The sequence below is a fragment of the Cucumis sativus genome, chromosome 1, assembly GCF_000004075.3.
Source record: "Cucumis sativus cultivar 9930 chromosome 1, Cucumber_9930_V3, whole genome shotgun sequence".
NCBI lineage: Eukaryota > Viridiplantae > Streptophyta > Magnoliopsida > Cucurbitales > Cucurbitaceae > Cucumis > Cucumis sativus.
This window is the reverse complement of record NC_026655.2, coordinates 11669004-11812331: the sequence shown is the minus strand read 5'-3', so window position 1 is coordinate 11812331 and position 143328 is coordinate 11669004. Positions and strand designations below refer to the sequence as shown.

General features: G+C 34.2%; 11 protein-coding genes, 1 long non-coding RNA gene and 1 pseudogene across 22 annotated transcripts in view; 10 read left to right on the top strand and 3 right to left on the bottom strand.

Moving 5' to 3' along the window:
• LOC116402781 overlaps positions 1-681 on the bottom strand; it is a 2071-nt gene extending 1390 nt beyond the window's left edge. For 2 of the 3 annotated variants that reach the window (XR_004215416.1, XR_004215418.1), the window contains exon 1: positions 1-101. This exon is cut by the window's left edge and continues 251 nt beyond it. This is a non-coding gene — a long non-coding RNA (uncharacterized LOC116402781). Of the gene's footprint in view, positions 102-200; positions 272-593 lie in introns of those variants that run through there. The other variant, XR_004215417.1, reaches the window with a different exon arrangement.
• A 3359-nt stretch (positions 682-4040) lies between these two features.
• Positions 4041-17416, top strand: LOC101220820 (ER membrane protein complex subunit 3). Its single transcript, XM_004139500.3, has 8 exons — positions 4041-4364; positions 4447-4540; positions 5319-5438; positions 5528-5576; positions 5952-6051; positions 6200-6261; positions 6396-6454; positions 17115-17416. The coding sequence occupies exons 1-8, from the start codon at positions 4213-4215 to the stop codon at positions 17217-17219; spliced, it is 741 nt and encodes a 246-aa protein (XP_004139548.1). The 5' UTR covers positions 4041-4212; the 3' UTR covers positions 17220-17416.
• Positions 17417-22998: 5582 nt separating this feature from the next.
• LOC101220582 (zinc metalloprotease ZmpB) lies at positions 22999-24757 on the top strand. The gene is made up of 3 exons (XM_004139499.3): positions 22999-23383; positions 23848-23997; positions 24160-24757. Exons 1-3 carry the CDS (start codon positions 23372-23374, stop codon positions 24409-24411), a joined length of 414 nt encoding a protein of 137 aa, XP_004139547.1. The 5' UTR covers positions 22999-23371; the 3' UTR covers positions 24412-24757.
• Positions 24758-33410: 8653 nt separating this feature from the next.
• Positions 33411-35598, top strand: LOC101219315 (F-box protein CPR1). Of its 3 annotated transcripts, none has more exons than XM_011656775.2 (3): positions 33411-34717; positions 34903-34989; positions 35079-35598. In XM_011656775.2, exons 1-2 carry the CDS (start codon positions 33591-33593, stop codon positions 34940-34942), a joined length of 1167 nt encoding a protein of 388 aa, XP_011655077.1. In that variant the 5' UTR covers positions 33411-33590; the 3' UTR covers positions 34943-34989; positions 35079-35598. The 3 variants fall into 3 exon arrangements, with proteins under 3 accessions (XP_011655077.1, XP_011655067.1, XP_011655060.1); XM_011656765.2 differs by having other exon boundaries at positions 35075-35598; XM_011656758.2 differs by having other exon boundaries at positions 34903-35598.
• A 5617-nt stretch (positions 35599-41215) lies between these two features.
• LOC101220114 (rho GDP-dissociation inhibitor 1) lies at positions 41216-43773 on the top strand. Of its 2 annotated transcripts, none has more exons than XR_004215872.1 (5): positions 41216-41847; positions 41937-42003; positions 42095-42313; positions 42467-42717; positions 43394-43773. XR_004215872.1 is itself a non-coding variant. In XM_004139497.3 (5 exons), exons 1-5 carry the CDS (start codon positions 41566-41568, stop codon positions 43478-43480), a joined length of 780 nt encoding a protein of 259 aa, XP_004139545.1. In that variant the 5' UTR covers positions 41223-41565; the 3' UTR covers positions 43481-43773. The 2 variants fall into 2 exon arrangements, 1 of the variants encoding a protein (XP_004139545.1); XM_004139497.3 differs by having other exon boundaries at positions 41223-41847; positions 42467-42591.
• A 5487-nt stretch (positions 43774-49260) lies between these two features.
• LOC101219878 (BAG family molecular chaperone regulator 5, mitochondrial) lies at positions 49261-51908 on the top strand. 2 transcript variants are annotated; one of them, XM_031888683.1, is made up of 2 exons: positions 49261-49650; positions 49955-51908. In XM_031888683.1, the coding sequence occupies exon 2, from the start codon at positions 50978-50980 to the stop codon at positions 51704-51706; it is 729 nt and encodes a 242-aa protein (XP_031744543.1). In that variant the 5' UTR covers positions 49261-49650; positions 49955-50977; the 3' UTR covers positions 51707-51908. The 2 variants fall into 2 exon arrangements, with proteins under 2 accessions (XP_031744543.1, XP_004139544.1); XM_004139496.3 differs by having other exon boundaries at positions 49955-50386.
• Positions 51909-59431: 7523 nt separating this feature from the next.
• Positions 59432-64002, top strand: LOC101219398 (tonoplast dicarboxylate transporter). 2 transcript variants are annotated; one of them, XM_011656735.2, is made up of 7 exons: positions 59432-59969; positions 60643-61120; positions 61209-61252; positions 61371-61466; positions 62126-62639; positions 63557-63609; positions 63754-64002. In XM_011656735.2, the coding sequence occupies exons 1-6, from the start codon at positions 59523-59525 to the stop codon at positions 63592-63594; spliced, it is 1617 nt and encodes a 538-aa protein (XP_011655037.1). In that variant the 5' UTR covers positions 59432-59522; the 3' UTR covers positions 63595-63609; positions 63754-64002. The 2 variants fall into 2 exon arrangements, with proteins under 2 accessions (XP_011655037.1, XP_004139542.1); XM_004139494.3 differs by having other exon boundaries at positions 59434-59969; positions 63557-64002.
• Positions 64003-75269: 11267 nt separating this feature from the next.
• Positions 75270-78269, bottom strand: LOC116402942 (annotated as a pseudogene).
• A 1996-nt stretch (positions 78270-80265) lies between these two features.
• On the top strand, positions 80266-86852 carry LOC101218920 (U4/U6.U5 tri-snRNP-associated protein 2). The gene is made up of 10 exons (XM_011656721.2): positions 80266-80452; positions 82384-83029; positions 83170-83414; positions 83677-83761; positions 84098-84283; positions 84369-84536; positions 84631-84828; positions 85799-85970; positions 86077-86248; positions 86335-86852. The coding sequence occupies exons 2-10, from the start codon at positions 82697-82699 to the stop codon at positions 86426-86428; spliced, it is 1653 nt and encodes a 550-aa protein (XP_011655023.1). The 5' UTR covers positions 80266-80452; positions 82384-82696; the 3' UTR covers positions 86429-86852.
• A 7152-nt stretch (positions 86853-94004) lies between these two features.
• Positions 94005-97149, top strand: LOC101219160 (mitochondrial import inner membrane translocase subunit PAM16 like 2). Of its 2 annotated transcripts, XM_011656711.2 has the most exons (6): positions 94005-94173; positions 94372-94448; positions 94585-94639; positions 95295-95382; positions 96567-96700; positions 96777-97149. In XM_011656711.2, exons 3-6 carry the CDS (start codon positions 94637-94639, stop codon positions 96900-96902), a joined length of 351 nt encoding a protein of 116 aa, XP_011655013.1. In that variant the 5' UTR covers positions 94005-94173; positions 94372-94448; positions 94585-94636; the 3' UTR covers positions 96903-97149. The 2 variants fall into 2 exon arrangements, with proteins under 2 accessions (XP_011655013.1, XP_004139541.1); XM_004139493.3 differs by lacking the exon at positions 94372-94448 and having other exon boundaries at positions 94006-94173.
• A 2469-nt stretch (positions 97150-99618) lies between these two features.
• LOC101218450 (phosphatase IMPL1, chloroplastic) lies at positions 99619-124995 on the bottom strand. 2 transcript variants are annotated; one of them, XM_011656706.2, is made up of 11 exons: positions 124502-124995; positions 123894-123961; positions 123074-123207; positions 120349-120437; positions 116171-116228; positions 109055-109107; positions 101798-101896; positions 101511-101624; positions 100749-100850; positions 99982-100124; positions 99619-99892 (listed from the first exon to the last, which is right to left on the bottom strand). In XM_011656706.2, the coding sequence occupies exons 1-10, from the start codon at positions 124793-124795 to the stop codon at positions 100026-100028; spliced, it is 1110 nt and encodes a 369-aa protein (XP_011655008.1). In that variant the 5' UTR covers positions 124796-124995; the 3' UTR covers positions 99619-99892; positions 99982-100025. The 2 variants fall into 2 exon arrangements, with proteins under 2 accessions (XP_011655008.1, XP_011655003.1); XM_011656701.2 differs by having other exon boundaries at positions 99619-100124.
• Positions 124996-131330: 6335 nt separating this feature from the next.
• LOC105435465 (cysteine proteinase inhibitor 5) lies at positions 131331-132213 on the top strand. The gene has a single exon (XM_011656697.2). The coding sequence runs from the start codon at positions 131528-131530 to the stop codon at positions 131882-131884; it is 357 nt and encodes a 118-aa protein (XP_011654999.2). The 5' UTR covers positions 131331-131527; the 3' UTR covers positions 131885-132213.
• Positions 132214-136656: 4443 nt separating this feature from the next.
• On the top strand, positions 136657-143285 carry LOC101218210 (putative MO25-like protein At5g47540). 2 transcript variants are annotated; one of them, XM_011656688.2, is made up of 11 exons: positions 136657-137215; positions 138549-138710; positions 138997-139115; positions 140196-140270; positions 140982-141075; positions 141433-141492; positions 141857-141925; positions 142426-142524; positions 142616-142660; positions 142763-142865; positions 142949-143285. In XM_011656688.2, exons 1-11 carry the CDS (start codon positions 137096-137098, stop codon positions 143020-143022), a joined length of 1020 nt encoding a protein of 339 aa, XP_011654990.1. In that variant the 5' UTR covers positions 136657-137095; the 3' UTR covers positions 143023-143285. The 2 variants fall into 2 exon arrangements, with proteins under 2 accessions (XP_011654990.1, XP_004139537.1); XM_004139489.3 differs by having other exon boundaries at positions 136658-137215; positions 138546-138710.
• Positions 143286-143328: the final 43 nt, after the last annotated feature.

The window sequence follows — 143328 nt, the reverse complement described above, 5'->3', positions numbered from 1 at the left end:
ATTTTATATACTTCACATCTGGAAGCTCGAACACAAAATTCAACATACTCACTAACAACACATCACAAACACACATAACCCTAGACAAATTACAGCAAACAAATCCCAACAACCTGGCACTTAAGGCAAATTGGTAGTTAAGTTACTTTATTGACTAGTTTGACACAACTTAAGGCAAAGTACAAAGTTTAAGATCTCACATTTCATTTTTCATTCTTTTTTTCTCAAAGCTTCAGCCCATAGCCATGACATCTCCTTTGGCCTTGATTTCCTAATTCGAACAAACAAAAATCAATCAAAAATCAACCAAATGCTTCATTGAGGCATTTCATCAAACACATTGTAAGCTACCAAAATGTTTCATCACCAACCTACACAAATTCTTGAAAACAAAGAAAATAATTTGAAAGATTGTAAAGAAATCGGCACTAGCCATGACATCTCTTTTGGAAATGAGAAATTGGGATAAGATCTTACCGGCGAAACAATCCAATGAAATTGGGATAAACTGAAATCAAGAAACAATCCAATGGAGACAACGAAGAACTTCATAGAGAGAGAGAGAGAGAAAGAGATAAGGAAGAGAAGCTTACCGGCGGAGGGGAGGGGTGACGACCGACGCCCACGATTTTGTTGCTTCGGGTTGATTGAAGAGGTTTGGAGAAGACGGAGGTGGTGGCGACGGGTTGGTGGTGGCGACGGGTTGGTGGAGAAGGTTTCGACGGACGGGCAGGAGGGGATTGGTGGTGGCGACGGGACTTCAGACGGTCAGAAATGGGAGAAAGCCGACGGGACTTCACGCGGAGGGGAGGAAGAAATTGGGGAAATTTGGGGGAAAGTTAGGGCACGCGGATGGGAGGAAGAATTTGGGGAATTTGGGTTTTTTTAAATATAAATATGTAATTTTAATTTTTTAAATATAAAATAATAAAATTTTTAACCCTAATATTCTATGACAGTTAATAACTGTCACGAAAAGTGTTTTCCGAAAATTTCCGTCTTTTCCCGCCAAAAACGCGAAATTTTATATTTCGTGACAGTTTTTTTTTCTTCCATTCATTTTTTGAGATATATAACTGTCATTGTAGGGGTGTTTTCTTCTAGTGTACCCAAAATAACCTCGTCACATCATTTTTGTGAAATTCCCACTTGCCCGTGCGAATATTCTTCTTCAACATCAAATCATATTGGGATAGATAGTAATAGTTGTTTATTTCTATCTATATAGGATATACACAGAGATAGACCAAAATTATCTCTGCCTTTTTGGGACAGATAGAAATAGAATACTATCTCTATCTATTAGATAGACAAAGTTAGAGTATAGTCTAATGTTGAAGACAATACTCTAACTTTGTCTATCTCTCACGTAATTTAATTAGATGATGTTGCTACAAGTAAGTGAAATGAGAATAGGATAAACAGAAATAGAATACTGTCTCTGTATATCAGAGATAGACAAAGATAATCCTCTAACTTTGTCTATATGAGACAAAAATTGAATATTATTTTTGTTTATTTGAGATAGATAAAGATAATTCTTTTACTTTGTATCATAAGATCGTTTAACTTCCTACATGACCGTTTAACAAAATACTCATAACTTTACTTTTATTAAATAAAATATTAATTCGGGTTGAATCGAATTTTTTGACCCCCAACCCAAAAAACTAAAATTTTTAATCTAACTCAACTCATATTTTAGACTAACCCAACCCAACCCATGGAATATGGATTGTGTAGTTCGAGCTATCGGGTTATTCAAGTTATTCTTACACCCCTAGGAGGTAATCAAATGACTATCTTATAAGACTAACTAAAATTGAAAAAAAAAAAAAGTAGAAAGCAATCAAATGAAATGATTATTTCATAAGGCTAGGTAAAGTTACAAATTTTAAAAAGTAGGATGTGTCAATCAAAATGTAATCAAATGACTATCTAAAAAATCTAACTAAAATTAAAAAAGAAAATAGAAGGTAATCAAATGATAAGTAGTAAGGTAATTAATTAAATGACTATCTTAGTATTTTCTTGTTGTAGCTAAGCTTTCTATGATCATTTTTTCATAGTGACAATGGGATGATCAACAATATTGTGTAGATTATATATATATAAAAAAAGATGATAATCAAAAACTACTTAGTAATTGACAAGTGTAGATTATATATATATAAAAAAAGATGATAATAAAAAACTACTTAGTAATTGACAAAAAAAAAAGTAAGATAATCTGATGCCAATCATAATGCAATTGCAAGAACCTTACCAATTGATAGAAAATGGAAGATAATTATATGACAATATGATGGTAATTAGAAACTACTTAATAATTGACAAAAGCTGAAAGTGTCATACCCCGACCTGTACACGTCCTTAACCTCGCAATGTGGCACGTGATGCGATCCGAACAACCTTAACATCTTAAGATGAAGTGCCAGAATGCTCAACTTAACTGAATTTAAGCTTAATCACTTGGTTCCAATTCAATTAACTCAATATGAACTTGATACTTCGTCAATAGGCGATTAGAAATATACCATGCAAGATTTTAGTAACAAAAACTTCTTTTATTCCTTAACGACATGCAATCCAAATACATTTTACATGCTTCCTTAAGTATATGAATTATAACATAAAGCTTTAAACGCCTTATACAGCTTCATCGCATGGCAACTTGCCTTTCTCATCTCCATGTGGCCTTAACGCCTTGTGATCTAGGGGAGGAAAAACTTAAAAACATAAATCAAAGCTTAGTGAATGATAGTTTTTTAAAACCTTTTTACGCATACAATATATGAAATATCATTTTCATAAACAAGGCTTTTATCGCCTCTTTTCATAAATTAGAAATCACTCATTAGTCTTTCATATTTCTTTCTTCCAAGAACGTGAACAACTTCCATGCATAGACTACTGTGATGTCCTTTTCATCACCAACATCCATTGGAGAATTTTCTGGTTTACTTCTCGTTGCTCAGGCCGCTAAACTCAATAAGCTCCTTTTATGCATTGGCCAGTTTCACTCTACCATGCAGTCATTATCTACATGGCTACATTTGCTCCTTATCTGCACATAATAGTTAACATTGATAGGAATAAGACTAATAGTTTACACACAAACATAACATACAAAGCAATCGCTAAACATAAGATAAGCTTTCTTTCAAAATCATTCTTTTATAACATTGATATATAAATATCATTATAAATCGATAAGGAATTTAAAAGAAAGATTTAAAGTTATTTAACACACTTTGGAAAATCACTCACATACTAAAACTCCCTTCTTCAAAACACCTAGCTTTAGATTCCTTCTTCTCGCTTAAGAATGACACTTCACTTAGTTAGCTCTTCTTAACAATTTTCAAGATAACACTCATTTTCCTTTGAACTCTTCTCCTATTTATACTAATCCTAAGTTAGATTAGTCATCGCTTACCAGCTCCGACTTAAAGTAATACACATGTAAACCTATTAACTTTTCAAACCATGCTTTAGCTTAAACTCTTACACGAGGCCCATTAAGAAAAGTTAGGAAATTTCCCAAAATTCTTCTAACTCTCAACGTCGAGTTTCAGCTCGTGTTGAACCCCAAACTCGTACTTAGTCTTTCTAGCAATTTCCTTCACCTTGTGTCGTCTTGTTTTAATGCCAACCATTAGAACGCCTAAATTCATAAAACACTTTCTTCCCAAAACTCGTTTCTTAAGTTTTTTTTATCCCCAATTGACCCTTCCATCTTCGTCACGGGTCTCACAGAAAGGTAATGAGATTATTATCATAAACTAATTAGTAATTATAAAAGATATCAAATAACAATTGGTATCATTTGAAATTAAAGAATAATCAACATTAAATTAAATAACAATCGGATGGTAAACCCATATCATTAACAATCCGAAAACATCAAATAACAATCATATAGTGATGAGAGAACAGTCAAATAACAATGGATATGATTGAAATTTAGACAAAAACAAAACGATAATAAATTATTAATCAAATAACAATCAATATGGATTATAATTAATCCATTTAGTAACTCCTTACATACTCAAACACCCCCTGGTAGAAAGTTAGAAACTATATTTAAGTCTCGGTATTTCCGTTCGTCGAGTTTCAACTCTCCTCTACCGCGACGGACTGATCACAAAACATTTAATCCAGGCCTCCGTAGTTCGACTTTGAGGAGTTCGCCTGTCAGATCCAGTCATGGCGGAGGATCTAGTGCTCGACACGGCCATCAGAGATTGGGTGCTGATTCCGCTCTCCGTTGTCATGGTCCTCATTGGAGTTCTCCGCTACTTTGTCTCCAAGCTCATGCGCTCCTCTCCAGTCCCCGATGCCAAAGTCGTACGAGAAGGGTAAATTTTGATTCCTAATCTTCATCATTCGTGACCTTTCATCTTGTTTGTTCCTCACCCAGTTTTTAATTCTGGGTTTCAGGCAAATTGTACTTAGGGCACGGAATTTACGTTCAGCTGCTAATTTTATTCCCCATAAGTCGTTTCGTTCCCGCAGAATTTATTACGGCAATGAGGTTCTTTCCACCCTCTTTTTTTCCCAATGTAGTATGCGATGTATTTTATATCAAAAGGAATGCGTTATGTGATGTGAGTCTGTTATGACATACCAAATTCGCTTCATTAAACATTTTTGGGGAGTAATCGTTTTAGAATATATGTCTATGGTACTTCTTTAATGGCATAAGGTGTAGAAGGTTTAGTTTCTCTCTCGGGATTCAGTTTTGGGTATCAAGTGCAGTCAGAACTCTTATGGGAGCTCTTTATTATTTCTGTTAGTTTTCTAAACTCAGTTTAGTCAAGTTGTTCATCTGTTAGTCATTTTTGTTTGTGATTGATTTATTGAAAATTTGTTACTGCTTCTCCTCTTCAAAGCTTGTAAGTTCTCTGTTGATATCTGAGACTTGATTCAATAATTCAATTTTCATTTCATGGTATCAGAGTAAGCTTTATACAGTTTATGAGATAGGAAACTTATTTACTCTACCATGGGAAAACAAGCACTAAGTTACTAAAGCAGCATTCAGGGTTCGTCATGTAGAGTATTTATGCACTTTCCATAAGGTTTTATAGGTTGTAACGTGTATGATTTATTTCATCCCTGACCATGGTGACATGTGGATGTCGTGTATTGTTTACCAATTTTGGGAATCCATGTCTGAGAATGGTTGCAATTAGATTGTATCTTTTATTTTAGAATGGTTTTGATGTAACTATGATGTTCTAAGTAGCACAGGAGGACAAAGAAACAATCTAATAACCTAGATATTCATATTCCACGTATGCAATTGGCAGGAAAATGGGCTGCTATATGTTCCCAAAGGCCAGGCCCAAAATGCACAAGCACAGATGTTTTCAGATCCAAATATGGCAATGGATATGATGAAGAAGAATCTCTCCATGATTATACCTCAGGTGACTATAGTTGCATGTTTGATGACTATTTTTCATTGATATCACCAGGAGTTCAATTATTTACATTTTTATTAATCCTTTTATGCTAGACTCTTACTTTTGCGTGGGTCAACTTTTTCTTCTCCGGATTTGTAGCAGGTGTGTTTTTCATACTACTGATGCTTTTAAATGCCTAAGGATGACCTTTCTGGTTGAGTGAATCTCCAAGTTATCTAGGTTTATAATTTCTATACTTTTTAGGCGTTAAATGGTATGACTATGTGCTGACACTCATTACGATTTTTAATACATGGGAAACTTTATAAAATTATTTACTATGTCTCTGCTGTTTCTCTCTCGGTCATTTTCTTTCATTTTTTGATAATCCTGTTGGGTATAACTGGTAGAAAAAGTTAACCTCAGGTATATTAACCTTGTGCATTTAAAGCTGTTTTTCTACCTGTTCAAGCATCTCCTTTTTTCTAAAACCCCCATTTTGTTTGCATCTAATGGTGTATTCTCTCCTTATCCTAGCAAAAATACCCTTTCCTCTGACTCAGAGGTTCCGGTCGATGTTACAGAATGGAATCGACTTGAGTACTGTGGATGTCAGCTATGTCAGTAGCCGTTCATGGTATTTTCCAAGATCAGTATTTAAAATTCTGGTGCATGAGTTAATGCCTTCTGAAGTTTTTTTCTGTGTGGTGGGGGGGGGGGGGGGTGGGGGGGGGGGAGTTTTGGTTGGATGATTATCGCTAATAGTTTTGGATTACATGTGCCAGGTACTTTCTAAATTTGTTTGGATTAAGAGGTTTATTCAGTCTCATTCTGGGCGAAGAAAATGGTTAGTCTTTCTGTACAACGATTGCATTTATTTTAACTGTTTAATGTATATATGGAATCTTTTTCACAATAAGCAGCATTTTGAAAGTTCCAGCTCTTATACTGTGAATTATGAGAAAGTAATTCTTGGTGCAGCAATGGATGATACACAGAGAATGATGCAAATGTCTGGTTTTGGCATGGACCCAACAAAGGTAAATATTGTTAGTCTTTACTGCATTGTATTTTGAACTTCTATCTTAATTTGCAGGTTGTCAAATAAGGCTGTTTAGAGTTTTATATTCATTATTTTTAACTCTCTCTCTCTCTATCTTCAAATGAAATTATGCCTAGATTAATACGTGGAAGTTTGTATTAGGAGTTCAAATCAATTTACATGGTTGAAAAGTTTTGATCTTATGCACATATATATACAGACATATATATGTATGTATGTATACATGGATTAGATTGGACACATCGTTTTTTGTTTAATATCTTCTAAGAAACATGGCTGGCTGGATTTCATTTTGTTTTTTATTCTTCTGCCTGAGAAATAAACTAAATTTGTGAAGGAAGTCACACATATTTTAGTGGTTAAGTTTCAAACTTTTGCTCTTAGTACCTATTGTAAAAGGATAGACTTTATTGAGTCTGTATGTTACTTATAAGTGTTGATGGATGTGTGTTGTATCATTCAAAATGAGTATTGACTGTTTGCTTACGCCTGATACCTAGCACTGGTTCTGGATTCTATGTTCTCGATTGTCTGCATTGATTTTTGATGATCTTCTTTTGGTCGAATTTGCAACTTCAGTAATAACTGATAACATAAATTGAATAGCATTTTTGAGTCTGCTCAATTTTGCACTAGCTCACTAGGAGTAGATTGTTGTCATAAATGAGGTTCAGGTTCTCTCTGACCTTGGGATGTGCGTTAGCTTCAGTTTGAAGATCAGAAATGGAGCTTTTAGTTTTTTCACTGATTGTAATTCTTTTGTACCTATGGTTGTGATTGTGAATTAAAACCGTAGAAGCTCTTTGTGAGAGTACTAAGGGGTATTTGTAAGACCCCTAGTTAGGGAATAGTACCTTTATTAGGAGAATAATTGTATGGTTTTGAGGGCCTATTAATAATTGGTTAGTAGGTTGGTTAGGTTAGTTTCCTATGAACAGTAGGAGAGGGTCTGGTGAAAGGTATGAAGAATTTTATCAAGGTTTTCCTAATTGGGGAATTTGGAAGAGGATTCCCAACCCTCTTGAATATGCTGAGGTATATTGTAATTTCTTCTTGTTGTAGCAATATATATCTATATTTTAGTGTTCTTTGTGTTCTTGAGTCTCTTGTTAGGTGGTATCCCAACGATTGGTATTAGAGTTGTTCTTTCCTGGGACTCTGGATTTAGATCAAATAGGTGTTGGGTAAAGAAGATGTTAGTATTTCTGGAATCAATGTAACAATCAATTAAGGATTATCGACAAGGATGTGTAGAAAGAGAGAGGGAAAGAGAAGTGAGGAGAGTAGAAAGAAAGAGGCGAGGAGGAATAAGAGAAAAGAAGAGGAATAAGAGAAACATGAATTGACTCCACAATTTTTGAAAAGCCACCATGAAAGAAGGCATGGTGTATGTTCTAGCAAGCTCTATTCAGAGAAAATCAACATTGAAGGAAGAAGAGAGAGAAGGCGAAGCTGAAAGAACTTCTGGGAATGGCAAAGAGGTACAACCAATGGAAATAAAAGGAGAAAAAGAGGCAAGGAGGGGTACCACGGCAGAGAGGAAAAAGAGAAGAACAATGGTGTGAAGATGGAGGAATCGAAGGAGAACGGTCATGAAGGAGATGGAATGTCAAAGAAAAGTAGGATTTGTTGGGTTTCTATTTAGTATTTTCCATTTTTGCATTTTTCCTTTATTAGTATTTTAGTCTCTATTTATTCACCAATGTAATAGCTTATTATGTACTTTTGATTTATTCAATACATTACATAAAATTATCATGGTATCAGAGCTCTGGGTTGTCTTCTTGAGCCCTAGCCTAGCCACCAAAGTTCCTTTCGTTCTCTGTCTCCGTCGATCAACATAGATGGAGGCAAATCCATCGCCGTTAGGATTTTCTTTTTTTAATTTAGTCATTCTCCCACTACAACACTTCCCTAATCAAACCCGCGCATCAAAGACTACTCGTCGATATCCCCTGTGGCCAATACATATAGATTCACGTTCACCGTCGCTCCTTGGCCTGTCAACCATTCTTCTGTCGTTTGTTTTCTCCTTGCCCAGATCTGGATTGTCCGTAGCTCGAGCCTCTGTAGGGTTTAGGGTTTAGGGTTTAGCCAGATCCTCTGTTGCCTCCCTTCATCATAATTCATAGCCTACGTTCGACCCAGATACGTCGCCATTCAAACTTTTCTTGTTTGCTTGTGACTCTTTGGTCGTGGGTCTCAGTTTTATTGTGATATAAGAAAGAGTTTTGACGTGAGATGAGGAATTCTACCATTTGGTTTAAACCAGTTCAATCGGAATGATTTAATTGGTCAAGTTTGGTTTAGCTGGTTTGGCCTGATTTTGTATTTTTTCAAATAAGTCATTCATGGGTTTGTTTTAGATCATGGGGATCTTTGTTTTCGGCCCAGAAGTTCTTGTTTTGTTCTTCATGGGTTTTACTATAGATCTCTATACAAGGATCTATGTTTCTATCCTAGAAGTTCTTGGTTACATTCTTTGTGGGTTTGTGTTTCTAGCCTAGAAGTTCTTGGTTACATTCTTTGTGGGTTTGTGTTTCTAGCCTAGAAGTTCTTGTTTTCATTCTTCGTGAGTATGTGGTTATATCCTAGATATGCTGATTTCATTCAGACTTTTTCTTCACAATCTTAAGTCGTTCGCCATTCTACCACCTCTAGTTTGAGGGAGGGTGTTATAGGAAATTAGATTTTATCGGGTTTTTTCCTATTTAATATTTTCCATATTTGTATTTTTCCTTTATTAGTATTTTGATCTCTATTTATTCACTAATGTTATAGGTTATTATGTCCTTTTGATTTATTTAATATATTATATAAAATTATTGAAGAGAAGAAGTGATTCTTAATTGTTCGGGTCCATCCTCAATGACCAAGAGAGAAATGGTCGGTGATGGGGACTTGGTGGTAGTGGAAAAGCCAATCAGTGAAGGTAGGAGCATCAAAGAGAAGGGGGCAAACTGATGGAACTCGTAGCAAACAAAACTCAGAATTCGATCTTGTTGATTGAAATAACAGAAAATTAACAATTCTCTGTTTCCCTCTCTTTCAAGGAATAACAGAAAGATTCAAATACTAGCAAAATAATCCATACCCCCTCCCGCCATTTAAATCCTCCTATCTTCAATAACTGCGTCAACGGAGCTGCAATTGTCCAATAATTCTGGACAAACCTGCGATAATACCCTGTCAGACCAAGGAACCCCCTTACTTCCCTTACGTTAACAGGAACGGGCCACTCCCTTATTGCTCTGATCTTTTCAGGATCCACCTCAACTCCATCCCCGAAATAATATGTCCTAAGTAGTCCACCCGAGACTGAGCAATGTTACATTTCTTCCTGTTTGCATAGAGTTCATTCCTCCTCAATACCTCTAATATTGCTCTCAAATGACTCAAATGATCTTTCAACCCCTTGCTGTAGATCAAAATATCATCAAAGAATACTAAGACGAACTTTCTTAGGTAGGGCTTGAATATAGTATTCATCAATGATTGAAAAGTGGATGGTGCATTAGTCAACCCGAACGGCATTACCAAAAACTCATAATGACCCTCATTAGTTCTGAATGCTGTCTTTTCAATGTCATCAGTACTCATCCTAATTTGATGATACCCTGATTTCAGATCAATCTTCGTAAAAACTGTGGCTCCATTCAACTCATCAAACAACTCCTCAATCATTGGGATTGGGAACTTGTCTGGTACGGTTACATTATTCAGGGCTCTGTAATCTACACAAAAACGCCAGCTTCCATCTTTCTTTCTTACCAACAATACTGGACTGGAATAAGGGCTTGTGCTCGACCGTATTACTCCCGATGCTAGCATTTCTTCCACCAGTCTCTCCATTTCTGTCTTCTGTTGATATGCATACCTATAGGGTCGTACATTCACTGGATCAGTTCCCTTCTTTAGATGAATCTGGTGTTCTATTACTCTTCGTGGTGGCAAAGTTTCGGGCTACTCAAAGACATCTGCGAAGCTTTTCAACACTACTGCTACTGACTCCTCTACAGTCAAGACTTCATCAAACAAATCATCCCCTTCTAAGGATTTCCTTCTTTCTAAAGCTCTGCATTCGACCAAAAACCCTTGATCCTTGTCTCCCCAAGATTTCATAAGGTTTTTAAGCTGACTCTTGCCTTTGTTAGACTGGGGTCTCCCCTTATAACAATCTTCTCTCCGTGGTGAGTAAAAGTCAGAATCAAGTTTTTCCAGTCTACTTCAGTTATACCAAGAGAGTATAACCATTGCATCCCCAAAATTGCATCCACGCTTCCTAGTTCCAGCGGCAAGAAATCATCAATAACTCTCCATTCTCCAATTATCATTTCAATGGCTTCACAAACTCCCTTCCCTTTTATAGCCGTTCCCAAGCCTAATATGACTCCATAATTTGTAGTACTTTTCGTGCTTATCTGCAGTTCCTCAACCAAGCTTCCAGAAATGAAGCTATGTGTAGCTCCGCAATCTACTAATACAATGATCTCCTTTCCTAGTAATTTTCCCTTCACCTTCATAGTTCCTGGATTAGATAATCCCACTACTGAGTTTATCGATAACTCCACCACAGTCTGCTCTTCTTGGATAACTTCAGCCACATTTAACTCTTTCTGTTCTGCCTTCTCTTCTTCAATGATTTCATATTCCTTATTATCCCCCATCACTACCAGCATACGTAACTCTCTCTGCTCCTTCATCTTACACTTGTGGTCATGAGAATATTTCTCATTGCAACGAAAACAGAGTCCCTTCTCTTTTCGTGATTGAAATTCGGCATCAGATAGTCTTTTCGTTGGGCCTGTTTTCCGTACCTCTTCGCCAGCCGTTCCTCTCAATGTGACGGTCCTCATCGGCCAGTTCCAATTTCCCTTACTTTCTTCAGAATTCCCAACTGTGCTGGTTTTGCTTCCGCTTCCAGAATTACTCAGTTTCGTCCCCGAATAACCAGAGAGGTTTGCTTCTCGTCTAATATCCTCTCTATTTTCTACTTTCTGCGCGATTCTCATCATTTGTGATAATCCTTGAGGCTCACAGAAATCCATCTCGGCCTGTATCCAAGGCTTCAATCCCGACATGAACGTCTCTTCCACCACTTTATCAGCCAGATCCGACAGAGGTGCTACTAATTTATCAAACAGATTTCGGTATTCTTCCACTGTAGTCGTCTGTTGAATGCGCAAGAATCGACCGTATAAAGATCCTTCCCTTGTTGATCGAAATCGGATCAGCACTCTTTCTTTTAAATTTGCCCAATCAGCGAATTAATCCCGCTCTTCTTGAGACCGATACCAGTTCAGCGCGGGTCCTTCGAAGCTAATTGTTGCCACGGTCATCTTTTCGAAATCAGTTAGCTTATGAATTTGAAAATACCTTTCGACGCGAAACAACCATGAATCTGGATTGTCTCCATTGAAGATCGGCATCTCCACCTTCTTGAATTTGTTGCGGTCGCCGTTAGCATCTTCACTCGTTTTTATTTCTTCCTTCTTCGGTTCGTTTTCGCGAATGGAAGTTCCTTCGCCGTCATCGTTGTTCTTCATCGGAGTACCCCGTATTGATAACTCGGTAATCCTTTCGTTCATCGTGGATCTCTCCTGGGCGGCCGACTCCATGAATCGTAACATCATTTGGTTATGTTTTTCCATGTTTTTCGATATTTCGGTCAACGTTTTTTCGATAATTGGTATTTTACTCATCTCCTTCTTGATGCTTTGAATTTCCTGGTCATACGACTCCATCTTCTCTTCCAACCGAGTTTGCACCATCTTCGGTTACTTCTTCCAAGATCACGCTCTGATACCAATTTGATGGAACTCGTAGCAAGCAAAACTCAGAATTCGATCTTGTTGATTGAAATAACAGAAAATTAACAATTCTCTGTTTCCCTCTCTTTCAAGGAATAACAGAAAGATTCAAATACTAGCAAAATAATCCATACCCCCTCCCGCCCTTAACAAACTTATTTATATGGCTAACCAACCTATCACTCACACGTGTCTCCCTCCTTAACAAACTTATTTATATGACTAACCAACCTATCACTAACCAACCTATCACTCACACGTGTCTCCCCCCTTAACAAACTTATTTCCTCTCCTCCTGTACTGATATAATATTGGAGGTCTAACACAAACATTATCTCAAGGAAGCGAGATGGCAGTCAGAAGAAGAAGAAACAGAAGAAGACGCACCTACCGCCAAGCACATGGTTAGAAAAGCAAATAAGAAAGTCGGAAGAAAAACATGTTGGCGATCAGCTGTGGGGGAACAAAGAAACTTTTGCTGCACAAGGATGCAAATAACGGTTGGTTTTGATGGAAAGAGAGAAATAGTTCATATTGGCGGATGGGAAGAGGAATGACGTAAAGAAGAGAGTACGCCAACAACCATGTGTTCGAAAAATTGAGGTAGAAGTCGAAAGAAGTCGTGGCGGAGAAATAAATAAGAGGTGTTCACTGGCGGCCAAAGAAAGAAGAAGATTGATATCTAGGGAGACCAATTGCGGAAAGAGGAAGTGGAGACATGTGATAGTGGTGGTTGACTTGAGATACGAACGGGAGTTGTCAGAATGTAGATGGCGACGAAGCCGCAAGTGAAGCCGAAATTCTTCACAAAGATGCGTTGAAATTTGAAGAGGTAGTCGATGTCAAGCAGCCAAGAACAAAGAAGAAAGCTTGGAAAGGAGGGGGGAATTTTCGTGAAGATGAAGGAAAAGGAATTTGCTACCAACATGAAGTGTTAAGAGGTGGGGTTAGGAATTACAAAATGTTAAACGGTAGAAAAGAGAAGACAAGGTTTACATGGAAAACCCTAGAATAGGGAGAAAAAACCACAATATGGAATCTCTTTTATTATTTTCACGCATAATGAAAGTTACAAAAGTGGATAACTTTATAGGCTTTAACAAGCCTTAATACAAATAAAGGAAATAAGCTCAGGGTAAAGTAAAATACTAAAATACTCTTAGGGCTATAAACTATCAACAAAGCCCTTTATATCCAACACTTCCTCTCAAGTGCCCCGTAGATATCTATCAAACCCAATTTGATAACAAATGAGTCAAAACTTGGCTTGAGTAACCCTTTGGTGAGAACATCAACAACTTGTTGATAAGATGGAATATATGGAATATAGATATTGTCATTGCTCAGTTCTCTTTTATAAAGTGTGTCAATTTCCACATGTTTTGTTCTATCATGTTGTACAAGATTATAGACTATGCTCATTGCCGCTTTATTATCACAATAGAGCTTCATAGGTAAAACATTGTCTTGGTGAAGATCAGACAACTTTCTTCAACCAAATGATTCTCAAACTCATAGCTGAGGTATTCAGCTTCAACAATGCTTCTAGCGATAACACTTTGCTTCTTGCTTCTCCAAGTAACTAGGTTACGTAGACTAAAGGTACAATATCCAAAGATAGATTTTCTATCAATAACTAATTCTGCTCGATCAGAGTCGGTATAAGTCTCAATGCATTTCCTGTCAGTTTTCCTAAACATTAGATCTTTACTTGGAGACCTTTTCAAATATCTCAAAATCCAATTCATAGCTTCCATATGTTCTTCGTAGGGTGTCTGCATAAACTAACTAGCGACAGACAACATAGGATATCTGGTTTAGTGTTAAATAAGTCAATAAGCTTTTATGTAAACTAAACTTAAACCCTACATCAAAATTAAAAATTGAAAGTTCGATTTTTTATTTTCTGAATTGGAGCGATGCTTAACCTCAGGTGGATCGTGGCAGCAAGACCACTCTTTGGCACTTACAATACCCGGTCGCCTATTTTAGTCGTATGTAAAGGATTCTACTCGTCACTTGGTGGAAATTGCGTTACAAGTCGTCTGAAAGTTTGAAGTCAATTACTTTAATATTAAAAAAGTAATAAAGAATAAAATTAGAATTTTTGCCTTGTTTTTAGCCCCAATATTGTCGGTTGATGGATCTTTTAAAGATACGCATATCTGAAGTTAAAAGAAAAAAGAAAAGCATATTGCTAAAACACATATCCAAGACGTATCTAGATGAATCTGTATCAAATGCATATTTGATACGGATTACATACCTTCCCTCATGTATTTGTGCTTCATAAATTGTGGGAGATACATAGCCCTCTCGAAAGGCTATTAATATTTTTGGTATTGCAATATCGGCATCTTTGGTGTATTCTCATGTGTTTTGGTATCCCAACACTTGTTGTCTTGGGATCATATTAGTCATGCGGCCTGTGGCATTGTTACTTTCAAATTGTTAATAAGGAAAATAAATCTTAGTTTTGTAGACAGCAGGACCCATGCCTTTAAAGTTTCATTATTAAACTCCTTGTGACATGAATATCATACGTGGCAAGAACTGATCCTATCGGCTTTTAAAAACATTTTCTGGTGCCCTCCTGTTGACCCTTTGGGCGCTTGGTTTTGTGGCAATCTTCAATCAATTGCTTTGTAGTTTGACATGGATTTGATATGTTTGGAACTTTAGAAAAGCAGTTTGTTCTGAAGAAGCCTGGTTTTCTTTAAATTAAGCGTTAGAATACTATAACACAATATACCGGAATATGAGATGACCAATTTCTATTTTGGTCAATTGTTTTCTAGTTTTAAGCGAACTAGTATGTTATGACAAAGCCTGGTTTTCTTCAAGTTAAAATTTTGAATATTTCCAAAATTCAGCAGTGTGGCCAATTCCTAGACTACAATTAGGATGCTAGAATGTGGGACCACCAATTGTATTTTCAGTTGTATACATACTAGCAATTTCAGGTTGGTAGAATATATCATCAAGGAGCCATCTGGCAAAAAGAGAATGGCAGGAGATGCCAAGGGGATGTTTGGCAACCAACATGTAATTGAGTTGGGTGGGTAAAAAATTCACTCACTGATTGGGTGCCCACCAACAAGTGAAGAGGTTTATTACTCTTGTTCGTGTTAATTCACATTTCGCACCTAGTTATTTGTGTGAACTTATATTTCTGACCTCGTTATTTGTGTCAACTCCCCTAATTACTCTCTCCTATAATTACCAACTCAACTCAACTCTCCAAAAATAACTCTTAACTAAACACCCCTTAAATGGAAGATCATGATAAGTTTTGGGGCAGGAGGGGAATCTAATTGAGCTTAAAATGGTATCTTTTTTTAGTACATTTAAAATGGCAAGTTGCTCCTCTGCAAATTGGGGTGAATAAACTTTATAGAGTTGAAGTCAAAACTGAAGATGTAGGCGGTCCTTGGCTTGCCGCGTATTGGATCCTTTGTTTGTGATTGACCCTACATTTGTCTGCTCTGGCTGTAGCCTGTAGGCAGGACAGGCTTTTAGTTATCCTGACTTGGTGCTTTCCCTATTGCTCATTGACCTGGAATTGATACTAGCGGAAAGCACTGGAGTTAAAAACTTGATCAAATGCTTTTCCCCCCTCTTCATACTGTTATTATTTGTTTGATTATTTATTTGCAAACTTGTTGGTACAGTGTTCTCAAAATGCATATTGTAGATTCCTTTTTTTCTCCTCTTACTTTACTTTATATTTAAGGCTAGTTTGTTGCTACATTACCTGCTGTGGGGGGTTAAGCACTTCGGTTTGAGTGCCAAAACAACCTTCAAACTACCAAAAATTAGATGAAATATTGAAAACTCAAGCCAAACATCCCAGGCTGAAGAAACGAACTGGTCAAACCAATTATCTGATTGTTTAATTGGCTTGGTCTTGGAGTTCATTGTTTTGTTGGGCTGGTGTGCTAAAACGACGAAATTTATTGGGTGGCCTTTGTTTCCAAAATAAACCTGGTAGTGCATTAAACAAGAGGAAATGCACGTAGCTTCTAGGCTCGAATCCAAGTCAGTTGATATACCAACTGAGAATAATCCCAGTAAACTGTACTGATTGATAATCATTCAAGTTTGTTTATACATATCATTGTTGGCCATCATTGTTCGTCTGTTTGGCCTATTACTGGCCGACCTTGTCAAACCTGAATGTGATTGAAAATGATATTGTATAGCCTGAAAACCATTATAGCAAACCAAACGGATCCAAACCCAAACCGATGGGAGTTTCAATCGGTTTTAGCAGGCTTTTTCGAGTGATTTGGTTTCTTGCACTCCTAGTTGCCTGTGCCCATCTGAGCTAAGTTTCATGTGAAACCTCATCATACAACTTACCATCCTTGGTAATAACGGAGCTCCATCTGAAACATCTAGATACATCAACTAAATATGATTTTCATTGGGATGTGTGAATTGTCAACAATGTTCTAATTGATTTTTAACTTTAATCAATTCACTTTTGAGGTTTTATATGGATCTGCTAATTCTCTGGGTTTTCAGGAAGCACTTTATTCCTTAAAATCCGAACCTCTTTAATTCCATATGCCAACCTCTTTAGTAGGTCAATCATTTGTACGGGCTAGTGGTCATTTAGACCGTTTTTCAAAGTAAACCTGGACACATCTCGATGATCTTTGTTGTCCTATCTATTACTAATCTCTTTGCAAAGAATTAATATAATTGATTAGTTGTTAAGAAACATAATTAATTGATATCACCTTTATGAACACTTGAATTGATCATAATTCAAAATCTTTATTCTGTACTGCTGATCTTGATGGTGTGCATTTTCCTTGGCAGGGTTTGAGTGCCGAGAAAGACAACTTGGACATAGTGCAACATGAATGGGTTTTGCCCAAGTTTGAGCATCGTGCTGAAGCTGTTTTGAGAAAGATTGTCAGCTGATTAGTTTCTGGTTCACATGTCCTCTACTAGTATATTTTCTATGATTATTACGATCTAGGTACTACTCTTTTTTGGGATTGTTGTGAAACATAGAAATCTGTTTTTATCGAACATGGATTTTGTAACATTAAATTATTTTTAGTCAATTAATAGCAATTTGGATCTTTCCAAGTCATGGACAATCAATTTTTATAAAACGATACCGTTAAAATTAGAACGCAATGATGATGTCGAACATCCCTTGGAAGGCATACAACTATACAAGTCTCTCTCTCTCACACACACACACCCTCTCTTAGACGTGAATCAAAATAGAGGTGATATACTGTGAAAGAAAACCAAGCCAGTATGATAACTTTTTCCCTTTTCTTATTATGGGGCATACAAAAGTACTGCAGGACTAAATATTTATGGTCTTATACGATTATCTTGATGTTTCTTGTAACCTACAAAATCATGTCACCGTAACTCCTTTCAAAATTTTGACAATATCCATAAAACGACATCCACAACACATTGTTGGGAGCTTTATTATTCATCGTAAGAGAAAGCGAAAAAGAAGATTTGTGCTGCGAAACTTCCCATAGCAGTGGCTAAAACCGTTTAGTTAATGCTGACTGATTGATCCTTGATTCAAGTATTCCCTCCATGACTCTCCCTGAGAAAAGCAGGCCTTTTCCAGTGGACCAACCTATGTCTCTTCATTTATTGCCTTTCATTTGTCGGAATTATGAAGAGGAAGAGAGGGGAGGGGTCATCATACAATGTTTTAGTGCCCCCCTTGAGATCATCAGCTTCCAGTTGCTTTTACTTTTCTTCTAAAGTTATTAAAGGCAACATAATTGATGATCCCAAAGTTTGATACTTCTAAAGAAGTCATTTCTTATTGGAAATTAAGCACAACTTGGACAACGAATCATGAAAGCAACTTCCTTCCATCTTGCTTGAGTTTTGATTTCATGTGGATGTAATATATATTATAGTTTATATAGGTACATGGTGTGGCCATCATTATACTTCACTTATTCTTGTGCTTTAAATTTCAGTTTTCTATTAGACCAAACATGTTTCGATCCCAATCTGCCAACGTATCCATTTCTATGTCACAATGATGCATTGATGTAATCATTGAAGTTTGAGATTGATTCAAAGAATATCGTTGACGAATTGTCCGATGATTCGTTCATGGTGTATTTGGATTACATTTTCAAATCAAAAGTGTTTAGAAGCCAAACTCAAAATAGATTTTTAAGTATATAATATAAATGAAATATTCTAATAGTAAAAATAATTGTTTGGTGTGGAATAAATTTGAATCGAGGAAGAAACTTGATTGAGTTGTTTGTGGAGGTTTGTTGGAAAGAATACATGACCTCAAACTCAAATGTTTTGATGTATTATTGAAGTCAATAATTTGATTATACGATTAAAATAATTGATCAATCAACAGGTTTGCAAATTATTTCAATAATTCAAGGGTAGTATATTTTCACCAGGTAGTACCAACGAGTTTATATTTTCTAGTGGTTGGATTGAAAATTTAAACCTTATCATTTAAGGTTTAAACTTTAAATTTGGTTTCTGCTCTTGTTTTAGTTTGATCTTTACAATTTGGTTCTTCATTCAAAAGAACATTGCTATATGGTAAAAGTGTTAATAAATATCTAAATTTTATTTTGCATGAATTAATAGGGACCAAAATTTACAATTTGATACAGTTTAAGATGTGCATTTGTTAAAATTAAAAAGGAAAACAGTTTATAAGAATAATTGTACAAATTATTTCTAAAACCCTACAAAATAGCTAACATTACTATTTTCTTAAACAAAGGCTCAACTAAAAAAGTGGCTTCAACACAGATTTGTTAAAATCACATCCTACAGTTTCCACATTTATGAAATTCACATTTATTAAAATATCATTTTTGGAATCGTTTCCATGGCTCAAACTTATTATTTCGTCTAACCATCAATTACTTTCCACCGTACAAATCTTAATCGTTCAAAATGTGAAAATATTTACACCGAATAAAACAACGTTTTTAAAAAAGTCTACAAACTCATAACGTGAAATAACAAAAATATACTCGGATTAATAAGCCACACACTCGAAAAAATGATCTTGTTACGAAGTCTAAACGATCTTGTATCCAATCTAAATAATCTTGGTACACGATATTTCCCTGTAGTCAGTCTAAACGATCTTATACTTATTTTAAACAATCTTGATACAGTATTGTTAATATTTTAAAAAAGAATTTTTTATCTATTAACATTTAACTTTTGTAAACACATGAACATATAATATTTTGTTGGATGAAAACGTTATTATTGTTGAATTAATTTCAGTAAAAAATTATTTTTGAAGACTAAGTTTAAAAGTATATGCACTACAATTGACTTATTAAAATTACAAGAATTAAAGTTAACAAAAATAAAACTGTAAAGAATAAAATAACATTTTAACATTTAAAAATCTTATAACTTTAGTATAAAATTGTGATTATGTGTTTGTGTGTGTTGCGTTGGACAATGTAACCTGGAAAAATTTGGTAGTATTGTGTCATACCCCTTTTGTTTACTCTATACAAATTTCCTCGAAAAAGATGAGTAAACCTCACATTAATATATCAATATGAGTCATAGTCTATTTCCAAAATCATGATATGACATACAATACATCCAGAGCTATATATATATATATATAAAAGAAGGCTACCTACGATAAGTTTGTGGTCGTCCACAAACTTTCTACTAATCAAATAATATTTATATTTACATTCACTGAACCACTACTTATACTAGTAGGTGGTATAATCCAAAGTATATCAATAATCCAAGGTATCTAATTAGCTAAAAGTAAAACCACTACTTAGACATCTCACCATTTTTACTCCTCCTAATTGCTTCAATATAATCCATAATAGCTTGTAAGAGTGAATTATAGTTGTTGGCAATGAAATTGGTGTAAAATAAACAAAGAAGCACATTAAACTAAAAACCAACCTTAATTAAGAGAAGGAAGATAGCACATTATTGATTGCTATCATGTATGTTAAAATTAAAACTATCAAATACTGATGGTATGTTAGTCTTATTTAAAAGTCACGTAAAAAAAGTATTATTTGTTGAAGTTTTGGTACTAAAAAATTTGGATTGCTTTGAAAAAAAATGAAAAGATATAGAAAGAAAATTTTGGTGTGAAGAATGAGGTGGCGTACGGGGATGGGGCCACGAGTAAATAATAATTTAGTTCAAAAAGTAAGAAACGTGGCACTGTGCTATTGGTAGAAGGAAGATTTGATTCGTGAGGGCCCCAGCGGTTCACCGTCCACTTTTGTGTTTGGATCGGTCCCTTTGGATCCCACAATCAATATTCTCATCTCTAAAACCTCTTCTTTTTTTTTTTCTTTTTTTTTTTATATTCAACACAGTCCCTTTTTTAAAATGATTTAGTATTTATTTTAAAATAATTGAAAATTCAGGCTGAGAAATTAAAATGAAATGAAAGCAAAAGTACGTGCGAAAAATTACACATAAAATCAGGACACTCAACTTACAGATTTATAAAGTAGAACATGAAATAGACAAAATTAAAAAGATGGAACAGAAGTGGAAGATTGAAACTGAAAAAAAAAATGAAATGTTTGTGTTTAATTATACAAAATTGGAAGCAAGAATTAATGAATCCATTCAATTTTTATTATCATTTTTGACTAAGCAAACCAAATTTTATTTAATTAATATCATTAAGTTGGTTTAATCCATTTTTAGCCAAATAAAAAAAAAAAAAGAAAGAAAGAAAGTAAAAAGTAAAAAGTCCTGGTCGATCTTTTTAAATTATTCCGTGATAATCTGTATATTTTAATTCCAAAATTAAAGTGGCAAATTAAAAGATGGCTTTTCTTTTCTTTTCTTTTTTTCTCAAGTTTATAAGGAAGGGATGATGGTGTGGTCACAAAGAAAAAAGAAAAACGATGACTGAGATCTGACGTGGCACAGTATAAGGGCGGCAGATTGGGTCCCATCTCCACGAGAATCCGATGTGGACAGTGGCCCCCTCTCCTTTTTCTTCCGCCTCTTTACTCCACAAAATATTTACCACTACCTTACTCATACAACTCCATAGTATATAGTACACACATTTCTTTATACTACCTTAGGCCTTAATTACTAAATTCCTAAATCATTTAACCAATTTTCCTAAGTCATAAATGAAACAAGTTGATACTCCACTCATATTCAATTTCTTTCCACAATTCTTTTCTAATCTAACTTCTTCTATCAATCTATTTTCTCTTTTATTGTTTTTGTTTCCTTTTATTAACTAGTTAATTATTCACGAGTGTATACATAACACATATGTTATCACATGTTTAAATAAAAATCAAACATATCCAATTATCTAAACGATTGAATCATTATTCACGTAATTGATATATACCAATTTATAGTCTCAACAAGTATACAACAATTAGTTTTAATAGAGAACCATAACCACCTTCAACTACTCCAACTTACTCCAACTCTTCAATACTTACTCTTAACTCAATTCAACTCCTAATTTATCCAAAATAAAATATAACTCATTTAAATTATAATGAAAATGTAAAAATTTGATGTATATTAAATTTGTACATTTATAAACATTATATCTAATAGGATGGTTTTGAATTAGAAAGATTTTGCTATTTTCTCTCTTGCAGTATAAATATCCAACCATCTACGATTTTGAAATTTATAATGATAACCTACAATTATTATTATTATAGAAAGAAAATGACAATGGGGTGTGGGAATTAGATTCCATTCATTTACAGAAAATTATTTTAAATACTAAATTTGTTACGTGTAACCAAATTTTAGAAGTTATTATTGTAAATTTAGACGAACATTATTTTTAAAAATGGTAAAATAAATTAAAATATTTATAAACTATAACAAAATTTTGGATTATATCACTGTAGTCTTCTATCACTATATTATATCAGACTTTCGACCACCGAAACTTATAAAATTTTATCTATGTTTATCGAAAGGAAAATTTTTAAAAATAGACATTGTTATGCTTCTATCAGATAGACAGTGATAGAAATCTATTAGTTTCTATCTATCATTGATAGAATCCAAAGTTTTAATATAGATCATAAATATTTTAATTTATTTTGCTATTTTTAAAATACCCTTAAATAGATTTTGATAAATTAAATTTAAGATTTATTGAAAATATAAGGATTATGCGACACACATTCCGGCCTAAAGTATGGTGTGTGGTAGTTGAAATTATACTAATACACTTACAAAATTAAATTAAACTCCAAATTTAGGGAAAATTTAAATTGAATCTTCAAATTTACGTAATTGTATAAATGGTATAGATTATACAAGTTTGAGCATTTAATTTGGATCATTTGTGGCTCGTTCAATTTTAACACTTACAGAAATTTAGGGATTTGATATTGTTATTGAAAGTTTAATTGCAACTAGTATGATAGGTACTAAAAGGGAACCGGATAAAAATGATTTATTTTTAAATATAGTAACGAGAATCAAAATAATTAAAAATACAGGGAAATGTTACTATTTATTCAAATTGATTTTTTAGAGAAAAAAATGGTATTTTAATTTTAAGCTAAAGAGGGAAAACAAGAGAGGGAAAATCCAAAAGGGTGTGGGTGGATAATGTATGGTATAAAAAGAGGAATTTAATTGTGAATCATGGAAGCCCCATCCTCATGTTATTGATCTGCCCAAACAAACAACTCAAAAGAAAAAAAGATATCATATACTCAATCTCCTTTCATTTTTATAAACTTTATAAACTTTATAATATATAGTTTTTTAACCCATTAATAATTGATAAAGGCAAAACATTTACAACTGGACAAAGACTGATGTCCTTGCACTTGTGGCACTCAATTGAGGTGTCCTATTTTGCATAAGATTCTCTTCTTCTTCTTCTTCTTCTTCTTCTTCTTCTTCTTTTTCTTCTTCTTCTTCTTCTTCTTCTTCTTTTAAATTATATTTTTCCATTCTTCACTCTCTCATATCTACTCTATATATACCCTTTCTCACATTCTTATTTTCTTCATCATCTCTATATCTCTTTAATTTCCTAATTCCTAATTTCTTCTGAATTCACATCCTCTCCAATGGCCACTGAGGTAACCCTTTTCTTTCTCTCTCTCTCTTCAAAAATCACTACATCAATTTTTGCTTTAAACAACTAAAACGTAATCAGATCGTCGATCGCAAGCTTAATTTCCACTACCACGGGGTCCTGTTATGTTAACACATCTAATTCATCTGAGGCTTCATGGAGTACTCACAATTTTTCATATCATAACCATAACCTTGACTTTAAGTTTTATGCTTTATTTTTTCCTAATATTGGAAATTATTTCTTTTAATGTTCTTCTTCTTCTTTATTATTATTATTATTTTGGGATAATTTGCCATCTTCTTTCTCTTCATGGCACATGCAAGTCAAGAATTCCAATTTTTTTTCCTTTAGAAAATGAGATGAGGTTCATTCACATATTTGACAATCATGATAAATATTGTCATTGTTATGTTAGTTGAGTTATGTTGATATTGATCATACACTGCAACGCATCTGATTTTGTAGGTTGAATCAGCTGCATCATTGCCAGAAACGGTGGAGGTGGTGAAGGTTGAGAAAAAATCCTCTGAAGAACAGCCGGTCATCGAGGCAGATCCAGAGGTTGAGCCAGCCAACTTAGAAGAACCCAAACCTGAAGCTCTAGAGCCAGATCAGGTAGAGTTAATAAGAAATGAAAAGGAATAAAGCCTAAAAGTTTCTTTGATAAAAGTTATAGGATTGAAAAAGAGATTATAGTGATATGAAAAGTGAGAGTAAGTAGAAAATAATTTGGTTCTTCTAAGTAAAATTATGTACGTAATGGTTTCATCCCTGCAGGTAGAGGAATCCACGGAGGCTCCTGTAGAGGAATCCAAAGTTGAAGAGGGTCAAGAAAAGAAGGAAGAAACAGTAGTGGCAACTGAATCAGAAGAAAAAGAAGAAGCGGTGCCCGAAGCCGAAGAAAGTGCAAAGGTTGAGGAGTCTCCAGCAGCCGAGGTCGAGGCGGAGGCCAAACCTCAGGTGGAAGAAGAGAAAGCAATTGAAGAAGAGAAACCGACTGAGGTAGCAGAAGAGAAGAGCCAAGAATAGAGATCACATGAAAAGAGTTACTATGGAAGAGTGGTGGGGTGCAATATTAATTTATGATCTCAGCTTTGTGGGACAACTAGTTTAATTTAATTATGTGCTGTTTTTTTCCTATTTCTAAAATAGAAACTTGATTTTCTATTGGTTTATTGAGTGAAAATATTTGAATTATATTATGAAAGTTAATGATGTATTATGGAGTATAGTTGAAGGATTTGAACTACTATATATATGGGAGGTGAAGAAGATGTTTGATCTCAACTTAGAATTTGATAAATATTGGTGTGTGAAGAGTGCTCTACCTCAAGTTTTTCTAGTGGAATTTATGCAGTTTATTATTTGTTTTCTATGTACTAATTATTAGGATTTCTAAAGTTAAAATATTGTAACATTGGAATGAGAGAAAATTTATTGGATATTGAAAAATGAATTGTTCTCAAGTATTGTGACAACAAAATAACATGTATGGGAAGATGACCTTGAGATGTGATCAAGTACACCGAGTGTGCTAAATGAATTATTTTATGGTTACTAAACTTCTATTCTTTAGGAAGGAAGAGGAAGACATATTATATGTAAGAGATCGGCACTCCTCTTTAGGGATTTAAGTGGGTGTGTTAGATAAGGACCACATTAACTCATCTCTTCTAAGCAAGAAATATGAGACCGATCATGTACTCCCTCAAGAGATGTTTAAGAAGAATAAAAAAGAAGGTAAATATGATTTACTTGTCTTAGAAACATGTTTAGTGAAAAATAACCAAAATGCTTGGATAATTGATTCAAGAGCCATTAACCATGTTTTCTCTTCTTTATAGGAAACTAGTTCCTTTAAGCGGCTCAAGGAGGATGAGATGACACTCAAGGTTGAAACGAAAGATGTCATTCCAGCTCGTGCAGTGAGAGATGCTAAGTTGTCTTTCAAAAATATATTCATGTTTTTAGAAAACTCGTATATAGTTCCTAAGATTAAAAGAAATCTTATATCTATTTCTTATCTTATTGAACAATCATATAATGTAACATTTTCTTTAAATGAAGCATTCAATTCTAAGAATGGTGTACATATTTGGTCAGCTAAACTTGAAGACAACTTGTATGTATTAAGATCTAACGAAGCGAAAGCAATTTTAAATCATGAGATGTTTAAAACTGCTAATACTCACATAAAAGACAAACAATTTCTCCTAATAACAATAATATCTTTGACATTTAAGACTAGGTCACATTCATCTCGATAGGATCGAGAGATTGGTAAAGAATGGAATTCTAAATGAGTTAGAAGATGATTAATTACCTCCAAGTGATTTTTTTCTTGAAGGAAAGATGACTAAAAGACCTTTTACTGAAAAAGGTTATAGAGCCAAAGAGTTCCTAGAACTTATACATTTAGACCTTCTGTGGTCCGATAAATGTAAAAGCTAGAGGAGGTTTTGAATACTTCATCTATTTTATAGATGATTATTCAAGGTATAGTTATTTATATTTAATGGGGGCATAAGTCTAAAACTCTTGAAAAGTTCAAGGAGTATAAGGTTGAAGTTGAAAATTTGTTAAGTAAAAAGATTTAAAATACTTCAATTTGATCGAGGTGGAGAGTACATGGATTTGAGATTCTAGGACTATATGATAGAACATGAAATCCAATCCTAACTCTCAGCACCTGTTACACCTCAACAAAATAGTGTATCAAAAAGGAGAAATAGAACATTGTTAGACATGGTTCGTTCAATGAGCTATGCTCAATTGCCTAGCTCGTTTTAGAGGCATGCAGTAGCGACTGCAATTGATATCTTGAACAATGTTCCCTTAAAGAGTGTTTCTAAAACACCTTTCTAGTTATGAAGAGAACGTAAACCTAGTTTAAGTTACTTCAGAATTTTTTGGGTTGTCCAACACACGTGTTAGTGACAAATCACAAAAAGTTGGAATCCTGTTCAAGGTTATGCAATAAAGAAATGAGAGGTGGTTTATTCTTCAATCCATAAGAAAACAGAGTATTTGTATCGATAAATGTTACTTTCTTGAAAAAAGACCACATGAGAGAGCATAAACCGCGAAGCAAATTAGTATTAAATGAAGCTACTGATGAATCAACAAGGGTTGTTGATGAAGTTGGTCCCTCATCAAGAGTTGATGAAACCAACACATAAGGTCAGTCTCATCCTTCTCAATCCTTGAGAATGCCTTGACGCAGTGGGAGGATTGTATCACAACCTAACCGTTGGGTTTAACTGAAACTCAAGTTGGCATACCAAATGATGGCGTTCACGATCTATTGTCCTATAAACAGACAATGAATAGTGTAGACAAGAACTAATGGGTCAAAGTCATGGGCCTTGAAATGAAGTCCATGTACTTCAATTCAGTGTGAGAGCTTGTAGATCTATCTGAAGGGGTGAAACCTATAGGGTGCAAATGGATTTATAAGAGAAAGAGAGATTCAGTTAGGAAGGTACAAACCTACAAAGCTAGACTTGTAGCAAAATGGTATATATAAAGGGAAGGGATTGGCTATGAGAAAACTTTTTCCCTTGTTTCTATGTGAAAGTCTAAGGATTTTTTTGTCCATAGCCACTTTTTATGAAAATGAATGTCAAGACTGCTTTTTCTGAATGACAATCTTGAAGAAAGTATCTTTACTTCTCAACCTGAGGGGTTCATAGCCCATGGTTAGGAGCAAAAAGTTTGCAAGTTGAAGCGATCCATTTATGGTTTGAAACAATCATCTAGATCTTGGAATATTAGATTTGATACTGCAATCAAATCTTATGGTTTTGACCAAAACGTTGACGAACCTTGTGTATACAAGAAAATCAACAAGGTAAAGTAGCTTTCTTAGTACTTTATGTGGACGATATCCTTATCATTGAAAATGATGTAGGATACCTAATTAACGTTAAAACTTGGCTAGCAACTTAGTCCCAAATAAAATATTTGGAAGAGGCATAATATGTTCTTGGGGTCCAAATCATAAGGGATCGTAAGTTGAATCCCAAGAACAAAACGCTAGCAATATCTTAAGTAATCTATATCGATAAAATGTTGGTTCGATATTCGATGTAGGACTCTAAGAAGGGTTTATTACATTTCAAGCACGGGGCTCATTTGTTTAAGAAACAATGTCCTAAGACAACTCAAGAAGTTAAGGATATGAGACATTCCTTATGCCTTAGCTATAGGGAGCTTAATGTGTGTTATGCTCTGCACTAGGCTAGACATTTATTTTGCACTGGAAGTCAGTAGATATCAGTCCAACCTAGGGTTAGACTACTGGACTACGGTTAATATTATTCTTAAGTATCTAAGGAGAACGGGAGATTACATGCTTGTGTATGGAGCTAAGGATTTTATCCTTATAGGATACACTGACTCTGATTTCTAAACCGATAAGGATTCTAGGAAATTCACGTCGGGATCAGTGTTCACTCTAATGAGGGAGTTGTGGTATGGTGTAACATCAAGCAAGAATGCATTACAAACTCTACTGTGGAGGCTGAGTACGTTGTTCCAAAAGTTGTTCCAAACTTGAACTCTACAAACTCTATAGCGAAGCAACAAAAGAAACAGATTAGCTCAGAAGTTGTTCCAAACATGAACATGCCCATCACTTTATATTGTGATAACAGTGGGGCATATTGCTGATCTATTTACAAAGACTCTCATGGCTAATGTGTTCAAGGGTCATCTAGAAAGTCTATGTCTGCGAGATATGTACATTAGGTAATCTAGGAAAAGTGGAAGATGTGTAATGCGTATGAGGATGCCTAGTTTATTATATTTGTATATGTGCGTTTTATGTAATATACTTGTACATTTTACCATTTCCAATGTTTGAGGATTACTTTATTATATACATCCCATAGAGACTAGAGTTTTAGTCAAAGTGAGAGTTTGTTGAGATTTATGTCCTAAAACTCGTAGATTAAATATAATCGATTGATCGTTATTAATAAAGTGTTATTATTATAATTTCAACAAATATTATTGATTATACTTTTAATTTTGTCTTAATAACCCAAATCCAATAACTAACATCTTAAGTTGTTTGATGAGAGTCTTGAACAGTATGTTGAGACATACAGGGATCTATGTTCAAGATTAGCTTAAAGGGTCTATAATATAAGGATAAGGCTCGGTACCTTATCCGGGTATCATTGTGGATACAACTTACTTTGTATTTGATACAATGATCCAACGTGTTCGTGTAGGTGAAATGCGAGTGAGAGTATCCTATGCAATGAGTTTGCATAAGATCAGACCACGAAATAGTAACCAATAAATATAACTCTGTTAACTAGTTAAGTTTCTATTTCTCTCTAGGATGATTTAGGTAACTTAGTCTTAATTCTGAGTGTGTTATGAACTCCTGTTTTCGAGAGATTGTCCTTTGATTTTTACGGGTGAGAGTAGCTAGATCGCCGACTCAATATGCTTATCATTTTGGAGATAAGATCGAGTAGAGAGTTCATAACATAATTGCACAAGATGAAATTCATTATTTTCCTACTTTAGAGTAAGTAGATGAGTGTTCTCTTAAATAATGTCTCTGGGACTTCAACAAAGGGTCTTGCCCTCTCTATGATGCGAAAGAGGTTTCTGTTTATTGGTTGGACCATAAACAAGTTGTTAATTAGAGGAGCAATATTATTTAAGGACTAAAGGTAACCAATGGTTAAAACGGTAAATTGACTCAGCTGGTGTTACAGACACTCGTGAAGGACTAACTTAGTGTTATTGATCTATATTCATGGACATATAAATATTTATATGTAAAATGAGAAAAGTTCAACTGTGAGTCTTTATGGAGTGTATAAACAGTTAATAGATATTGATTAATGTGGTTAATGAGTTTAGCCAATTAATCTCATATCATTGTAGCTTCTGATCTGTAGGTCCATTGGGTCTCCTTCCTAGCTTGTGAAGAGTAATTAGATTTATTTATATTGGTTCTAATTTGAAATGTTTAAATTTACTTTGTGAATTAGTATAATGTATGGTGATACATTATAATATAAAATTTATATGTTAATCAAATTTTATTGTATAAATTTAGTTTTGGATATGATTCAAAATTAATTTATAAGAGATAAAATATTTGAACGAGTTTAAATATTAATTTAACGTGAATTAGATTCATATTAAAATTATTGGTTGTGAGAGATTTATTTTTAAATATGATTCAAATTTAACTTAACTTAAATATAAAATATTTAATTTAGTTTAATTTGATTTTATTAAATTAATTTAAAACTATAAGATATTAAAAAGATATTCATTAAATGAGATTTAAATGAAATATTAATTAAATAAGATTTAGATTAAGAGAAATTTTTAATTATTGATTAATTGATTAATTGATTAATTAATTAGTTTATTTAAAGTTTTTATTAATTTAATATTTTTTAATTAATAAAAGGAAAATTGCATTAAATGACAAAAACATTTAGAAAAAAAGAGCTCATGACACGTAGTTTTTGCATATTGTAAATATGACAAAATTAGTGATATTAGACGGCTATCAGACGATAATCATATTGCTATTAGAAGGTTATTAGATGGTAATCATAGGACTATCGGCTTTTAAATTTGCTACTTTTACAATTTAGAAAATGTAGTGACATGAGCCCTATTATCATAATTATTTTGCTATTTTTTGCAAAAACCCTTAATAAAATCTCATGATTCTCTCCTATTCCATCAAGGAAAGAGTTATAAATATGTAGAAGAAAAACAATTTTTCTTAAATATAAATGGAACTAATGATTTTGCTTTTATGCAAAATAGTTTCTCTCTAAACGTTTTTCCATTCTAATTGGTTCCCACAAACACATCTCATCCTAAAGGATAGAAAGGATTCCTACCGGCAGTATCCCCAATTCGATGGATGGTAGATTTAGAGACGTCACCAAGAGTAAGTTCTCTGTATATTTTAATTTTAAAAACATGCTTAGTTTTTTATTTATTTATAATTTTGATTCTAAATATTGTTAATGTTCTGGTATTTTAGGATTCCTATATTAAATTGAAGAATGGTTCTGTAAAATCATCTGTTGTTATCCCTTCAGCAATGACCTTTCAGAAATTGCCCGTAAGTACAGCTAGGCCATTTTACGCTTGTAGTTACATCGAACTCCTCAAGTACCACTGATTTCTATAATGAACAATAAGTTATAGCCCCACTATAACTGAACTCCTCTTAGACCATGTAGGGTTATCACTTAAACATTATCTGCATGTATGTCTCCACACCTATTTAGGTTACATAAGAAATAACCTTGGATGTTAGTTTATTGGTTGTGTGGGTTAATGCAACTAAATGTCAAATAAAATAAAATACTTTTGTTTATTAGATAAATAAAATGCTTGTATAATACCATTACAAACTACAAGACCACAAGATTTAGGGCAATAACCCCAACACTTATATCTTCCAAAAAAATATTGATTAAAATTAAAAATATTTAAAAAAACGACGAAATATGTTTCCTTGTAAGGAGTCCCTGCCTTGTACCTTATGGGGAAATTAACGAAGATGGAAAATAATATAGGAGTGGGAACAAGAACATGCAGTGGCATCCTCGATCCAGCCTGTCCCATGGACATTATTTCTAATGATAGTTTGACCCAACTGTAATTATGAACGATTTATGAAGGGTTTGATTTACTGTTGATTGGTTATTGTATCCATAGACACAAAATATATCTATAGTGCTAATAGTGCAGTTGTCTTAGTGGAGTGGTTTGTAGTAAACGAACGTTGATTAATTTAATTAATTAATTTTGTATAATTAAAGTTTTGGTCAGTAGTTCATGAGAACCCATTTGCTAGCTCACTAAGGGTAAACATAAGAATCAATTAAATTTGAATTGTTTAAATTAAATAAGGAAATTACTTGTATAAGATGTAATTAATATAATATAATGGGTATATATGTATTATGCATAGTTAATTATAAATATGATTTATAATTAATATTATATATATGAAATAATATTTGAATACAATTCAAATTAAATAATATAAAGAAAATTGTCAAAAATATTACTTTTGACAAAATATTTACTCTTCGTAGAAAAATCAAGTGTAATAAATTTTATCTTTTATTGGTCTTATTATTTAGTCTATGATGTGTATAAATAGTTTGTCAATTTTTTTTTTTTAAAAAAAAAAAATTCTTATGGAGAACTTCAATTTATTTTAAATGACAAATCTTATGAAATACTTATAATTTATAGTAAAATATCACAATTTATTTGTGATAGACAACGATAAAATAGTATATGTGTATATCATGAAACAAATAAATACGAATAGCTCTTTGTCATAATCTATCGTAGTCCATCATAAATAGGCTGTGATAATTTGAAAATAGTTCTATATTATAATTCAAAGTTAATTTTGAATAAGATTCAAAATTATACACTATAATATGACGAAGATAAATATTTGAATAAGATTCATATTAAAACTATACATACGTGAAGATAAGAGGTGTTGGATTCAAATTCCCCCACCTTCCATTTGTATAAAAAAAATATTTGATATTTAATAATTAATTACTTAACTTTTGAAAAAAAAAAAACTACTTTGGTCCATGTCGTTGGACTTACGTTAACTCTTTAACGAAACAATGATGTCACTTCTATACTTTGATGGTTAGGCTTTAAATTATTCATCATATTAATTAAATTGATAATAACCAATAAATCTTGCTAATTTATTTTATAAATCTTTTATGCCAACCAAGAAACATAATCAATATATTTGAATCAAATAAATCCAATTAAAACAAATTTTGTTATTTTCTTCTCCAAAACTTAAATCTCTCTCATATTTTCCAACTCTTCACATACCTTTTACTTATTTATCTTTTTCATATTGAAATCTTGAAGTAAATCAGAAAGACAACATTGAGTAGAATAAAAATAAAACGTTACATATTGGTGTTAATATTCGTGATAAAGTACAATAAACTAGAAAAAATAAATAAGTACAACAAATGTATAACATTAACTCTACGAAATTGCAGATAAATATTTCCACAATAAATTGCAAAACATCACAAAAGAACGAAGAAAAGAAGTTGGGAAGAAGAGAAAAATACACTTGAGTGAATCATAAAAAAAGAAAAATTATATGTGGATGAATTGCGTATAGCATACGAGTTGAAAAATTGAAGTACAACGACAATGCACCAAAATGATGACAATCAAAATCTTGAAAACAATTACTTTTTTACTTCAAGAATCTTTCATGCTTCTTTTGCCAATGTATTTATAATTTAAACATGTTAATTTTGATCAACACCATTGAAAATAGCATTCAATGTACGAGAATTTTCGAGAGAAACTTGATCTTCAATACTTCTCCATTTTATTTCTGGTTGGAGAGTTGTTTTTTCATCGGTAGTTACACTGAAAGGTTCCCACCCAGTAACCACGACATTCCATGTTTTGCTATCAATGAATTTAAGAAATGCAGCCATACATGCCTCTTAATAAGCATAATTTGTGTCGTCTAAAACTGATGACCGGGTAGTAGATCCTCCTTCTTTAATAAGATCCATTTTGTGAAACCTTGTTATGATACCAATTGAAAGTGTAAAATAGATTATTTTACTTTTAAGTTGTTACTTTAGTTAAAAAGCTAGGTTGTTAACTAAGGGAACATGGAGAAAAATGAACACAATAACTTTGATAATCAAGTTCGGTGAATATCACCTAGTTCCTGAGAGCTTTAATGCTCAGATAAAGAAATTTATTAACCAAGATTCAAATGAGTACAATATCGAAGAATGACGCTCCCCGAGATTGGTACTCTTTAATAATTGTTGTTAGATAAGTGAGACATCAAATTATTAAATTCATTCATTTAATCTCTTGTCTTCATACTCGTGGGATCGAAATTACTTAAATATTTGTTTAGTACTTGAAGGTTGGGACTTACCTTCCAATCAAGATTCTTATTCAATTGAGGTTTGTTCTTCAATCAACTGGAAAGAGAGTTAAAAAAAATTGAAATGAATTGTATGGTTGAGTTTGGTAAATATTACAACTAAGAAGTGGAAGTAGAAAAAAGAAAGTGGTAAAAGGAATACCGAACCAACCAAATGAGCAATTAACGGTAGCGAGCTGGTTTTATAGAACCATTGAAGAACCCTAATCCATGGAGTAAAAAGATGCTCTCATATCCCATGGCAGACGTACCTCTCGACCTTATCGCCGATATCATCTGTCGATTACCGGCGAAAGCTATCTTGCGCTTCAGGAGAGTCTCAAAGATATGGAAGTACCTCATCGATTGCTCTAATTTCGTCAATCTTCATATGAAGAAATCAATCGAGTCTCAAACTCATTTCCATCTTATTATCCGTAAGAATTCTGATCTCTTCACCGTCAATCTCGATCTATTTGACCCTGCCGTCGAGCTTATTCACCCTCTGATGTGTTACGGCAGTCGAATTAATATTTGGGGCTCTTGTAATGGCATTTTGTGCATCTGTAATGTTGCTGAAGACATCGCCCTCTGGAATCCGTCCACGAGGAAGCACCGTATATTGCCATCTCTGCCTCCGGAGCGTCGCCGTGATGGTGTTCTTCGTATCTTCAATGAGTCTTACGGTTTCGGGTTTGATTCTGTCCACGATGACTTTAAACTCTTGAAAATTTCGCAATTTATAGGATTGGATGACCCTATGGATTTTGATTCGCATGTTAAGGTTTTTAGTTTGAGAAAATTTTGTTGGATGCCGATTGAAAGTACGAGTTACATTCTGCGGTATAGCTCGACAATGGGGGTTTTTGTCAATAATGCTTTACATTGGGTTGTGTCTGAGAATCTGGGCATGGGGTTAGCTGACTTAGTGGTGGCTTTTGATCTTGGAACCGGTAGATTCGAAGAGATTCCATTGCCAGAGCTTACTGATTTCAAATGTGAAATTCATGTGGATGTTTTAGGTGGGTGTCTCTGTTTGATTGCAAATTATGATCGAGTTCGCTTTGAGGTTTGGGTTATGAAGGAGTATGGAGTTCAGGAATCATGGATGAAATTACTGACTGTTTCTCAAGTTGATTTTGTTGGTTCCATTAAGTCTGTGAAACCTTTGACTTATTCCAAGACTGGCTGTAAAGTTCTTCTACTTCACAATCGTAGAAAGCTTATATGGTATGATCTTGATACTCAGACAGTTCATGATGCCGTGATTGATGGGCTGCCTCATAGCTTCGATGCTGAAACATTAGTGGAAAGCCTTATTTCAGTTGATGCTTACAGGGAAAATCCTATAAAGGTCCTCGAAGAGGAGAGGTTATTATCATATCCTTTGTTTGAAAGCATTTATGTTTTTACATTTTCAGATATGTACTTCAATTTGCCTCTTGATGTTCTTTATTGTTGTACAAATGTTTGTCTGTGCATGTTCAATTAGTTACTTGTGATAAATTTTATTGAAAGGTGATGTGAAGCATGAATTCGATTTTTTTTTTTTTTAGGGACGATTTCTTGTCAGAAGGGTTCAAACTGGTGTTATAGGCAAAAAAAAAAAAAAAAAAGATGAACAACTGCGGGAGTGGAAATCGGTACTTTTTTTCTTTTTTTCCCCTAAAAATTTTGAAACAGAGTTTGCAATTTACTTAGCCTCACAAAGTTTTACTTCTTGAAAAGGAAGAACGAAAAAGGAAATTCTTTTCTAACCACGGGGCCTTAATTTCTACCACAAAGTTCAATTTGTGAATTCCTTCATGGTTAGAACTGAGAGTTGATGATGGGGTGCTATATTGTACTACACATTCACCCATCATTTTGTGGTAGAAAAGGTATAAATATGGTGGATGGCTACATCTCGATGTACACTGACACGACAGTTGAAAGAGATTCTCGCAGCTCCTCTGAGTTTTTAGGTTGAATGAAACAACTTTACATAATTTCACATCTTGTACAGGTGGGGTACACACTGTATGAAGTAGGTAACATGTGTAGTTTGTGGAATTGATGGTTATTTTATGATATGGACTCTTGTGAGGCATATTGTTAATGGTTACTATTTCCGGTTTGTAAATAAAGAAAGAAGTGTATTTGGGACAAGATTTCCACACATTTTGTTCGATTGAATCCCCCACATAACCACTTGTTAACTCTCGGTCTTCCTTGTTTTTTCTCCTTATATGAAGGTAAGTCAAATCTATATACACTTTTGAGAAATAGTTAACTGTATTTCTTGGGGTGGATACTACATTTAAGGAGGCTGTATCTTAGCTTTTGTTGGGAAAATATTTAATTCTCATTTCTGACATTATAATGTCGAATTTATCATTTGCTTTTTTTTGTTTTCTTTTAAAGTAATATCTCATTATCTCTTGGTTTTTAAAATCGACTTTTACTGTTTAATTTTGTTATGCTCATGTCTGTAAGTGTTGATGTCAAATTTTTTACATAAAAGAAAAAATATCTGTATATTTGCGTTTGAAGTTTAAGACACTATCATATGAAGCCATAATTGTGGTAGTGCTGATCAACGCATTACTATAAATTAAATTTGGTTTTGAATGTCACTACCAATCAAAATAGACATTGTGTCCTTGAAAATAAAAAAAAAGATGGGATGAGGTAAATTGTGTCCAATTTAATTTGTTTTGACACCATTTTTGCATCATTAATTAACATAAATTTTGTGTCATTAAAAAAAATTAATGAAAAAACTCTAAATTTTAAAATATTTGAATTTCCCTCCTTTCACACCATTAAAACTAATTAAGAACCTCAAATTTTCTTTTAAATGCCATCATCCAATGAAGCCTTAACCTAATTTTTTTTCTTTACCAAAATTGCAGAAAAAAATTCGTCGAATAAAGTGGGATACTGCATTGTTGTGAAGAACCTTTGCCTTCCAATTTTCTACCACCACCTATTGCTGTCGATCTTACACTCTACCCACTATTGTCGTTGATGTCATATCAAGCCTTAACTTAGCGGTTAAACCCACCAATCTTGCCACGGTCATCCAATAAATTTATTTAAAAATATGAGTTTTAATGACTCTTGAAATCAAGAAAAATGAGTGGGACAGAATAAAATGTGTTTTTAAAAATAAAAGTGTGAAATTTTTCGTGACACGATTTTCTTGACACGAATTGAGTTTTATTAATAGAATTTTCTTGACACGAATTGAGTTTACACAATTTTCTCATCGTTAATTAACGACATAAATTATGTGTTATTAAAATTACTCTAATAAAAAATCAATGTTTTCCTTCATTCTTACGTTTTTTTTATTTTTAAAAAATAATTCGACCCTTTAATCCCTCTTGCAAACCATGACAGAAAAAAAAAAAAAAAAAAAAAAACTGTTACTTCATCCAACGTCACCGTTGTCTATTTCTCTCTCACAAACGCTCTCTAGCGACATTTCCCCTTCTCTTGCAAACACTTATTTGCCCTCTGTTTGAAGGAGCTCACTAAATTTGTAGGTAGTTGAAGAATTTGTGAACCACGAGATCGATCAAGTCCATTTATGAGTTAGGTTGATTAGATTAGGTCACACAGACATGTATACAATTAATTTATCTTTTGGGTTATTGTAAAATCTTTAGCAACAATGTAATTTACATTTTTTATTATCTAAATAAAAAAAATATTTCTAATAAACATATGTGGGTAAAGTTGAATCATGTGTTTAATTTATTTATATCAATCATTTATATGTCAAAAAATATGTCGGCGTCAAACAAGTCTTTATTAAGCCAGAACATTATTGTAACCATCATGTCGACATACAAGCCTTTATTAAGCCATAACATTATTGTAACCATCGTGGGTTGACTTAGTAGTAAAAAGTTAAAAAATTAATAAAAGGACATAAGTTTGATGTATAGTGACTACGGTCACAATAGATTTTTTTGGGTACGTAATCACCTTGAATTGAGTTGCATTAGTTAACTGAAACACCAAAGCATCCCCATCTACTAAGCAATAAAAGCTGAAAAACTTTCACACTAAAATGAAATCAATTCATAAACTTAGCAGCCATAATCCCCCTGTAACATGTGATTGAAGGTCTAGTGCTTTACTAATAGCATATTGCCTTTCTTCATATGAACCAAAAATCCTATTCAACAAATCTCTCCTTTTCATAAGTCATAAGTCCTGTTAATCCAATCATCATGAGAAGTGGATTGGGGCTGAACGTGGGCTTAATGGGCTTTACACATGGGTATCGGAAGCCCATTTTCCCCCCTCACAATCCCAGTTCGATATAGCAACAATCTCTTCAACAACTCCATAACTGTGAGGGCTCAACACAAACAACAATCATACTCAACACCACCATTGCAATTGCAAACATAATCCATCTTCCTCTTATTCTTGTAATTTAGAGATTTTGATTTGGCCTAGCTTTTAGTAGATTTTATTTGTTTAGTATGCGGCAAGTTTGAATTTTAGATTCATGTAATGTGTATTTTTGTGTTTGTATCTTTAAATAATTGTTGCATAATTTCAATGAAATATTTTATTGTACGACAAATTTTAAGGTTTAAATTTTTCTCTCGGTTCAGGAGTATTCTCTCTTCTATGGGAGTTAGGTTTTGAAGATTAAATTTGTGGACATGGTGATATTTCCAAGGTGGAGTCGGGAGGAGCAATGGAGAACGTCATGTCTTTATGTGTCGATCTGCAATATAATTAACAGGAAAAGAAAGACAGTTAATGGGCCATGAGTGCAGTACTAATATCCATATGGAGGGTCTACGTGCAAATAAACTAAGCATGCCATTGCCTTGATTCTATTACTTTTAATCCTATACACTTGTCCATTCAAATCCATGATTTGCTCTTCAATTGTATGACTCCAAAGATGGCAATGTTAATTGGTACCTCCATTGGTAAGGTGTTAGAGATCCATGGGGACAAACATAGAATGAATGAACATTCAGTGCTGCCACGAGGCATAATGATCAAGGTAAATGACTGAAGTGAGAAAGGGTGTACGATTAGATATGAGACATTGTCGATTTTTTTTTTTGTTATAATTGTGGAATCATTGGGTGTTCTTTGAGGGAAGGTGAAAAAGATCCAACTCATAATTCAAAGGAAAGGAAGTACTTGTATGGCGAATGAATGAAAGCGCGTATTATTGCGTTTGTTCAAATATTCATAACTTCATGATTTATTGAATTTCCATGATACATTTTATAAAGATTTCTTATGAGTTGCACTTCAGATTTTAAAGTATAATTTAAATGTTCATGTTAATAAAAGACTTTCGTTGTTTAAAGGTTTTGCATATATTCATGTCATGTGTTAGTTGAAGTTGTTCTGAAGGCGAACAACTTGGGTTGACATCACACCACATCTCAGGACGAGCAAGCAGGTGTCCAGGATGGGGTGTGGACACGACGCTTGACTTTGACTCCTATTCTACTAGTGTCTTGCTAAGTTCTATAGCTAGTATGTATTGTACAATAGTATCTCTTTGGTCAATTCATTAGTTCTATTAGTAGTATTAGATGCGGGTTGTATGGAGTTTTATTTTAAAGTTTTATGACTTTGGGATTTGGTTACCATGTTTATGTATATATCAGACTTATAGTTATGTTTTGGGTTTCATTACGTGATTATATATATAAGTTTTTTTAAAAAAAAACATTCCGTTGTGTATTGTGATTCGTGTCTAGTTTAGTTGTAGTCCGAGTAGGATCAGCAGGTATTGTTAGTAGGAGAACAGTATCTGCTGGCTTCACACCACCTCTTGGGTTGTGAGTAGGGGGTTTAAGAAAGGGTGTGCCAATATGGACACCATTAATTCTCTGACACTACTATGCGACATTACAAATGTCTTTTTATACTTTTCCTGACATCCAGGCCAACCGCACTTATCTTCTAGTGATGCAGTTCACCTAGCGTTATTACTCTTGTCGCTTGCTTGGTTGACTAGCTCCTGATTCACCTGATGAATTTTGCTTTGTCACTCCTCTTTATTTTGCCTAAAAATCTACATTAAGACAGGAAAGCCGTGATAAACAGACATTTTACTCTTTTGATACTTGCAACGCATAATTATATCCTATTTTACCTACATTGCTACGTGTTTTCTTGCTTTTTCTCGCTTCAATATTTGATGTCGATTATCATATCTATGACGTGGTGTCTTATAGAAGCCATGGTATGCAGTACAAGACATGATAGGTTAGCGAGGTTTGAAAGTCAAAAAGCTACTAAGTGATGAAAAGAAGTATCTCTTTATGTTAATTAGATTGAAGCCCACTATATCGTTGTATCTTTCTATATTAACCATTAATGCAACAGATAAACAACTCAACTAAAACGTTGCGTAGCTCAAACCACTTTACACTTAAGCGTTGAGTACAAACTCTACGACTAATTCAAAACACTCTTCATTTGGCCAAATTACTTTTAAAGATCTAATTAGAGAAGGGTCAAAGTTACCCAATACTTTTTCATTACTTTTCCAATCACTAACTTCTAAAACTTGATTGCATCTAGGAAATAAAAAGTAATTTTACTCGAGTCTCGATGTCTACTTTCTCAATAGCTATATGTAATAAGACAATCAAAGGCAACAAGTACTTGATTAAACAAAGTCTAGAGTCCATTAACAAATCAAATCATAACTTATTAAAACAAATCTCATCATTCACCAAATCAATAGTTATATTATCATGTAGGACAACCCGTTTTAGTTAAATTTAGAGGGAAGAGAAACAGATACATTTCAATTTTTTTCTTTCAAATGTTTAGATCGGTTAACTTTTAAAAAGTATCTTTTGAATGTATTACGTAATTAGTTAGAGAAATTGGCTCATCTTCCATTCAATTTCTTTATTATTTGGCGTTCAACTAATTGTAACATACTATTTTCTTCTAGAGAACTAATTGTAACATACTAAAGATGTTGTTTAGAATGATTTTTAATTGTTTGAAATTATTATTTTTTTTAAGTAACCTATGATCATCGTGTATATATCTTTTTGTATGGATGTTATAAGGAGAGATTATACATTCCATGGTTCGGTCTTATACAAACTATTTGTATATGATATCCCCACATTAATGATCAGGATTAGTTCATTTGTAACACGTTTTATATCTATTGTAACAATTGCAAGGTGGATCGTATTCGTAACCATTGGGATAAGGGCTCTTATCCCTACATTACACACGTTTTTGTTATTTCTTAAACATGATCCAACTTTGTATGTTTACTACGTACATGTTTATGTTATTACATAAATAACTAGGGATCTTAGATTATGTTATTTTATCATGTTTGCATTATCTCAATCTAATTATATTTGCGATTCAAACACAATAAAGTTTCATTACAATTAAACTAATTTGATTGGATAAGTGTATATAGCAAAGTTTGTCAAATTATATCAATGATATAAGTGGATCACTGATAGACTATGTTGGACAGACCATACGAGTCTATGAGCGATAGTTTTGTTATATTTACAACAAAAAAAATTAAAAAATGTTGTTGTATCATGACGATTATTATTCATATTAGATGATGTATGATGATGATGATTATTATTCATAAAATGGGCATGAATTAGAGTGATTGATATTAGATTGTGTATCATTGTGTATGTGTGTGTTTGATATGTGGTATGTTTGTGAGGCAAGTGACATTCCAATTTGGAAGTGATTTATTTGATGATGAGAATTAGGCTTTAGGCATTAGCCGAGGGCCCGAGGCTTTAGGCCCCCTAGAATCTTGGCATTCGTGGCCTAACCGTACTGACCAAGTGATCTTCACCATCTCTTTTTTATTCTCTCTTTCAACATGAAATTTCGGATCACCACATGACTCTTTCCCTTTCTCCCCTTTTCAACTTTTTCTAACTGCCTTCCCCTAATTCCCTTTCCTCCCCTTCTTCTTTTTCTTCTCACGAGGGTTAATTCTCCTCGTGGGCTTCTTCTTCGTCTTCTTCTTCTTTCTTTCTTTTTCTTTTTTCTTTTACACCTTTCTCAAATTTCTCTTTCTGTTTCTCTCATTCTCCTCTTTTATCTTTCATTTGGGTTTTTGGGGGACTTCTTCTTCTTCTTTACCTTTTTTCCTCAATTGGGTCACTTGTGGGTGTGTTTTTATCTGTGCCATTGTGGTACGATTTTTGGGTTTTGATGGCTTGTTGATGTCTGTGGCCGTTGAAATCGGTTCGAGTTCAAAAGGGATAATAATGGGGTTTGATGAGAAAGACAAAGATGGGAAACAAGAGGATTCTTCTCCCAAATTGTTAGAGCGCAAGAAAGGTGAGGATGAAGAACAGGAAGTTGATGTTGTGCCTTCTTCTGGTATGACTAGGAAAATGAGTGAAAGCTCAATCTGTGCAACTGAAGAAGAAGACGATGAAGATGGAAGGAAAATCGAATTGGGTCCTCAATACACTTTGAAAGAACTTAACGAAAAGGATAAGGTCTTCTTTCTCTAATTTTCCATATTTGTGAACAATTAACATTTTAACTTTGTGTTTCTTCAATTGATTCTGAGCTTTCACATTTTTAGGATGATGAAAGTCTTAGGAGGTGGAAAGAACAGCTTCTGGGTGATGTTGATTTTGAATCTGTTGGAGGTAATTCAAAATTTAAAGCCCTAAATATGAACCCCTTTGAATTTGTTCTTAATTTATTTATTTTTCTCTTGTTGGTTGGTTGGTGTATTAGAAACTCTTGAGCCAGATGTAAAGATTTTAAGCCTAGCAATAAAATCATCAGGGCGACCTGACATTGTTCTTCCAGTTCCTGAAAGTGGAAATCCTAAAGGCCTTTGGTTTACTTTGAAGGAAGGTAGTCGTTACAGCCTTAAGTTTACTTTTCAGGTTAGCAACAACATTGTTTCTGGTCTCAAATATACCAATACAGTCTGGAAAACTGGAGTCAAAGGTAAATTACAAAAACAAAAAAATAACACATCACAAATCTTTCTCTCTATATGTTGTACACTCTGTTTTTGTATCTCTGCCATTAATTGAGAAATGTTGTTTTTGTTTTTTGTGTTTTGTATTTTTTTTTTTTTTTTTTTTTTTATATCCACAGTTGATAGTACAAAAGAGATGATTGGAACTTTCAGCCCTCAACCTGAACCTTATGATCATGAGATGCAGGAAGAAACAACTCCTTCTGGCATCTTTGCCAGAGGATCATATTCAGCCAGAAGCAAGGTCAGTTTTAGGATTTTCCAATAAGGATGGGCTAACATTAATCTCACCTGTTCCCGGACATGAAAATGAGTTAATCCATTTTGACCAACTACCCATTTAGGAGTTTACCCAAATACAATGCTTCAGGTATAAACTTCTTTTTGGAATTTGAAATTTAATTCAATCATTATACTAAAAAAAATACAAATTATTGTAAAAAATGATTACCAAGTAGAACTTAGTTTTAAAACTTCTTATGACAGTAGATTAGAAATTAAATTTGTAGATAAACTATAAAAGCTGAGTGTGATATTAAAGTTTGAAGGATAAATTTTGTGGGTAAATAAACAAAAATAATATGATAGAGAGTATACAAGAAAATAAATCTTTTACCCATGTACCTTATCTGACAATTTAAAAACAGACAGGGATATTAAAATTTGAATTTGAATGCTATTCTATGAATTTCTCTGCTCTATTATTTTTCTTTCTGTAAACCAATTAAAGAGTATCTATTTCAACTGTACCTGTCCATTTATGACTTGCATCACATGGCTTGACTGGCTTTTATCTCTCAGCTTTCACCTTTAAGATAAAGCAGCAATTTATTATTATTGTTGTTGTTGTTATTGTTATTATTATCATCACCATGGCTATCTATGCATTTGCATATGCTTATGCAATAAGTAACATGAAATTTCCTTATCTTTTCAGTCTTGTTTTAAAAGACATCGTTTTGTTTTGCGTCGTCTTCACATGAATATATGTCTGCATTCTTGTCTGCTTGTTTATTGGGTTTTTTTTTATTACATTTTTGGCACAGTTTGTTGATGATGATAACAAATGCTACTTGGAAATCAATTACACATTTGATATAAGGAAAGATTGGAAGGAGGAGCAGCCTGCTTAATCATACCCCTTGAATATTTCGGATCGTTCGGTGCTTGATTCAGCCCGAATCCGCTGCTCTACTCGGGTTTCTTAAGATGTTTAATTTTGCTGCTTTCTTATTTATAATTCTTGATCTTCTCAAAGTTGATGTTTTTTCTTCTTCTTTTTTGACAACGAGGATGATGAAGGATGTTTTTTGAACTAACAATAGAAAAAAAAGAAAAACAGAGATGAGTTAGATCTGTACTGTCAATAAAAAAGCTCAGCTTTGGTTTTTTGCTAAATGTGAAAAGGCAATCTTCTTTCCCCTCTTATTATTGTTATTGCTTCATCAATTTCTTCTTTTCTGTTTTTGGTAATATTATGTTTCTAATTTGGAAAAAATAATCCCAATAGATGCTGGAAATAAGTAATGAAGTGTTGTTAATCTTACATTTGGTTACGTATAAATTGCAATACTCATTGCCATTATTTTGTAACGCATAATATCTTCAAACAGTATGGAATTATTTTAGAAAAATAATGGAAATTAGATGATTAATATATTGGGATACATCATACATGAACATGTGCAATGCAACCACTCTTTAACGATGTTTGTTCAAAATCCAAGTAATTGGATGAAATGATTGTTTTTGCCCTACCCTTCATTTATGCAATTTATCGTGGCCAATAATCAAAATGATCAAAACCCTTTATTTTATTTCTTAAATAATCAATTTTGGTCATGATGTTTAATCATTGTTAGTCGTTGCTCATATCATATGGTTATATTATGTGGTGGTTTTTAATGAATTTTAAGATATTACATCATAGACTCTCCTTATTATTCTTTACTAAAAGTCGAAAGAGATTTACCAGAAAGTTTAACCAGAGATTAAATAAACTAACTACACAGTAGTTAACAAATTAACTAAACTAAGTATAAGATTATAAGTAAATAACAAACACTAATAATGTTTATGTGAACATCAGTTTGGAAATGAAGAACAATCAATCAAGGCTTTGGTAAACAAATCAGGTTGTTTTATATAGGCCAAACAAACCAGCTAAATAACTTTTCAACCAACTTTTTTTCTCTAGCAAAATGAAAATTAATCTTGGTACTTTAGATAAGTAGATTTATTACGTATAATTAAACTTGTAGAGTGATTGTTTAACCTTCAAATTTATGTTTAATTTCATATTTTTGAAAGTGATTTTTGGATGATGACGTGTTCCAAAAATGATTTTAAAATTATGGAGTTGTATTTGAAACATTATTCAAGTAATTAATTATAATAAATATATTTTTTTTTATTAATTTACTTTCTCTGTCTTTTGTCAAAAGTATTTGTATATAAAAGTTGATCATCAACTGTAGTCATAAAAAAGATCAGAGATGGTAGTTGGACGATGGCTAACAATAATCATCGAAAAACGATCATTAGAAGCTAGCTAGTGATAGTTGCTGAAAAACAGTCGTCAAAATTTGGTGGAGGATGTTTCTTGAAAATCGATTAGTAGCAATTGTTGAACAAGAGTAGATGGAGATGTGGATGTGTGTTGACAACAATTGTTGTCGAAAATGGTCACTAGAAGCTAGTTGGTGGCCGTCACAAAAAAAAGTTGTCAAAAATTAGTCGACAACAATTATATTGTTAGAAAGCAGTTGTCGAAAAACAATGACTAAAGGTTATCAACCTTGGTCACTGAAAAACAATCACTAGAAGTTGGCTAGTGACAATCGCAAAAAAAAAAAAAAAAAAAAAAAAGTGATCGTTGGAGGTTGGTTAACAGCGGTTGACGTGATCAAAGGTTGGCCAACGACAATCACCGAAGTTGGCTAATGACTCGATAAAAAATGATCACCAAATGTTGGTCAACAACGATCATCGAAAAATGGTTGTGGGAAGTTGGTTGACAAGAGCCGCCAAAAAGTGGTCGTCGAAGGTTGGTAATAAGAAAATGGTAGCCAAAAGTTACGAGGTAGACGTTGTTGGAGAAATTTAACAAATTTGAAAATTTTACTTTTTTCCAAAAATTTTTTGGCCAAGTCATAAAATTCATTAGTATGAGAAAAAATGTTGGCTGCCATTCTTATTCAATCATCCAAAGAAAAGTCATTTGGTTAGCCATCCTTCAAAATCAAGTTTGATTTTTCAAAAATCAATTTTGTTTCTTGATCGACGACAAAATAAATTAGATTCTTTTAGAGCAGAGTGATTTTGACAATGACGAAAGTGATTCTACCCGTGCTAAATTCACTCTCAAACACACTCTTCATTTGAGAATGGAAAATCTAATTCTTTGGAAGTTGCAAGACAAATTATTATTATAAAATGAAACTAGAGCACTCGATACAAAAACAGACAAGTTCTTCAAACATAACGAAGTTAATAAATAAATAAATAAAAGTTCTAGTAAAAGCAGCAAGCTAAAGGCCCAATACACTCTACTTTAGTAGCTGTGAGAAATAGTAGCTTTGGCCTTTGCTTGTTTGACAACCATAAAATTGGGTTACAATCGAGATAAACAATAAATCTAGTAGTAGACTGTCTATAAAGACGATCCACTATCTAATTTAGATCATAACACCATAAAGAGCCAAAGATTTGTGTTTAAAATGCAAAGAACGAATGAAAGAGTCTTTAATATATTTAAAAATATGATCCACACCAATAGGTTGAACCAAAATTGGACAATGCATCTTATATCGACATACACGACTAACAAGAAAAGATGGAAACCACTACCTTGGAAACAAATTCAACATGATCTAAGAGTGAATCATTCTTGTTAGAGTTAGGATTTGGAATCAAAACTTTAAGTCTAAATTTAGAAAAGAGTGGACATTAACAAAGCTTGTTATCACTTTGAAAGAAGCAATAAAACTTAGAAATTAAGTGTAGAGCTATAGAAAGGTTAACCTACCAATTCTAGCAATGCCTAGTTACCACATTGCATACCAAAGAAAGAAAAGAAAGACTTGCAAATGCAAAACAAAACAAAAAATGAGACAATCAAGAGCTATAAAAAGAAAGAAAAAAAAACATATGCATTATGCATTAGAAAAAGCTCACAAAAAAAAATAGAGATTCAAGTCGGTTAGGTCAAGTAAAATGTGTTGAGTTTCCTACCTAACAAAGCTTTTGGTAGAAAACTTTATTTTAGGCCTAAGCAAAACAATTCTCAACTGCCTACTTTTAGCGTTCTAAACATAGCATCGAGTTTGATTGAGGACTTTGAAAAGAGGAGGAATCCTCCCTGATCCACAGTAAGGGAAAAAAAGTCTAGCGTAGGATTGGATAGACCGTTAATAACGCATCGAGCAATGTAACTAAGACGACTTGTGTTGAAAAACATCACTTACATACTTGCATGATTGTTTGTTTTTTTTTACTTAAGTTGATGTTTGCATCACGTGCATGTTGCATGATTGATTACTTTTAGTAAATTTACTTTCCTCCCAACCAACAAAGACTAAGTAGGGGGAATCTAATTAATATTCTTGTCGTGATTTCTCAAACTGGAAAACATAAGTCTTCATGTCCACTTAGAAAATATGTCAAGTTGAAATTCTTGTTTTTCCAGCTGGTTAGTGTATATGTTGATAATAATTCTAATTCTTTTGCAGACAGTTGAGAAAGTTCTTGCTTGGGCTATTAGAAGAGAGATGGCACTTGAAGAGTATTGCAACAAGCAAACATTTGATATAAGTAAACTCAACTGTTTGGTACGTTTCTTCAGAATTTGCCTATATATATGTATTTAATCCTCTATACTTGTTTGCCAGGGTCTCTTGATTTAGCTTGACTTTGGTTGACCACTTTCACAAGTACAATTGTACAAGCATGAAAGAGTATGCAATGTTGTGCTTGGGCAAGCCAGAAGGACAAAATTATTCGCCTTGAGAGCCCCATGGACGGTGTTTTACCAACTGAAGAGTACATGGAGGAGGAGCTGTTGTTCTTCACACATGAGCGTAAGGTCTGAGTTTTTATATATAGAGATATTCATGCCTAGATTATTTCATCCTCAACTTTGATATCTACAATTTTTGTAGAAAAACTACGAAAATCACCTCGAAGTCCTAGGAGTTGAAAAAAGTTCAAGATGAATTGGAAAGTTACAGGAATTTCTATGACTTGGGTGAAAGAGAAGTGCTAATGGAAGAGATTCAAGATTTAAGAAGTCGGCAGCAATACTACATTGATTCACCCTCTACATCCTCGTGAAAGCAAAATTCTATTTTACAATTGACTTGTTCTAAGCCTATCGTTGCTCCACCTCTTAGTGCAATTCTTGAATCTTGACCAAGACATAACTCATTCGGCTGGGAAGGAGAGCAAATGGACCTCTCTTGTCGAAGAACTCAAAAGTGAACTTGAAACAAGCAGATTGTTAGCAAATAAAAGAAATGAGTGTCAAGTTGAAAGAGAGCGAGAGAGTCCAAGTTTATAAATGTCATTGCTGATGAATTTTCAGCACTTAAAATTGAAAGAGAGGCGCTATCTAAGAGATGAAAACAATGGACTTCAAGCTCAATTAAGAGACAATGTTAAAGATATGCAGGCTTGCAAGTGAATTGCTTGTGCGACTCAAAGAAGCAGAGGAAGGAGTTGGTGTTGCTCAGGTCAGTTAAAAAATGATATAGATTATTTTGCAATATTGTGTCAGTTTGCGTTCTTTCGTTCCATAGCATGCAAGCACAATTTTGACGGGCCTTGTTATGAAGTTGTTGATGTTAAAAGAGAAATATTTAACGAAAAAGTTAGTATTGTATGGTTTGGAGTAATACTAAGGTCGTTCAACTTTGAATTGAACAAGCTTGATGTATAGACTCAAGTTTTAGTATAAAATTACATGAAACTCAACTTTGCTTGCCAGTCATCTCTTGATAAGATAGTGACAAAAGCTTGAGTATATTCTCCTTCTTCATCACTATCATCAGACTCTTTGTCGGACAGAATAGACCCAAAGCCGCTCATTTTCTGTCTTCTTAGAAAATTTGGCCATTCAGCTTAAAAGTGACCATAGCCTTCACATTCTCTACATTATTTAAATGATTTGTCTTTCTTATCTTCTCCATCTTCATATGCAACCTTAAGTATTTTTCAAGCTTCTTTTGCTGTGAAAAACAAGTATTTATTAACTTAAATACATTTTGATCAACTCCATTATAAATAACATTAAAAACACGAGAGTAGTCGAGAGAAGCTTGATTTTCAGCATCAGGCGAATCATATTTTGATTTTGATGTAGATTTACCTTGAATAGTAGGTGGTTCTCAACCAGAGATGACAGCTTTCCAGGTTTTAATGTTAATTAATTTAAGAAAAGCTATCATATAATGAGCCTTTCAATAAGTACAATTTGTGTCATCTAAAACTGGAGGACAAGTTGTGAAGCCCCTTCCCTAATCGATTCCATTGAAAACTCAATGAACCAGTGTCAACCTGCTCTGATACCAATTAAAAAAAATATGAACGTGAGATATTCAAGAAACTTGAATGGGTGACTAAAATAAAAGTTTAGATCCAACAAAGATTGATATATAATGTATGTTGGAGTTGAGAGAAGTTTGATCTATATTTGCAAAATGTGGTAACAAACAAAAAATGCAAACCTAAATCCTTCTTTTCAAGTATTTGACAATAGTGGAGGCCTTGGAAAGAAATTGTGGGTGTAAAAGTTACAGATGGCAAAACAAAATAAAAATCAGGAAGAAAGTTGATATGTATGTGAAAGTGAGTGGGATGACATGTGTTTAAGAGGTGGGAGGTTGATCTCTCATCTTTATGTTCTATAAGGGATAGAAAAGTAAAATTGGAATTTCACCTTTACTAAAGCAAAGCAAAGCAAGCGATTCTCTCTCTCCAAAAAAAAAATATAATAATACTCTCTTTTTTTAAATTCTCATCTCTTTCTCTTTTTCTCCATTTATTTTGTTCAAACTCCGAGCAAATGGAGAGAGCGCCTTGAAGAGAGTACTTTTCATATTAGATTAAAAGCTTCAGCCCCTGGGCATGGCAGCGCCGATGAAGAAGCTTGTGGCGGTTCTTACAGTGGCATTTGTTTTGCGAACAGCGGTACCGGTTGCCGGAATGGAAACGCACCATGTGGTTGGCGGCGACAGAGGATGGGACGTCGATTCGGACATCGGCTCTTGGTCGGCCGGAAGAATATTCAGAGTGGGAGACAAAATTTGTAAGATCCACTTGTTTTGTTTATGCGTTTTATTTTCCTGAGTTTGGATTCCCGGAAAATGGAAATCGGAAACAATGGGAAAGTGACAAATGGAATTATTGAACTTTTTCTCTTTCTTTTATTTATCAAGGATTATTTTCCTTTTAAATACCATTTTAAGTTAAAAGAAAAATTAGAAAGTTTAAGAACCATTTGAATTTAAAAATTGAAATTTTCACCATAGTTTAATTTAGATTTGAAATTTTGAGTGAATTATGTGCAATAAAGTTGAGTGGTGGTGGTGGGGATGGTGGGTGGGGTGCAGGGTTCGCATACTCTGTGGCACAGGGTAACATAGTGGAGGTGCAAAGGAAAGAGGAATATGAAGCGTGCAACGTAACCAATTTCACGAGGATGTATAGTGACGGCATAGACATCGTGTCCTTAAATGGAGAAGGAATTCGGTACTTCGCTAGTAGCAAAGCCGAGAACTGCAAAAATGGCTTAAAACTTCACGTACAAGTGCAAGCCCAGGCCCAAGCCCAAACCACTATGAACGACGTGGCAGATAATGATTCGGAGGCAGTTCCACCTACTCCTTCAACCTCTTCTCCACCACTCTTCACTCCCCCCACCCCCCTTTCTTATCTCACTCTTTTGCTTCTTGCCCATGCCTTTACTTAATTAATTGCTGCATTACATAAACATGTTGTTTCCTTTTAATAAAATCAACTCTTCTACTTCTACTTTTACGCCATTTGTGTCTTTCTTGCCTTTTACTTTCTTTAATCTTATGCCAATCTTATTTATATTGCTTACCTTATATACATTCCATATTCATGGTGATAATGTAGAAAAAGATGAACTCAAAACCCCATCTTTCCTCCTAAATTTATTTATATGTTATCATAATTCTATAAACAAACAAAAATACTTAAATCTATCACTTCTTCAAAAGTAGCTTTTTTAAATCTCTAAAACCCAAATATTATTTACTCAATGCTTCATAACATTCAAATTCATACCAATAAAAAATGCACCTCTCTTTAACAAATAATAGAGTTTATATCAGGTATGTTTTATTTTAATTAATTTTTGTTGTGATGTAATGGAGTTTTGGTTATTTGTATGTAGTGAAAAGATGTTCGAACTTGATAGTGTAGGATAGAAAATGTGTTTGGAGGGAATTTAAAAAATTGAAGAATGTTTGACCTAATTTGTTTGCGTTTAAATAATAAAGTAAATGTAAGAAAGTAAATTAAAAAGATAACTGAATTATAAAATAGGATAAATTGGGAGGAAAAAAAAGAAAAAGGAAAAAGAAGATGAAAAGAAAAGTAGAGTGGGAATGAGTATGAATTATGATCCACCATGGAAAAGGAGATCATCGGATGCTCCTAAAACGGTAGCCACTCTGCTCCTCCAAATCTCACACAATATTCCACTTCCACACTTCTTCACCCTCCATCCCCCTTCCTCCATGAATACCACCACCTCCTTCTACTACACCACCTCTTTCTCCCACTCTTTTCACAATCACGATGACCATTCTACCCCTCCCAACCCCACCCCAATTCTCATCCAACCTCCTCCTCTCCTCCACTCCTCTGCCGCCTCCAAGATCCAAGCCGCCTACCGTTCTCACCGGATCCGCAATCTCTTCAAAACCATCGCAGCCGTCGACACAGAGGCTGATCAGATCCAGACTCTAATCCAGCGCCAGGAGACGGTCGACGCCGTTAGGAGCAACCAACTCGAGAAGCTCAGGATGAACGAGGCCTTGATGACTCTTCTTCTGAGGCTGGACTCGGTGCCGGGGATTGACCCCGCGGTGAGGGAAGCGAGGAGGAAGGTCAGCCGTCGGATCGTGGGCCTGCAGGAGATCTTGGATGCCGTGTCGGAGGCGAAGGTGGACTTCAACGGATGGGATTGCGACGGACTTGTGAGGAATTGGGACGAGACAGTGGCGGAAATGGAGGCGGAGGTTTGCCGGGAGAGAGGGGGCGATGAAATGGAGAGGTTCTGCGCTCAGTACTTAGGGTTCCGTTGCTTCCAGAGGTTTCTCAGTGGGTCATGATCTGGTGTGGTGTTGCGTATAGTTGTTTTGAATGTGTTTCATTAGATTTAGACACGTGTTTTATTTGTATTATTATTATTATTATTATTATAAAATGTAATGTATTGTAAAATTACAAAAGGATATAATGTAGTGGAACAATTGTATTGTATGTGTTTACAAATATTCTAGTGTTTATTTTATAGAGCTTATTACGATAGCCTTCGGAATTAGAAAGGAGTCTAAATTATGCGTTTTCAAAAATAATTATATTTTTATTTACACATTATTTGATAATCAATTATTTTTAGAAATACACCCGTTCATGTAGAAAAACTATGGAATGCACACTTTATATGCTATTTATGTACCTTTATTAAAATATTTCAATTTTGTTATTGGTATTTGCAAGCTATCTAAGAATCATCATGATTTTTTAAAAAATTTATGAACATAGAAATGCACCCAAGTATTATTACTAAATCTTTATAATTTGGTTCCTAAGCTTTCAAATTTAAAATTTTAATTTCGTTTTTCTTCTTTCATACTTTACCCACCTACTTCTAACTTATTTTACCCACCACTTTCTAAGGTTTTTCTAAATGCTTGCCAGATAATTTCCAATTCATTATTTTCATTAAAAAAATAAAGAAAAGAATAAATAATCTTGATATAAAAAAAATGAAATGATCAATAAAAAAGTCTCTCCAATTCAAATTATAATGTTAAAAAACCAATTCAAATTATAATGTTAAAAAACAAGCAGAAAATAAATAAATACATAGTGCATGGTAAGTAATATTTAATATTCTCACGTATAGTTGATATATGGTAAGTATTTGTGAGAATATTGCAATATTCCACGTATAGTTGATTGATAGTATAGTGGAAGACGAAAGTGTGAACATGGAATATGTGAGTGATAAAATTAGGGTAGCCCTAACCCTAACCCCAAATCTCCCCTTCCCAATCCTATCGCAACATATCAGTGATTTTTAGCCACCTCAAGAAATGAAAACTTAGTGGCTTTAAGATTGGCAAAATCTAAATCTAAAATTGAAAGTAAGAATCAAGTACAGTTCACTGGCATCACAAACTATTCAAATTTGCTCTTAACTGACAGCATAAAACGATTCAAATTTGCTTTTACAAAGTACTCCACTTGAAAGATTACAAAACAGCACACTCTCCAACTTCTTAATTAACCGATTGCACGCTCATGAAAGAAGAAGAACTGCACCTGCACTTGCACTTGGTTATGCACTGCTTGCAGCTTGCCAAGCTCGCCCACGCGCCGCCGGAATCGCACCGATTAACGCACCTCGACCTCGAATCCCCGCCCCAAAGGCACTGTGCCATGCAACGCAGGGGCGGAGCACACGCCGGGCAGTCCTGCTCCATCCTGTTCCTGATGCAGTCGGCGCACACCTTGCCCTCCGCTGGGCAACCCACCGTCAACCAGACGGCGGTCATCAGAATCACCACCTCCGTGATTTGTAATGATCTGATGGCCATGTGTGGAAGTGGAAGTAATTCTTGGTGGATTGATATTGAGAGGAAAATAAATAGAGATTGAGAAATTGGGAGGAATTGGTGGTGGTTGAGAACTTGGGAGGTGGTATTAATTATTAATTGAAGGATGTTGTGTTAACCAATGTTGTCAGCCGCCATGCATTTCTTGGTTTACTCAATTCTTTGTAACGTGTAATCGCCATAATCACATGCTACTAATATTATCAACAATGATTTCTTTTGATTTCTTTTTAACGTGAAGTCATTCGACATTAACTCCTTCAAAATTAGATTATCCATACAAAACTTTAAACTTAAATTACTAAGTTAATCCAAGCTTCACTCCATGAACAAACACGTATCAATTCTCATCTTTTTCAATCTCTTAAACACCACATTTGTTAAACTAATTAATGTGGTAAACTCAAAATAACATTGAAATAAATTATAATTATTACCGACTCAAACTCAATCTAATCTACCATCATCACAAAAAATATGTACTATAAACTATTTTAGGAGTGGAGGTATAAATTTTCACACCCGAACAAATTTTTATATTTTTATATTTTAATATAGATAAATTGCAATAGATGACTATTTTAGCAATAATAATTAAAGATATAGCAACATTTTTAAAAAATTGCAACTATCATTGATACACTTCTATCGCTCATAGACTTCGTATGGTATATCAGTGATAGACCAATATTTGCAACATGGTATATTAATGATAAACTTATATCATTCATAAAATTTGACAAATTTTGCTATATTTGCAAAAATTTTAAAATTGTGCTATATACTTAATTAATTTGAATTTAATTGCTAAATTTGCAACTATCCCTTTGATATATTTAACATATATACTCAGATTTTTAAAAAATAAAAAAGCAATATAATCTTTCCATTCCAAGAGTATAGGAGGAAAATAAAAGCTAGTTGTAGCATACTTAGGAATTATTTTTTAAGAGAAAATCAAAATAACGTACTGAAGGACTATACTATACCTTGAATGACTGAACGGTGACTCAAACACTTTTAAAACTCGAATCTAGCATCAAAAAGTAATGGATAGTGATAAACTAAAGTCTAAACATAATGGGTATCTAGAATCACTTAAAAGTTGGATATGTATAAAGAATGGAGAGACAGAGAGTGGTTGACTTGACCTCTAATGAATTACCGCACACAGAAGATGATGGGGGCAGAGAGGCAGCTTGTGCCTGGTGTGAAGACCGGCGCAACTAGGTTTCGTCATCGTCAGGTAAGTCGAGTCGCGCATCAACAAATGATGAACAGAGTTGTAGTGCGGATGCCAGTCAATGTGGAGGAGACAAGTAGCGCAAACGTTACTTATGTAGTTTTTTTCCAAATTTTTATTTTTTCTCTAAGTTACAACTCGAAACCCCCTCTCAATAAATTTTCAGGATCCGCCACTGGTTGGCGAGTCGCCTCGCTCTTAACGTGAGTCATGGAAAGGTGCCCACGTGTGAGAGAGTGATTCATCGACAAAAGAGAAACTTTCATGGGGGAGGCGGTTAGTCTCTAGAATGAAGGAGAAGAAGAGAGAGAAAAATATCATTTTTTTAAAAAAAACCTTAATAATAATAAAAAGATCTTAAGAAAGGACCCTTATGCTCCTCACTACGTGATTTTGATTGAAAAACCTTCTTTTTGACTCTTTCCACAGATTAGACCCGAACCGCTACTTGCTCATTTTTTAAGTTCAAGAGCAAACCCGATCCTTTCCACAAGTTAGGATCCCAATCGTCACAAAATGTTGAAGTTTTAAAATCACACAAAAGAAAACTCTCTAAAAAGAGTGATCATTATATACAGTTTTAAGCTCACAATACAATAAGAATTCTCTTGAGGAAAAGATGAAAATAATGAAAATTGGAAGTTTTAAAAAGAATAACAATGGTGGCTTTTACAATTTTTTGACCAAAGTATATATAAATATGATTGTTTACCTTAAATGATTATAAATAAGATGAAAATAATGAAAATTGAAAGCTTTAAAGAATCAAGGTTTGTTATATTTTGACTAAAGAATTAATGGTTGAAAATATTTTCATTTAAAAAAGTTTTGTTGCAATGATCGATATATTTTGTTATAGTCAGGAAATGTACTCTATATTTGAAAATCAATCTAGAAGCCTACAATATCAATAATAAATGTGAAAAAAAATTAAAATTGTTTTTGTTATATTTTTTGGGTTGCTAGAAGTATGTTGACATTTAGAAAGCTTATGCGACATTTTGTGTACAAGCAAAAAAGAAATAAATATTATATGTCGACACATCGATCAAATTTCTATAAAAAACAAAAAACAAAAAAGTATTTGACACATGCATATATATATTTATGCCAACGAATTGAGTGTAGGGAGAAGTTTTCTTTTTGCCGACAAAAATATTTTCGTTGGTAGAAATAGTTTCTACCCACGAAACAAACGTGGATAGAAATTTGATTTTTACCAACGTGAGATGAACTTGGATAAAAAGACCTTTATTCTAATTTTCGTTTCAGGGGTGAAAATGTCTTTTATGCCCAAGAGTTTATTGGCGTGGATAGTCGTTTTGCCGATATAATGTCAACAACATGTAGGCAAAAATGAAAAGACGACGAGGATTAGGCCACGATGCGGTTCCCACACAAAAATAATATTAGCAAAAGCTCTACCCACGTTTTTCTTAAGATCTGTCCACATTTTTTTGTGTCGGCAGAGACAAAAATTCTTATAGAATTAGACCCAGGAAATGATCTATATATAATTGAACTAGAATGGTTTATCATCAGTTTTGCAGAAGTATCATTTAGGCAGAAATTGCAACTAGATAAAATGTAGGAAATTTTTTTTTGTACCACGAAAGCCGATGAGTTTTCAAACGACAAAGCATATCCATTAAAGTTCAAGAGAGAACAGAGTTTCCAATAAGATTATGTTTCTCAATGACTATCAGTAAAGCTCAAGGACAAACAATACCAAAGGTAGAAATTTACTTTCCTTAGGATGTCTTTTCTCATGGTGAACTATACGTAACACTATAAATAGAAGTCACTACTACGACAACAACAAAAGTATAAGTGTAATCAAAGGATATCAAACAAAAACATTGTATATAAAGAAGTTTTGAATTAGTAACTTGAGTTGTTTAATTCATTATCTTTATCGTTGTTCTTGTTATTACTGGGAGGACTATAAGAATTGACAAGGAAAGCAAAATATTTACACTCCATGACAAAGTCAAGTGTGATGAGTGTTTTCGTGTAGTGGTTTTTTGCCGTGAAGTATAAAAGTTTGTTCTTTTTATTATTCTTAGAAAACTGCATTATTATTTGTATTACGTAGAACAATTGTTGTAATACGTGCTTTTCCAATTGCATTTTGATTATAGGAACAAGGATGTATCGATATAAAGTAAAGCAAACAAAAAAAATATTAAATAATTTAAACAATGCATAAATACAACTACATTATTTAAATAATTGTTAAACTAAATTATTGAAATAAAATTTAAAATACATGTAATACATTAGTTATTGTAAATGGAAATTTGCTAAAATTATTTACAAAATAGAGAAAAATTTCATACTCTATCTATCAATGATAAACATGGAAAGACGATGATAGTATTGATACCGTTTATCGTTGATAACATTTAAATTTTGGCTGATTTATTTAACTATATATATATATATATATCAATTTCAATTTTTTCTTTAAACCACCTCCTTTTCCAATTGTCCCTTGGAGAAGCATAATGGGTGATGTGCTACAAATTTATTCCAGCTCATCAACCAGAAGTAGCAGCCTGTCCACGTGTAAGACTAAAAACATGTTAACATTACACATCATCAAGAGGGGCCACGTGGTTTGTAGCCAGATTCTTTTGCTTGGTACTATTTTCCTATTAAAACTTGACACGTGGTCGCAACTGTGTCCACTCAGAACCCCTCAATTATTTGTGATGGTTCTTAGGCTCTCTCTTCTAGTACGATTATGTCTTAGTCGCTCGTTTCATCAATTTACCAAATATTTTTTTATACAATCAACCATACAGGACTAAATCAATTAATTCATTATTGCACAAACGCTAGAGGTTGATTGGCCTATGAGATAAACAAAAATGAAGGAAGATACTAATTTAATTCAATCTAGGAAGATTTGGAAAAAATTGTTGATTAAATTTGAAGTATGTAAAGAAAATAGTATTATTTGAATTGGGGGAGGTGATAGAGAAGAGAGAAATAGGGGCAAAACTGGATTTGAATTGGGGTGATGTGAAGTGGCGATGGAGTAGGTGTTTGTTTTGCGGAAGGACGGAGGGGACACATTAGAAATAGGGGGCAAGACAATAAAATAGAAACTTGACCCCAATTTAAGTCCCTTTTATATATGATGTGATGCATGGAGTTTATAGTTTCCTCAACAATACCTGGAAAGCCCATCCAATTGATTTTCCAATTTCTTGATTTATATATATATATATATATTTCTAAAACCATAATTATCCAATTCAACATGTAAATAGATCAATCTTATCTGCAGAAAGGAAAATGTGGTCCTTGTATAATGACCTTAATTATTATTAATTCAACCATACAAATTTATTATAATTGTAAGCCATTGATAGATTGAAATTAGATTGTTTGGGATGTTTTAATAATTGAATGGAAGAGGATGAGCCACAAGTTTTGACAGGTAGGATAAAATAAGGAGGTTTGGGATTATTGGAGTGTCCCATTTGGACAAGAATACTCAATACTCAATGCCTATTATTTTAAATAGATGAAAGAGATCTCTTCTTTTTAATCAAATAACTTTGAAGCTTACCAATATTTGTGGTGTCCTTATGGTAGACCCCATCAACAATGGTTGCCCCATCCCCCATATCAACCAAACAAATTATTTGGTTCCACCCATGCCTACATCTACCACTCAATGTTACCATCCAAGCTAAGATATTTTACCTAATTTTTAATATAAGCATTTTCAATTTTTTTTTTTTTTTTTTACTTTTTAATATAAACACATCGACAATTCCTTACTCCCGACTGTAACCATTTTTTTTTTTTAAATTAAGTCTATAGATACTATTTTCACATCCAAATTTCTTTATTTTTACCTTCTTTTCACTAATGGTTTGACAAATTTTGAGAACAGAAAATAAGTAACTTTCAAAAAATACATTTTGGAATCTGAAAAGTTTAGAATTTGACTAAATATTCAACCATTAAAAAAGATGTAAACGATGTTGGAAGTCACATTAATGAATTAATAGACTTAATGTTTTAAAAGAAAACTAAAACTAAGAATCAAATAGTTATAAAACGGAAGACTTGACTCACCAAACAATAGCTTCACTTATAACTAGCTAGCCTAATTAATTGCAAATCTTCTGATCTCATGTTCTCTCTAAACTATTTTCTGTATCTCGAGCAACATATAGTGTCTGTGATTTTCAATTGGTTTCGATGCAAAATCATCATTTGAAGATCGAGATGCTGTTTTATCCTAAAAACAATGTGGCGATCAATTTGTCTGCACAAAGAGAGCAAAGTCATTATTATGGGAGTGATAGGGTGATCAATCTATTTGCACAAATAGAGGAAAGCTGTGAAATGTCTTAAAGAGATCGTGATCCACGACTCATCCATACTAGTTTGTTTCTGTTTTGCAGTTTCTAATTTTTCTAAGCAACATAACTAGACGGTTTGGTCACTCAACGATTTTGACAGTCTATTCTATCGGTTAGATAACCAGTAGGCAGAACGAAGTGCAACAACAACATCATGGAAAGACGTTACAAATTTACATTATTAGATATAAAAGAGAGAGTTTTAAAAGTATTTCAAATTATGGCATGTGTAGATTTTTAGTTTTTAAAAATTGTTTGTACTATTTAGTTGTAATTGGAAAAATATATTGTAAAAAATAAGTACAAAGTAGGATGGTTTTATTATTGTTATTATTATTATTTGCAGTATAGGGTTGATTAAATCTGATATTGGCACATTTTTGGTATAGAAAGGAAGAAAAAGGAAAAATGGAAAAAATGGCTTCCAAAGTTTTTGGTAACTTATTTAGTAGTTAATATGAATTATATTTGGAGAGACCTACTTAGGATGAATATTAATGAAGGAATTTTTGTTATTTGAATAGGAGTTAGCAATCATAACCACGTCTCTTTTGTTAATAATAATCATATACTAAAAGGCAAAACCCGAAGTGGCACCTACATATTTCTCAAATTTATTATCTCATCACAAATTTCCTAAGTTTCCCCTTTCTCTCTTTCTCTCTCTCTCTCGAAAATGAACGGCACCCACACATCCATTCCCATCCCCGACCACGATCCAAAGGCGCCGCTTCTTTCCGACGCCGACTCTCCCGTCCACCGCTCGGGCAGCTTCCGGTCGACGGTTAAATCCATCTTCAACCTTAAAAACTTGTACGTCCTTCTCGGTCCAGTTCTATGCGCCGGCGTGTGCTACTTCGTGAAGCTGGATGGGGCTTCCGGTGTGGGGAGCCGGAACATGCTGGGGGTGTTGATGTGGGTATTCACCTGGTGGCTGACGGAAGCAGTGCCGATGCCGGTAACGTCCATGTCGCCACTGTTTCTATTTCCCATGTTCGGAATAGCGGCGGCGGATGAGGTGGCGCATTCTTATATGGATGATGTGATCGCGTTGGTTCTTGGGAGTTTTATTCTTGCTCTCGCTGTTGAGCATTACAATATTCATAAAAGATTGGCTCTCAATGTGAGTTCTTAATTCACATTTCTTTTTTGTTTTCTTAATTTTTCCTTTAATATATAATTTCGTTTGAATAGCAAATTATTGTTTTGATATTGGGAGACACTATTTTCCGCGTTCACTCTTACTTTTGGATAACTACTCTTTTGTTTTTATTATTTTCTTACCTTTAAATTAATTGTATTTGATTTTTTTTTTTTTTTTTTTGGAAACGTATTGTAATAATTTTTTAAGTGATTATTACAATTTTTGTTAGTTTCCAAATGATTAATAAATAAAGAAAAGAAAATTAATAGGTCAGAGAAATGTTGGTTAAGATTGATTTTAAAATTGGGTTCATAAAGAATTCAAATGTGAATATAGTTTTAAAAAATAAAAAATAAAAAGTGGTCAAATACAGTTTTATTAACTAGTTTTGGTCCAATTAGGAGTTAAATTTGTGAAGCTTAATTTTCAAAACTCATACAAGTTGTTTTCCATATTTAAAAAAGTGGTTTTGATGAGTTTGAAAGAGTTGATAAAGCTTAATATTAAGAAATTAGAGGAAACGAAGGTTTGATTACATGGAAAATCAGAGAATCCAATTGAGAACAAGTTTGGCAAGAAAAAAGAATGGAGAAATGAATCCCATGTTACAATGTCTCCCTCAATCAATTTGAACCATTGAATAAATGTTCAGGTAACTCTTCTTTTCTGTGGGGACCCACTGAACCCACCACTGCTTCTTCTCGGAATCTGCGCCACCACTTTCTTTGTCAGCATGTGGATGCACAACGTCGCCACCGCCGTCATGATGATGCCCGTCGCCACCGGAATTCTTCACCGTTTTCCGATCGGTTCTTCCCGTTCCCCCGCTGAGACCAACTTCTGCAAGGCCGTCATTTTGGGGGTTACTTACGCTACCCCAATTGGAGGGATGAGCACTCTCACCGGCACCGGTGTCAATCTCATACTCGTCGGAATGTGGAAGAGCTATTTTCCTGAAGCTGATCCTATTAGCTTCAATACTTGGAGCTTTTTTGCTCTCCCAATGGCTTTGTTAATCTTCTTTATTTTTTGGGCCGTCTTGTGTTTGATGTATTGCCCCACAGGGTCTGGACCTGCGCTTTCCACTCATCTTGATAAGACTCAGCTTAAGAGAGAACTTGACGCATTGGGTATGTTTTCAATTTGAAATTATGTGTGTTTTATTTGTTCTTTCTTTTGAGATTTTTTTTTATTGAGGGAAATTGGATTGTGAAACAGGGCCAGTGGCTTTTGCTGAGAAGATGGTGTTGGCTATTTTTTCGGTGTGCCACTAAACTCTTGATCTTGACTTGTTGATTTCTTTTTTTTTTTTTTTTATCTGAGTTTGAGCGTTCTGATTGTGGAGAAATGAAATTTGAACGAGCTTTGTTTTTCTTACAGATTTTGATTTTCTTGTGGATGACGAAGAACATCACTGATGATATCCCTGGTTGGGGATCTCTATTCGATGGCCGTGCTGGTGATGGAACTGTCAGTGTGAGTACTGCTCTTTCTCATACCTTGTTGCACATTCAAACAATTTCCTGGTTTAGAACATAAATTAGCTGAGACAAGTTCTCTGTTCAAATTATTGTTAGTAACGTTGATAGTCACACTCACTCGTTGAATCTTTTTGCTATCATCCAAGCCTACGATAGATGGATAAGTGTTAATAAGATTTATCGTATTCTATCTACTTAAGCTTATGGGCTTAGCAGTAATTTAATATAGCATCCAAGGAAATTTGGTCGGTTCAGACATTTGTAACCGACTTTTCCGTATAGTACACAAATTCGCAACCTCTCCTATTTAAGATTAAGATTTTGGGGATTTTAATGCTGATTTCGAACTATTCTTAGTAATATTGATAATCAAGCTTTAGTTTTTCTACTAATGCCTAAGCCTAAGAGTGAAGGAGAAGGGTTGATAACACAAAGAAAAGTTTACATATATTATATCCTATCTAAGTTTTGATTTATATCGTATCCAAGAGGAAGTCTGGTGGGTTCAAAGACCTGTAATGTTATTTCTCTTTCATAGTGTAAACTAATTTTCAAACCCACGGATTTTAAAGAAGTAGTTTCCAAGCCAAGGAAGAACATTTGATTAGATTATATTCAACTCTATAAGTTGTTGACGAGTTTTGAACTCCACAGGTGATGATGGCTACGTTATTATTCATAATCCCGAACAGGAAGCAAGAGGGTGAGAAACTAATGGACTGGAACAAATGCAAGAAGCTGCCATGGGGGATTATATTGCTACTAGGAGCGGGATTTGCCATAGCAGATGGGGTGAACAGGAGTGGGCTTGCGGACATATTAGCCAACGCATTGAACTTTCTAGAGAAAGCTCCATACTTAGCAGTGGCCCCTGCAGTATGCCTTGTAAGCAGCCTCATCACCGAGCTTGTGACATCAAACAATGCCACCACGACGCTGGTGATCCCAATCCTCATCCAAATAGCCAGCATAATGCATCTCCACCCACTCTTCCTTATGATCCCGGGTGCCATTGGCGCACAGTTCGCATTCTTGTTGCCCACTGCAACCCCTTCAAATGTGGTCGGGTTCAGCACTGGCTATATCGATATTCCGGACATGATCAAGATTGGCTTGCCTTTGAAAATCGTTGGCATTGCTGCTGTCTCCCTTCTGATGCCCTCGCTCGGTACTTTTCCTCCCTTTTTTCCTTTTTTGCTTTTCGATTTCGTCTCTTGCGCTTTAACCTTTTTTAGTTTAGGATTTTTGTTTATGGATGTTGACTCTGGCTGAGATGGTAGTATTTCTTAGTGAGTTGAGATGAATTTAGAGGAGGAATTAAGTCATCCAAACCAGGAAACTTTTTCTATTCTTTCTCCAAAACTGCCAAGCTTGCAGTAATTTGAAAATTTTCTCTCCTAAAGGCCTTCTTTCTTTTACAAGTCTCCAAGTACTAAGGCATAAGTTTGCTATCAAGTATTAGAGACTAAGTTTGTAGTTTTTAGACAATAAGGAATAGATGGAAAGAGACCAGAACAAAAAATACTAAGATATATATTTAAAGTTGAAAGTTAAAGATTTGGGGTTAGATTGAAACTTTTCCAATATTAAGGACAAAACTGAAATGAACTACATTCATGGCATTTTGTACACGTTTATATGGTTTCTGACTTCTCCTATCACTTTATGCCACGATTCACCACATTTTGTCTACTTCCACTTTCTTGTTTAGTTTTTAGAAGTGTTTCCAAAATTCAAATCAAGTTATGAAACTGAAAGACGTTTTCAAAACTTATTTCTTTCTTTTTAGAGTTTGACTATAAGGATTCACATATTTAACTAGGAAAGATGAAAACTATATTTAAAGATATAAATCATCAACTAAAAATCAAACACTTAACAAAAGGTCCTTTTAAGTATTTGGTTTCGATTTCTTCCCACTCCACCAGTTCTGAAGTTTCAACAAAATTACTAAAGAAAGACATAAACAGCATTTTGTATGTAATCTAGTCTACATTTCTTTTTGGGGTATATATTTAACTGATACAGTTTGATTCAATTCTGTAAGTTCTAATACAAAATTGTATTGGCCATTGGAATTTGCAGGAAGCTTAGTTTTTGAGACAAATAAGCCAATGCAATGACTGCCAAATTTGAAGGTACTTGCTGTTGATTTTTGAGATATTTACCCATGGAATCAGAAATCACCTTATATATATATATCCTTTTTGTTAATCAGTTATATTATTTATTGTCTTCAAGTTTATGCATAAATTAAAGTAAATACCTGTGCGTTTATATAGGAGCATCAGTTTCTTCTTCCAAAATATGTATAGAGAGATGGCCTCTAAGGAAAGGAAATGTGGTGGGCATTGGTGTATATATATATGTGTATACCATTTGTAAAATCATATTGTAAGAAAACATAATTTGAGAGTACAAGTGAGTACTGTTTAATGTTGCAAATGCCTACTTGTGTAACCATTGAGTCACATTAAAATATAGGGTTTTTGAAGTATTTTTCATAAGTTAGTAAGTTCTTTTTTACAGCAGTAATTAAGCATTTTCCCCCCACCAAGATTCATATCGTTAAGAAAGTTTAGATGCATAATAATAGTTCGTACCTTGGAAGAAGGAGGAGATGAGAATGCCCGGCAGCCCCGAGGGGACATTTCCAATCGAAAGATGCCTAAATCTTACTAATAAGTAAGTATATAACAATAAATTTTAAAAGCGGTAATTATAGTAAAATGGATCGGTTGATAAATTCATACTAGTGATTGAGTCTATTACTGGTATAGATTAAATTTGTGATATCTATTACTAATAGATTGTGAGAGTTTTATTACGTTGCAAATTCTTGTGTTATATTTGGATATGATTTATTTGCAAGGATCACTTTTAACATTTTTATAAGAAATAAGAGGTAAACGTCCACGCTACATCTTATGCAACATTAGGGATGACTAAAGTTTCGTATTTGAAGATTGATTTTAAATATGTTTTCAAGGTTTTTTTGCTCTTTAATTTTATAGGGATGGTCGACATTTTGAATGGCCAATGTCATTCACCGAGCTTATAAAAATCAATAACAAATATTTGCTAGACACCGATATTCTTCTATCTAAGCATTGATAGACAAGTGATAGAAGTGTATCCGTTTCTATCATTGATAGAATTAAATTTTTTTGATATAGCTTATAAATATTTTAATTTACTTTGTTATTTTTAAAAATACCCCAACAAAAATATGTTTGAAAGTAATTTTGAAATTACTAAAAGTTATATTTTTCATATTCAAAATCATATTAAAAAATATATTTAATCACTTTAAATCAAATTAATATTTAATTTATACACTTTTAAAAGTTTATCATAAATTTTCTATTATTTCAAAATCACTTTTAAACGTAAACGAATGCATATATCATAAAGGCAAAGGCATCTAATTCAGTAGCAAACGTATCTATTTCAATTCTTTCTATCTTTTGTAAAGAGGGTGCGTGTTTCATGTTTCTTTCTAGCTCCTACAAGAGAAAAGAATGAAAGGGTCGACTAGCTCTTTCTTTCCCGAGTCTCCTTTTCGAAGGAGAAAGGGCTTTGCATTCTTAATTTGGTGGCATACCATAAAAAAAAACATGTTAATTATCCATGTGCACCATTAAATTAATTGAAGTTTAAAGTGGCAAAACGCAAGGAAGGCAAACACAAGAGGCGTGAAAGAGCGAGAAAAGGTGTGAGAGCAAATGATTGAGGGAGAAAGTCCATAGTATGTAAGAGCATTATTATATTGTACTCGATTTAGTTTAGAGTAGTGAAGAACTCTACCATGTGAGAGCTATTATACAAATCACACTGATTAATAAGAAAAACTTTTTAAAATAGCAAAATAAATTAAAATATTTATAAACTATAACAAAGTTTATGATTCTATCAAAGTACAAATCCAAGAAGCTGAAGTCAAAGAAGCAATGAGTGTCATAATAGAGTTGTATCGTCTATCGTGTATAAATCCAAGATTCCAAAATTTTGCTATATTTCAATGAATTCCATTTCATTGTAATCTGCAATCAACAAATTTGAAAAAAAAAAAAAAAAACAAAAGAATTGAAAAACTCAACCAAATTTGATCAATAATCTCCTTTGAGATACTTCCAATAATTTCCTTTTGAAAGTACGTCCGACCCCACAAAAGAAAGAGGGTTATGGTTCATCTTCTTATGTATAGATAGAAGATATCTAAATATATGGTTACAATGTCACAACTCAAACCATACTATCAACAAAAATATCGAAGTAATAAGAATAGGATGTGAGTTTGTTACAACTTTGAAATTTTCTTATCGGAAAATATTATTCTCAACTCCTTTTATACTATCAACAAAACTTAAAACGCAACGGTGGTTAACTTAAACGTCAAGTATAATAAATATATACCAAAACGTTTATTAATAACAAACGTTTGATACTTAATTACAACACTTTGACCAAACAACCAATGCCTTATTTCCAAAACGTCTAGAGTCATCTTATCGCAAATCCTTCAACCTTCTTCTCTACTTGGCCTAAACACCTAATCCTCAAAGATGATTTTTTTAAAGAATGTCTAAAAGACTGAGATTTTATGAAATCCTTTTCGTAATACCTTTTCATAAACATCATTTCGCATAAATAACATCAAATAATTTCATCTCACATAAACATTTCTTTATGCTTAACATACTCACAACAACAATTTCACACAAAAACATATTAGTTAACATTCATTTCTTTCGCCAAGTATCTCGAATCGTTTTATACGCTTGGTTTCATTACCTCGCGTTTGACTACTGTATCAGCAACATTCGAGAACATATAGATTCATAATTGTTGCTCATGCCGTTAAGTTTTATACGTTCATTTCAACACATAAGCCAACTTCTTATCACCATGGGGTTTGGACACCCCATGGCGACCTTGACTTTTTATGTGCACGTAAAAGTTAATATCATCTCAAGGAATCAACTAATGATTTGAAAACCATTTCATAGCATGAAAATCGTAATCATCAAATCAAGTTTTAACACTTTCTCATTTGAAAAACTTTCACAGCTTCTTTTTTAAACATTTTCTCATTTGAAATCATCTCTCAAAATAGTAAAGTGGAACCACAAAACATTTAAGAAGAAAACTACTCACCACACTTTATCAAAAATTCTTCTATTCCTTCTCTTTCGTGGAGAGGGAAGAGACATTTTCTTAATCTTACACGTTAACCCTTATCGAATCAGATTTGACATTTTCTTAGCAAGATCTTGCTTCTCGCCTAACCCCATACTGCAAATAACTTTAACCACAACACTTTTTGCAAATAACCTTATCGCGTAGTTATATTTTTTACAAGAAAACTTTCTCGCGAACTAACCAACTTTTACTCACTTAGAACACTTATCGCGAATTTAAACTTCAAGGCTTCCTCGCAGACTTCTTCATTGCCAAACTCTTGGTTCTCATCGCGAAGACTACCTAAACGCCTAGTCGTTTTAAAACTTACGCTTTCTTCTGAGAGCATTTAGACTTATAGATTCTACTGCAAACCATTCTTTTCTCAAAACTACCTTGCGAATTAACTTCTTAATCGCAAAAATTATTCTAACAATAAAAGATTTTATCGCTTAATCATTTCCACGCATATATTCAAAGACCAATTTCTTTAGTAGTTTTAGCCAAAATTTTACTTTCTATACTCGAATTAAAAACAAATCTCATATATGATTTTGCTGTGAGGTGTGATGTCACACCCTAATCCACAAGACAACAAAAATGCATGAAGTAGTGTGATTATGACGCGATTTAGCTTAAAATTTGCAATTGGTCTTATCATTAAGCTTATTCTCAACTTCTTTTAAACTATCAAACAAAACTCGAAACGCAAGTAGTCAACCTTAAACACCAAGTGCAATAAATAAAAATGTACATTTGATCAAAAATAGGTGTTTGGTAAGAACATACAATTACAACACTTTGACCAAATATAATTAACATTTATCAAAACTCTTTAACGTCTAGTGGCTTTCTCAACTCGCCGCAAGTCCTTCAACTTTCTTCTCTATTTGGCCTAAATACCTGATTATGGAAGATGACATTTCTAAAACGTAAGTCTAAAAGACTTAATGAGATTTTATGAGATCTTTTAAAAACATATCAAAACATATGTAATCATTTTTACAATAAAGTTAGATTAATTCACAAATCACATCAATATTCATTTCACAATAAACACCCATTAGTCAATTAATCTTTTCGCTAAGGATTCCGAATCGTACTTTACTCATTACCTCGCGTTTAGACCACTGTATCAACAACGTCCAATAACATACATATTTGTCCTTGTTGCTCAAGTCGCTAAGCTTTATACACTCCTTTCAACACATAAGCCAACTTCTTATCACTATAGTTAATTTATTTTATTCAACCACTCAAAAGATATTACATAAATGTTCATCCCAATGTTTCAAACTTTCTTTCACAAATTGCTAATATGTGCAAGACCATAACATGTTTAATATATGAAACAAATATATGTTTATTAGCTTAGAAGCATTTATTAATTTAAAATATGTGCAACAGTTCCAAGACAATTAAGCATTTTAAAAATTGTAGCAAACATACATAAATTAAGCATTTTGGTATGGTTTATATTTCAAGTTATTTTAAAAAAATTATCAAATAATACATATTAGATATGGTTAATAATAATTTAAAAATAAAATTTAATCATCCCCTATGATTGTGCTAATCATAATTATACACATATTTTGGTTGGTTTTTATTTAAAAAGTTAATTTATTGTGCCTCTTATATCGAATAATTATTTTTTTAATGTTCTATTTTTTAATTATATAAATATTCATATTTACTTTGATTAGAATTTTTATATATTTTTTATTTTGTATGTTATTGTTTTTGTTGAAGCCTTCCTTTAGCATAATATTGTGTTGACTTTCTTTACGTTATCCTTTAGCATTACTTCTGATGACTTTACAACGGTTAAAGATTGTGGTGGATGGTAGATGAATTGAATTGTCCCGATATATCAATTACTATACGGTTGATGTATACGTTCCTTTATCAACTTCGTTTCAAGGTTTAAAGACATAAAGAACTTGATTAGGAAGGAAAGTGCAAAAGAACCTGATTACGAAGTAAATAGATGTAAAGTCGTGTGAAAGCGGTACAGAAGTAAATGGCAGGTAAAGAAATAGGCGAAGAAGATGAAGATCAGATGGGGAACAGACGTGAAATCGGTGATTTGGCGGTGAAGAAATATTCGAGGAAGATGAAGAGATGAGTTTCAAATGGAACGAAAATTTCTTGGTTTCAAATGGAACAAACAGAGCTAAACCGACTGAAGTCCAAGAATGATTTGAACGTTTGTAGAGGTTAGGATGAAGCTTCCCATTAATAACAATATGTATAATTTTATGTTTTGAAAAAATTATAAATTTATAGAGTTTAATTGTATGTGGGATGTATTATTTAATTACAGGGTATATGAGTTTTAGGGAACAATTGTATTTAGGACTCAAGTTTTTCAATTGGGCACGAGCATTTGAGGCATTGTTCCTCACAAATACTTTAAGCATCGCATAGACTCGTACCTAAGAATTTTAATTTGAATGCTCACACATAATACTTATGGTTAACTTTATAATTTGATCAAATCAAATATATCTTAATAATCAAACCACAAACAAGTAATTCACATATATGGTTTTAATAGAGCTAGTATTCACATTCTTCAAAATTTAGCTTTAAATACTACAATAATAAGTAGGGTCTTTATTCTTCATCTTCTTCTCAGGTCTCCCTCTTGTAAATCCTTTATCTTCTCCTTCTATAACTTTATCATCCTTCCCTTCCCATCAACATTTCAATCTTTTCTGGTTTAGGATTTTGTTAATCTCTTGATGATCCATCTACGGCTTTTCAATCGCTTCTCTTTTGTACTTCTCTAACATTTTTTTTCCTTCATTTTGTTGTTTAGATGATCTATTGCTTTCTTGTTGCTCTTCTTTAAACCAACGAGTGTGACGTCTACGATTTTGGTTCTAATCCAACTTGGGGCATGGTTTATTATTTTACAGTAAATACTTAGTGGGGAATTGACAAAAATAGGCCAAAAATGGGGTAGATAAAGACTTTTAGGATTGATTGTAAAAAGTTGACATATAGGACAAATTGGAGGTGAAATGACGAAAATACCCTCATTTAATTTCAATTCACATTTGCTCTTCTCTTCTTTTCCAACCTCTCTCTCTTCAATGTCATTCACCTGAAGGAAAAAAACAGAATTTCGAAGGCAGCCTTATTCTCCTCTCCTCATAGATTACGTAAAGGGAAAAAAAAAAAGTAAAATCCTTCTGTTGCAGTCTCATAGATTACGTAAAGAAAAAAGAAAAACTCATTTGTTGCATTTCTCCTTCTCATAGATTATGTAAAGGAAAAAGAAAAAAAAGAAAAACCCATTTGCAATTCTTCTCCTCTCTCAAAAGTTTGTCAACTTTTCGCTTTACTTCGGTGTCGTTCATCATCTACTCCGGCGAACATCTCACGCATTGTGGTTTGTTTTAATTTTTTTTTAAATCCGAATTTGAATTGTGTTGTGTTACATGTATATATATTTGCATCTTAAATGTATAAATCAAATATTATTTTTTATTGTTTCAAGTTGATTTAGGGTTGATTTAAGGTTGTTTTAAGGATGTTTCAAAGGATGTTAGCAATTTATTATTATTATTATTTTATCTCGCAAACATCTGGTAGACATCTCACAAACATCTCGCAGACATCTCGCAGGTTCTTAAATTGAAATGTTTAATCTGAAATGAATTGATTTAGGGTGACTTTTAACTATTGTTTTTTGTATCTCGCAATATCCTAAACATTTTGTAGCTGTCAATATTGTAAACATGTAGGGTGTGACTATGCACGTTTTATTTAGTATTTACCTACTATTTTTTAATAAACTTTGTTTATGTGATATGTCAAATTCCAACTTCAAATCATTTTTGCAGCAATTGAAAAGTATAAGGTGGTTTAAGGATGTCACATGTTCCCATGTTAGTGCGTTACGGTGGTACGTGGGATGAGAGGCAAAGAAAATACGAAGGAGGCATGTTAAAAGGCATCGTTGTCAGTAAAGAAATAACACATAAAGATTTACAGGCAGAATTATATGACCTTGCAGAAGTTGACCCTTCAAAGTTCGACGTAATGATAAGATGCATATATGAGATAAAAGTGGAACACGAAGCTCCTACATTTGAGTTAAGCAATGACCGTGATTTGAAGTTTTATCTTCTTAGTGAAAATCCATTAAAGGTCCCTTTATACGTCTCATTTGAGCCTAAAAGTAATCAAAGCAAAAAAGTGTTAAGCAAAGATTACAATTCAGTATCTGGCAGCAACCAAGCTCATAACTTAAACCCTCATCCTCCAATTGTAATGGATACATTAAATGAGAATGAAGTTCATGTTCGTGAAGTTGAAGTTGGCTTGTGTGATAACGTGATAGGGACCACTTCGGCTATATGGGAATCATATGAGTCATATGATTCGAAAGATGAGACTTTTACATGGAAGCCAGTAGAGATGAATAGTGAATCATTTGACATCCCACAACATAGAGATGCTCCTACAAAAGATTGCAAAGGAAAATCTAAAGTTTGTTACAGCTCTTCTAGCCAAAAGTTGAAGACATACAGGATTGATTGGTCCGAAGAAAGCTCTACAAGTGAGGAGTTTGATGTAGGACAAATATTTTTTTCCAAAAAAGATTTGTCAATGAGATTAAGTGTCTTGGCAATAAATTTTTTTTTTTCAGTTTGTAGTAAAAAAGTCTACAAAAGAGGTTCTCTTTGTTAGATGCATTGACAACAAGTGTGGTTGGAGACTGCGAGCGATGAGATTGAAGGATTCAAATATATTTAAGATTAAAAAGTATGTCAAAGTTCATTCGTGTTCTCTTGACGTTTTGAATCGTGACCATAGGCAAGCAAAATCTTGGGTTGTTGGAGAATTAATAAAGTCAAAGTTCAAGGGAGTCGGTCGTCTATACAAACCACGTGATATCATAGAAGACATGAGGCAAGACTATGGCATAAATATGAGTTATGAAAAAGCATGGCGCGCTAGAGAAAATGCGTATGAACGAGTGCGCGGGTGTCCTGAAGAGTCATATAATCTATTGCTTAGATATGGTGAAGCTCTCAAACTTGCAAATGTAGGTACAATATTTCACATGGAACTTGAAGATGATCGTTTCTTCAAATATCTTTTTATGGCTGTTGGTCCATGTGTTCGAGGATTCTTAAACTGCATTAGACCGGTTATAGTCATGGATGGAACATTCCTTAAGAACAAATATCGGGGTCAGTTGATAGTTGTTGTTTGCTTGGATGGTAACAATCAAATTTATCCTCTTGCCTTTGGAGTGGTGGACAGAGAAACAGATGCTTCAATACAGTGGTTCTTAGAGAAATTGAAAGGTGCAATAGGAGAGGTGCCTAATCTAGGCTTCGTGACAGATCGAAAAACATGTTTTTCTAAGTGTATTGCATCGGTTTTTCCCTCCGCATTCCATGGACTTTGTGTCCAACACTTGACTCAAAATTTGAATGATAAATACAAGAATGACACTATAGCTACTTTGTTTTACAATGCATCTAGAACATATCGTGAATCAACGTTCTCAGAAGCGTGGAGAAGTATTCTTGCATTTCCTAATGATTCAGGAAAATATTTAAACGATGTTGGAATAACACGTTGGTCTCGTTTTCACTGTCCAGGAAGACGATATAATATGATGACAACAAATATAGCAGAGTCCATGAATTCTATACTGAAAGAACCTAGAGATTTGCCTATTGCTTCATTCCTTGAACATGTTCGAGCTTTGCTACAACGTTGGTTTTGGGAGCGTCGAGAAGAAGGCATTAAAGTGACGTCTACATTGACTAAATGGGCAGAGTTAGTTCTACAAAAGAAACAAGAACGAGCTTTGACAATGAAAGTCAACCCAATTGATTGTTACCAATTCCATGTTAAAGATTTAGATAAAGAGGAGGTAGTAAATCTTCATACTCAAGAGTGCACTTGTAAGGAGTTTCAAGCTGAGCAACTACCATGCGCACATGCCATTGCTGTTGCACGGGATCGCAATATAAATGTTTATAGCTTATGTGCTAACTATTACACTAATGAATGTTTGTTGGCAGCATATTCGGAGGCCGTCTACCCAGTTGGGAATCAGTCGGAATGGAAGACAACTGAAGAATATGTACATATGACTGTCTTACCTCCGAAAGTAGTCAAAAGAGTTGGTCGACCGAAGAAAAATAGGATTCCAAGTGTCGGTGAAGCACCAAAATTGCATAAATGTGGTCGATGTAAAGAAACAGGCCACAATAGATTAACGTGTACCAATCCAATTTCATACATTCAGAAGTCGAGCATACAAGATTAGTACCCGTCTTGGTAAGTAATAGTTTTATACTTGCTTGGTTTGTGCTTGAGTTGTTTGCATGATCACGATGTAAAAAAGGTTCATTGTTTTAATGCAGGTGGAAGATGCTTATAAAATTGTGTCATGTGTTGTTTGCAAGATCACTAAAGTCATCTCACTGACAATTTTAAGTTGAAGACTTTTCTTCTGCAACTTCAAGACTTTCCTTCTCTTTTTATTTATCCTACTGTGAACTGTTTATAGAATATTTACTCATTGTATTTTCTTTTACAATGTTTGTATTACGTTGCGTGTAACAACCATTTTATATGGTATTTGGTTTTTAACAGAAATGCTCTCCTTTGGCATCTGTTCTATAAATTTCTGTTGACTGCAAACTTGTGCAGAATATGAATTTCTGAGTGTATATTTTGTTATATGCCCTTATTTGATCTGAATCTGTTCTATAAATTGTACAACTATGTCTCAAGTTTCTGTACAACCGTGCTCTTGAGTTTAAGGAATATTTTTCACTTTAATCTCATCTTTCTGTAAAGTTTGAATAAGGTAGAACTTCATAGCTAAAGCAAGAGGTCGTTTTTAACAGAAATGCTCTCCTTTGGCATTTCAAACTTTTTGAGAAAGACTTGAAATCCTATTATGACCTAACACTAAACTCAATAAATGCTCTCCTTTTGCTACTGCAGTAGTAATGATGCAAATCTTGCTGATTACTTTTAGTTTTCACATTCTTTCTTGACAACAATGTCAATAAAGTTACAAGGTTCAGCCTCTTCAAGCATATGAACCACCATTTTCATGGAGGGCCTTGTAGATGGAATCTTAATCGTGCAGCGAAGTGCGATCCTTACCACTTTGACTGCGTTCTCCACCTGAGCCTATGATATGCTCGGATCTACCATCTCTTTCAGATTACCTTTTAGATATCTCATTCTGCTTTCCTGTTGTTTTCCTGGCAGGTGTCTTAGAAAATGGGCTTCTTTTCTGTTGGTACTTCCATTAGAACAACTCCAAAGCTGTAAAGAATAATGTTTGAACCATCCGTGAGAAGTAAATAATATTGTGTGTTTTAGAACTCAATAACTGCTCTCCTTTTGCTACTGCAGTAGTAATGATTCAAATCTTGCTGATTACTTTTAGTTTTCACATTCTTTCTTGACAACTATGTCAATAAAGTTACAAGGTTCAGCCTCTTCAATCATATGAACCACCTCTTCAAGCATAGTAATCTCAATGGAAAAAACAATAATTAATAACACTCAAAGGAGTGAATTTTAATGTCGATGAGTTGGCTCTGAAAGTTCAGCTAGTAGCAAGTCTGAGCTAATGATAAGTAATGTATAAAGCCGGCTGGTTAACAATAATAAGGTACAGAACAAGACACAGATCAAAATGCTGCTATTGGTAATGAGGATCCAACTGTTCCTACATAAGAGGTTTTTATAATGAGAGACATTGAATACCAAGTCCAATTTTTCACAAGGAGCTAACTAAAACTATTTCCATGGGCATTGAATACCAAGCATAATTCTCTAGACCACTCTTGTATCATGGTAAACTTACATCCCCCACATTTTATCATATCATAACCTGTTAATGTATGCAACGACCAAGTCCAATACTTTACCACCGTCATATAGAGAAGGCTCTTGCTGAGATAACAAGAACAGACCAAACGTGATCAATTTTAAATGAAAGGCTCAAATAAATGGACAGATACCAGTTCTCAGAAGGATGAAATGTTAATGCACAGAGCTATCAGCAACCTTGGTCGTACCACTACTTTTTGGTGGTTCAATAACACGAAGTGGAGATACCTTCTCTCCCAAAATATCCCTAACAGGTCGTTTAATTGATTTTGGAAGTTTAATTGATTTTGCACAGAGCTATCAGCAACCTTCTGGAAGTTTAATTGATTTTGATGCAGAACCTGAACCCATTGCTTCTGCAGTTTCGCAGCCACCACAAAGTTCTGCTCCACCACCGGTAACACATCAAGAATGCCTATATTCATACATCAGATATCCAAAAATGTTTCTAAGACACCTGCAAAAAACAATTAGCATTCAAAGAGGTGAAATTTTCATACAGTGTGGGATAAATTGGCCTTCCTAATTCTAAGAGCATGAGTATGTTGCTCTCACCTGCATTGTTGTACATTATATAAAAGTTATGCACACTTTACAATTTTCCAAGAGAATGAAATAAAAATTTCATACCATAAAACAAAAATGGTATTCATTCCATTATATAAAACTACTTATGTACATAGTTTGGAACATATACAATTCCTTCAAAAGTTGGAACTAAAAGTCAATACATGTGATTGTTGGTCCATAATTGAAATGCCAATTGTTTTCTAAAATATGACATGTTTTCTTGACATAATGTAGCTACATCTAAACCAGAAGCTTCATATTCGAAATACTTAATTGTAAATACACCACAATCACTATTGTTGCGTTGAAGTGGAATGAAAGTTGACAATGACAATGTGGCCCAAGGTTCCTTGTGTGTTGATGATCCGCCTCTCCTAACAAAGAATCCAGTAGTATCGAGCAAATTTGGCACCATCTCTCGAATTGGCACTAATATGCTTCTCATATCTTCGGCACTCGTAAGCGACGGAAGCGAATCCCATACCTTGACTTGACAACGTACCAAGTCCAAGCATAATAGAATCCAATGATTGCCATGGATATTGAATGAATAGTAAATGTAATCAACATTCACCCAAGGATATTGAAAGTCTTGTTTTGATCCGACAACATAGTCAACCAAACGATACTCCTCCTTCCAGTGAAATGGTCGATTCTCTTTAATACATTCTTGGTATTCAGGCCACTTCGCAACTAATAGTCGCTGGAAGGAAAAAAAACACACATGCATGTATATCAAATACAATAAGACAATAAGACAAATATCAAAAACAAATTCAGTACATAAAGTATGGTTGCGAGTACAAACCATGAAGAGTGTGTCTACAGTTGTGAAGTTTTGAGCAGAAGGTATCATGGTTGTCTTAATGTTGAAGCGAATGAGAAGAAAGAGTGCATCCAAATGCTAATAGAAACAAAATAAAACATTTAATTCGGTTATGCGATCAAACCAACTTCTTGAAGGTACTATTTTTAGTTAACAAACATGGTTTTACTAAGTGCTCTAAAACTGTAAATAAGAAATAATAAGAAAAGTCCTTACCTCATCCGCCAACCACCAACGACACATGAACAAGTCTCTGAAAAATTCCTTCCATTTTTTCCCGTGAAAAGTTTCACGCACCTCATCTTTCGTACGCTTGTCTATGATCCAAGCTCTGAGTCGATCTAAATGGGTGTCAGGTATTTTGTGCATAGTATCATAGACGGTTGAGACTGATAGGTGGTGGTGGTTGATTTTGTAGACCGTTTAACTAAAGCTGTGAAGGGGTTGACAAGTATACACTTGCACGCTTGCTACGTGCGGGCCGAACGTGTGGTCGTTTAGTGGATAATGGTTCTATTTCCATGACGTCTGAATCAAAATAAGTAAGACTTTTTACTCCAATTTCCTCGTTGAAATCGTCAACGACGTCTATTGGCTCCTCCAAATCAATATGAACCTTCTTATCCAACTCGTCCATTGTGTCATCCTCCGTGCGGTTTGCTTCGACACCCTATGGAAGGTCAAAATGCATTACTAAGGATAAAGCATTAGTAAGGATGATTTTCACCCCACTACACAACTTTGATTCCTAACCTTTTTTTGAAGTTCAACGTGTTTCACCCCATCACTTGTGTCATCCTCCTTTGGCATCCTCAACCAATAAGGTGTACTAGGTGTGTCAACATCTTCGGTCTGGGCATCATGACCTTTAACTCCCGTGCAGTCTCCTTCTTCACCCTTTGGAAATGTCAAAATGTATTGGTAAGGAACACTTTGAAAATGTACCACAAACTTTGAAAATGTTAAACAAACTTTGATTCCTAACCTTTTTTTGAACTTCAAGGTGTTTCAATATAGTCGACAACATTGATTTTAGGCTTCCACGTTTATTCTTGAGAACCGCTACTCGATATTTGAGTTTTCGAACAACTTCTTTCATCTTAGACTTCCACTTCTTCTTTTTCTTACTATTTTTGCAGTCATTGTCATCATTACTAGCTTCTCCTGGTCGTTTTGAATCACCATTCTTCTCAGAAACGGTGTTATATGGATGAGATTTCTCAACAAGTTCCCTTGAAGACATTCTTAGATGCTCCTCCTCTTCAGACATCATCTCAATTACCACGTTAATTAAGAACTACAAAGTGGAAATGTAGTTAGTTAGTCAAAACATAAAGGAACAAAGTCATGCATTCGGTAAGTTACTGTTTGTTGATACTTACCATTGGCGAGTCAAACACCTGGCTCTGTAGGACATGAGACTTCGCCGATAGTTCGCACACCCACCTCAGCATTTGTGGTATTGCATCGTTGCTTACTTTACGTACACCACATTCAGTGATGATTGGTATAGACTCATATGCCCAAACCTATTCCATGTTCGACAAAACAAGTTTAGCAAGTGTCCCAAGATATATGTATATATAAATATGTGCATAGGAAGTAAAGTAACATACCTGTAACGCCTGCGAAAATCCCATGACAGTATATTTTGTCTTAGTTGATTTATTCTTTTCCTTGGCATGTTACATGTCCAAGGCTCGTTTTAAGGCAGAAAGTGTACGCCCAAAAACCAACCCTCCCCAATCGTAATTGTTAAATGTGGTCCAATCATCTGCAATCCTAAATAAAGTTTGGTCCACTTTCGTCCGCCTATCTTTTCCTAACAATGACAGCTCTATAAAGTACACTAGAGCTAATTTAACTATGTCATCGTCATCGTCATCCCCCTCGTATTCCACAAATGTGTCCTCTAAGTCACTTATATAACTACACTTTTTTTTGTTCGAAGAACTTCTCCAACAACCTACTATTCCCAACCAATTCAATAGGCTCTGGTTGAGAACTCCATAGACCCGTCATCATATTAAACTCTCTCCTACCAAAACTGCACACAACTTTCCCTATCTTGAAACTGATATGATCAACCCTTTCATCTTCCACCTCCCTTAACAATAAGTAGTGGATGAGCGGCCCATTAAAGACTATATTAAGATCCAAAAAGTGGCCGAACTTTGTATTTCTAAATAAGGTTAATTGATCCGGTTTCAATTTAGCCTTTATTTTACGCGTACTGTTTTCTAAATGAGATAAACTGCTTACTATAGACTGAAAATGATGAGCAGGGTCAATCTTGTACATGGGACCGTTAGTTGATGTCGAAGCCATACTGAAACCTGCATAAAAAAAAAAAACTAATTAAATATAATTGCATAAGAGACTTACTAAACATGGATGCACTAGCATCTTCAGACTTCTACTCAAATTTTGGAAGGTGCGAGATAGGTGCTGATAGGTGCGAGATGATGGAAACATTCAAGGCTATTACTTGCTAAGTCTAATAAAATTGCTAACCCTAAACCCTTAAAACCCAATAAACTAGTTAAACATGCATTCTAAATGATTTAGGAAGGGTAACACTCTCATCTTGGGACTTCTACTCAAATTTTGGTCAAGTAAAGGCCAATAAACCAAATTAGATTACTAAACCAAATTGCTTGCACTGCTAAACATATATTGTAACACTTTTACTAAAATGATTAATAGTAGGAGGAAAGCCTACATGTATGTCTAGGAACAAAACTAATTGAATCATTTGTCTTCAAATTTTCTCTAACATATGAATCTTAAATAAATTGGTTTGACATAGGACGAATTAATATGGGGAGCTTCTTGGTTATACAAGGCAACAAAGATTGTATTCTATTGGAACTACATCACTAAAAACATTAACAAAGTAGAGAACAACAATGCAACTTATGATAATGTCTTTTAACATTGTTGTACTGGTAGCTTTGCAGAGTTTAGATGGGATACCAAATATGTTGGAATTCATGTTCTAAACTCCAAGGTATGGTTTCTCTATTATTACAGTACATTGTAAAGGAAATGGTTTTTTTTCCTAAAAATAGAATGGCTCCCACGGTTCTTTATGTCTGTGTGCATACGACATGCATTTCTTCTCTACAAATTTAATGATATATCTATAATGTGCCCAAAACAAAAAACTCAGATCTCAACAGACAACTTAAACAAACAAAATGGATACTATAATAATAGATAAACATATCTTCAACAGACTAACTTTAAAAAAAAAACTGAGATTTTATTACTCACTTGACTTCAAAGATGATGGATACGACACTGCCAACGTAGAGGAGTGGATAAGAAATGGAGAGGTCCGGTGAAAACAAAGCTGAAATCGAAATGGATGGAAGTGGAGAAGCGTTCACCGGAGTTGAAGTCGAAACTAAAACAGAGACCCGTGCAGAAGAAATGGAGACGTTCGGTGAAAAAGTTGAAATCGGAAAATATAGTGGAGAGTCGTGGAGAAAAAATTGATGGAAGTGGAGAAGAAATGGACGGAAGAGAAAAACGTTCACCGGAGGCGGGAGAGAGTTTAAGGGGGTAACTGCAGAGGCGGGAGAGTTCAAATGCGGGAGGTTTACGTTTTTTTTTTCTTTTGAACGGCCTTCTCTTTGGGTAACTGTACGAAAAAGAAGAAAAGAGGAAGGAAATTAAATGAGGGTATTTTCGTCATTTCACCTCCAATTTATCCTAAATGTCAACTTTTTTACAATCAATCCTAAAAGTCTTTATCTATCCCATTTTTGGCCTATTTTTGTCAATTCCCCATACTTAGTATCCACGATGAAGAGGTCTAGAGAAGTTGTAAACATGAAATAAGAGCTCTAGCCTCCTGTATTTTCTCTCTATAGGAGATTCGTATATTTATCTTTGATATGTTTGTTGTATTTAGTTCATCAGTTTTTCAATTTCATGCACAGGTATTGATTTCTTTGTTTACCTTTCAAGAAATTAAATTTCCATGTGTTGATTTTGCTTTCTCCTCTTACTTCCTTGGATTAGGAGATATTCTCAACCCAACTTATATTTTTCACCCTATTTTCTCAGTTTCTCCTTGTGATAGCCATACCCAAACTCTCTCACCTAAGAGTGTAAGAATAATCCGATAATCCAAACTACCAAAGTCATATTATCTAGGTAAAGTTGAATTTAGTATAAAATGTGGGTTGGATGAGTTGAAAATTTTGATATTTTTTGGGTTGGATTGGGTCTCGGGTCGGAAGGTTAAAAAATTGTGGTCAACCCAACTCAATTCGAATTAATATGGATATAATGTATATATATATATATATATATTATTTATTTAATAAAAGTTAAATAATTTAGGTTAGCCGTGCGTATTCCTCTTCTCAGTTTCTCTTCCTCGCGCGCCGTCCGTCTCCCTCTTCTCAGGCGCCGTCCATTTCCCTCTTCTTAGCAGCCGTCCGTCTCCCTCCCGGCTTTCTCCCACCGATACTCCTTCCGAAGGCCATTCTAACAGCTTGGTACACTAAAATTATTTACTCTGGCAAAATTAAACTTCAATGTTTGATGTATGTCTAAAGCTTAATAATCTAAATTAGACATGATATTTGAAGCTCTCAATTGAAACTTCTTATTATGCCTTGTGGTTATGGTTTCTCGATGAACCTGGGATTGTGGTGTAAAAAAATGGGGATTTAACAAGTATATAACCACACTAAGAGATGATTTATCCCAAGCACTTGATCGTGGTGCTCAGTTTGGGATCTTTATTGTTCATGCCAATCTGTTTTTAGTAGATGAGCTAAATATGCAAGTAATCTAGCTAGCCGGTGAGTCAGGTCTTCGATTATCGTTTTCTCTTTGAAAGTCTTAGTTTTTTTTTTCTTGTCAGGGATAGTTTTTGCATTCTAACTATGGAAAAGAAGGATTGTCGTTTTTCTACTCTTGCTACACAAACATGTAACTGTGGAGCATTATTGGAGCCCTTTACTTTTTTCACCTTACCTGCGTTCAACTTTTAGTATTCTGAAATTATATTTGTTCCCCATCAATTACTACAGGAGAATGGAATTGTTCAGTCGGGACAAATTTCATGCCCCTTTATCTCCGTCCTCAGTTTTTTCCTCGTCTCGAAACTGTCAAGAATTATAAGTTCAAGTTACAAGCTTTTGGATATGGCTTCTCTTGAAGCTATTTTAACTTGTAATAGAAATTTAGCTCTTTCAATCTCTTACTTTAGTGGCTGAATGCTTAAAAAGGTTGTATTATTTTGTATCTGGATATATATCTTAGAATCAGATGATTTGAAGATTAAGAACATATTTATTGTATTTACTACTAGGAGTTTGTTAATGCCTTGCAATGTTTGTCCTAAAGCAAAAAATAATGTTGTGTATAAGAGATCTTCCACGTTTCCTGTTCCTGTTTTGGTCATTGTATTAATTATTGTAAATACCAGTACTACAATCCGCTGAAACAAGCATAGGGAATTAAGTTTGTTATCTATGTGATTTGATTTTGCCTTCTCTGTTGGGTGACTTCTTTTTATTACATTGTTCTTATGTGATTTTGTTTATGGCAAAAGGAGCTACTTATACTTGTGACTTCTAAGTAAGAATAAATAAACATAGATGGTTTGTTGTTACTTTTTAAACTTTACAAACATTAGAATTTAGAAACGAAAAAATATATATATATAACCCAACAACCCAACCCAACCCATTTACACCCGTACTCTCACCTATTGTATTTCATTTCTTTCTTCTTCTTCTTCTTCTTCTTCTCCTTCTCCTTCTCCTTCTCCTTCTCCTTCTCCTTCTCCTTCTCCATTGCTGCATAAAGCTCCATCCCAAGGTCTGTCCTATTTTTCTTATCATTCTTACGTTTTTATTGTTATTACTATTCTTTCTCCATTATTCTTCCCCATTTTTCTTCCTTAACTTCCTCTCATTAATCTCATCTTTTTTCTCTTCTCTCTCTTTTCCATCTATAATTCAACAATCACCCCTAATTTTATTTTCAAATCTTGCCAGATTTAGTTTCATGTCTTCTGGGGTTCATACGTTTGCCAATCCTTTAGCATCCACAATTCTTTTTCTTTTTTCTAGCTTAGATATCCATCTTATTATGTAGAGTGATTTTAGTGGGGGCAAAGCTTTTACTTACTTGAAAGATTGAACTTTTTTCAAACCTGACAAGGTAGTACCAGACTCCTCCTACCTATAGTTAGATTAGTTTCATATGTATTGTTGATCTGGTTTCTTATAAACAACTGCTTTCTCTTCTGTTTATCAAACTTTCTAACACATTCTTCCTCTACTTGAACAATTGTTTTATAATCTTCTTTATCATTTTTATAATCCTAATCTAGTTTTATTTTCAACTACAGAAGAGAATCTCTGCACAATCTTTGCTCTTTATATTTACATTTTGTTATGTTGTGTTTGTTTAGGTTAGCTGACATTTTGCACACCCATAAAATCTATTGGCTTGTGAGTCTGTGACCTTCGGGTGTAAAAGCCCTGGATCTTCTTCTACCTTTGAAAGATATCCAACAATAACAGCACAACATCCAAGTTTATTCAAGAGAACATGGAAGAAAATGATATATGAAATCTTGCCTTCATCTTTAGTTAGATGAAATTGATGTACTTGGATAATTTGTGCCTCTGTAAATAAGAGTATTTAGTGAGAATACAAGATTACTCTAGGCTGCAGCGGCACAGGGCACAAATAATCTAAAATATCATAAAAGAGTTGATAAAATGGGATCGAAGAGGCGGAGCAATAGTCTTCTAGATGAGGAAGAATTGGGTCCAGATTTAAAGAGGCATAAATTGCTTGGGGAGGTGTCACCTTCTTCTTCTCCACCTGCCTCAGAGAATCCTCAGCTTCCGGGATTTAACTATGGCGATGATGATGAAGAAGAAGATTTCAAATTTAAACAAAATGGAAGTAAATATGATGGAGATGAAGGGGATTACAATGATGATGAGGAAGATGATGAAGAATACGATAATAATGGAAATCAAGTTAAGCGAAGTCGTGATGTTGAAGTTCGAAAAGATTGTCCTTATCTTGATACTGTAAACCGTCAGGTGCATTGCTTGTTTCTTATTTGTGTTTTGGTTCTGCATTTATGCATCTTATGGTTATGCCTATTTGTTATTGCAATGAGTTTGTTACCTAATAAGTTTTTTTTACGTCTTTTTAATTTATATCTGCTCATACTTTGTAGGTTTTGGATTTTGATTTTGAGAAGTTTTGCTCTGTCTCTCTGTCAAATCTTAATGTTTATGCCTGCCTGGTATGTGGTAAATACTATCAAGGGAGGGGGAAGAAGTCTCATGCTTACACTCATAGTCTTGAAGCTGGACATCATGTGTATATCAACCTTCGGACAGAGAAAGTTTACTGCCTTCCCGATGGATATGAGATTAATGACCCCTCATTAGATGATATTCGATATGTCCTGAATCCAAGGTTTGCTTATACTTGATCCATTATTTGGTTTGCATGTTATTAGAGCATGATACATTAATGTTACATCTGCGTGATGTTGAAGGGACAACTAGGCTTGTTTAAATGATACTAATTACTTAAGCATATCTTCAAACTTGAGCAGAATGTGTAACATTAAGCACTATAAATGAGAGAAAATAGTGAAATTATTGTTCTTGACTAATAGATATGATGTCATCTATAATGAAATTTGCTTTAATGATTGTTTTGGCATCTCTTGTAGGTTTGCCAAGGAGCAGGTGGAGCAGCTTGACAAGAACAAGCAGTGGTCTAGGGCACTCGATGGTTCTGATTACCTTCCTGGAATGGTAATTATATTTTTCATTGAATTTGGGTTGTCTTATTGATGGGATTTGTATTGGGGGTTATTAGGGTATGAAGGGCATATTAGCAATTAGTTGGAGAGTTTTATACTGGTTGATTATAAATAGAGGGAGTGAGGACTGGAGAAGATAGGCAATATTGTAGTGAGTGAATTAGGGCTTGAGAGTAGTCTCAAGATTGGAAGGTTCAAGTGCCTCGAATCACTTGGTTTATTTTGTATTTCTATTATCTTGGATATTACAATATATTTGGGTTTTATCATTATCTGTTAGATTAGCAATTGCAACTAGGCCTAATTTTGGATGTTGTTGTGGAACCAGGTGGGGCTTAACAACATTAAAGAAACTGATTTTGTAAATGTAACAATTCAGTCCTTAATGAGAGTTACACCACTCAGAAACTTCTTCCTAATACCTGCGAACTATCAGCACTGCAGATCTCCACTTGTTCACCGGTTTGGCGAACTCACACGTAAGATTTGGCATGCAAGAAACTTCAAGGGACAGGTTTGACTTTTTACTGTTTACTGATATTCTTCTTGAATGGTTAAGTTTTAGATTCAAAGATTTTGTATTTTTAATAATTTTTCAGGTAAGCCCGCATGAATTCCTGCAAGCCGTTATGAAGGCTAGTAAAAAACGTTTTCGAATAGGTGCACAGTCAGATCCCGTTGAGTTTATGTCATGGTTTCTTAACACACTTCATTCAGAACTGCGAATTACAAAGAAAAGTAGCAGTATAATCTACGAGTGTTTTCAGGTTTTCTTCAATTTCCTAAAGTAATATTGTGAATTATGATCTGTTTGGTCTAGGAGTAAACTGGAACTTATGTTATATTTTATATTTTGGATAGGGGGAATTGGAGGTTGTGAAAGAGATTCACTCCAAAGCTCTCATTGAGAAGAAAGAAAATGGTGAGGAGCAGGATGCTGGAACTGAAGGTAGCAGTGTGGCAATGGAAACTTCAAGAATGCCATTCTTAATGCTTGGATTGGATCTACCGCCGCCACCTCTTTTCAAAGATGTTATGGAGAAAAATATAATACCACAGGTAGGTGTAGTTTTGTTTCTAGTGCCTTCTGCGCAGAAAGATTCTATTCAACCAATAATTTCCAGTCTTATGAAAGTTTCATTTGGTGCATTATTCAATATTGGATAGTTATTTGATTTTGAGATTACTTAAGACAACCATGACTTTTTGTCCTCTTTTCCACTCTCTACCACCAGACTTCCAAATCATCAAACCATTATCCCGGTTGACCGTCCAGTCCTGTTCACCACGCACTTGCTTTATCCAATCTGTTTGATCATCATTGAGGGGGAAAACCTTCTCTATCCCAGTTGACTTTAGATCTAGAGCTCCAGAGTCTGGATAACCAAAGCTGCTTGTGATAGGTCCTTCTACAGTCCATTCACAGAAGTTATCTATGATGGTTCATCAAAAGGCTGAAGTTGTTGAGTGTATCTCTGAACCTGAAGTTCTACAAATGTACAAGAGATAGATAAATTGTTTGGTAGTTTGGTTAGAGAAACTTCCCACAGGTAGAAGTAGAAGGGTTACTCTATAGAGTTGGTTAAGCCTGGCTATAATGGAGGGAAAACACAGTACTCATTCCAATTGCAGGTCAAAGAATAGGATGGAACGATTTTGTAAATCTCATTACTATCTACCACTCTTGTTACAAAGAGGTCGTAAATGAGTAATGACAACCACCTCCCCTGTTTCAATGGAATTTGTCTCTTTCCTGTCCTTGACTTAAAATGGTTGAGAATCTGAGGCTGGTATGGGTTTGAGAATCAAAGACCTTTCAGTGGTTTTGTAAACTTTTCAAAACACGTTAATGAATACTAGGCAGCTTTTTCTAATTTCTCTGGTCCTTCTACATAGGGGTTGCGGCCCCCAATTTGTTTCACATTTAAACTCTGTTGATTGAAAGGTTCCTTTCATTAAGAGTTGTGTTCAGTCAGAGTATATCTCTGACCTAATTTTCTGAATGTCTATATATTTCTTTATTTTCTAGGTTCCACTCTTCAACATTTTGAAAAAATTTGATGGTGAAACTATCACAGAAGTTGTACGGCCACGTATAGCAAGGATGCGTTACCGGGTTACTCGATTGCCTCAGTACTTAATTCTTCATATGCGGCGATTTACGAAGAACAACTTTTTTGTGGAAAAGAATCCCACATTAGGTAGTTACTTGCATTATATTTGTAGAAGTATTACTACTGCGTAATGACAAGCCTTCTTAATGTGCCATCTTTAGGTAATTTAATAATTTTGACATTTTGGTCTCAGTGAATTTTCCTGTCAAGAATCTAGAATTGAAGGATTACATCCCCTTGCCAACACCTAAAGATAACGATAAATTGCGCTCAAAGTACGATTTGATTGCGAATATTGTTCATGATGGCAAACCCAATGAAGGGTACTACAGGGTATTTGTACAGAGGAAGTCGGAAGAATTATGGTAATTTTCTTTCCCTTCAGTAAACGGTATCTTATGATCTATATATAATTTGCCTGATCCATTGCGAACCAACGTCCATGCTACAGGTACGAGATGCAGGATCTTCATGTCTCAGAAACACTCCCTCAGATGGTTGCTCTCTCTGAGGCTTATATGCAAATATATGAACGACAACAATAGATAGGGCATGTAACTACCAAATTAGTTTTGTTAATTTCTCCTCTAGACAATATGTACCTGGACTTGAACAGGAAATGAGCATGAGAAGCTTTGATATCCGCGTTATAAAGGAAGCTTCCTACGACTAATCTCTTTGTTGATTGTAGAATCAATTGTCACATTCAACGTAGTTTGGAAACTTGGACTTAGACTATGCTGCTGTACACTGCTTTCTGGTGAAATTTTGTTGCCTAAACTACTTTTCGGTTTCTGTAACGTAATGATAATATTTAGGGCTATAATTTTCATCACTCTAAATTTCTCTGCAATCGGATAACATTTCTTTGTTTAGAGGATTTGTATTTGCAGAGATTGTAATGTGAAGCCATAACTTCGACTCAGTAGTTTTGAGTTCATACCGTTATGAAGGCTTTTTTACTATACAGATGGGGAATTTGAAACTTATTGAGTTGATGGTCCGCATAGTTTGCCACTTCACTATCATAGAAATATGAGTATAGTCTTTCCCCATTAAACTTTTTTCTATTATGTTTTAAAACTATTTGCTTTCGTTTATGATTTGAACTTAATTTCAATTTGTTTTCTTTTTATTATTATTTTAAAATTTTCATCTAGTTTTTATTGTTTGATCACTTTCAATTTGAATTCAAATGTTATATATCATCTTATGAATAGTAAAAAAGAAAAATGAACTAATGAGAGTTTGATGGATGAATTTTGTTTATAGTTTTAATATTTTGTTATTTTTTAAAATACTTCTTTAAACTTTTCTTGTTTTTTTAAAAAAATTAAAAATAGGCAAATACTACAACTTGTATTATACTTTACTTAAAGCAATTGCAGCTATTGCTACTCACTATTTAGTTGATTAGGCGTGTAAAAAACCGAATTGAACCAACTCGGTTTGGTTTGAGTTGGACTAGTTACAAGCACGATAGTATCGAGCGAACCAAAATGAACCAGTTAAGTTTGGTTGATGTTCAACCGATTAGGTTAAAACTAAACACGCCCCTCATCGTTTACAAAATACCGTCATTCATCGTTTTGCCGCTCATTTTCTACGCTAGTTCATCTTCGACTCAAATAATTAATCTACGCCATTTATTCTCTCCATCGTCCAAATTTTAAGTTTTAGTGGTTTGTCTAAAAGGGTATGAAGTAATGAAATGATGTGAGGTTGAGGAACTTTTTGGGGTTTGTTGGAGTCGTGACGGTCGAAAAAAGCTGGGCATTTGGTTCGTGAGTATGTGGAAGCCAGAAGGGGGAGTTTTGACTTTGGAGTGAAATGGTTGGGTATTGTCGGGAGTAATTGCGTCAAATTTGTCGCTAGAGAGGATTATCACATCAAATGTTTATTTTTTAATTTCTATTTCTATTTTCTTATTTTCTAAATTCTCAAATTTCTTTATCTTTTTTTTTTTTTAAGAAAAAGAAAAACCCTAAATTCCTTTGGCACCATAATCTAAATTAGGTATAGTCTATGAATAGTTATTTAAGAATAGTTATTTTAGGAATATCATCATATTGGCATAATTCTTTATCATAACTATTTAGGTAAGGTATCACATAAAAAGAAAAAGAAAAAGAATTTCTCCATCTTCAAATTAATATACTGAAAATGTTCCTTTTAAGTAAAATCAAGTGTAACATGTTCTTATCTTTCCGTGGTTTTTTTGTCATGGATTGTAAATAGTTTGAATTTTTTTTCTTTTTTAAAAACCGCTTTTGGTTACTATTCGTTTTATTTCATTTTAGCCAATTTAATTTCAATTATCTAAATTTAGGGGTATGAATTTAGTTATTCAAATTTGATTTCTTTTTCGGAAATTTGTTTAAAAGACTAATATCAATATGCATATTGTAAAAGACACTAGAGACTAAATTTAAGCTCTATTAAAAATTTAAGTTCTAAATTTGGACATTTAAAAATAGAAACATCAAAATAAAATAAAATTAGATGCGTATAAACAAAAATGATGTTTTAACAAAAAGAAAAAAAAAAGAAAAAAAAAAGTAAAATTATCTACATCTAAAATCAATTTTTGGAATTGATGAAAAACAGTAAACAAATGTGGCAAAATTATGGATCAATTTTACCCTAAATGCGTCTGGACTATTTAGAAATTAACATACATTATCTACCCTAATTATGTGAAATTCTGGGTTAAAAGAAAATCATACATTTGAAGTTTTTCGATCTTCATAATCTTCTCATGAAAACGAACCCAAAACCAACACTAATATTGACCTACTATTCTCCAGATTTAGAATTGGGTTGTAGGACCCGATAAGTGAAGGAATTGAAAGAGAGTGATGTAGATTGAATGTGAGATTTAGAGTTGAGAATTGAGAGAAAATTATTTTGGTATAATTTTGTAATTCAACCTTACAAATTTTTGCAAAAGTTTTTAAAGATTTGAAAAATAGTCTTTAAATAACTCAATTATATGCAAAATTGCATATAATTAGTTCGTCAAATCACAACACTGAACATTTCACTAATCATTAGTGGGCTACGTGGTTATATCTCATGTAGTTACTTATCTCACTAAGTGTTAGTGGGATTACCCAACATTGGATTTTTTCATAACTTTAGTCTAAGGGCAATATGGACATTTAATCATTTAATTTAAAGTCAACATTTTGACTTTTTACCATTTTTTCGTCTTGATTAATTCTAACCTCTCGAGCATGAACTTACATTTAGTTTTTCAAAATTCAAGTAACATTTTAACATAAAGTCAAAAGTCAATATTAAGACTTTTTTTCAACTTTGACAATTTCCATTAATTTCGATCTTTCGAATCTGAATTTGCCTCACATTTTTAATAATAAAATCAAATTTAAACATAAAACTCTATCTGATAACCATCCGATATATCATATATACTTGTCGGTTTCTCTCTCCTTACCTAATTCAAACTTTTCGAACTAATTCAACATATTGTTCTAAATTAATTTTATATGAGCTAGTAGGAAAACCTAATGAACCTATAGATCATGGACTTCAACGATCTAAGACCAACTGACTAAATTCTTTTAGATCGAGCTATTCAACATTCATTAACTAATGGGTCATTCCACTAAAGTCTCGTAGTTGCACTCTCCTCACTAGATAGATATATTTGTGTCCATCTGATATAAATATAATTAGTAAGTTAATTCTTCACAAGTTTTTTGTAACCTCGGTTGGGTCAAAATATCATTTTACCCTCGAGATTACATCTTACTCCTTAAGTCTCAATGATTCATTATTGAATAATTGGTTTAAGGTCCAACCTATAAACTGAATCCCTCTCAGGCCAATGAGAGATGAAGCTCCTTGTTCAAGACTTAGATTCAGTTCTAAAGGGAACAATCTGTCTACTAACCCTAAAGTGGTAGTGCTTAATTATACTGTGTCAATTGTAAATCATATCTTATTAATATAGTATATTTTTTTTCTAGGCCAGAAACAAAAGGAATTAGGATAGATGCATCAAAAGAGAAAACATCACCATCATAAAAAATAATATCACTTATGTCGTGTCATGTTATTTTTTTGATTTGCATAAAAAAGGAGAAAGCATATCGAGAAATGTCATCATTTGATTTGCACCTGAGTCAAGCTTAATAATTGTTCATCAAACTTTTATGTTATGAGCTCTTCAATTTATGACCATATCTTTTGTTTTGTTGTTTTATTTACATTGGAACAATATATATTAGTTTATTTAATCAAAATCTATTGTTATTTTCAGATACGTAACTCTTAAAATACATTGTATTTGATATTTAGGTCTTAAAAATATGGATGTATTTTGAAGTGGTTAAATCTGAAATGCATGTACATAAATATAGCATGATTGTTTAAAGAACTCAATATGTTCGCTTTACACGGTTAGAGAATATATGTCATTAAAAGCTATTGTTATTTTTGGATACGTGAATCTTAAAATACACTTTATTTGTTATTCAGATCATTAAAATCTGTATGTACTTTAAGTGGTTAAATCTGAAATGCATGTAGATAAATATAGCATGATTGTTCGAGGAACTCGATAAGTTTGATTTACATAGTTAGGGAACATATGTCATGATTCATATTATGACAACTTGAATGTATCTAGATTGAAAGTTAGAAATTCAAGTTTAAAACAGATAATATACAATATGATATACCTTAGAATTGAACATGTTCAGTAAAACATAAAATATAACAAACACTCAATATGTTAAATAAAAAAGATAATTTTTATATGAACCAACCATTCAAATATTTATTAAGAAAAAAAAAATCAAGTGATAAAAGAATTCTAACTAATACTTATAGAAACTACTGAATAGTAACATAATGTTGAATGTGTTTTTTACAAGACCTACAATTGTGACCTCGTTGACCACACCTGCTGCAACGAACAGTCGCATTTTTCTTTAAAAGTGACAAAAATCTCTTCTTTTTAGGTCTTCCAGCTGAACGTCTGACCAGGGAAGGAAGAAGTCCATTGTTGCCACCTTGGTATATATATTTTTAATTTGGTCTACACTACCAATAGGACGTGTTGTCTTCTTATACAAGTTTATCAAATTTGAAACAGAATAAAATTTATCAGTGTACATATGAAAGTTAAGATTACTTGTAGAAAAGACAATACAAGCATGTGAGCAAGGGATCAAATCAAGGTCCCATTGGCGACATGAGCATGTACGAGCCAAAATATTGACAGTGAATTGTTCCTTACAATGGTGGACTTCAAATTCATGTTGATCTACATAATATATCTATCAAATTGTTAAATACAATGTCATTCACAAATAAGTGTATAGATAATAATTGCAACTATTTTTTAAGTCTCAGACAACCTACATTCATTTAGTGACTTTCCCTTAAAGATTCTCGAATAATATCTTCTGCGTATATTGATAGATATGTACGTTGAATATTCCATTTGGTGCGATGTTGATAGAACCACTTTTGAACCAAACTACGAATTGATTCTAAAAGTCCAATTACAGGTAATTCTCGAGATTTTTTCAACGTAGAATTCATGCTTTTAGAAATGTTGGTCGTAATAATCGAGTATCTCTTTCTCTTAAAAAATGTCCTAGCCCACCTATGTATTTCGATATCTTCCAACTCATGCCTAATTGATGGAGAGAGATGATCAAGTTCTCTCATGTAGTACTCAAACATCAATGCGGTATAAGCTCTGGCACAACTGTGGAATGATTCCTCAATATGAAGCAACTTATGGTTCTTTTTCAAGTTCTTATAGAGATGGAATGCACAAAATCCATACTCGACTAATTCACACACAACATTAAACTCATTTTCTATACTCTTGTGAGCATCAGACACAATTACCATTTCGTTATTTTCTCCAAAAATAGCTTTGAGATTGCAAAAAAAACTATGTCCATAACAAGTCATTTTCTAAATCAACTACAACAAAAACTAATGGCACAATTTGAGAATTTTCATCAATAGTGCAAGCAGAAATAAGCGTACCAAGATATTTGTTCTTCAACACTGCACCATCAACTGAAATAACTGGCATGCAATAATTTCATGCGTCAATTGAAGCTGCAAAGGTCATGAAATAGAACTTAAACCGACCTTCATCGTCTAATTCTTTAGTCGTATACGTTCCTAGTAATTATGTAATAAATGTGATATTAGAATTACAATGTATTTCCAAAATGAGTAAAATACCTAATAGCAAATACAAAGTATTTGATATATAAATTATACATGGGTTATTCCTAATCAATGCATCCTTGAATGCTGCCAACATTGCATACGAGTCCATTAGGGTACTCCTAATGGAATTCAATGCAATCTCACGTTCTCTCCAGGCCTTATCATAACTTACATTTACCCCATGATTAATCTTCATGTAATTAAGAATATCAGAAGGGCGACATGGAGCCTTGTCATTCATTTTAAAAGATGACTTTGTACACTAAAAAACAATCAAAGATGTTGCTTGCCTGTGATCATTTTTAACAAGGTCAATGACACACTGGTGGGTATTTGTAAACTTACGAGCAATCCAAATATCACCTTTTTTTTTAACACAAAAGCACGTAAATACCATGAAGATGACAAATCTTTGCATCAAATGTTAAATGATGTGCAGTTGGACCTAACTGCAGCAAATTCAAAGCTATTCTTCACGACCAACATATAAATGGCTTTCTTCAGTATTGACTTAGTTTCGAACTTTACTCACATCTTACTAGGTACTGCATCATTTGGTGAATCAAACAAATCAATGTCCATAATTCCTTATACATTATGTGTAGGTTGCTATGTATTTACTACATTATTCAAACACGGTGTATTTCCAAAAGACCCAGCAGGTGCATAATCAACAACCACAACAAAATCATTGTCAGAGAATTTCACCATGATCAACATAAGCCACTACACGTCCTTGTCTTCAACAATCCGAATAAGGTTTGAATTGTTGCATCCATCCCAATAACGAGTAATGCGACACATAGAAAAATCTAAAGATGGAAAAAGTCTACCTTGAATGCACTGTATGAATTCTTGAAATGAAGATGAGCATGAAACGAATACATCAACCACACAGTAGTCAATATATCGAGAAGATTCCACCCATCTACCGTAAAAAATAGTCCGCACACGTGGTTTTGCCATTAGAAGACACGGTAGAGGATAGAGGTAAAGGAATTCCGTGAAAGAATACAATAGATGATACAATCAAACAAAAAAGTCGAAAGCTGCCGTGAAAGAATTATAAAACAGCCGTACGATAAATGCTAAATTATTTAGTGAAATGAAAATAAATCCATCCAAATAGTGTTGTACCTCACAATAAAAGTGTGATTAAAAAACTATGGAGAGTAATTGGTACAATTAAATAATTTCAGATAAAAATCATATTATTCTCACGGCTTTTTCGGAAAATATTGACATTTGAATTGATGGTTTTAAATCAAACTTTAAAACCAACTTTGAAATAATAGTAAATAATATCTATGGAAAATATACCTCATGAAACGATAGTTCCATAAAAGGATTTTATTCCTCTAATTTAGATGCATTTACTGTTTGTATCATTAGTTTAATTAAATTTTATCATACATACATATGGTTTTATTAACATTTATTCTCCTTAAATAATAATGCCAATTTATTATTCTTAATATCGCGAATCGAATAATTGTTACATGCATAATTAGAGTGAGAATACACTTTTAATAATTAATGTTAAATATGAAAATTTGTGAATTAAATAGCTATTATTATATGTATATTTGAATAAAAATACATTATGAAGCATTTGATTTGATTTGAAGCCATTATTCGATAATATGTTTAAATTGAAACCAAGAATCTAGCGTGGATTGGTTAAATGAGATCAATCCAAAAAATAAATATTTATTTAAAATTATTATAAAACTAAATTATAGGCAAATATTTCATTACGAGACCAAGGGTAAAATCGGTTGAAAAATAGTGACAAGGGCTAAAAATCAAATTATTTTAAAGATTTGGTATAGGGGAGATTGTAGTCCATTATTTTACCTTTCTCATGTTATTACCACACTAAAAATGGTCTTCTTTGTTTCTTACATGAAAGAAAGGGAAGCCCTAGGCCCAACAATTTTGGTTCTTTTCCACCATTGTTTTCTCTGTTTCTCCCTCTGGCAGCCATTCCCATACCCAAACTCCCTCACCTATCATATTTCATTTCTTCTCCTTCTCCATTGCTGCCTAAAAGCTCCATCCCAAGGTCTGTCCTATTTTTCTTCGCTTTCTTACGTTTTTATTGTTATTACTATTTTTTATTCTTTACATTCCTCTTTCTCCATTATTCTTCCCCATCTTTCCTCCTTAGCCCCCACTCATTATTCTCATCTTCTTTCTCTTCGCTCTCTTTTCCATCTATCATTTAACAATTTCCCCCAATTCTCTTTTCAAATCTTGCCAGATTAAGTTTCGTGTCTTCTGGGGGTTCATACGTTCGCCAATCCTCAAGTTTCCACAATTCTTTTTCTTTTTTTCTAGGTTAGTTATCCATATGAATGATATTTCAATTTCATCGAAATATTTTATCTGAGATTTCAAACCCCAAATGAAACGAAATAACCCACAAGATTTCTTGCAATGGTTGGCTAAATAGCTTCTCTGATTGGTTTTGCAGCTCTTGCGGCTTCAACGATTCTGGACCTGTTGTCAAGGCCAGCCACTTAATCATGGTATCTCTCTTCTTTCTTTCTCTCCTCTCTTCTAACTAGTTGGGGCATTGGTTACTCAGATAATGAGAACTAAATATGGAATAAGGAGTATAAACTTAACATACTTTGTTAATTTTATCTGAATTGTTATGTTTATGTCTTCTCCATTCAGTAATTTGTTTCCATATTGATTATAGATTATGGGTATAATTTATACTTTCATTTCTTTCCTAAGTTTTCTCTGGCTGAAGTTTCGACTAGGGGAAAGACTAGAGAGTGTTAAGTCTTGTGGAATTTTTCTCCGTATTAAATCTTAGTTTTCTTTTTTTTCCCTCCTACGTATTTGTCTACATATGTTGGGTTCTTTGTGAAATGATGCGCTTTTCTTGTCCTCTCCACATTTTATAGTATCTGAAGTTGAGCATATTCGAATCCTATATGTATATCGCTTATGTCGTGTCATGTTATTTTTTTTCTCGAGTATACTTTACTATATATATATATTACCTATTGAATTAGCACTTCCTAATTAGAACTGGTGCATTTACTTATTTTCTGTTGATTTCTTTAATTTTGGAAAAGTACAAGAGTGGATGTTGCATAATTTTTAAAGTCGTCATTTTCAGTTTGAGAAATTCCTATAACAGAAGCTCTTTGCTTATATGTTTTTGGACAGGCTGCAAAAATTCTTGCCAATTTAATTGTTATGGGCTCTGGGATACTTGCGAGGGCCTTTGTTCAAGCCTACCGTCAAGCCCTTGCAAGTAAGTACACACTTTTTATTCCACCATATTTCCTTCCTATCTCAAATTGGCCAATTTTTCCTCAATATTACTTTTATTTGGTGTAAAATGTTTATGGCTGGCTTGATGGAAACTTGACTTATAAAACAAACGAAACTTTCACCTTGTTCTTGAACTATTAGAAGCTATAAATATAATGTAAATGTCAACTTGGGATGTTTAAGTGTTTTGGCAATAAGAACAAAGTTCTGTGTGCACATAGTTTAATTCTGCTTCAGGTGATAGAAATAGATATCAAAGTAATCTATTACATCCTTCTGGTCTTTTTAAGCTTGAATAGTGTCTTAGATCTTCGGCAAGTGGTCAAAAGAATTCATTATTTTTCAATCCTGTGACATGAACTAGCGATTTGCAAATAAAGAAGGGATTGTTTGCCCCACCAACTTCTTTAGTTGGTGTAAACAACTTTAACTTCAATACTAAACATGATTGTAAATTGCACATTTATTGAGTCATCTTTCCCTATTTTTCTACTTTTCACAATTATCGAGGAAGATTCTACTTTTCGCACTTAGTGAGTACTTTACATTCTCCTCTTTCCCCTATTAGAGCCTGATCCTTAATTCTTCTCGAATAGTAATGTAGATTCCCTTGTTACTAATTGTGGATTAGCGAGCATCTCTTTTCAATCCTTCTGCCTATATTATAATAGAAAGTAGTGAGGAGAGTGCCATCTCCAACCACAAGGGACATTGGAAGGACGGGATGGCAACCCCATTTGTTGTAGATGTGTTTATCCATCTTCTCGACAGCATGTCCTAGGCATAGCTCCTCTGTACTGACCTTATCTCCGATAAGCAGAGCTGTTTATTGGCCTGCCTACCGTTCGAAGGAATTGATTTAATAAGACAGCTCCTAATTTTATATTGCACATATTTTATAATCATTAGTTCGTTTTTCTTTTAACAAATAATCATTGAAAATAGAGTGTTCGTGGCCTGGATGATAGAGTCCTGCAGTTCCATCCTTAGGGTACCCTTGGAGAAAATGCTTTGATTGAACATGTACCTTATTAGTTTGAACAAAGTTGGTTGTTTATACACAGCTTTTACTTATTAACTAATTAATGGGACAGAGGTTGGCACCTGTAGTTGTAGTTTATTCATTATTATGCTTAGTATCAAGTTTTCTTTTGTGTGCTGTAGATGCTTCAAAGTCTGGTGTTGCTCAAGAGACAATGCAAAACACTGTTCGTAGAGCAAGCAAAGTGATGACGGAGCAAGAAGCGAGGCAGATTCTTGGTGTCACCGAGGAAACGCCTTGGGAAGAAGTTGCAAAGGTCAAATATCTATTGCTTTTCACTAAAATAGTTCTGGCTATATATAGATTTTGACAACCTTCTCTTACCTATGCAGAAATATGACGCCTTGTTTGAAAGAAATGCTCAAACTGGAAGCTTTTATCTTCAGTCAAAAGTTCACAGAGCCAAGGAACGATTAGAAACTCTCTATCAGAACAAAGGTCAGGATGCCCCTAGCTGAGTGTTCTGAGAAATGTGTTAGTTTTGAACATTTTACTGATCTTGTATAATTTTTATTTTCATTATGGTTGGCAAGGCATAAATGATGAAATTGGTGTTGTCTTTGTGTTTTTTTTTTTTTACATATAATTTCTCTTCTAATTAAAGGTAGTTGTTTTTGGAGGTAATATGTAAATTATCATTTGGACAATTTGCATATACTGCAATATTAACACAAAATAATAGTAAATTAGATCAATCTATAACTACTTGCAAAATTGCAAATTTTAAATTTCAACAATTGATGATAGGGTCTATTGCATATGAGTTCTAAACAACAATTGATGATAGGGATCTATTGCATATGAGTTCTAAATAGTGATAGATCATATAATTGATTGTTTGCATGTTTGATTGCTTTTATTTTTGTTACTGGTTTATCATATTAGTATAATACAAATATAGCATATAAACAATATATCGATGATGTTTGAAATTGATTTGATGCTTTCTATCTATGATTGGCTGTTGCGCTCATGTGTTGTTGTTAAGGTAAACATATAATTGTTCATGTATCTGTCCATAAATTTTGACAAGGCCAGAAATAGGCTTGGCACTGTAGTACTGAAAAGGACGTTAGTCGTAGTTGTATATCGAGCGACAACCTCCAAAATTCAGGAATATAGCCCAAAGATTTTAGAGATTTCGGAGCAACAAAATGAAACCAAACAAGAATCATGTAAGTACCTCCCAACTTTTAAAGATACTTCAATCGTGTTGAGTTGAGTTTGATGTACCATGTATAGGTTATAATCTAAATTACAATTACGTAAAACACTAATTCTCCAACAGTTGGTAGAAACATTATTTATATTTTAGTTCGTTTAGTCCAAACATCATCCTCAGAACATTTTTCAAAAATCAATCTACTTTCTATTGCTTTCTTGGGAATATTTTTAGTTACAATAAAATCATTTTTGTTACATCCCATCCTGTGGGTGGCATACTTGGTATGCTTCTTATTCATTACTTTGGTTCACAATATGCACTTGCACTATGATACTTAATTCATTTCAAAAGTTTTCAAATTTTAGACAACAAGTTTTACACAACTCAATCCTAAAGGGATTGGCCTGAATACTCAACCTTGTCCATATATATTGGGTTGGGTTGATTGTGTTTTTTACACTCTCCTTTCAAATTGACAAATGCCTAGAGAGCATTTATATTTCTTTTTATCTTTAATAAAAAAGAGAAAATATAATGTATCCTTAAAAAAAAATAAAAATAGTGACAAATCTATAAATTTTGTTGGTTTATAAGCTAGTAAAAATAATTTAGAAAAAATGTAATAAGCGAGGCTTAACTTGACCTAGATGGACTAAATAACAATTTTACCACTATCCTAGCTACTATATTGATATTGTTTTAGGTTTTTATATATATAAGATATAACAGGCATAAAGATTTATGAGTTCCGCTTAGCTCCTCCTAGACCTATACTAAATCCACTAGTAAAGGATGTTCACTACATAACTCCTAGCCATTTTTCTTAATATTCCAAAGTTGTAGTCACAATTTCCCTAAAGTTTGAACACTTTTGTATAATCTATTAAGGATGGCAATGGGCAAAGTGTAATATTGTAGTTCATAATGGTGATGGAATCTTTCCAAGAAGACTTCTTTGGAAATAATGATTTCATGTTGTCATGGATTAGTTTTACCTGTTCGCACAATGGTTTTGTTTTCTTTTTTTTTTTTAATTTGTTTACAGAGTTGTATAGAAATTTCAATATATTCGCGCAAGAACAAATATGGTTTATTTTTCTGGAGGATTTAAATTTTATGTTTCAAATTCACTGAGTTGAATAAGGATGTATTTGACAAATAATTTGAATTGAATTTTGTTTCTAAAAATTATTTTTGATGCATGTGATCGAAACTGTGTAAAATTTGAAACAATAACATTTATATGTTTTATTTGGATATAGGTTTTGAATATAAAATTTAAAATCAGAATTATATTACATAAAGATTTAAGAAAAATAAACACCTAAAAATATAATAGGTAAGTTTTAAACAAAATTCATTTTTGAAAAAGCACATAATATGATGTATTATAGTTTATATAGTAGTACAAGTTAATAAGTAAATAACTTTTTTAACCTAAATCATATTCATAAATTAATTAATAATAATTTATTATAAATCAAACATTAGTGGGTAAAACAATTAGTTTTATAACTTGTTAAACACATTTTAAATGATTATTTATATTAGAATACAATTTATGAATGTAAACAAGAACATATCTAAAAACATGAAATATAAAGTCATGAAATAAAAATTTATTTGCATTGAATTCCTTGTTTCCAAATTTCTATTCTCAAAATTTCTACCAGACAAGTTGTAAATTTTTTGTACATTTCATATTTCAATATAAAAAAGTACTATAAAATAGGGTATATAATAGGAGTAGTAATAAAGGAGGTAAGAAATTTTTTAGCAACCAAAATCGAAAAGTTGATTAACTTCAAATTATCTTATAATGAATTTTACCAAACACTAAAAACAATTAAAACTTCCAATTAATAACTTTAAAATCCTGCTAAGTCAATCTCAAGCACACCCTTGGACTTAATATGTACTAAATATATCTCACAGTTCACATTGCCAAATGATTTTACATTTTTTTTTTGTTTAATAAAAAAAAAAATATTTTAATGAAGAATTTAACAAAAAATTAAAAAGAATTCATTGCAATGAAACCTTTTGGCTTTAAAAGAAGCAAGGCCTTGGTAATGAACATATACATGTCAAATGCAATGGACTAAGATATGAGAATTGAGAATTGACTATATTTTCCACTAAACACGAGTCTTCACTCTCAATCATGTGTTTCCTTGAAATGTATGATTTTTTTACCCAACTTTTCTAAATGAACAAATAATTTAAAGAAGATATTTATGTATGTATTTATCCCAACAACTCACTCAGTCAAACTCTCACAGCCTGAAAAGAAAATAAGTGTACCTTAAGTAGAGTGAACTTTGAAACTATTGTTCGAAAAGAGAAAATGATTAGATCTAAACGTAACTTACAACAATTGTTTGGAGACTTGAGAAGTGAAATTGAGAGGAATAACTCAAAGATCTGTCTGGTAGTTTTCTGGCTTATACCACAATGAGAACTCAATTCCTTTGCTTTTTAGTTTTTCTGTTGCAGGACCAATTTTCTCCAAAAGCTGCAATTCAGAACTTTAAACTAAATAAATCTTATAGCATGCAAGCAACTACACAACAACACATTGAAAGACATGGAGAAGAACTAGATATTGTTGTATTGCACCTTAAATTTTTCTTATTATGTTTATAGAAGAGAAAAAAAGATGAATTTGTGTACTCGTGTAGAAGATTTCATGATTTGATTCTAATCAAGATTATCAGAATATATCCTTATCCAAGACAGTCAAGGGTTTGAATTTCTCTCACCATGTGATGTTTTGTACTTTCAAGTTAAAAAAAAAGGTTCATCATATATAATATGTTCTCGAAAGATTAAATATACAATAAGCAACTTATTAGCATGGCATCAAAACAAGTGTGTTTGAGTTATTTCCTTTCAATTTTCATATTACAGTTCACTTGTTGGGCTTTTGTGCTAATTTTATGCTCACAAGTAAAGTGATCTGTTAAGAATATGAATAATAATCTATCGACTCAAGTTTTTTTGGACAAATGATGATTTAAGACTAATGTTGGTATTAAAGAAGGATATACAATTTCTAGCTGCAATTTGAAAAGCTTTAAAGATTGTGACAAAGACCAATATCAGACCGATGAGTTGGGGTTTGGATTGTAAACATTACCTTGTCATGTACAACACCATTAGATACCAAAACAGATCTATCAAAGACACTGAACTTTCCACCATCCATGCGAGTCACTGCTCCACCCGCTTCTTCAACTATCTGAAAAATAGAAACAACCTGCTCACGAATATGATAAAAATCGTAGCATATTTCCAATGTCCTCAAGTTTCTTTAATCTCCACTGAAGTGATTGGACTTAAAGGAGTTTGAGAAAATAAACTGAAGTTCAAACATATAAACAAAACGATGACAGTTATAGATTGAAACAAAACAAGTTACGGTTTACTATGGTCAAATAATTGCATACATCAAAGAAGATAATAGAAAAGAAAGCTAAGAAGGATAGATACCCCAACCCATCAACCTGAAATTTCAAAACAAGGATTTCCAATTGAATATAATAATAATAATAATAATAATAATAATAATAATAATAATAAATACTAGTTGTGCACTTGTGCTTATTCTAGCTCATTCCTCCACAGTCTAACAATAGATGGGAGTGGGATTTAAACCTCTAAGGTCAAGGATGTATGTCTTACACCAGTTAGTGGTACAGTATCTTGGCTCATTAACAAAATTTTCGACCTACCGCAATATCTATCATAAGGAGTGTGTGATATTCCTATTCCTCTATTTCCAATATCGCACAATGCTCCTTGGTTGTGCTTGTGCCTACCAAAATAAGGTTTGATTACCTATTCCTATGTTCAATTCAAAGGATGAAAGTACTGCATATTAAGAAGATCAGTGTAGTACCAAAACACCGGCAGCCATATCCCATGGCTTCAGGCGATACTCCCAATATGCTTCTACAATTCCTAGAGCTACATGGCTCATGTCGACTGCTGCTGCACCTAGCCTTCTCACTCCCTGCACATTGAAAAGTCCATAGAAAATTGAAAAAAAAAAAGAAAAGAAATAAAGCCCAGTAAATAGGTAGATAGGGTTATATTTCCTAGTTAGAAATTTATGCTTGTATGTCTATGAGGAAAGAGTAGGCAGGACCACTCAACATAGCAAACCAGAACAAGATGAAAGAATACCCTGCTAACATCTGTGAATTCTTTAAATAAATCCATATTTGTAGTCCATGGATCGTCATGTTCATATCCAAATCCTGTAACTAGAAGAGACCGTTCCACCTAAATAAGTAAAAAATAATGTTAAGCCATCAAACAAAGCTATCCACATTATTAAATATAATGAAACAGTTCTCTGCTGTACTTAATAACCCTGCATGTGATATGAATACCAAGCCTTATTTAGTTTCTGCAAACGTGCAAGACCAGACAAATTTCATAAACATGGATGTCAAGTAGATGAGACAAGGATCCCAACTCATTAGACGGGACAAGATGCTCAATTTACATGCCCAGGGTGCCCTTGATTTACAAAGATTGCTTGAAAAGAATCGTGCCCTCCTTCCAAAATGGGTTTGGAGATACTACCACGAAGGTGAGGCTTTATGGAAGCAAGTGATTGATGCTAAACATGGGAAGTCTTCTCTTGGCCCTTGGCCCAACCCCTCCTTTCCTAACTGTGTCCTGGACCATGGAGAGACATTTTGAAATTCATAACCCACATCAAAGACGGTCAAAATTAGTGTGCAATGGCAAAACAGCACTTTTTGGAACGACAGATGGATTAAACCCTCCACCCTCAAGGTTTTCTACCCGACTTTACAATCTGTCCACACAAAAGGGGGCTTCCATTCATGATATATTGAAAAGAGAGACAACGAGTTCACACCAATTTACGTGGAAACCCGAGTACCAGGAGAAAAACCACGATTGTTTGTTGTCATTATTTTCTAATGAATAAAACAATAGGTACATGGGAGAATAAATAGAGTACACAATGGAATAAAAAAAGAAAAGATTTAGGAAAATAAGGAATACATTCCCATAATCTTTCCATAATTATTCTAGGATTCTAACAAGGAAAAAGCCTAGAAAAAAAGGAAAGAATTCCAACACTCCCCCTCAAGTTGGGACGTAAATATCAATGAGGCCCAACTTGCTAACGCAAAAGTCGAAGTTTGGTCTGAGAAGCCCTTTGGTAAGAACATCAGCAACCTGTTGACTCGAAGGGATGTACGGAATGCATATGCTCCCACTGTCAAGTTTTTCTTTGATAAAATGTCGATCAATCTCAACATGTTTAGTTCTATCATGTTGAACAGGGTTGTTAGCAATACTAATAGCGGCTTTATTATCACAGAAAAGCTTCAATGGTGTCTCACATTCCTGATGAAGATCTGTCAAAACTTTCTGAAGCCAAATTTCCTCACATATTCCTAAACTCATAGCTCTATATTCAGCCTCAGCGCTGCTCCTGGCCACAACACTTTGCTTCTTACTCCTCCAAGTTACAAGATTGCCCCAAACAAAGGTACAATAACCAGAGGTAGATTTTCTGTCAACAACAGATCCTGCCCAATCCGAGTCAGTGTATGCCTCAACGGTCTTTCTGTCTGTTTTTCTAAACATCAGCCCTTTACCAGGTGTTGATTTTAAGTATCTCAAGATTCTGTTGACAGCTTTCATGTGTTCCTCATTAGGGGTCTGCATAAACTGGCTGACAACACTCACAGCAAAGGAAATATCAGGACGAGTATGAGATAAGTAAATTAATTTACCCACGAGGCGTTGATACTGTTCTTTATCAACTGGAACTTGATCATCAGAGTTTCCTAGTTTGCAGTTGAATTCAATAGGAGTGTCAGTGGGACGACATCCTAACATACCTGTCTCAGTTAACAAATCAAGGATGTATTTTCTTTGAGATACGGAGATACCTTCTTTAGATCTGGCCACCTCCATTCCAAGGAAATATTTCAAATTTCCCAAATCCTTGATTTCAAACTCATCGCCCATTCTCTGCTTTAATTGACTGATTTCTGCCTGATCATCTCCAGTCAAAACAATGTCATCCACATAAACTATTAGAACAGCAATCTTTCCTGTTTTGGAAACCTTTGTAAATAAAGTATGATCAGAGTGTCCCTGCCTGTACCCTTGGGACTTGACAAAGGTAGTGAATCTGTCAAACCATGCTCTGGGAGACTGTTTCAGACCATATATAGATTTCTGGAGTTTACACACATGCTGACCAAACTGGGCTTCAAATCCAGGCGGAGGGCTCATGTAGACTTCCTCTACGAGGTCTCCATTCAAAAAGGCATTCTTAACATCCAGCTGATATAAAGGCCAATCTTTGTTCACAGCAACAGATAACAGAACTCTAATAGTATTCAACTTAGCAACTGGAGAAAAAGTTTCTGAATAGTCAATACCATAGGTTTGAGTAAATCCCTTCGCAACTAACCTTGCCTTGTGTCTGTCAAGAGTACCATCAGCTTTGTATTTGAGAGAGAACACCCATTTGCATCCCACAGTTTTGTGTCCCTTAGGTAGAGTACAAATGTCCCAAGTACTATTCTTTTCAAGAGCTTTCATCTCTTCCATGACAGCATTCTTCCATTCAGGATACTTTAAAGCAGTGTAGATATCTTTTGGTATTATGGTAGAGTCAAGGCTTGCTGTAAAAGCTCTGAACTGAGGAGAGAGACTATTGTAGGAAACATAATTGCAAATGGGGTGTTTAGTACAAGACCTGGTGCCTTTTCTCAGAGCAATGGGAATGTCAAGAGAGGAATCATACTCATCTGATTTTCCTGTATGACCCTGTTCCGCTTCATTATTACGGGTTTCTATTCTGACCTCAATCTCATCACCACTGTCCTTTTCTTCCACGTTTTCAAGAACAGCAACATTAGACCTGTCATTCTCACTTATCATATTCTTAGTACAGGGTTCAGTAGGGTTTTCCATACCTTGATCTCGAGGAGGTTCAGAGTCTTGGACTGGAGCCGGCGGCTGACTAGTAGGGGAACCGACTTCCTTTTTGTGATTCCTCCTGTAGTACGTTTTCCAGGGGACTTGGTTTGTGGGTAGGACTATGGAATGAGGAATGATGTTAGACACAACACTAGGAGTGGGTTCGATGAATTCAAAGGTGTTGTTAGACTCTTCACTCACACTCTCCCCCTGAAGATGGCTAACGGGAAAGTAGGGTCGATCCTCACAGAAAGTAACATCCATAGTGACAAAGTATTTTCTGGATGGTGGGTGAAAACATTTATAACCACGCTGGTGAGGGGGATACCCAACAAACACACATGCCTGAGCCCGAGGGGTAAATTTGGTTTGATTAGGGCCAAAATTATGGACATAAGCGGTACACCCAAACACACGAAGAGGAACCTCAGAAACATGACGAGTCGATGGGTAGGACTCCTTAAGACAATCTAAGGGAGTTTGAAGATGAAGAATACGAGAAGGCATTCTATTGATTAAATGAGCTGCTGTAAGAATAGCATCTCCCCACAAGTATGAAGGAAGGGAAGTAGAAAGCATAAGGGAACGGGCTACTTCCAGAAGGTGACGGTTTTTTCGCTCGGCCACTCCATTTTGTTGAGGAGTGTAGGCGCACGAGTTTTGATGAACAATCCCCTTGGAAGCAAGAAATTCACTAAGGTTATGGTTTTGGAATTCCCGACCATTATCACTCCGAAGAATAGCAATTTTTTGATGGAATTGTGTTTCAATGGTGTGATAGAAATTTTGAAACATAGAGGAAACCTCAGATTTATCAGTGATAAGGTAGACCCAGGTAAGACGGGTATGATCATCAATGAAGGTTACGAACCACCGTTTTCCAGATGAGGTTGTTATCTTGGATGGTCCCCAGACATCACTATGAACAAGAGTGAAGGGTTGGGTTGGTTTGTATGGTTGTGAGGGAAAAGAGACTCGATGTTGTTTGGCCTGAATACACACATCACAAGATAAGGTAGTCATCTCAACTTTAGAGAAGAGATGTGGAAATAAATGTTTCATATATTGAAAATTAGGGTGGCCTAAACGAAAATGCCACAACATACAATCTTGTTCAGAAGTAGTGAAATAGGAAGATAAGAGACTAGTCCTAGGAATGCTACTAGAAGAGGTATCGTCATCAAGGAGGTAGAGTCCCCTACTATGTCGGGCAGTGCCAATCATCCTCCCCGAGCTCAAGTCCTGAAAAGAGACAGAATCAGGTAAGAATATTGCTTTGCAGTTTAACTCATGAGTGATCTTGCTTATCGAAAGCAAATTATAAGATAGTTTGGGCACATGCAAAACATTATGTAAGGAGAGCCCTGCACAAGGAGAAATCTTCCCCTTTCCAGCAATGGGGGCCAAGGAGCCATCTGCAATTCTAATTGTCTCGTTCCCAGCACAAGGAATGTAAGATACAAAATGTTCAGAGGACCCAGTCAAATGATCTGTGGCACCAGAATCCAGAATCCAGGGGTTCTTCCCATCAATACTAACAAGACCGAAGGAATGAGGTATACCTGATTGGACAATGGCACCTAAAGTGGCAAGACTGAGATCAGTTTGGTTTTTGTGTGGATCGGATTGTTGAGGAGGTTCAGCAGACTCACTCACATACGCCCGCCCTGTGTTCTGTTTGTCGTTGGAAGGGCGTTTCTTACTTCCTGGGGGACGACCATGTAACTTCCAACATTGTTCTTTGGTATGCCATTGTTTTTTGCAATGCTCGCAGACAGGAATTGGTTTTCCATTATGCTTGTCACTGCTACTGTTAGAAGATCTTGCACTAAAAGCAGCAGAGTCAATAGTAGGGGTTGCGGAAATATTCATAGCACTTGTGCGATCTTCCTCGAGGCGGATTTCAGAGCAAACTTCCATCAGGGAGGGAATCGGTCTTTGACCTAGTATACGCCCTCGAACTACATCAAACTTAGGATTAAGACCAGCAAGAAAGTCATAAATCCTGTCATTCTCTTCAATTCTCGAGTACTGTACACCATCAGTGGGATCACGCCAGACTAGTTCTCTGCATAGGTCCATTTCTTGCCATATAAGAGAAAAAGCTTATTGAAAAAGGATGTGACATCCATGGTTCCTTGCTTGCATTCATGAACTTGCTTTCTCAGCGTGTATAGACGAGAGGCATTCTGACGTTTTGAGTAAAGTGTCTGGGCTGTGTCCCAAATATCCTTGGCTGTTGCAGCAAACAATAACGGCTTGCCAATTTGAGGTTCCATACTATTGATCAATATGGATTCGAAGAATAGAGTCTTTTGCCTTCCAATATCGTTCATGTGGGTCACCCGTTAGGGGGCGAGGTATTTCCCCTGTCAGAAAGCTAAATTTTTGTCGTCCTTCGAGGACCATCTTTACTGACTGAGACCATGAGAAATAGTTGTTGCCATTCAACTTTTCTCCTGAAAGATGATACATGGAAGACTGAGCCACCGTATTAGTCACATAAGGAGAGGATACATTAGGGAACGAGTTTACCGGATTCTCAGAATACATCGGTAGAGTGGATGTCGTCCCTAAGGTAGCCTCAAGTGCTGCTATCTGTTGTCGAAGCCCTTCCAATTGTTGATGAACTATTCCCGAGGAAGCTTGCACGTTACGGTTGGAATATGCCGAAGATTCACCAACCTCAAATGTTGAGTGAATTTGAGAGTTTTTAACATCGGGATGGTAGCTAGGATCATTGGGTGGCTGGCCATACAGATTTGACGGCAGAAGCGGTGGTAGCCGATTGGAATTAGATGGCAGAACATAAATCGGGGCGTGGGGAGCAATATAGGCCGCAGACGAAGAAAAGGGTTGGACAGATGGGATGGTCGGCGCCGTCTGAGGAAGAAAACCAGGCGCGTGGTGGTCCGGTGATGGCACGGACGACTGCGGTAATGACGAAAAATTATTTTCGGACGTTTTCTGTAGCCGGCTTAATAATTCGTCCATGGCAGCACTCATCCGAGCATCGACGGCAGCAGCTACGACAACACTAAAATTGATGGCTGTCCCTTCTGTTTGATTTTCATCAGTGGTTTGGTTTTGTTTGGGTTTCTAGGGTGTTTTCATTGTCCCGCTCTGATACCATATTGAAAAGAGAGACAACGAGTTCACACCAATTTACGTGGAAACCCGAGTACCGGGAGAAAAACCACGATTGTTTGTTGTTATTATTTTCTAATGAATAAAACAATAGGTACAGGGGAGAATAAATAGAGTACACAATGGAATAAAAAAGGAAAAGATTTAGGAAAATAAGGAATACATTCCCATAATCTTTCCATAATTGTTTTAGGATTCTAACAAGGAAAAAGCCTAGTAAAAAGGAAAGAATTCCAACAATATTCGAGACCATAGACATGGTTGGTCTCTAAAGTTTAGAAGAAATTTAAAGGATGATGAGACTAATGAGTGGCTTGACCTCATGAGCATCCTTCATACCAACACCTCTTGGCATTCAAAGATAAATGGATTTGGGATCTGGTCAACAAAGGCTACTTCATCACAAAATCCCTTGCTTATGATTTGGGTTCCGATGTGAACTCCCTTCAACAACCCTTCCATGCTGCCATTTGGAATGATTTCTACCCAAAAAAGATCAAATTTTTCCTTTCGGAAATTAATCAAGCTGCTATACAATCAGTTTGCTTAGAGGTTTTGGAAGGAAATTTTCCTTTCCTTTGGATGGTACACAGCCCTCCCAAACAACATCATTGCTGCCCACTCATATGCTCTCACCCGACACCCGTTCACTAAACAAAATCAACATATGTGGATGCATACGATTTGTACTTTCTTATGGACTACTTGAAAGGAGAGAAACGACCACCTCTTCAACAATATGGGAAGCTCTTTTGATAGATACTTTGATGCCATTATCTATTTTGCTATGAGTTGGTGTAACACCTTCCTTTAAATCATACACCCTTTCTTCCATTTTAACCAATTGGAGAGCTATTATGTAACTCCATTGGCTCCAGCCTCGGACGTTTGTTGTAAATTTCATACTTCAATGAAATTTGTTTCTTATATAAAAAAAGTAGTAACTCAAGTGCTTGGAAAAGAACAAAACTACTTAAACAATATGAGAGTGTTACAATTTCCCTAGGCAGAAATAATTTGATTACTTTAGAATGATCTTTCAAGGGAAACGACTAGTTAGAAACTGCTAATGTGTGTGCTGTAATGGTACGTCTTCTAAAAGTGTCAATTTATTTTTGTTGGGAGAAGATTAGCATTGATGTGGTTTCTCCACAAATCCTAACAATTTTTTCAACAAGAAACTGATATAATAGAAAAGAAAGATCATTAAAGAGTTGTTGTTGGTATATGAAAAGTTTGATAAGATTTCTTTCAACAAAAATAAAATAAAATAGGTTCAGTTGTCGCCAAATTGTTTCTAGATAACAAACTCACCTGACTAGTTTGACTCACATTAATCTTTTGACCATTACAGAATGCTCCCCCACCTAACATAACAAATGTAAAATAAAACGAATAAAATAAATAAATAAATAACTTACTTTGTATGGAAACTCCGAAAAAAAACGAGTAAAATATAGTTGTAAACCCTAAAATGTACTCCATTTCTAATTTGGTCCCTTTTTGGTCCCTCAAGTTTGCAAATAATGAATTACATAACACTAGATCATGAACTATTAACTAATAATGACATGGAAGTAATAAAAAGCTTACCTGGAATGAGCTCAAGTCATAGTGGTCACTTACCTAATATTTGACATACTACGAGTTACCTTACCAACCAAATGTAGCAGTGTCTTGTGAGAATAGTTGAGGGCAACCGAGTTGGTGTGGAAATTCACAAATACAAAATAATAATAATAAAAATGTTGAAAATAAATGACATTGTTGATAATTTATAGCCCCAAGGGTATTTTAGTATTTTACTTTACCCTAAGTTTATTTCCTTTTCTATATTAGGGCTTGTTAAAGCTTGTAAAGTTATCTTTTCTTGTACCTTTCATTGTTTGTGAAAATAATAAAAAGTGACTATATCTTGGTTTTTTCTACCTATTCTAGGGTTTTTCATGTAAACCTAGTGTTCTCTTTTTTTATCGCTAAACAAAAAATAACACGAACTATTAAATATATGTAGAAGATATTCAACAATATTGTAAACCATTTGATCCTAGTCCTCTAGCATGGAAGGATCCAGATGATAGACATTTCTCTTTCCTAAGCCCTAAATATTTTTTTAGAATTAGAAACATTTCATTGATAGAATGAAAAACGGGTAGAGCCCAACACACCCAAAGGTGATATCTAACCCCTAAATATTTAATACTGTTAGTTTGTCTCCAACCACACAATCCTTGGAAACTCAGAAATACTATTAGGATAGAATTATGAATGTTATTTAGGGAAAAAGGTTGGTGGTTGGTTGGAATGATTTGTTATATTAGAGGGAGTGCAAAAGGATGAAGGTATGCAACAAATGGCTTTACGCTTGAGTAAGAATACTCCAGAGAAGAAGGTCCAAGTACCAAAAGTTTCTTGGGAGTTATTTTATTCTTTCATTCTTCATCTTTCAATATATTTTACGGTTTGTTGGAATTCTTTCCTTTTTTTCTAGGCTTTTTCCTTGTTAGAATCCTAGAATAATTATGGAAAGATTATGGGAATGTATTCCTTATTTTCCTAAATCTTTTCATTTTTTATTCCATTGTGTACTCTATTTATTCTCCCATGTACCTATTGTTTTATTCATTAAAAAATAATAACAACAAACAATCGTGATTTTTCTCTCGGTACTCGGGTTTCCACGTAAATTGGTGTGAACTCGTTGTCTCTCTTTTCAATATGGTATCAGAGCGGGACAATGAAAACACCCTAGAAACCCAAAAAAACCAAACCACTGATGAAAATCAAACAGAAGGGACAGCCATCAATTTTAGTGCTACCGTAGCTGCTGCCATCGATGCTCGAATGAGTGTTGCCATGGACGAATTATTAAGCCGGCTACAGAAAACGTCCGAAAATAATTTTTCGTCATTACCGCAGTCGTCCGCGCCGTCACCGGACCACCACGCGCCTGGTTTTCTTCCTCAGACGGCGCCGACCATCCCATCTGTCCAACCCTTTTCTTCGTCCGCGGCCTATATTGCCCCCCACGCCCCGATCTATGTTCTGCCATCTAATTCCAATCGGCTACCACCGCTTCTGCCGTCAAATCTGTATGGCCAGCCACCCAATGATCCTAGCTACCATCCCGATGTTAAAAACTCTCAAATTCACTCAACATTTGAGGTTGGTGAATCTTCGCCATATTCCAACCGTAACGTGCAAGCTTCCTCGGGAATAGTTCATCAACAATTGGAAGGGCTTCGACAACAGATAGCAGCACTTGAGGCTACCTTAGGGACGACATCCACTCTACCGATGTATTCTGAGAATCCGGTAAACTCGTTCCCTAATGTATCCTCTCCTTATGTGACTAATACGGTGGCTCAGTCCTCCATGTATCATCTTTCAGGAGAAAAGTTGAATGGCAACAACTATTTCTCATGGTCTCAGTCAGTAAAGATGGTCCTCGAAGGACGACAAAAATTTAGCTTTCTGACAGAGGAAATACCTCGCCCCCTACCGGGCGACCCACATGAACGATATTGGAAGGCAGAAGACTCTATTCTTCGATCCATATTGATCAATAGTATGGAACCTCAAATTGGCAAGCCGTTATTGTTTGCTGCAACAGTCAAGGATATTTGGGACACAGCCCAGACACTTTACTCAAAACGTCAGAATGCCTCTCGTCTATACACGCTGAGAAAGCAAGTTCATGAATGCAAGCAAGGAACCATGGATGTCACATCATTTTTCAATAAGCTTTCTCTTATATGGCAAGAAATGGACCTATGCAGAGAGAACTAGTTCTGGCGTGATCCCACTGATGGTGTACAGTACTTGAGAATTGAAGAGAATGACAAGATTTATGACTTTCTTGCTGGTCTTAATCCTAAGTTTGATGTAGTTCGAGGGCGTACACTAGGTCAAAGACTGATTCCCTCCCTGATGGAAGTTTGCTCTGAAATCCGCCTCGAGGAAGATCGCACAAGTGCTATGAATATTTCCGCAACCCCTACTATTGACTCTACTGCTTTTAGTGCAAGATCTTCTAACAGTAGCAATGACAAGCATAATGGAAAACCAATTCCTGTCTGCGAGCATTGCAAAAAACAATGGCATACCAAAGAACAATGTTGGAAGTTACATGGTTGTCCCCCAGGAAGTAAGAAACGCCCTTCCAACGACAAACAGAACACAGGGCGGGCGTATGTGAGTGAGTCTGCTGAACTTCCTCAACAATCCGATCCAACAAAAACCAAATTGATCTCAGTCTTGCCACTTTAGGTGCCATTGCCCAATCAGGTATACCTCACTCCTTCGGTCTTGTTAGTATTGATGGGAAGAACCCCTGGATTCTGGATTCTGGTGCCACAGATCATTTGACTGGGTCCTTTGAACATTTTGTATCTTACATTCCTTGTGCTCGAAACGAGACAATTAGAATTGCAGATGGCTCCTTGGCCCCCATTGCTGGAAAGGGGAAGATTTCTCCTTGTGCAGGGCTCTCCTTACATAATGTTTTGCATGTGCCCAAACTATCTTATAATTTGCTTTCGATAAGCAAGATCACTCATGAGTTAAACTGCAAAGCAATATTCTTACCTGATTCTGTCTCTTTTCAGGACTTGAGCTCGAGGAGGATGATTGGCACTGCCCGGCATAGTAGGGGACTCTACCTCCTTGATGACGATACCTCTTCTAGTAGCATTCCTAGGACTAGTCTCTTATCTTCTTATTACACTACTTCTCAACAAGATTGTATGTTGTGGCATTTTCGTTTAGGCCACCATAATTTTCAATATATGAAACATTTATTTCCACATCTCTTCTCTAAAGTTGAGATGACTACCTTATCTTGTGATGTGTGTATTCAGGCCAAACAACATCGAGTCTCTTTTCCCTCACAACCATACAAACCAACCCAACCCTTCACTCTTGTTCATAGTGATGTCTGGGGACCATCCAAGATAACAACCTCATCTGGAAAACGGTGGTTCGTAACCTTCATTGATGATCATATCCGTCTTACCTGGGTCTACCTTATCACTGATAAATCTGAGGTTTCCTCTATGTTTCAAAATTTCTATCACACCATTGAAACACAATTCCATCAAAAAATTGCTATTCTTCGGAGTGATAATGGTCGAGAATTCCAAAACCATAACCTTAATGAATTTCTTGCTTCCAAGGGGATTGTTCATCAAAACTCGTGCGCCTACACTCCTCAACAAAATGGAGTGGCCGAGCGAAAAAACCGTCACCTTCTGGAAGTAGCTCGTTCCCTTATGCTTTCTACTTCCCTTCCTTCATACTTGTGGGGAGATGCTATTCTTACAGCAGCCCATTTAATCAATAGAATGCCTTCTCGTATTTTTCATCTTCAAACTCCCTTAGATTGTCTTAAGGAGTCCTACCCATCGACTCGTCATGTTTCTGAGGTTCCTCTTCGTGTGTTTGGGTGTACCGCTTATGTCCATAATTTTGGCCCTAATCAAACCAAATTTACCCCTCGGGCTCAGGCATGTGTGTTTGTTGGGTATCCCCCTCACCAGCGTGGTTATAAATGTTTTCACCCACCATCCAGAAAATACTTTGTCACTATGGATGTTACTTTCTGTGAGGATCGACCCTACTTTCCCGTTAGCCATCTTCAGGGGAGAGTGTGAGTGAAGAGTCTAACAACACCTTTGAATTCATCGAACCCACTCCTAGTGTCGTGTCTAACATCATTCCTCATTCCATAGTCCTACCCACAAACCAAGTCCCCTGGAAAACGTACTACAAGAGGAATCACAAAAAGGAAGTCGGTTCCCCTACTAGTCAGTCGTCGCTCCAGTCCAAGACTCTGAACCTCCTCGAGATCAAAGTCCCCTGGAAAACGTACTACAGGAGGAATCACAAAAAGGAAGTCGGTTCCCCTACTAGTCAGCCGCCGGCTCCAGTCCAAGACTCTGAACCTCCTCGAGATCAAGGTATGGAAAACCCTACTGAACCCTGTACTAAGAATATGATAAGTGAGAATGACAGGTCTAATGTTGCTGTTCTTGAAAACGTGGAAGAAAAGGACCGTGGTGATGAGATTGAGGTCAGAATAGAAACCCGTAATAATGAAGCGGAACAGGGTCATACAGGAAAATCAGATGAGTATGATTCCTCTCTTGACATTCCCATTGCTCTGAGAAAAGGCACCAGGTCTTGTACTAAACACCCCATTTGCAATTATGTTTCCTACGATAATCTCTCTCCTCAGTTCAGAGCTTTTACAGCAAGCCTTGACTCTACCATAATACCAAAAGATATCTACACTGCTTTAAAGTGTCCTGAATGGAAGAATGCTGTCATGGAAGAGATGAAAGCTCTTGAAAAGAATAGTACCTGAGACATTTGTACTCTACCTAAGGGACACAAAACTGTGGGATGCAAATGGGTGTTCTCTCTCAAATACAAAGCTGATGGTACTCTTGACAGACACAAGGCAAGGTTAGTTGCGAAGGGATTTACTCAAACCTATGGTATTGACTATTCAGAAACTTTTTCTCCAGTTGCTAAGTTGAATACTATTAGAATTCTGTTATCTGTTGCTGTGAACAAAGATTGGCCTCTATATCAGCTGGATGTTAAGAATGCCTTTTTGAATGGAGACCTCGTAGAGGAAGTCTACATGAGCCTCTCCGCCTGGATTTGAAGCCCAGTTTGGTCAGCATGTGTGTAAACTCCAGAAATCTATATATGGTCTGAAACAGTCTCCCAGAGCATGGTTTGACAGATTCACTACCTTTGTCAAGTCCCAAGGGTACAGGCAAGGACACTCTGATCATACTTTATTTACAAAGGTTTCCAAAACAGGAAAGATTGTTGTTCTAATAGTTTATGTGGATGACATTGTTTTGACTGGAGATGATCAGGCAGAAATCAGTCAACTAAAGTAGAGAATGGGCGATGAGTTTGAAATCAAGGATTTGGGAAATTTGAAATATTTCCTTGGAATGGAGGTGGCCAGATCTAAAGAAGGTATCTCCGTATCTCAAAGAAAATACATCCTTGATTTGTTAACCGAGACAGGTATGTTAGGGTGTCGTCCCACTGACACTCCTATTGAATTCAACTGCAAACTAGGAAACTCTGATGATCAAGTTCCAGTTGATAAAGAACAGTATCAACGCCTCGTGGGTAAATTAATTTACTTATCTCATACTCATCCTGATATTTCCTTTGCTGTGAGTGTTGTCAGCCAGTTTATGCAGACCCCTAATGAGGAACACATGAAAGCTGTCAACAGAATCTTGAGATACTTAAAATCAACGCCTGGTAAAGGGCTGATGTTTAGAAAAACAGAAAGAAAGACCATTGAGGCATACACTGACTCGGATTGGGTAGGATCTGTTGTTGACAGAAAATCTACCTCTGGTTATTGTACCTTTGTTTGGGGCAATCTTGTAACTTGGAGGAGTAAGAAGCAAAGTGTTGTGGCCAGGAGCAGCGCTGAGGCTGAATACAGAGCTATGAGTTTAGGAATATGTGAGGAAATTTGGCTTTAGAAAGTTTTGACAGATCTTCATCAGGAATGTGAGACACCATTGAAGCTTTTCTGTGATAATAAAGCTGCTATTAGTATTGCTAACAACCCTGTTCAACATGATAGAACTAAACATGTTGAGATTGATCGACATTTTATCAAAGAAAAACTTGGCAGTGGGAGCATATGCATTCCGTACATCCCTTCGAGTCAACAGGTTGCTGATGTTCTTACCAAAGGGCTTCTCAGACCAAACTTCGACTTTTGCGTTAGCAAGTTGGGCCTCATTGATATTTACGTCCCAACTTGAGGGGGAGTGTTGGAATTCTTTCCTTTTTTTCTCGGCTTTTTCCTTGTTAGAATCCTAGAACAATTATGGAAAGATTATGGGAATGTATTCCTTATTTTCCTAAATCTTTTCCTTTTTTATTCCATTGTGTACTCTATTTATTCTCCCCTGTACCTATTGTTTTATTCATTAGAAAATAATAACAACAAACAATCGTGGTTTTTCTCCCAATACTCGGGTTTCCACGTAAATTGGTGTGAACTCGTTGTCTCTCTTTTCAATAGGGTTCAATCAAACTCAAACCTAACCACCCTGCTTTGGAGATGATAGAGATTTTACTCAATATCTTGACTTGACCATAGTCTACTCATCTAATCTCAGCGATTATTAACGGGCTTGAGTTGAGTTAGATCTTGATTTACCTTTGTTACACAACACAGCAAACCATGTCACTCTTTTCATTAATTCCTTGATCACATTTTAAGGATTAGGACAGAATTAGGATCTTATTATACTCGAGGAACCAATATAAAAGCAGGGACCAGACAGAACCATTTAAACTTTAGGGACCAAATTAAAAATAGGGATAAACTTCAAGAACCAAAACTGTATTTTAAACAAAAAATTATAAAAGCAGTACCAGCCGTTGCAGTAAATATGCGAGTGTTCCAGCACATGGGACCTCCAACAAACTCTACCTGGAGAAGGACATTCATTATCACAGCAAGACCTCACAAAAATATCAGAAATTTATAAAAATATATAAATAAAGCTTGTCCAAGAAAACCAAATCAATTCAGTAGGCTAATCATTTTGAATAAAAGAAAGCAAGAACCACCATTGATCTTAATTTTCCACAGAAGAATACAATTATTGATTATTGGTCTTAAAGCTGATAATCTGTTTAGTTTGATCTATTTAGTCCTCCAATAATCTTTTGCTTCCAACTCTAGAAAATATGATGACAGATTCTTTCCCATTTTCCACAAAACTGAGCATAATAAATTTGAAATCAGAATTTAAGAAAAAAATTGATCTTTTTCTTAAATACTTATGAGCATCTAATGCAACTATTTTTGTTGCCCACGCAATTGTTCAACCACAATTTGCTGCCTAGCAAACCCTTTTCTCATCATTCTTAAATTTTTATTATTGTTATTATTATTATTGCTGTTGTTGTGATTAGAGAGAGCTGCATAGAGATGGAATCAACAGCATGAAATCAAGAATTGTTCTCTTTATTTAAAATATATAAAAAAACATTTCATTGATTAACAAAATGTTCAAAAATTACCCAAAAAATCCAAATTCCAAAAGATAGAAAGGCCAGCATTGACCAAAACAATGAGCTTTCTTGTATAATGACAAAGGATGAATATTTGAAACGGATATTGCCACACACACTGACAAAGGCACATTCCAGAAAGAGAAACACCGTGTTTGTCACTTTTCCACTATGCAGCACCATAATTTTATCATTATCATAGTTAGCCTTGAGACCAACTCTACCCCATATTACTCTTTTTGTGATTCTTTTTCTTTGTTGGCAAGGTTCTCTCAACCTCAAACAGAGCTTCACCTTTTTTTTTTGCATGACTTGTCTTGAACATTCACCAAAGCTAGTCACACACGAGCATCTCTTTGCTTGTCGACGACAACATTTTCTCAACTGAGTGTTCTCTACTCAACATTTGCAACTTGACTTGCTCTCGACAATGGTGTCGTCCTCTCATGCATTAATCTTTCACAAGTCTAGCATACTTGCCTTTACACTCTAGGCCAAGTCTCAGGATTCACCTGCCTCTATAATAGGGCAATGTCTTTTTAAACACATCGTTCCTCCATCTTGATTCGCATCCATCCAGCCATCCCCCTTCTACCATGTCATAACCTTATCAAGATGAATTCTAACATTTAAGAAGGTCAAAACTAGCTTACGATGCGCATTAAGTACAACTGATTTGTCGCTTAACTATGTCATAACTAGCTTATCGAGGTCATCAAACACTTCCAAAGCCATTCCTTCCACATAAGTAGGTCACAACTAGTATACCAAGTCAACCATTTTCAAATGATTCCTAACGCACTTCCACTAATCGATTGAAAACTAACTCTATAGTCTACTGGGGGCCCATCGATAAAACGTCTTCACAAACTTTACGATGTGTTGGATGTTATATTAAATTTTCCTTCACCTACAAGCTTAAGCTTTTAGGTTAATTGGTGATTTAAGATGATTTTTTTTTTAAATAGAGACAAGCTTCTTTATTAATATAAAACTCAAAGTACAATAGAATTATACAATGAAAATAATGGAGAAGCCTAAAAACAGGGGATTAGAAGACACCCGGGCATCTCAGCTAGGTTGACACCCCCTTAGCGCTAGCATTATATCCCAGACAGAAACATTAAAATAACATATAAGTACCAAATAAACCAAAAAGCAAACAGCCAAAAGGAAAGCAAATACAAAACAGAAAGTAAAGAAAGAACACAGGAAAATAACACAGTTTCAAACCCCCAATAATAAACTCCTATAACTAACAAAACTGAATAGGAGGTCTTCTACTAGAAGAAAACAGCAAAAAGGCAAGTCTTGAGCTTCTGAGAATTGCAGGAAGATCAGCCCCCATTAAATTGGATGAGAGATGAAAGCCGCCAAATTTAACATAAATCTTGGATGGCATACTCCTTAAATTCCTTATTTAAAGAACATCAAGCTGCACTACAGCATTTCTCTTTGCAGTGTCCACAATATCAACCACTAAGTTTAAGATGGCAGTGTCAGTGACAAACTTCTGGTAATTTAAGATGGTATTAGAGCAAGTGGTCCAAGGAGAATATTCAAACCCCTGTATTGTTGTTTCCTCCCCATTTAATAATAATTTCTACTGAGTCTTTCTTCATATTTCAAGTCCACAAGTGAAGAGAATGGTTGAATATTATATTAAATTTGTCTTCACCTACAAGCTGAAGCTTTGGGTCCATTGATGATTTAAGAAGATGCATCAAGCTTCATAATGAACATGCTTAGTGAAAACTAAACCTAGAGTCAATTTTACTTGTAAGGGCCTTTAGAATATCTATTCATCCAGACATTATCAAAGCATTATGACATTTGTAACTTATGAAGTACGAGTACTTCATTTGAGGCGAAGAATATATATCTTACATCAATCCATTCGATGCACTCCAAATACATGTCCAATACGTGAATTTGCATTTTTTTTAAATTTGAGATATGCATGTCCTTTCCCAAATACGTGAAAGGGAAAAGGACATGTTGGGTTCTTTTTTCCCTTTAAAGCTTGCAACCCAACTCATTTAAGAAGCCCACAATTATCAAAACCCCAAGTCCTAGACTATTGCAAACGATAAGCAGGCCTTCATATCCTAAAAGGAATTAATGCATGCTATTATTTTAGAAATTGGCGTATCCTCATTGTCCTATGCACCCATATGTGTCAATGCTTCTTAGTTTGCGATAGCATAAGGTGTTGAAGTCAAGGCCATACACACTGATGGCACCCAACCAAGTTCTATCGTATCCATGTCTATACTTCTTAGTTGACAATCATAACATGTCAAATGAACATATGATGTAAGAGCCAAGCCCTGTACCACATCCTCCAACCCTAAAGAGAAGGCACAATGTCGTTCACCTGTGCCACCCGATCAAGTCTTTTTTTTAAATAGAAATAACAACTTTCATTGAGAGAAAATGAAAGAAAACAAGGCGATCCAAAAACGAAGCCCATGGAAACCCATCAAAGATAAGGGGTCCATCTAAGTAAAGCATTACCTAAAGAGTAGCACAAAAGATCTTTGAAATCGAAGCCTAAAGGGAAACATAAGACTTAATTAGTGGTCAGATTTCACTAGGGTCTCTCTCTACCCCTTTAAACACTTTTCCATTTCTCTCTCCCCATAAAACCGATAACAAGGCACACATCAAAAGCGGCAACAAGTCATTTACCAACATGGAACCAACATTTGTGTTTTGATTGACAAGAAACTAGGCGTACTTGCATCTTTCTCTCACATGCACCTAACTTCCAAAATTGCTCATCCAAACTCATGATGGAACCCTAGCTTTTTGGGAAGGGCCTGAGGCCTCATCTAGTCCCCACTAACTTTGGCACTGACATTAACACTGCCAACACCATTGTCGCTTCTAAACTTGATTATGACTTAGCTAGAATTTCTTAAGTACTTTCTTTAGTGCGTCAAATGATGCATTGATGACCATACCATCCTCCTCGCTTTCTTCACAACATTCCTCTTCTCAACCCTTTTCGTGGCCTTTCAAATGACACCTTTGTGTGTCATTGTGCTTGCTTGATGCGTCAACTTACTTGCTGCATGTTGACATACTTGTTTGCTCATTCTATGGGGTCTTGACCACAGTTTAAGAGTTGAGACACACTGCACCAGCTCCTTGTTAGAGTTGCATAGGATATATGATTAGCTGAAGGCAAGAGCGTGATTATTGACTACATCCTAATCTCAAAGAAAATTGCACATTTTTCTGTATCATTACTTCATCTTTCTGTTGTCACACGTCCAAATCAATCTCTTTGATAACCAACCACTTTGATGTTTCCCAAACGGCCACTTTGTTGAATCCCACTTCGTGCTCAATCAAACATATTAAGGATGCTAAAAAATGATATTAGACCAGCTTATCCTATGGGAAGAAAAGCATACTCATTATTTAATAATCAATGATGCAACCCAATTTTACAGGATAATTTAGTTTACTTTTCCATGAGTAGATCACAGCTTGAGACATGCAAATAAAGATTACAGTTTGAATACCACGGCTGCAGCAGCAGGATTTCCCCGATACAAAACTCCAACAGATACTGCAAAGGAAGGATAGCCATGTGCAAAATTTGTTGTTCCATCTGCATTTATATCGAGGTTAGACAACTTGTACTTATTGAATTATATATGTATATGCACATGATATATATCACACAGAGAAATATGCTAAAACATTCAGTCACGGGACATCTCTAAAAGTAAATAATGATAAAATACATCAAAACATTGTTAGATAGATATAACCCTCCATTGATTATAAGGACTTTAAAGATGAACTTCCTGATTGACCAGAACTAGTGAGCAGATAAAAGAATAGGAACGTACACTCTGACATCAAGTTGTCATTGGGACAATATAGACATATTAGCATTAAGTGGGATCAATTAAAGATAATATAAGATTGTCACCAAATCTACATATGATTATGTCAAGAAAATCATTACTATCTCAAACATAAAACCACAATAGTTAATATGTCAAGAAAAAAGTTCTTTAAAAATCAGATTCCTCAAAATTCTCAGAAGATCGCAATGAACATAATTATGCTAGCAAATTAACCATCTAAAACTCGAGAGACAAAATATCTATTCAAACTTGAAAAATAACATTTGTATCCTTTTTTAACACGAGAATAGCCTAAGAAAATGCACTTCAAAGACTTAGAACCTAACTTTGTCAAATTAGGACGAACATCCTGAACAAACACGTACAACCAAATATTTTTGGCTCAATAGGAAACAATGGTTTTGTTGGAAAGAGGACGTGATAAGGAATATGACCATGAAGAACAGACGTAGGCATGCGGTGTATAAGAAAACAGCTTTGGAAATTGCATCAACCAAAAATGCTTTGGAACATGCATTTGAAAGAATAATGCCTGTGCAGTTTCAAGATGTCTATTCTTTCGTTCCGCAACCTCATTTTGGGATGGAGTATCAGCACAAAATGATTGGTGAATGATACCACGTGTACCCAGGTACGAATTTAGTGCTTCTGAAAATTACTCACCAGCATTGTCACTTATCCAGGTTCTAAGGCATACACCAAACTATGTTCGAATTTCAGCACGAAAATTGCTAAAATGAGAAAGTAACCCAAAACGATTTTTCAGTCATGCAAGAATGATCATCAACAAAGGTAACAAAATATCAGAATGAATAACTCAAAGGGAGAATTTGCCTGTTTGTCAACTCTAGGACTGGAGCTAAGACGATGGAATTTCGCAAACGGACATGAGTCACAATTCAATGAAAACAAGTTATAAAACTGAGGACAAAGCTTTCTTAAGACTAAGAGGGATGGATGACCAAGACGACAATGGGCATTAAAAGGAGAAACAATGCTAGAACAAGCAACGATCGTTGATGTTGATATTTGGTGATCAAAACTGTAAAATCTTCCAGATTCATGTCCTTTCCCAATAATCTTCTTTGTTACAAGATCCAGAAATAAGCAATAGCCAGGATTGAATGAGACACAACAATTAAGGTCACGAGTGATTTGACTAATAGAGAGCAAGGTAAATAACAATTGAGGTAAATGGAGGACAGATGTCAGAGAAAGGGATGCGTGAGATTTCCAGTGCCAGATCCAGTAACAGAAGACTTAGATCCATCTGCTAGGGTAACGCTGGTAATGAAGGTAGATGACAAAGTTGTAGAAAATAATTTGGGTTTACCTGTCATATGATCAGGGCACTGGAGTCTATGACCAATTGTGTAGAGGAGGAAAAGAGACAATGATTCATGTTACCTGAATTAGCAATGGCTGTAATTATATGCTAATGATGAAGGAGATGCGTTCAACAATTTAGATGACAAATCATGGATAGATGGAGCTCATAATTAAGCCAAATGAGACATCACTATGGGATCAAAAACCAAGATCTTGGAAGCTTCTAACCAACGGCAGCTCAAATTAGAACAAAACAGCAACAAATCGGAAGAACCAAAAGGGTATTTTTCCAAAGACCCTCACATTCGATTAGATTTAAGAGGATTCAAATACACAGTTCAACTGGAAAACACAAATGGAGATGAACCCAGCCGATAGAGCACAAAACAAATCTCCCATGTGCTCCCACGCGACAGTGCGTGGATCTTGCAGCGGAGGAAGAGGTGGCGTGTGAGCCTCACGCACTGGTCGGATGGCTTTGAAAATTTTATATAGAAAGATCAAACAAAATCATCCAGTGGAATGGTGGATAAACTACATATGCAGTACATTGACTTTCTTTGTCACCAAAACCCATGATATATGGGACCCTAAGTTCTTTTTCTTAACAAAAAGAAAAAGAAAAAGAAAGAATGAAATAAAGGACGAAGAAGAAAAAGCATGCTACTAAAAATAAATGTAAAAAGGTGAATTCAGTATCGAATTATTATCAGAAGAAAAGTAAAGCAACCATTATTAAGATATGTAAATGTGGGCCTGGGAATATTGTTAGTTAGGAGGGGGGTGAGATTTTGAGTTTAAATACTGCTTTGATTACGGGGGAGGGGTATCTTTTCGGCAATTATCTTGTATTCGGTCTCTTAGGAGAACTGGGAGAGGTAGGGAAGCTCTTGAATCCTTCCCCCGTTGTTGATAAATAAAATTGAGGCTAAAGTCTATCATAATATAAAGACGTTATCATTAATTCATCTGCTAATACAGAAATAAAAGTTCATTGACTACTTTAAATTTTCACACCGAAGACAAAGTTGCAACTACAAACCTAAAGGATCAATGCACCAAAGATAATCAGATGATGAATCTCCTATAACTCCTCCCTCTTCTCCAAGGATGAGGTGATCTTTAAAATTCTTTTTAACGACTTCCAGAATAGCAGCCTCGCTCATTTTATCTGTTCTGCAAGTAAGTCAAGAAATATGATGAAAGAAGAATGCTAATAGGAGACACAAAATTGTCAAAAAGATAGTGTGAGGATTATGAGTAAGCCAAAAATATGTCATCTTTCCTTTGCACAAACTGAGGGGACTTTCCTCGGAATAACATTATACTCTTTACAGAGATTGAACAGCCCAATCAAGTGTTACAATTAATAGGGAAAGGACTCGTGATAAAGTCTAAACCATTTCTAGAAAGTGAACGAACAAATGGAGCAATTGAATAAAGTCTAAACCAAAACAACCCTAAGGCTACAACAATATGTGGTCAAGTCTTGAGCAGTTTCGGGTAGAGGCAATTTAGCCAAAACACTATATATTTGAGCAATTCTCTATAGCACCAAAAATGAAACCTTTTTTAAGAATAACTTACAGCAGTTAAGAAACATCAACAGCTTTATGAACATGCATAGATTTCGTTCCACTCATTCTATATGTTAACTTCTCTTTTATCTGACAAAAATCATGCACATGTTTCACTCTATTTCTTTTTTATCCAAGAAAATTACGAGCAAGGAAACTCCATCTTCATGTAACAATTTCATTTTACACCACAAAACTAAATCCATATTGCAAAGTTATAGTTTGATATGACACAAAGCATGAAACTTATGGCACTGTAGTTGAATTTTCCTAGGGAATCCTTACTCGGTTACTAAGTCTGTCAATCCTTTATATTCAACATTCCGAGGCTTATTAACAGCATCCATCACCACCTGGGAACATCAAGGTAAAGGTCTCAAAACCCACACACTGTAGCCATCAAGCAAATACTTTAATGATCATTTTATCAATAGGAAGCAACCATCTTAATAACCTGTCTACAGTGAAACAAACTTCAGAAGCTAGAACGCAGATACTGATATGGAATAACTTTCGAATGACCCTAAACAACCTCTTCTAATTCCCCATCAGCGAACACCCCGTTGGTCCAAGTCACATTAATTATCACTTCAGAAGCCAGATTTACACGCCACATTTCTAGACCAAGATGAACACAGCTTTAATTGCACCACTTCAGAGTGATCTTATAATCATGACTTAAGCAAACTAAATATAACAACCCCACTTGAATTTTGACTTCCAAAATAACATATCCCTTCACATGTTTGGTTCTCATACATCAGAAACTCCCAAGTGCAACAATCGAACAAATTCAAAAAGGGGATAAAGGGGGAAAAGGAAGAAGAAAGAAGAACATACTGGTGAACTAAAAGAAATTATTATGATAAAAATATCATCATCACATCACAAACCTCGGCTCCAGTCTTGGCAGCATTCTCAACGACTTGAATTAGGTGGGCTGGTGGAATGGGTCCAATAGACTTGGCACCCACTTTTGGGTACTGCTTGCGGTAAGAAATTTCGGACAATGCAGCTTTGGTTGTGGGCAATTTGGTGTCGAATGGTCCAATTGAGAGAAACCCACGATTGCAATCTCTCCTGGCGTTGAAAAGAACATTGAGAGACGGACTGAGAGAAGAAATTGATCTGCAAATTGTAGAAGATAGGAAGTGGGTGTTCGTCGAGAAGGCAATGGAGATGACCATTTTTTCTTCAAGTGTTGAAAGAGGAAGAATCCAGTTCAAGGCTTTTGGAGCAAAGCATCTGAAAATGGTATGTAGCTCTTAACCATCTGATTCTAACTGCCACGAAATACCGATAGGGGAATCATGCTCTTCCTATTTGGAATCTTCTGGGTTTTGTTTTCTTCATTGGACTTTACTTTGCCGGGGCGCTCCCTTCCTGCATTCTATATTTTAATATTGATTTTGAATGGTCCGGATACAATCTATGTTAAATTTATTTCATTATCACTAAATCATGGTTATGGAGTAGTGGTCGTGTGTTCAAAATCGATCATCCAAACTTTCACTCTCCCGTCAATATATAAAAATATATTTATTATTTATTATATAGTGTCGATGTATGTATATAAATTTTTTGGATACTGTCACTTCAGATGTTTGGGTTACTCAAATGAATTGTTAATCATAATCTTTTTTCATTTTTTTTAGGCTGGGGATTTGAACCCGGGACCTCTTGTCCACAAGAACATAAAGGTGTCAGTTGAACTAAGCTCATGTTGGCTGTTATACACATTTTATTACATTTATTTATACTTAATAAATTTCAACAATAATGGACCATTTGGTAACATTCTCGTTCTTTGTTTCTTGTTTCTTGTTTCCGATTTTTCGTTCCTTCTTTTTTTAAAACAAGAAACAGGAATGTGTTTGATAAATGTTTCTGTTTCTTCAAAGAAAAAAAATCAGAAACAGAAAATGTGTTTGATAACTGTTTCTTGTTTCCTGATTTTTTTTTTAATTTATTTTTTAATTTATTTACATTTATTTCAATTAAACATCAAACAAAAATATATGTTCTCCATTAAACATAAAAAAATAAAATTATCAAACCTAGATATGAAGGTTTTCTTGTAATCTTATGAAGAAGAAGATGAAGATTGAGATCTGAAGAACAGAGTCGACAAGAGAAAGACGAAAACCCACGACGAAGAGGAGGACTGAAACTCCGAGAAAAAGAAAGACAAAAACTCACGGCTAAAACACAAATCTGACAAAAACACAAATCTGACAAAACCCCACAAATTCGACAAAAACCTACAATGAAAACACAATTCACGCAAAGAGGGAGAGGAAAATCCAGATCCAACGAAGAGGAAAGTGACGTGTAGAGGAAGACGATGAGAGGCGAAGAGGAAGACAACGAAGACGATGAGAGGAAGAGGAAGAGGATGGTTATTTGAAAAAGAAATAGAGATAAGAGGAAGAAAAGGGAAACCGTGTGGAGAGTGGTTATTTGGAGAAGAAGATGGAAATAAGAGGAAGAAAAAGAAAATCACAACATAAAAATGAAAAAGAAGAAGAATTGAAAAGAAGAAAAATGAAACCAATAAAAAGAAGGATAAAAAAAGAAAGAAAACCAATAGAAACAATTGAGAAAAAGAAACCAATAGAAATAATTGAGAAACTGAAGATTTTTTTTTTTTTTTTTTTTTTTTTTTGTCATCTAATGCAATTTCCCTTAATAGAATCTTGTAATTCCCTCCTACTCCATCAAGGAAAGGGGTTATAAATATGCAAAAGAAAACTGTTTTCTTTAACCTATGCTTTTGCCTATATCTAAAAATAGTCTCTTTCAACTTTTTTACATCCCAATTGGTTTCCACAAACCAATTCATCCTAGAGGATAAGAAAGTTTCCATCGGTGGTATCCCCATTTTGGAGTTTTAGTAGATTTAGAGGCGTCAAACTATGTGAGTTTTTCATTCTCTGTATCTTTTAATTTTAAAGCATGCTCAACCTTTTAAAATTTTGTTTTTAAATATTGTCAATGTATTAGTATTTTAGAATTTCTAAATTAAATTGAGGAATAATTTTGTAAAATCTTTCGCTACCTAGGGTTTTTATCCCTTCAGTTTTGCTTATACTTGGGCAAGCAATAGAAAAATGTGTACTCAATGATGGTTTAGTAATTACACGAGGACTAGAAACATAATAAGTGTCTCGCATGCAATGACCATGATCCACCGTGCTAAGAGGTTTGTGATATAAACTTAGCTTACATATCCTAATCGAGCAAACCTAATCCTAAGACTATAATTAAAACTAGAACACTGAACTCCTGCAACTAAATATACGAAAAATGAAATAATTACGCACCAAGATTCGTGGAAAATCATGGGAGAAATCATTAGGAAGCTACTAAGTGGCCATTTCGATACCTAGTGGGGACACTAAATAGAGGTCTACTATATGCAGCTCAGGTAGAATTCATGGGAGTTTTAAAGGCAGTAAAGGAGGTTATATGACTAAAAGGTCCGATTAGTGAGCTAGGCTATGATCAAGACACCATAGAACTCATATGTTACAATCAAAGCCCAATTCATCTAACAAAAAACCAAGAGTACCATGACAAGACAAAACATATAGATGTTAAAGTGTTATTTGTTCATGATATTATTGAAAAATGAATAATGAGCATACAAAAGGTTGTAAAGCTAAGTTCAATCACGGTCTAAATCTACTAAAAATAGTAGATTTAAATGTTGAGGAATAAATACATGAAGTGAAGACTATTAAAGAAGTTCCTCGTTCAAGAAGGAAATTTTGTTGGAGAAATTTAAAACTGAACTCAACTTCGTTGATTGCTGAAACTATTAACCACAGTATCAAGAAGTTAGAAAATAAACGAGAAATAGTTATAAAACAATTTAAATTGTTGCTAATTAATTTTGGTTGGAATAGCCTCTGTATAAAGAAATGTGAGTTTTGATCAAATGAATACTTATATACATTTGATTCTTCAATTTTGTAATCTCCAAAAGAAAATGAATAATAGATAGTCATGAAAGTGAATGTAGGTATCAAACCACACTCTAAACCTTTGTGTTGATCCTTCTCTTCCCTTCATACTTCCTTGTCTTACCTTACTTTTGTTAATTCTTGTAAAAAGGAAGTAATGCATTGGCCAGATCAAAAAGTTAATAAATCCCTTGGACTTTACCAAAATATATTATCAGCAAATGAAAAGAAAAGAAAAGAAAAGAAAGGTACAAAAGCCTAATAAAGTAGTAGTAAAATTATTAAACTGAAGTTTTGCATTTACGAAAATTAGAAAGAGAAAACTAATTGCAAAAACATAGAACAACATGGAAATAGTTACGTTTCCCAATCTATATATAAATAGATTGAATCTGACAAATTTCTTTTAACTTAGAAAACAAGAACAATCACTGAAAATAAGAACATAGGTTAAAAAGATAATAGTAAATGTGATAGTTAAAAAGGACTATTGGTAGAAATTTCAGAATTCTAATATTTGTGAGGATATATGTCTATGCTTGATTGTACTATTTTTCAATTTTTTGCTTGCATAAATGAGGATTTGGAAATCAACTACGTCCATTGAAATTAAAGATTGAGTGATTTGGAATAATATTAGTCTTAAAAATTGAAAATTTTCTTTGGGAGAAAAAAAATGGTTAGAACATTTTCATTAGTCATCTTCTTGGTTACTAACCCAGATGAGTTGCAATGAAGTATAAAGTTTCAACATTTTTCTAAAGCTGTTAAATATTTTATCAGTTACATTTTAATTTATACCGTTTAATCCAATAATATAAGTGACACATGATTGATTATGATTACGATTAAGTGTCCAAGCCAAACACTTGATTCATTCCGATAGGACCATTTATAAGCATTTAACAAACATGATGAATTAAAACATTTGGTTCCGAAATAAAGTAAACATGAATTTCAAACCTTATATATCAAATATGTATTTTATCCCAAGAAAAATATAAGAACTCTTACAAAAGTAGAAAAAAATTTACGATAATAGAATTTATGTCATTACATTTTCTAAATTGTAAAAGTAGCAAAAATAACGTCTGATATCACCAATTTAAACATATTTGCAATATGCAGAAAATATGTGTCATAAACTGATTTTTTTAAATGTTTTTGTCATTTGATACCTTTTTTTTCTAAAATATACATGGTAATATACTAATTTTTTTTTAAAAAAATGATTTCATTTTGTATTCGTACTCAATTTCTCACTCATTCCACTAATGTTAGTTACATTTTATATTACACGGTACTATAATAATTGAATTGTTGCAAATTTAACAATTAGATTCAAAATAATTAAGTATATAACAATATTTTAAAAATTTTGCAAAATTTGTCAAATTTTATCAATGATATAAGTCTATCACCGATAGACCATGTTGTAAATATTGGTCTATCAATGATAGATCATATAAGTCTATCAATGATACAAGTCTATTCACGATAGTTTAACTATATTTGTAACTTTTTTTTAAATATTACTATATTTTTAATTATTATTTGTTCGGGGTTATAAATGGTAAGACAATATGCAGCAGAGCACATTGATATGATCCAATCTACCTAAAACTGAGGGCCTCACTCGGCCTTTTGTGGTGGGTCCAATTTGGACTTATTTTCCATTCACTTGTACTCACTCACCAACTTTACTCCACTACGCTTTTTCTCCACATTCCCACTCATAAATATTAATATACAATACCTTTTCATTTCTTCTCAATCATATCAACCCACGTAGTTCCACTTCCACCTTACAGCTTGTATTTTGTTCAACTATTCATATATATATACACACATGTATTATCACTATCCATTTCACCATAGCTTAATTGTTTAAAACACTATCAAACTGTTATTTATTATCGTGTATAATATATATTAGTCTAACACGACCGAGGCAACGTGCGCGTGTGGAAATATTAACAAATCCACATTTATCTCCCTTTTCCATTTTTTCATTTTAAAAAAAATGATATACAAATTTTGTGAATTTCTTTTAAAACCATCTACGAATTTTGTGATATCTTTTTTTTTTTTGCTACAATATATGTTTGTTTGTTCATATTTTTTGATGTATTCGTTTATATGTTTTATTTGGAAAAATTGTAATTGCTAGCATTTTGAGAATATGTTATAACAAATATAACACATTGTTTTAGAATTTTACAAATATATTCGATTGCAAAATTCTCATTTTTTAAAATACTCTCCATCTTAAATTTATTATCACTACAAGAAATCGGAGATATCCCGATGCAATAAAATGCGTTGAGATAAGAAACGTCAGAAAATAGCATATATGCCTACGTGGTGAGGTGTGTGTCGACAGATTGAATCTTTCCCAACGTTGAATGCATTACGTTGAGTATAGCCAGCCAATCTATAATGTTGTACACGTACACGTCGGGGAAAAGAAAATAATTGAATAATAATTCCCTTTTCCTAAACGCCATGCATAGACACGTCTGAACTGGTGCGGCTATTCTCGATGTGGACATTTAACGCGTTGGAAAAAGGAGATAATATTTAAATAATAATTTTCTTTTCCCCTACACCATGTATATAAACGTTGAGAATGAGTCGACTATGTCCGACATGGGCATTTACGGTGTCAGGGAAAGGAAAACAATTAAATAATATTTTCCTTTTTCCTTAACACCATGCAATTAACGTCAAAGTAAAATACCTATTCCCTGTGTGTTACTAATGACATTAGAAGTATGAAAAACATCAAAAGAGCCCTTCTATTCTCGATGTGTGTCGGAGTTTCCCTTTAAAACCCTCTTCCAGATCTGTAAATCACACGCAACATGAAGGAGAGACATTGTATTGGCGTTTTTGTGAAGGGATTGCACTTGGCTCTAATGTGTCATTAATTCCCCTAACTTCTCAACAGTGCCATGCACTGTTGAAGATGTCATTTCGTCCTTTTTGCTGACAATCTCATTAACTCGCTTGTCTTCTAGCGATTCATATCACATTTGTCGGTGCGGGCAATGCCAGCCTAAGATAACTTTTTCTTATATCACCTTATTTATTGATGCGAGCAATGCCAGCCTAATATAACTTCTCCATATCACGTTTCACCTCTTTTTGCTATAATCTTGCATCAAAACATGAAAACTCGTGATAAACATGCGTTTTGTTTTTATAACTTACAGATCGCATGACTCTTACTTTCACATGCTTTATACACTTTATTCTTCTTTACATCCCAATATTACTTCACTATTCTACTTAAAAGTCTATAATAATTTGTATTTCAACGCTTAGTGACCATGTAACTCATCTCATGATTGTCAAATTACCTATAAACACTGACATTTTCATATTATTATTGATTTTATTTTCATATTATTTCGATCGACAACCATGTTGGGGACGTAACTCAATTTTACCACAAGCTAATGGTTTATTTTAAAAAAAGAAACTAAAATTTGAACAGCCTAAACATCAAAACAATTATAAATAAAACAATATATTGTAAAAAGGAACTATATATGGTACCAATGATAGAAAACATATGTCAAACATATTTTAAAATGTAGAAAAGATTTAGAAATTGAGTGATTTATAGATATTGATAGTTGAATGGTGGAGTAGCATAAATGGATGGGAGGTAATAGCATAAAGTGGTATTTTGGTGTATTTTATTGGAAGGGAAGTAAGAGAGGAGAGTTGTGAATAATGAATGGTTTGGGTAGAAGCAAGATTTGGAAGAGAAATGAAAGGTTGCTAAGGAAAGGACGAAACTCGTTTTAATCCTGTGCGATACATTTATAGTGCTCCCTCCGATTTCCGCGCCCTTTAACAACCCCTATAAATCACCCTCTTAAACCCACTCCCCAAACCAATTCCCCTAAACTCATTTCCCATTCCTTCCAACAGTTTTTAATAATCATGATTTCCCGCTCCGCTTCTCCCCTCCTCCTCCTCCTCCTCCTCCTCCTCCCTCTCATCGCCGCCGCTCGCAAGGGCTCCATGCTCGGCGGCTGGTCGAAGATCCCAGACCTGAAGGATCCCCACGTTGAAGAGATCGGAAAGTTCGCGGTCGCCGAGTACAACAAGCAATCCAAAGGCGTAGCAATCGAGTTCAAAAGCGTCGTGAGCGGCGAAACTCAGGTGGTTGCTGGAACCAATTACCGCCTCCTCATCGATGCCAAGAGAGGCGAATCGATGAGCAAATATGAGGCGATAGTTTGGGAGAAGCCATGGGAGAATTTCAAGAAACTTACATCCTTCAAGCCTGTTGCCTAATCAATCAGTAAAAGCCCTAAATTCACGTCTGTTTTGCTCTTAGTGTTTGGTAATTAGGAAAAATAAATTAATATTCCCTGGTAATTTCTGGACAAATCGTTTCTCTTGTCGTTTCTGGATTGATATCTCTTTGGTTATCAGATCTTTGTACTTTTATATTAAAAATATTTGTTATAAATGTCTTTGAATTTCTAAGTATTGGGATGTCTCGTCTGTATAAAAAGGGAATGCATGAACAAATATAAAATTATAAATTATAGATGCTTTTATGTATGGAAATGCTTTTGAATAATGCATTAATAAAATAAAATACTAATTTCGCTTGCAAATTGGGTTGGAAAAAGACAAAGCTATAAATGTTTATGGATATGGATCATTCAAAATCAGACCCATAACCTTTAATTTGGTGAGGAGTGTGAAGTTTTATAAATTGCTATATTAATAATTTCACTGTTGATCGTTATACTTTTGGGATTTTGTAATGGGAGGAGTTTGAAATATGGATGTAGATCAAAATATTGGGAAAACTTTGGAGGAAAATGGTCAGTAATAGTCTCCTTCAAGCTTTTACTTCTCATAATAGTTATGAATTCTCAGCCTTTCGAATATAAGGTAATCTTTATGGATAAAAATTATAGTGCAACTAATTGGTAAATTCATTTGAAAATTTATATAACTATGAAAATAGAAATCAGGCTAAAGATTTTAAGAATTATACAAAACTTTGATGTGAGATTTAGTTGAGATAATCGCATTTTGATAAATAATATAAGATTCAACAAAGAAATGGAAAATAATATACAATCTCTGAAATGATGTATAAATTGACAAAACATATTTTGTGGTGAAATAAAAAGATGGCATCAACTTAAAAAAAGAAGTTAATGAGTCAAATTTTTGTAGTTTTTTTTTTAAATTTCAAACTATCTAGAAATAGAAGCTTTTGATTGAAAATAGAGACGAAATTAAAAAGGAGTTGGGAAGGGAAGTAAGTTTAGAGTTTTGTCAAAACTTGTATTAAAATTGGAAAAAAGAAGGGATTTGATAGCAGGATTAGTAGGCCCTAAGAATGGAAATTGACATTTAATGTAGATAATGTGCTACTACTGCCTAAGGGGCTTGAGTGGTTTTGGGAAAAAGGAAAAGTTATTGTCTTAAAAATAATAATTTTACGAATGCACTTTTTAGGAAAAATGGTGGTGTTAATATGTGATTGGTATATATAAAAGAGTGAGATAGGGAGATTGTACCTGGAAGAAATAATTTGACGATTGAATTTAATGGTAGAAGAGGACAAAAGTTGATCCAAAACACTAAACTATACGGCACTCAAACAAAGAAATATATATACATAAAAATTTCCTCCAGAAAAGTCGAATTTTCTTTGAAACAGAGTCGATCTCTTTGTTGTTTAGGAACAAAAGGGTGAGGCAGTTTTATGTTATTGCAGCACAACAACGGCAGTAAAGGCAGTCAGTCTTCTCTACGCTACTATTGGGAGGGTGAGATCCTTTTGGTTGTCAAGGAAACCAAAAATATATTAGAGATGTAAATACCCTTTTGAGAGCTTTAAAGAGAGAGAGATTGATAGTGTGATCTTCTCAAAACAACCCTCACTCTCATTTCCCACACCTCTCTAACAATTTCAATACCCTACTAACCACATTCCCTTACGCAACTCCACAACAACCCTTTAGTTTTCCATTCCTTTTAATATTAATATAATCAATATTTAATTACAACTAATTCATTTATATCATATATATATATTAATTGAATGTACTAATAAACCGTATTATAATCTAGATACTATCTCCTAACTCATATTAAATTTTAACATACCAATCAACCCACCCCAATAAATTCAGTATTTAGTAACGTAGATAATGCGTCGTTGTAACTAAAAAATGCGCAATTAAAAATATTAGCAACGCCAAGCCCATGTCACTAGGATTGGCGCAATATTCGCATACCTAAAAGTGGCAGTGGCGTATTAAACGTGCGCTGCTAGATCGATAGTTTTACTAACATAAACGCGTTACTAAATATTAACTTTTAGTAACATATTGTCTGTCACTATTATTTTTTATGGTGACATCTTTTGTTTGTCACTAAATAATAAGTTTTAGCAACATATAGTATTGTTGCTAAATGTTGATTTGTGGCCATTAGAAATAACTTTTGCGGCATATTTAAGAGTTTGGTAGAACCAATGTTTTGAGCCACTTTAAATTTAATGTTATTTTCTTTAAAAAAAACTTTGATTTACCGACGTTGGAGAAAACGTCAATAAAGTATTTTATTAATTAAAAAATAATATCAAATTTACGATATAAACATGTTATAAGATTTTAAATATAATAATATAATAATCTTTTAAACAAAAATGAAGAATTACATTTCTAATCACATCATTAAACACATATGATAGCACCAAATTAAATAGAAAGAGTTTGAGTAATATCAACCTAGGTTGTAGCTATTAAGTTAGACCATGTAAATGATATGTAAAATTAGTCGAAACAAATTAGGTAGTTTGCATAAGAAAAATTCCTACAAAAATAGTTTGAATAACACAAATTCCTATAAAATAACATAAAATGATTTTTTTCAAACAAAATTACAAGGTACCAACCAAAACTCATTCTATTTCGATTCGAAGTCAAAATAAGAATCTTGTATAGAAGACCATTCGTGCAATATGTAACACATAAGAGAATAAAAACTGAACAAAGCGAATCAAAGTCACTAAAACATATAGTAAAACAAAATGGAGAGCAAGAACCATGTTCTAAAAGAAACAAACCAAAACCGTCCTACTTAATTAAGCTCGTAAAAACACATACCACAACGAAACAAAACATAACCAAACTCGTTAAAAAAACTAAACAAACTATCACAGAAACGATGGAAAAAGAGCTGATGTCTAGTGTTTATGGCATGTTTGTAACTTTGAGATAATGAAAGTGTTTCATTGGGTTTCATGAGAATAAGCATAAACTAAGTTGTTTTCTTTTTAAACTTTTTGTTCTTGTTCTAAATTTAGCTGTTGCTTTATTCAATTCACATTCACTTACATATTAATTTAGGAAAAGTAAACACCCACCTAGGCTCAAGGGAAAAGTGCATATTAATTTTCTTAGAAAAACCTACCACATTCAATTCTTACAACAAAAACTCCACTCCAATATTCCAAAAACTACAATTCAATTAACAGGAAAACATCTTCAGTAACCATTGGCACAACGCTTGACTTAGAGAAAAATCAAATGCACATACTAAATTTTCCAAACACAATACATAAACTCATATCTAATCAATTAGACCCTCAAGTAAAGATGTAATTACAAAATTTTAGAATATAGTACAACTATAAGCCACATTCAGAAAAATGACAATATAAGAAAAGGAGTAAACATATATATATATATAGAGGGAGATTAGGTCAGATACATACCTTTATTGTTCCATAATTATATAAATTTTTAAATGAATTTACAACTACATTTTTATATAAAATTTGGGAAGATTACAGTAGAAAATTTGATTGAGAGTTAGTTTTTGGTAAAAGATTTGAGAAGATTGCATAATATTTGAAAAAGATTACTCAAACTCTTCTTAATTCAAATGAATATTCTTTCCCACAAAAGACACCAACTATTAATGTCAAATTTTGATAAAACAAGATATACCTGATCTCCACGAGACAACAATGATAAATTTGTATTTTAGGCAAAGAGGACTCGCTTGCAAGCAAAGAGAAACTTGGACACCGTTGTCGCCACTCAAATGCTTAAGTCAGAGGATGAGAATGAGAACATAATATTTAATATTAATCGGAGAATTTACTTTCCTTTCCTCTTATGTATAGCTTCTAGTTATATCCTATTCCCCCTTTCCAAATTCTTTTCTTATTATTCTTAATCAGACTAGAATTTCTCCCAGGTTGGTTGTAAGTGATTATCACGTTTGTAATTATATTTACAATATTCTCTTTCCATACATTTAGGCTGCGAAAGAGGTTTAAAATATACACACTTAAGCACTGACTTAGTTGGTTTGTTGTCATTTAAAAACCAAAATTTGGAGAGAAGCCAATTTTGTCCTAACAAATTCATGTTTACCCACTTTTAATCTTTGTTATAGGTATTTTTGAAATGCAATTAGGGGTGTGTGTTGGGCTGATGGATTTTTGTTGTAGCTACTCACATCTTCCAAATAGAGTCTTCAAATCAAATTCAATCCAACCCCTAAAATTGGGTTTGAGCTATCATACTTTTTTTTTTCTTCTTTTTTTAGTACATTTTTACATTACTTTATCTACAACACATACTAATATCTAACGTTTTTATTATCACAAACTTCAAACAAACATTATAACAATGTACATGAATTAGAATGTGGGTATATATATATATATATAATTATAAAATTTTAACCGATAATTGAACTTAATCCAGCACGAGTAATATGAAAGGTTCAAACAAACTCAACAAGCAATTAAAAATAACCCAACTCAATCTTTACCATCTAAGTTGAGTAGTTCGAATTATCAGATCATTGGACATCCTGAACATGATAATGTGAAAGTAGTTACTATCGTGGTTGTTCCGAAAAAGAAAAAAAATAATAATAAAGACTAAAATGTACTATTTTCACTAGAATAAGTTGGGTAAAAATGGACAAATATAGAAGTAAAGTATAGGTGACAAAATGTTACATAGTGTATATAGGTTCAAATGAGTCTCAAAATTAAGGAAAATATTCGTACGTCTCATACGAACATGAAAGATGAGAGAAATAAGAAGGAAAAAGAAAGAAAATAAAAGGTTTAGATTGGAAGGAAAGTGAGTGAGATTATGAACCTCTGGTCTTGGGCACCATCTATGTATTGTAAATCCCAAAGATCTGATCCATACAAGGACGACAAAAAGCAGCACAAAGCTCAAAACCCTTCGTTTTGGGCTTGCTTATTTCCCAAATCTTCACTCTCAAGTTTTTGATTCACATAAATTAGCCAAAATAGGAAGCTGTGTTTCCAAGCCCGCTCCTTCACGGGGAGCCTCGTCGGTGGTGCAGAGGCTCTCTCAAAATCAACATCACTTACACCAATCTCAATCTCAATCCCAATCTCAATCTCAATCCCAACCACCACCATCACAACCCCCCGTCGCCGCCGTATCCTTATTGGAGTCCCAGAATTCTGTCAAGATGAAGAGCCTCTTCAAGCCCAAGCCACGGACTCCTGTCGATGTTGTTCGTCAGACTCGTGATCTTCTTATCTATACAGACCGGAACCCTGATACTAAGGAGACCAAACGGGAGGAAAAGGTCTGATCCCTTTTTCCCCCCCCTTCCTACTTTTTTTCTTTTTGTTACTTCTCACTTGGGATTTTTACTTTTGGGATCGTATCGAATTTTTGTGATTTGTCTGCCCTTTTTGGCTTCTGGGTTTCTTTTTGATTCAGATGAGTGATTGGGGGCATCTGTGAATTGTTGAATTTTTGTTTGTTTGTGGAGGGTCAAGGGGCAATCGACTTAATTTTTGGTGTTCCTAGTGACAGATACACTTAACAATGGTTTCATTTTGTTTTACTTTTAGTCTTTAGCCATCTTTTTTATAGATGTATAAAATGATTGGGTCGCTTTTGTTATTATGGAGTGTCTGGATTAAAGTTATCGATCTATGTTTGTAGCTTGATTCCTTTCCTTCATTCAAGATTAAATAGTGGTTTACAGACGAAAGGTGTTTCTATTGGTGAATCATTGTAATTACATTTATTCTGGACGGATCTCATTTTCAGTTCATGATGTGAGGAAGTTTTTGGAAGTACTGCCTCGTGGAAGATAGCTTGATTTTCTGAGGGGGAGGGTTTTCCTTTATTTTCCGAAGGTTGTGGGGGGGGGGGGGGGGGGGGGGGCATCGGTTCTCATTTGTGGAAGCTTAATCGCTTAGAATGTGAGTCCAAATAGACCATTAGCCATGGTTGTTCCTTTTGTTTAGGACTTCTTGTGCTCAAGGTTTTCGTGACTAAGACTAATGACTATCCTAGAAATCCATCTCTCATTACCTACAATTTTTCTTTTAGAATTTTTTTTTAAAAAATCTGAACTTTACGTCTTTTCTTTGAATTATGGGGTCTGTATTTGATTTACAAGGATGTATCTTTTCAAACTCTTCTCGTTAGTTTTTTAGTTTGTTTGTGAATGCTTGATTTCTTGGAATTTTTATTTTTTTTGCTTCAGTCGTTTTATGATATTTTTTATTCTTTCCTACTTTGGCAGTTATTTAATCATCTGGATGCATCATACATAGGAGTGTTGTCATTGAAACTTGATTCTACTTTAATGCGAAATATCAAATTAAACTTTGTGGGCTTGTATTTTTCAATTAAAAGTTTTATCTATTAAATAAGATCAAATTTAAACTGAAGCATATGCTGTCTGCTATCTAGTGTACCATAGAACTTTCTTTTTTGTATATTGCTGGGATAAGTCTTTACTCTTTGTTAGTTTTAATGTATTTGTTTGTGGTTCCTCTACAGTTCAATCACTTCGTATGTGTATATATATTTTGTTGGAAAACAAAACATCACTTTGTGTATTTTATTCTTCAAATTTGATACTTTCTAACTGTATCTGTTGACTGTGCATTTTTCAGCAGATGTTAGAATTAAGTAAAAACGTTAGGGAGTTGAAATCAATACTTTATGGAAATAGTGAATCTGAACCAGTTGCAGAAGCATGTGCACAGCTGACCCAGGAGTTTTTCAGAGATAATACGCTTCGGCTTCTCATTAAATGCCTTCCTAAATTGAACTTGGAGGTAAGTGGTACGGAGACTTCTGATTTTTTAGGCTTTCCATGACGAAATTATCAGCTGAATTCTTTTTCTTGTTTTACGTTTGTGGTTTTTTGTTGATACTCTTTTGAGATTCCTCATTCATGTACTTGGAGGTGAGCCGGATGGGAGCCTAAAAGAAAATAGCTCATTTAGGTTTCCATACGAAATTACCATTTGAACATTTTGTATGTTTCATGATTGTAGTTCCTTGTTCTACCATTTTGAGTTTGCACTTGTTACTTGTTGTGACATGTGTAACATTTTGTAGACACGGAAAGATGCTACTCAAGTAGTTGCAAATCTACAGAGGCAACAGGTTCAGTCCAGATTGATTGCATCTGATTATTTGGAAGCAAACATTGATCTGATGGATACCTTAGTAGCAGGGTAACCAACTCATGATATATTTTTTTTCCTGTCATGATTCTTTATTATGGGGCAGAATGTTTGTTTTCCCTCTCTACTGCTTTTCTCGACTTATTCTTTTATCATGACTTACAAGAGAAATTTGAACTTGACAATGGCTGCTGCTGTTCATGCCTATTTGTTTTTAGTTTGGTTTTATCCCATAACCATGGCCATACCATGTAGAAAAGGCTCTCTCTCTTTCTCACTCTCACATAAAATGAATGTACACAGAAGTTTATGTGAGAAGGGATATGATCGGCTAGAATTATATGAATATGGCAACCTTTGTTTTACAGCGCCTTGCTCTATTGAGCAGAATGCCTTAGTTCAGGCGCACTCTGCAGCTCTTGTCGATCTTTTGTATTAAAACTTTGATTATTTTATTTGAATTTTTTAAATAAGAAAGCAAGTTACCTGAAATACTATCTTTTTAACTTTTTTTTTTGGTCTCATTAGTCATTAAATGTTACATGTTACAGCTTTGAGTTTTTGCTGGTTTACTGTTTGTACTCCAAGAGTTGCTCATAGATATGTTATAACTTGAAACTTGAAAGAGATCTTGACTTCCATTATTCTTTGCCTAATTGAATTGGTGGATTGCTTTTTTTTTGTTTTTGTTTTTTTCTGTACATTTATTGATTATTTTTTTTCTCCCTGTTCTGTTCGGTTTCTTCTCTTATTGTTGATGATTGTGGATATGTTTAGTTGTCTTCTCTTAGTATATCTGAACTGCAATTCAAGAAGTACATGATTATCAAGAACGCTTGAATACTTTTATTGTTTGAATGATTAGATAATTCTATGAGAATGTTGACATTTCTAAATATTACCTTCTCTTCATTTTGAACAGAATTTTGAAAATATTTTTTTCCGCTCTGTCAAATGATAGCATGAATAGAGGTCCTTTTTGCATCATTCATTACGAAACTTTTTGTGTATTTTCCTATGTTAATTTATTTTTGCTTCTCTATTTTACTTTTACAGATTTGATGAAGTAATTTCTGTATTACGTATTATCTCATAATGGTCTCTCCCTCCTTTTCTTTTTACTTTTTGTAGTTATGAAAATACAGAGATGGCTTTACACTATGGTGCCATGCTGCGGGAATGCATACGTCACCAAAGTGTTGCCAAGTAGGTTCACTTGTTACTATCGATCAAATTTTTAAGTACTCTTCTGCGAGGACATTCTATTATCATCGACTTGTTTTACTGTTTGTCTGTTATGGTTATGAACTGATGAATGGTCTTTGTTATCATAGAAATTGCATGTGGGTGGTTTGTGTATGGAATAATCTTAAATAGGTGAAGGCAAATTTAATATAATATCTAACACCCCCCACTTGTGGACTTGAAATATCAAGAAAGATCCAACAAGTGGAAATCAATATAAAATGGGGAGAAAATAACGTTGTAGGGGCTTGCACATAGCGGATAGGTGAAGGCAAATTTAATATAATATCTAACAAATAATTAAAATGAAATGTGGGGTTTGTATCAGTTACTCCGCATCATAGAGGGTACTCATTAGTGCAGTCTCAAATCAGCCTTTGCTTTCTAGAACCAACATGCTGTAGTTTATTTAGCCTTTGAAAATTTGATCAGAAATATGCAATATCATGATTGTTGTACCGATCATCCTACAGTCTACTATCAATGATAATTTGTTAGAACTTCGAGGTTCTGTCATTTAATTCTTGAGAAGTACATCTTCAAGTTTTCTCATTTTTTTTGTTAATGTAGTGTAAATTTATTTCTGAAAGTTTTTTTTTGTTCTTTCATTTTTACATGAGCTATTAATTTGGATTGTTAATAAGTTATGACAGGTTTTCCGATTCATTGTAGGTATGTTTTGGAATCACAGCACATGAAAAAGTTTTTTGATTATATTCAACTACCAAATTTTGACATTGCTGCAGATGCTGCCGCAACCTTTAAGGTCAAAAGATTTCTATTTTCATGCTTCCCCTTTCATCTCACTCTTGGTGCTCTTATCTCCTTTTTTCTTTTAATGTTTTTTTATACAGAGTCCCTCCATGACAAAGATAAACAAATGGAATAGTATAATCATACATTATAAAATTAAATAAATGAAGTAAAAAAGAGTAAGAGGGCGAGAGTAGCGTGTGTACCCAGTTGATACATGTTGGTTGGCAATAAAAGAAATGATTCTTATGTCAAGGAAACAGGTCATGGTCAAGCTTTGCTTTTGTATTATTTATTTGTAATGCATTATTAGGTGTGTTGCATCTCTGTGAGAAATGATATAGTGATGCTATATTATACTTCATTGCAGGAATTGTTGACGAGGCATAAATCTACGGTAGCTGAATTTCTTTCCAAGAATTATGACTGGGTAATGTGTCTTTTCGTTTTTTTTATTGAAGCAACTGCTTTCATTGAATGTTTCTTTTCTTCGTTGAAGCTTATCAGAAGTCACTCTTCTGCTCCAGTCATTCTGTTTCCATTTATGGTCGTTTAATGGGTTGAAGTTTAAAATCTATATCACGTTTTCCTTCACTGCATTTTTTTGGTCATGGGTATCCATTTCTGCTTAATTTTTCTCTAGAATTTGGCACTAGGTTATGTCATCTTTTGCTTTAGTATTATTCTGGATGTTTGTGTTTTCTTTGATTATAAGCTACAGTTCCCACATCTTATACATTAGATGTCACTAGTGTTTAATATTTTGCCTCGGCATGTCTTTTTCACCGGTTCAGTTTTTTGCGGAGTACAATTCCAAGTTACTGGAGTCAACTAATTACATTACAAGACGGCAGGCAGTGAAGGTATGGTTACTTTGAACTCTAAAATCCTTCTGACTGCAACACTGATATTGTAATGTGAATATCTGTGAAATAAATATATATATATATATATATGTATGTATATATCTGTAAGCAAGTAATTAATTGAGTTTAATGCCACTCGTTATAATAGTTCTTTCATTTTGTTAAAACTATTGCCTTTTTTCGTGCTCTCTTGCATATCTGCCCTATGCTTGATCATTTCTTTTCCAGCTCAACATGGTTTTCCAATTGGTGATGTGTATCATTTTGGATTTATTTCAGTCTAGACTTTAGAAAACCATCATGTAAGTCCTTCAACGCAGTTATCATGTACGTATTAGACCGACCACAATTTTTATTTTGAACCTACACATTTCATAATTTTCAGCATATATCAAGTTCCATGTGAAGGTTGTGTTTTACCACTTTTATCTTTGTTGAACTACGTGCAACCCTTATAACCACAGTTGTTTCTCAATTAAATTTGTACATTTGTTCAGCTCTTGGGAGATATACTTCTGGATAGGTCAAATTCAGCTGTGATGACCCGCTATGTGAGTTCTAGGGAAAATTTGAGAATCCTCATGAATCTTCTCAGGGTAAGATCTTAGTCATAGACTGTTCTAAAACAGATTTTTCAATGACACATTGGAAATGTGCTTATTATGGTCTTAAATTCCATGTTTGCAGGAGTCGAGCAAGAGCATACAGCTAGAAGCATTTCATGTTTTTAAGGTAATGGTCTCATCTTGGTCTCTCAAATTAAGCATATGGTGATTTAGGTTTTTTTTTTTTTTTTTTTTTTTTTTTTCATTTGAGTCGTGTTCAAATCAACAGCTTTTTGTTGCAAATCAAAACAAGCCCGCCGACATAGTTGGCATTCTCGTCACAAACCGGAGCAAGCTTCTAAGGCTGTTTGCTGATTTCAAAACTGATAAAGGTACAACACAATCTTTGAATCAGTTCCATTAATTATCTTGGCTTTCTTCTTTCTTCTACAACTCTAGTTTGGTTTTACAACAGAGGATGAACAGTTCGAGGCTGACAAAGCTCACGTTGTTAGAGAAATTGCTGCCCTTGAACCCAAAGGACCATGAATTCGTATATGAATGGTGTTGTATTTTTTTGTATTCTCCACTTATTCTGTCCAATTTGGATGTCAATTATATAGCTCAGTCAGCTCTCCAGATAATGACTTTGATTAAATGCTTTACAACGCTAATAATGGGCTCTTTTTGTTCTTTTATATATATATATATATATTTGCCTTTTCCATGTATTCTAATGGGTTCAACATGTATATTAAAGACACTTGGTTGTGCACGGTATATAAATAAAGTTTTATTGTTTTAGATGCCAATTTCGTTCGAGCATGCCATATATTTTGGCTAAATTCGTACTTA

Coding starts and splice junctions, on each gene's coding strand:
- LOC101220820 (XM_004139500.3), top strand. CDS start 4,213: ATGGCGGAGGATCTAGTGCTCGACACGGCCATCAGAGATTGGGTGCTG. Junction 5,439..5,527: donor TCTCCATGATTATACCTCAG/GTGACTATAGTT, acceptor CTTTTATGCTAG/ACTCTTACTTTTGCGTGGGT. Junction 6,052..6,199: donor TATGTCAGTAGCCGTTCATG/GTATTTTCCAAG, acceptor TACATGTGCCAG/GTACTTTCTAAATTTGTTTG.
- LOC101220582 (XM_004139499.3), top strand. Junction 23,998..24,159: donor AAGCTCTAGAGCCAGATCAG/GTAGAGTTAATA, acceptor TCATCCCTGCAG/GTAGAGGAATCCACGGAGGC.
- LOC101219315 (XM_011656775.2), top strand. CDS start 33,591: ATGCTCTCATATCCCATGGCAGACGTACCTCTCGACCTTATCGCCGAT. Junction 34,718..34,902: donor AAGGTCCTCGAAGAGGAGAG/GTTATTATCATA, acceptor TTTTTTTTTTAG/GGACGATTTCTTGTCAGAAG.
- LOC101220114 (XM_004139497.3), top strand. CDS start 41,566: ATGTCTGTGGCCGTTGAAATCGGTTCGAGTTCAAAAGGGATAATAATG. Junction 41,848..41,936: donor AACTTAACGAAAAGGATAAG/GTCTTCTTTCTC, acceptor TCACATTTTTAG/GATGATGAAAGTCTTAGGAG. Junction 42,592..43,393: donor CATATTCAGCCAGAAGCAAG/GTCAGTTTTAGG, acceptor TTTTTGGCACAG/TTTGTTGATGATGATAACAA.
- LOC101219878 (XM_031888683.1), top strand. CDS start 50,978: ATGAGTATGAATTATGATCCACCATGGAAAAGGAGATCATCGGATGCT.
- LOC101219398 (XM_011656735.2), top strand. CDS start 59,523: ATGAACGGCACCCACACATCCATTCCCATCCCCGACCACGATCCAAAG. Junction 61,253..61,370: donor TGGTGTTGGCTATTTTTTCG/GTGTGCCACTAA, acceptor TTTTTCTTACAG/ATTTTGATTTTCTTGTGGAT. Junction 62,640..63,556: donor CCTTCTGATGCCCTCGCTCG/GTACTTTTCCTC, acceptor TGGAATTTGCAG/GAAGCTTAGTTTTTGAGACA.
- LOC101218920 (XM_011656721.2), top strand. CDS start 82,697: ATGGGATCGAAGAGGCGGAGCAATAGTCTTCTAGATGAGGAAGAATTG. Junction 85,971..86,076: donor GGAAAAGAATCCCACATTAG/GTAGTTACTTGC, acceptor TTTTGGTCTCAG/TGAATTTTCCTGTCAAGAAT. Junction 86,249..86,334: donor AGGAAGTCGGAAGAATTATG/GTAATTTTCTTT, acceptor TCCATGCTACAG/GTACGAGATGCAGGATCTTC.
- LOC101219160 (XM_011656711.2), top strand. Junction 95,383..96,566: donor CTACCGTCAAGCCCTTGCAA/GTAAGTACACAC, acceptor TGTGTGCTGTAG/ATGCTTCAAAGTCTGGTGTT. Junction 96,701..96,776: donor CTTGGGAAGAAGTTGCAAAG/GTCAAATATCTA, acceptor TTACCTATGCAG/AAATATGACGCCTTGTTTGA.
- LOC101218450 (XM_011656701.2), bottom strand. CDS start 124,795: ATGGTCATCTCCATTGCCTTCTCGACGAACACCCACTTCCTATCTTCT. Junction 123,208..123,893: donor TTGACAGACTTAGTAACCGA/GTAAGGATTCCC, acceptor ACTTACTTGCAG/AACAGATAAAATGAGCGAGG. Junction 101,625..101,797: donor AATTCACAGATGTTAGCAGG/GTATTCTTTCAT, acceptor TTCAATGTGCAG/GGAGTGAGAAGGCTAGGTGC.
- LOC105435465 (XM_011656697.2), top strand. CDS start 131,528: ATGATTTCCCGCTCCGCTTCTCCCCTCCTCCTCCTCCTCCTCCTCCTC.
- LOC101218210 (XM_004139489.3), top strand. CDS start 137,096: ATGAAGAGCCTCTTCAAGCCCAAGCCACGGACTCCTGTCGATGTTGTT. Junction 141,493..141,856: donor TTTCCAAGAATTATGACTGG/GTAATGTGTCTT, acceptor TCACCGGTTCAG/TTTTTTGCGGAGTACAATTC. Junction 142,525..142,615: donor TCCTCATGAATCTTCTCAGG/GTAAGATCTTAG, acceptor CCATGTTTGCAG/GAGTCGAGCAAGAGCATACA.